The sequence below is a fragment of the Anthonomus grandis genome, chromosome 13 (assembly GCF_022605725.1).
Source record: "Anthonomus grandis grandis chromosome 13, icAntGran1.3, whole genome shotgun sequence".
NCBI lineage: Eukaryota > Metazoa > Arthropoda > Insecta > Coleoptera > Curculionidae > Anthonomus > Anthonomus grandis.
In genome coordinates this window covers 10,180,136-10,324,314 of record NC_065558.1, presented here as the reverse complement: position 1 = coordinate 10,324,314, position 144,179 = coordinate 10,180,136, and the positions used below count along the sequence as shown (strand labels likewise).

Sequence of the window (144,179 nt, the reverse complement as noted above, 5' to 3'; positions counted from 1 at the left end):
TTGAGTTTTAGGACCCTGTATATTACAAAGAGAAGAGCAAAATAATAGTGGATTGAATTAGATTTAATGGCTTCAGGCTTCTTAAGATCTTTCTAAATATTATTCTCTTCATTTAGCTTCTTAAACCTTAATTCTCTATAAAGCTCTCATAAAGCCTAGCTCTGACATATAGCTACTACTAAAAACCAGAATACCCACCGCACTACTCAGGATACAGCATCAACTCCAGTGAATTGGACATTAAACCAGCTGAATAGAAGACAAATCACCCTGACAATAGATGTCGCATAAATATAAATTCTAGTTATTCTAGAATTCAAGAAAGATCTAGATTAAGGAAATATTAAAATTACAAACGAAGCAGCAAGAGAAGTTCCTTAGAAATCAAAAGTCAAGCAGTAAACGTTTCTGGATTCAGTGAGGAAGGTGCAAAGGATAATCGCGAAGAAAGCCTATGTTAAAAAATTGTAGCTAGTATACAAATAAAAAAGTTACAAACCATATATAGAAAAACATCTGTAACTATTTAGATAGTGGTTGTGATACTCGTGATGCAATAAAGAAAGTTAATAACTTTGACACTCGTCTAGCTACCTGATTGATTTTTGAACACATGAGTATGTTTGGTGTAACTCAAATCTATAAAAAACGCTACTGCTTTCTAAAGACTACAACAACGAAAATTTAAAATCCTTTTAAGAATTGACTCTCTCTCTTTCTCCATCTGTATATGGTTACTATCCAGAAGTAGGCATTAAAGAGTTCTAAGACACGGTGTATTTTAAAGAGAAGAGTAGAGATGAATGTCGGTTGGATGAAATTTAATAGAGCTTAAAAAGGAAAATACAATTCCTCATCTTTGTTGAAAAGTGCAGATCGTATTTATCTATCTATAGTAGATAGTCAGATCCTTGTTCATCAACAGACAAATGACTTACCATTTTTTTCTTAATTTAAAATAGGAAAATCATCTGCTTATGGCTAAATCTAAAAGACAGACTTCGCAACATTATTTAATACAAAATCCCTCTAACAGGAGAAATTCGAGAAGCTAAAAACATCGGGGGCAACGTATATACAGAGTTCAGTTGTCCATTAAAAATGTGCACCGTCAACGTCTGAAATGAGTTCGCCGGGCGAGGGAACGCGTTGTGAATAGTCCATTTGCGGTCAGTTATGGCGCAGCGACCGGACGACGGGACCTTATAAGATGTTTTTGTTTCAAGTTTTATTTTTTTGGACTAATGGAAAAAATGCTACTGATATACTTTTTATGTATTAAACATTTGAATTCAATATCTTTTACATATCATTTTAATATCAAAAATATTTACTTATGGAGTCGATAACTCTTCTCCTGAACTCTGTTTTAACAGTAATGTTGAAGGCTTCCCTTGGTTTTACTTATGTTGCAGATTTTTCAAAAGATCCCCAAGAAGAATTTCTTGTAGTATAAAGTTTCTTGAAAACATACCAATTACGTTAGGAACCAAATGTGTTCCGCACTCTAAATGTGTCCGTCAATCTTACAGCAGTATTAACTGTTATAATTAAAGCAAATTTACCATGTCAGAATGTGAATTTACTATATTTATTAAATTAACCTAAATGATACTAGATTTAGGAAAATCATAGCTTTTTTACTGTCGATATAGTCATTTTGCATAAAAATTAATCCATAGAGTTAAAAAACCCGGCACTCTTACAGAACGTCACGAAAATTACAGAAGCCCGTAAAACTGATTGAAATACGGTTAAAATTCCCTGCTTACATTATTATAACATCACAGGTACCTGTAAATTCGAATGATAAGCAGCTTGCATCTTAGTAAGCCAAATGCAAGATCGAAATTGGTATATGAATAAAGGTACCAAGAGAATAGGTTATTTTATTAGACCAAACGTTGCTGCAAAAAAATTCACAAAAAGAAACTCATTAACAGAAATGCTGGGTGCTCTGCATTAACGTGGCAACCACTAATAGAAAATGATGCTAGTAATTCGAAAGTAATTATTAATAGTATTGGACCACACCAAGTTTAAAGATTTGTTGACCAAAGCTGACCCAAAAAGCTAAGTATAAGAAGTTTACCATTTTTGACGAAGATCAGGACGAAATCGTGGTGCAGTCACTGAGGATACTGGCACATTACTTTAAAGATTTGTCGACCTTTTGTTATCAATTTGACGTAAGTACAGGCTGTAAATATAAAATTTTTTAATAGCTCACTGTTTTTTCTTTTTTTTAAGAACATCAAACCTGAAAGTCAGGAAATATGAAATCGTATAAGTTTTGGAATTATATTAAAATTTGTATTAATATGGATGTTCACGTTGTTTTGTTTACATTCGTTTAGTATATGTACCGTTGAAAATAAACTTAGTGAAATTAAGCTTTTAAACATTACTTTAACAAGACATGTAGTTCAAAAAGCAAACACAATAAGGGGCCCATGCATATTGTTTTTCCTGCATGTAAGCATGTTAAATGTTTATAGCTTAATAAATCCTAATATTTTAAGATTCATTCCATTAGGATTATCTTTTATCCTTTGTTTCACTACAAAATAAATTTGTTATGTTAAGATATGTTTAAATAAATGTATAAGGAAATATATTTTTATTTTTTCATAAATGCTTTTAGTTTGGGATAATCCCACAATTTTAAAAGGAATTTTATTTTAGAAATATTACAGCAAAAATATAAACTCCTGGACAAAATTATCGCACCAGTTGATTTTTAGAGATTTTTTTTTAATAAAGATAAAAAAATAAGCAAACTTATAAGCATTGTTAACTATGCATTATTAATTAACAAAAACAATTATTTTCTATTTAGCAAAACGAGATTTAAGTAACTAAATTCAATACAAGGAAAAGCATCGATTTTCACTAACTTCAATTTTGATACAAAAATAAAACAATAGACCCATAATGAATTCTTAATAACGTGTATTGCCACCTCTAGCTGCAATGACCGTTTGAAGTCTTCGCAGCATTCCTCGTATCAAATTATGAAAACTTTCCTGCGGATGTATTCTCCTCACTCCTCACGAGCAGCATGTTCCATGATAAAGCATAAACATAGTTTTTGTCCAGTTCTGCTTTTTATACGAGAAAAGATATCATAACTGTTTTAACTGATATTTATTTTTATTTAAATTTTCTTGACAAAATAATTAGTGGTGCGATAATTTTGTCCAGGAGTGTATTATATCTAAATATAAAATAAAAACACAGAAAACATACCAGCATTTTTTAACCAAAAATATTATAGTAAATTTACAGGGTCTCTGAAAAATGGTTAACCTTTTTTACTGGAGTTTTACGGATATAATCGTTGAATTTGCATTAAAACCATTGTAAAAGTACAAGACTACAGTAAATCTTTAGTAATATTGCTTAAAAATTACTATAATTATTGCTTACATTTTACAGAAGACCGCAGTAAAATTACAAAACAAAAAATTCACATTTTTAGAAAAATTTTAAATTTACAGTACTAAAATAAGTTTACCACTTCTTTTGCTGGCAACATATGACCTACTAAATTTGCTGTAAAATTACCACATTTTGATTTTCAGTGCGCTGATAATGTGCAATGTTTAGGAATTATTCTAAAAGCTATATTTCTTGGATACCCAAAGCTTCTAAGTATTAACATCCACTGAGTTAATTAGTTTGGCACCTGTTCGAGACTTAATGATAATTTGCAAAACATGCAAAAAACTATAAGTTTAAAAATACTGAACGTTTTATGTCTCTAGATCAGTAGTATGAGAAAAATTGCTATTTTCCTTGCTGTCTCTGTATTCTTTATGTCAGGACGCTTTACCTATCGAGAGTTATGAAATAAATTCATCTGCTTGCCTGCAATTTCTTAAACTCCTACTTCATGTTTTTAAAGCAAAATAACGTGGTTAACTTAATTTGAAATATTTAAACAAGAATCATCTTCGCCCATTTCATTCAGTTAGGAATGAAATCTTAAAAAAGGGGCTCTAGATTAACACTGCTCTAATAAAAACAGCGATTATCAGGCTTGACTTATTCGAAATTTCCTAAACTTGGAACTCTCTTCTTTTATTACATCAGGCATGCTTAATAAATGTTGCTAGAAGGAGTACTAAATATTCCAACCATTAGTTTTGAAGATATTGAACTTTTGGTCCAGTGATCTCTAAGAATCATGATTGATCTTTAAGATAATCACTCGCTTTGAAGTTGAAAATTTTAGAAAGTGTTAAAATAATTCTCCTGAAATAAAAATCTTGATAAGATTCAAAGTATGCTTGATAAATGTGTTTTTTAGGTCAAATCAGTCCAAGCATTTGTATTGGAAATAATGAGTTTTAGGCTCGGTGATCTCCAAGAATTATGATTCATCTTCAAGGGAATCATTCACTTTAAAGTCGATTATCTCAGAAACTGCTGAAAGAATTTTCATCTTGATATTAGTCTAAGCATGCCTGATTAATATTAGTTTAAATCCAAGTATTTGTTTTGGAGATAATGAGCTTTTGGTCCAGTGACCTTTAAGGATCATGATTCATCTTGTAGGAAATCACTAAGTTTAAAGTTGAATGTCTCAGAAGCTGCTGAAACAATTTTCATGAAATAAAAATCATGATATTAGTTAAAGCACGGTTAATTTATGTTGCCTGAGGTACAAGTCAGTCCAAGTAAATAACAGCAATTAAGTAGGTCTTTACATTAAGCAATTATTAAGTGATTCGATATACTTACAATATAGATTACATATTAATTTTTGCTCTGTAGTTCAAACGGGAGGTTAATGAAGTACTGTATGATATTTTAGCAGAATTTACTCTTTTTTATTAATAGCGCGTAATATGCTGAATCTTATTATAATAATATCCAATACATTACATAGCGATTCTGCCAGTTACTACGTGTCGGGGTTAATTTTAAAATAAAAAACCGGTGCACAAGAAAAATAAATAATGTAATCAGTGCGGTTGCTCAGTTGTGTCTTATTTTGGTTTTGGTTTGGCAACCCTTAAGTTTTAATCTTCAGGTAATAATGGATAGAGGAAAGTCAAAAAAAGGAGAAGATAATAATAGCTCAATCGGGAAATAGTGGAAGCTGTGGCTGAAGCAGCGTTAGTATTAGGCAATAATCATATTTGAGATTACTGGTGTTATTAACAGGAGGAAATGAAGATTGGAAAGGTGACACTGTGTAGCATTCGTAAGTGCTTCGGATGCAAATAAGATTCTACACCCACAATTTTTGAAAACACAAGATCTAAAAAGTTCTCGTATAAGTTAGGAATATTATTTATTTCAAAAATTTTAGCATAATTGCAGGCTAAGAACAAGTAATTAGATGAGATTATTGATCGCGAAGTGTCTACTTATGCCTTGCCTTCAGTACCAAACCAAACCAAACGTCACATTCCGGATATAGTCTGAGCACAACCTTCATAGTTGGTTAACTTTAAACGTCTTTCCCTATTAAGGAATTAAATCTCGAAAAGAAAATATGTAGTACCTTAGAGTAGTACATGAGGGAGATTTTCTGAAAGTTTTATATTTCAGTAAAATTCCTAAATTAAACCCATGTCTCCCCTCAGAGCTTGAACTCGAAAAAATTCTTCTTACAAACTTGATTTCCCCGACACTTCTAATGGAAAAGGCAGTCGTAGAGATCAAGCATCTATTGAGATAATTTATTAAAATGTACATAATACTTTTAACAATCCTTAAAGAAATATTGGTTATTTCTCTATCTTTCTTTTGAGCTATATCTCTAAAATATTTCAAAAAAATATAAAAACCCTTGATCATCCTGACTGGCTTTTAGCCTGTACTCCCTAGACCAAAACTAACCTCCCCAGTTTAATTATATTATACTAAAACAGCATACACCTTTCTCTTTTCTTTACTGCGACCCTAAAAATTTAACCGCAAAATGCAATGGCGGCCTCTCCCTCCTCTCGCCTTGCACCTTCGGGATAATCTCTCCCAATCATAATTTTCCGATATGAATTTTCATAAGACGCTTTTTATTGGCCGGTTTCCTTTTCCCGCCGAACCAATCCTGCTAAAAATATGAAAATCATAAAGTGGAGGGTCGGACGCCCGCGACGTCTTAGCGTCGGCGCTGACCTTGCCAGGTTGCCATATTTTCTCATATTTCTGCATATATACATATAAATATAGGAAGAAAAGGTGGTCGGAGGGTAGTACATCAAAATATTAGTTAAATGCATGTAGCATGTAGTAAGGAGATAACAATGTTACTACGATCTCTTAAGCTCTTTGGAAAATAAGAGTTTTAAATGGCACCTTAGATAAGGAAACTCAGAAAACTAATAGAAGCGAGTAAAAAGGGAAGAAAATTGACTATAATAAATATGGGTGGTAGTTGCATCACCATATTTTGAAAACAAAAAGAAAAACTGTTTCGAAAAACAGGCTACCTTAGTAAAAGAAAATAATGATCCTTAAGATAAACAACTATAAACCCCTCAATATCCTATCCAACTAATCCCGAACCGAGAAAATCCCTTAATAGCCCAAAAAAGGCCATTTCTAACCCCGTTTTTAACGTAAACAGAGCAACACGCTACGTCCAAACTAACCCCTGCTCCGAATTTACCCCCGTAAAAGCTGACAACCGCGCATCGGACGATCAATAACCACGTGAGACTCATATCATATTGTATATCGTCATTGGAGAACTCATAACGACGCATCAGGCAGGCGTCGGGGGGTTGCTTCCCTTAATACCTAGAGGAACTTACCGGTGCTGGGGGAGATGTCCGGCAGTAAAATCGGGCGGAAAAAGGGGTTTCGGCACTGGAAAATTTAAGAAAACTACCCGAGGATCGACGCACACTATCGTCCGATGCCGACGGGACATTAGCATGCACGTTGTAATCAATAGAGGGAGTCAGCGGGGGTTGATCTGTAAACGACACGTGGGGGAAAAAGAAAGCGCGCCTCATTTGACTTGGGGGAATATTGGGGATTTGGTACTAAATAGGGAGAGATATTTTAAGGATATTATTTTAGATTATTCTACAGATAATGATGAACTTAATTTGGCCATTAGTCAGAATATACAGTGTGTACAAAATTATTATTATTATCGAGTTAAGTGCACCTTTCGGTAATGCCAGACCTTAGTTCTTAACATTTATGCCGGAATATTTACTGACCCTTTAAGTATTCCAGTATTCGGCTCATATCCCAGTTTCTTGTATTTCTATATTTTCTCTCTTTCAGTCTTGATAATATTATGAGAAAAAGGGACTGCTATATTCATGATAATACCCAATTAATCTTTCTTCTTATAAGCAGAATATCCGGTATGTTGTAGTTAACCGTCCAATGGCTATTATGGGCCTATCCCGATATAATGCTCCGACTCCAGTAGTGGCTCATATTTATAGTAAAGTGGAGAGTCCTCTTTCAGCCGACTGTTCTTAGTGGCTACCACAGAACACAAATATATTGAGAAGTGGTGGTTGCATACAAACTGATCGAAATTCTTCCGACAAACTGCTAGTGTCCTCTCGCTTGGCAACGAAAACTATTGTAACTAACTTGACAGTTTGACGTAACTAATTGGACAAATTAAAATGGTAGAAAGACGTGGCCAAATTAGGGCGGGAAAATTCAAATTTCATTTAATAAGAAATCTCATGTTATTATTTAATTGCAATATCCATAGCAAACCCCTAATCATAAGGGTTACTTTTTGATTAGGTAATTAAATTCTTTAGCTTTATTTCACATACAAATCTAAATGAGTTAATGTACTCCAATAATCAGTTAACAATAGTGTACAACCAAATCACCAATTTCAAAATGGAAATAAAACAATGTTTTTTTTTATACATTTATTATTTAATTTTTCTGAAAAATAACTACTTAAAAATGTGTAATAAAACAAAATAAAATTAAAATTATATACATAATATACAATAATTCATTATAACAGATATTATATAAATTAGAATTAATCTAAAAATGTTTAAAAGTATTTTGTTAGCACTGAACTATGCCAACCCAAACAGATTCTATAGATAGAGGATAATAATATATTAATAATAAATGTTTTTTATTTGCAAAAATACAATACACAAAATATTTATAAGTGTAGTACAAAACTATACAAGTAAATAAAGGGCCGACAAATTCAAATTTCTAGAGTGCAAATTCTAGTCTTGGGAAATAAAGAAAATTCTTTTATTATTATATTAATTACTATCACTATGTATCTGAACCATTCTTACATGAAGGATACTTACATGAAAATTTTAACCAATTTTTTATTTGTCGAAAGGAAATGAGAGGCCAGACATTTTGTAATATGTATTTATAAAAATTAAGTTAAAAATTAATTTCATTTTATTACACACTAAAAATTGACGATACAAAAAAATTAGGGTAGTAAATAAAATCACATTTTCTTACCGGACACCTGGAATTGCTGCAAATCAATTAAAATATTGATTGATAATAACTTTTTAGGGAAAAAAGTTATTGATTTATAATAGCATGAAACATCCTTAAAACAATCCCAACCCACGCTTCCAGCATACATTGAAATCAAAAACAAACTCAAATGATATGATAAATGATGTTCTATCAGTCAATATCAACGTCATTTCTATCAGCTCCTGTCAATTTTTCCAAGCAAGATGGCCGACATACGATTGCGATGTTCACCATACAAGCTTCATACATGTAATGGCTACTTGTTGGTACGCTACACAAAACACAAGTATAAAAAAATGCGGAAAGAAATGGCCTTCTACTAAAGGTGCGATAATTTGAACTAATTTTGACATTTATAGGGCATCACTCTAACGGGTTGCCACGTTTCACCAATCGGATTTAAAAGAGAGCGTCATCAAATTTAGTGGCAAGTTTGAATTCAATTAAGTGCGGGAAATTCGAATTCTAAGACCGGCCCAACTTGAGAAAACTACTAAATGTCAAAGCCTATGGATACTCCACTCGATTAAAACAGATTGACATCAATCTTTGTTTCGGATTAGATGAATAGGATCACTCATATTTTTGCTCATATTTTTATGCTCTGGGTATATTAGTAGCCTTCCCGAAATTCTCAATAATAACAGAAACCTTTCCCAATTCAATTCAACAATCGTATTCCCTTTAAAATCATATAAAACACCACAATGTTCAGGGAGATTATAGTGCTGGAAATAATTGGTAAGATTGAAAGGACGAACGGTCCGTTATATCTCAAGGAGGACACGGCCACGAACTAGATAGATGTTGGGCCATAAGGGCGGATAATGGCTAAAATTGGATTAAGTTAGGGACAGAGCTGCCGTTAGATCGGACATGACTCCTTCATTCTTAAGTTAACATAACAATACGTAGCGGATATCTGTAGAGGACCTTATTTATATGAATTATTTAACATTAAAAATCTAACCCGAATTAACTATATAGCAAGAAAGGGAAGTGAACGAGCGAACGAAATCCAGAATTAAACTGATATGAATTTGTGTTTCGTTTGAAATGATGGACCTATTCATTTGCGGTCGGTGTATTAAGCTGGAAATAAGTGGAGTTTGGAGCGAGGGACGTTATAAAGCGCTATTCGGCGTTCAATTACGTTCTGTTAAAATTTAATTTGTACCGACGAAATGTAACTTTGTTCTGCGCCGAACGGAAGGGTTCAAAATTCCGGAAAAGGGATAAGGGATGAATTTAAACCCGTTTTGTTATAAACGGATGAGTCTGATAATTTTACCGTTTAAAATATACGCCGATAAAGGTTAATAAATTAATTGTTAGGTTGGTATTTTTTTTGGAAAATTTTGATAATTATTGTATATTTTGTAAGTTATGACTCAAAAACATTTTTTTAACCCCTGTGTTTCGACAACAAAGAAAATTAAGGCCTATTGTAAATAAAGAATTGCTGAAAAAAAGATATTATGCAGTTAAAGTATAGAGACTTCAATTCGAGATACTTTCTTTGTATATCATCTTTGGACTACTTACACGGTGTTAGTTTGATTAAAAGTCTCGAACATATATTATTAAATTGAAAATATTTCCTAAAAGCATCATGAGACCTGATCAAAAGGTTTTGGAAATTACATCTTTAAAAACAACAATTTTAAGAGGTGCACACTGTGGGCTGCTTTTACAGATGTGACTTTCAGAAACTGGTGATCAGGTTTGATGATGCCTTTAGGAGCGAAAACACGTGTAATAATATATGTTCGAGACTTTTGACCAAACTTGTAGTTGTCTTGTAATAAGTAAGTCTTTTAAAAAAAATGGACTACTATTTTAAATTTAAACTAATTTATATATATAAAAAGGTGTTTAAAAAACATCAAATTCTAATACTTCCACTTTAAACTTTTGCGCTTCTTGCCTATGTTCCATGTAGCTCGTAAAGCACAGAATAATGTTTTAAATAACCGTTTGTAACGATATTGGAAACGCTGAGAATATCAGCTGATTCTCCGTCAATGACACAAGTGACACAGCGTACGACGTTTCTGGAAGGTCAGCGAATCTTCCGGAATCATGGTCAGTCGAGTACATAAGGATCCGCGACTTCGCTGGGAGCCAGTTGACAGTTCAGTACACTGCAGTCCGGAATATTGGCCTGATATTTAAATCGCATATAAATAGTAGTAAATAAATGGAGTGAAAATAAATATTTCTAGTAAGTCTGTAAATAAATCAGTTGACTATTTTCGTGCATTGATTGCTTTAATTCGCACATAACGACCGGGAAACATGCTCCACATTCAGCATCTGATCAACATCATTTAACATCTACTTCACCGGAAATAATTTCTTGGCTTAAGTGATTTTCAAAAAAAACCAAATATGTGCTGTTCTTCCTAGTGTCCTAGTATTGTAATTGGATTTTGGATAATTTGCACATATTTTTACTGGACTAAAATAAGACAGTTATACTAAAATGACATATTAAACGTTTATAAGCCAATACATAATATTTCCTAATAATTAATGGAAAAATAACTCTGATCATCTAAAGTATGACATATTTAGCAACATTATTGAACTGGAATCAGAAACGAAAGCTTTGTATAAGTTGAGGCGAACCCGTGAGTTGCTACGATATAAGCTATTGTGATAAAAATCATAAATATAATACACTAACGATAAAGTTTAAGTCACTTTTTATTGTCTTTATTGGCTACAAAATACATGAAATTAAATTTATTACATTGAAAATTCAGTAGTAGGATAACAGGGCAGGGGCCAGCAAATGTATGTTTATCAAAAGCATTTGATAGAATTTAAATTGTAGTTTGTCTATATTTCAGCTCTAAGTACATTAAAATAGAGTTTATCTAAATAAATTTAGAAAAAATCTTGAATGAATTAATATTAATAGCAAAAAGCTTCAGAAGGGGTAACGCTTTTTTCTTAGAGGACAGTGTACAATTTTTGCTAAAACAGTACATAGACATTCTTATGTTATAGAATATAATGTTATGTTATGATTGTATATATTAGAATATAAAAAATGATTTTTAAAATCATTTATTAACCGAGCTGTTACCTTTCCATGACAAACTGAAGGACTTTTAGCCGCTAATGATCCACTAAATGGTTTGATTTTTTTATTGATTTTAAGTACCGTAGTCAGCCATAGGGGCTGTTGGACACATAGATTGACAATTGACCTTGATAGACCAATCATGTTCCACCAGAGACCAATATTTCATTAGAAAAACCTATGAGGCATTTTCTGGTCTGAGAAAACTGTAACTATCCGTTGAACAGAGATATGTGTACCTTAGATTGTCTCATATAAAGTGCTTCCGTCTATCTTCTGAGTGTACTCTTGTTACGCAAAGATTTCAAATGGCTTTGACTTGGACTGAGGATATCTTGCTGATCATTCCATAACTTTACTATTGCCATGAATAAAGTCAATTGTACTATAACCACGTGTATTTATTTATTATGTTAATGAACAAATTATATACCGGTATTTCCCGCTAATGGGGTAATAGATAATCGTACGTAATGGATTTTCAAAGAGCATTCATTTAAAGTTATCATGACTAAATTATCTTTGGCTACATCCAATGGAATGTCTAAGTTATCAATAATATTTTTAAGAAAACTAGAACACAAAATAGTAAAGTACCTGCGGCAAATAAGGCCCAGCTAAGGAAAAAATGCTTTATTGTGTTATCAAAAATTTAAACAAAAACAGGACACTCCAAATATTGAAAATATGAAGCCTTTTTAACAAAATAATACATTAATTAAAAAGTTTATTATTTTGATTAGGCTTTTGACAAGCTTTGTAAAAAAATATGAAAGTGGGCCTTATTATCCGACTGTTCGGTAAATAAGGGCACATTAAATTAATGATGTCGGTTAAAAAAGCTCATCAAATAATAAAAATATAAACGTAAAAAATACATTTCTAACCAAGAAACAAATTTGACCACTAAAATCTAGGAGCAGTTTGGGCAGATAAAGTCGTCATCATCATCTTGTGAGTAGCCAACACACGCCTCGTGACACCAAGTCCCGCACGCTATGCACTGTCTTATGTCGATTTTATCTCGTGTCTGGCAAACAAAACAAAACCAAGAGTCCGTAATTGAAGGATTTACTACTAAAGTCCTTCTTCCAATACCTTTTGAAGATGACGGTATCGGCTCCTTAGATGGCTTCGTGGTGGGTTTGGTAACTGATGCAAAAAGATCTTTAGTCACTGCTTGTACCCTGTAGTTAAGTGATTTCTTCCTTGCTATGTTAGTTCTTCTTTCGAAAAGTTCAGGGGTTGGTAGTAATTCTTTAAAAGATTTATTAAGATGGTCATTATTAATGTTTTGAGTAGAGGTAGTGTTAGTAGTAGCTCGTGGGTTTTTGTTTATTTTGGAATTTCTCATCATCTCCTTTAGCGTAGTTAAAGGCATGTGATCTTCAGAGTCATCTGAGTCATAGTCACGTGACAGATTATTGTTAGTGCTCACAACGGTAACATTTGTTGGTTCTGTTAATTTCCTGCTGAGGCTGTTCAATATTTTCTGGAGGGCGTTGAGTTGCTAACGATGGGGCAAACGCTGATTCAGGTATGACACTTGGATCCAGTGGAAACATACCAGTGGCTCTAAATCCATTGACTATATTTTCGGGAGTCATACATTTGCTCCAGACTTTGGAGAAAATATAACCAAAGCGGCTTTTATTAAGACGTCGGTCTGGATACGTATCCCAATATCGAAGAAGCTCCTGATCCCAATGATACTCGAACGAGCGACAAACAGCCTTGTCCAACAGTTGAAGCTCGTGGGTGGTATTCGACAGCAAACAAAACAGTCTAAGTCCCACTTGATCTGCAGCATCAACGATAGAAATATCTAGGTGGCTAGAAGCTCCGTTAAAGATAAGTACAGCCGGTCCGTTGTTCTTGTAGCGAGATAGATGTTGTAGAAATGCAATAAAAAGTTCTGTCGTCATACTACCCTTCTCCGCCATTTTCACAAGGGAACCCGGTGGCAGACCATCTTGCCATTCAGGCTTCAATCTTTTGCCCTTAAATATGATAGGATGTATGATAGGAGGTATGGAATTCCCCAAAGCATTGCAGCATCCTGCAATGGTCTCGTTCTCGGCATGTTCAGGTGCCACGAGATGGATGCGCTTGGCACCTCTTTTCCCAATAATTTGTTGCTGGTGGTGGATGGTCAACCTGCAACCCTTTTCATCCATATTAAAGAGATTTTGGGGATTCTATTAAATATTCATTTCTCCGTAAATATCAGAGAGCTTGGCAAAATAATCATTTACTATGAATTTATTGAGCTCTGCCAGGATTCATAAGTTGAGCTTTCCGTCTAGCAAGATGTGGGTTGCGCTTCAAGAACCCGTAAAGCCAATCTTTTCCAGCTACACCTTTAGGCGTGCGAAACGGGTGTTTAATGTTATTGTCGACACAAAATTTAAAAGCCGATCGTCTCACTAACAGAGGAGTTAAAGGCATGCCAATTTCAAACAAACGAATGATTCTTTCCAAAAATTGATTTTCCTGATTTGCTGTTAAAATGCTAGATCTACCCATCTTTTTTATAGCGTTTCCAGATTGTATGTGATTTTTATACCCGTATGTTCTGCGGTTTGTCTTTGTGACATGGTTTGAGTTTGTATGGCATTTATGGCAGACTGAAGTTGCTCTGACGTCCATATTGCACGTTTTGTTCTTTCTCCTGGCATTTTAGGTATCCTTCTGGAGAGAAATTAAAGATGGAAACCTTGTCGTTTAATAAGGCCCACCATTTATTCGGTGGGCCTTAATATCCGAATTGGCAATTTTTATTTAAAATCTAAATAACTAAAAACTTGTTTACCTTTTTGACTAGATTTTTACATTAACAGATGCTTTGTAAAACAGAGAATGTAAGAAACCCAAACAGTAGAACCAAAAAGTTCGTTAAGTCAAAAAAATTTACGAAAATGGGGCACACGAGAATTATAAAACGGACAATTGCGACACATCAACTCCGAAGATAATTTAACACTGTTCCCGCGTGCTGCTTCCTTTGAGTTCGTTATAGTAATATATGGTATATCTAAGGAGGGGAATAATTTGACGTTGTCAGATTTGGGTTATAGTTTTAAATATTAAAGATATGGTCAGTGGGCCTTATTGACCGCCGAGCTTTATTTGCCGCAGGTACCTTACTACTTCTTTTATAATAGATGAAATACTTTCTTTAGTTGCCAGTTTTAGTTTCCAAGGCGTTTAGTACTTAGACCATGGTGTTATGTATAAAAAGTAAGCACAATATGGGATTGATCAGACTGCAGTCATGCACTTTCGATTACATCTTGGAAAACGAAAGAAAATCGCATTAAGTAATGGGAAATATTATTTTAGTTTTAAAAGAAAACTCGAGCAAATAATTTAATTTTAAGAAAAATCAGAAAAATTAAAAAATACAAGAAAATACATTTTTATTTTCGATTGAAATAAAAAAAAATATATCTCTTCTTGTGAGAAATTACTTCAAATACCTGAAAAATGTCAAAGGTCTAGTTAAATTGATGCAGAAAAGTTGAAACCGGAAGGAACTTAAAGTAACTTAAATTCCAGAAAGTAATAAAACAAGGCCTGCAAAACATGAAAAACTAATTTGGTCTGGAAAGCATAAAAGTGACATCAGAAGCTTTTACTTCAAGTAATTGTAATATTTAAAGAATAGGTCAAATGCCAGGATCAGAAAAAATTAAAATCAACTTCAGAATCCTTAAAGGCATAAAAGATTATTAACAAAACCTGGATGATACAAAAACTTTATAAAACAAATAGTTTGACTAGAAAAAAAATTACTCCAGAAGTCTAAAAGATGTAAAAAATTATTTGGAATGCCTAGAACACATACAAAATTACTCTAGAACCCTGAAATACATTCAAACTTTACCACAAATACCTGGACAACATAAATATTGATTTCAGAGGCGTGAAAAACATGAATACCTATTAGAAACCATAAAATACCGTTAAAATCTAAAATAAAATGGGATATTACTGCAAATAAGTGAAAGACATTAAAAAATGACGTCAATTATCTAGAATTAAATTAAATTTTTTTCCAAAAACCTAAATTAAAAAAAAATTAATTTAAATACCTGAGAGGTAAATTCAAAAATTAGTCCAAAATGGAACATAAACGAAATTATTTTGAATGCCAAAAAAAATTGATTTTTTTCCACTTCAATATAACCGGGATCATACATGTATTGAAATTAGGCAATCGAGGTTCCTCAGCCCAATTTAACGAAATACTGATAGCTGCTTTTTTTTATATAAATTAATACCTTTTAATTATTCATTTTACGTCTTTGTTGTTTGTATTAAAGACCAATAATGAAAATTTAAAAAAGAACCAATTGCATTTACTTGCATATATATATATGTTGGAATAATTGAAATGTTTCTAATACCTTTGACCTTTCAAATAAGCTACGAATAACCAACAATAAAACAACGAAAAGAACAATTATTACTATTATTTCAAACTTAATAACTAAGAGCTTTGAAACTGATAATAAAAACTTTATTTGTCCCATTTTAGTATTCTAATGATGTCTTGTTTTGAGGCGAAACGTCGACGTGAAGTTAAATAGGTTTCAATTTTATTTTGATCCAAACGCACTGTTCTATTAAAAAAAATTGCGGAATTCACGTCCCTAATCAGTGTAAAAAATATTTATCTAAGTTATTTTATCACTTTTCTATTTACTACTTATCCCTACTGTATTACAATAAAAATATTCACATATAGGATAAATTATTATTATTATTATGATAAACCACTAGAAAATTACTTACTATTCTGTTTAAATAGCTTGGAACTTGAAAGCAAATTAAAACTAGCATTTTCAAACGACAAACTTTTAATTCAATAAATACATAAATAAATTTTATTCATACTCGTATTATCTAACATTATTATTTTTTCCACTATAGTAATTATTATAATAACCGCTATAAGGGTAATTAGAATAATGCGATCCCTTACTATCGGAACCGTATCCGGTAAGTTCAATAATCTTGCTCAATCTGTCATGTTCATCATCATCGTGAGTGACTGTATGGACTTTAATTGAGGGCTCTTGATAGTCTTTTTCAAATAGCTTCTTTAAAGCTACTGATCCAACTATGATTAGAGCAGCTTTGGCTGCGAGAAGAGCTTTGGCAGCCATCAATCCAAGAACTTTCATTACCAAGGGTCCAGTTAAACCGAAGATACCTAGCAAATTATTAAATTGCACTGATGTCATTTAAACTGGGTAAAATCTGCTTACCTAATAGTACCATAAAAGCGTACTGCATATATTTTCCTTCCCTCATCATAGCTTGTTTGCCCATTTTTCCTCCCATACCTCCAAAACCTCCTCCGCCTCCTCCACCTCGGGCCATGCCAAGATTCTTGGCGCTACTTAAATCTATGGACACCACATGGGTCTGTAAGAAGTTCTTTAATGCTTCTGTTAGACGATCGACTCCTAAAAAAATATGACTTGAGGAAAATTACATTTAAATTTGGAAAATTGTACCTAATAACCTTGCTTGTCTGTGGCTAACGTGTTCGTTATTGCGAGTCAACGTTATTCCGGAAAACAATGGTATGTCGGAGTTCATGGATCGTTCTATAGTGCGGGCGGCCTTTTCGGAAAAGCAGGTATATCTGGAATGAAATAAGAATTTTTGAAGTTTAGTCCGCATCGGATATTTGAATAAAAAATTCTGAAATAATAGTGCCAAAATAAAGAAAATGGAGTGAAGTGAGGCATTCTCATAATTACCGATTCCTGATAATTTAAAAAACGTGAATGAATTAAATACGCATTTTTCTCAAACTACTTAGTCCAGAATTAAAGAACATTATTGAAGAATTAAATGAAACTTTTCTTAATATTAAGTCTAAGACTTTTGGGGCAGGCAGTTTAAACATTACACTAATCTCTTTACGTTGTCCAATTATAATTCCCTATATGACTCTTGTCATAAAAAGTTGCATGGAGAAATCATATTTTCCAAAGGACTGAAAACTGCCCAATGTTTTTTTTTAAGGTAATATCCAAGTATATTAGGTAATTTTATTAAGTAAATAATCCTACTGAATTTAATCAAATAACAATAATATTAATGTTACTCATGCTTTCTAAAGTCTTTGGAAAAGTATTGGAATTTCAGGTCGATTGTAATAATAAATTAAATATTACTCTGTTAAATAATCGGAGTTTAGAGCCAATTGTAGTTGTTCCACTCCTGTGTCTGACATAATAGACGATGTTATCGCTTGGTTTTTGTTGAAGTACTCCAAAGCTTTCGACATGCTTAATGACTTTTTCATTTTTATCCGACAAGAAGAAAGGTGTCTGTTTTGAGGGTATTTGTTTTGTTTGTTTTATTTCTTTCTAATCCAAGGCAGGTTTGCAAATATCTTACGCAGAGATTTCCTGATGGAAACTGGATTGGAAATTAAATTTTTTTAAATGTTGATTTACGACTTGTTGTCTCAGTTATTTTTAAATTTTATTTATTTTTCTTTGTGTAGGTAATTAAAATAATGATTATCTTATTTTTGTTTAAAAATAGTTTCTAGTATGTTCCATTACTTTGTAGAGGAAAGTCTCCTAATATGGGGTACTTTTTTTAAAAAACACTGTTATAAAAAAACGAAATTAATTTTAAACATTACTTCCATATTTTACTATTCATTTTACACTGTTTAAGGATTTGATAAGAGGAAAGATGTTAAAAATTAAATGCAGAAGAAAACATGCAACATTAAAAAAAGTTACACCACCCCATATTAGGAGCCATGGTATCCAAATATGGGGTACACCAAGTTCGTAATATGGGGTACCCAATTTAATATGTAGAAACTAAAAATAACCAAAATATGTTTGTTTTTTTTGTATAAAAGTATTATTTATTAAAAAAAAAACTAAAAAAATAATACGTATTATTTATTAAGGTAAATACCTAAAAGTTACATGCAACCAAAAAGACAAAACAAATCTATTTTTTAACGCAAAAGTCACAAATATAGTGGCTTCTTTCACAACCAGCATACTCAACGTGAGCCCACTTGAAGCAGCCTTGGCACTTCACCCATTCCTCGCCTCTAACATCTTGAGAAAATGGACTTTCGCAAAACATACAAATAGCATCTTCCTCAAAGTTTTCTACCTCGTCATCTGAATCTTGATATTCTGGTTCAGGATTCGAGTCTGAAGAAGAAGAACAGCAGGATACTGATTTCCCATTTTTTCGTTTTTGTTTAGCCACTGACAATTTATTTTTTTTCTGTTGGAAAGGTTTAATTTTTTTTTGTTGGTTTGGTTTTAAATAACCAATTTTTCTTTTAGTGCCCGAAGTTGAAGGTAATTTTCTTTTTTCTATGCTGTTTTCCAATTTTTGTGTTCTGAGTAAAATGGGGGTCATATTCAGCAGCTAATTTATCAGATATAAATCAAAATTAATTTCTTCAATTGTTTGTTGTTAAAATTGTTGTAAATAGTTGTAATTTAATACATAGAATAAATAATTTTATAGACATGGCAATAGCGCAAATTATTTAATTATGATCATGCTAAAGCGATACAGGCAATTACCAGAAAATGTTCGTCAATCACCGAATATATATTCTAGGAAATTTTTCAAAAAGGTGTCATTTACTAAAATTGGCTCTGTAAAAAAAAATAATGAATTTAAGACAATTTATTCATTTTCGGAAAGAGGATTTTACAGGCTTATATGTGAAATTAAAAAGTACCGGGTGTTACATTTAAAATTTTTGAGAAATCGGCCTTTGAAAATCATCCATTTTTTTCCTCCTATTTCAGGTGAATTTTGAAACTTGGCAACACTGTCAAAAAAAACTCTAAAAATATTGATGAAGTTCTTTGAAAACCGCACATTGTTGTCATTTTTCGTTCTCGACTTATAAGCAGTTAAAATGTGTCAGTTTATAAATGGACACCCTGTACTGCTGATACCACCTTTATGCCGACGACCCAACTATATGCCTCGTTTAACCCTCACTCAGTGGCACACGTGACTGATCGGATCAATGGTGCCTTGGATATTATACTAAAATCATTAGATTCAAAAAAAAAAATCCTGACAAATCTTCTGCCATCCTTTTTTGTAATAAAACTTCTAGAAACCATTTGCAGAAGGCTATAAAACTTGGTGACAATTTAATCCCATTTAAGAAATCATTAAAGAATTTAGATCTTATTATGGATTGCGTGCTAAAATTTAAGGAGTGTATTAGGTACTCGTTGCTTAGCGAAAGTATTCAATGCTTAAGCTAAATTACTCGACTAGGCACTATTAGTCACAGAAAACTAAGGCCATGCTTTGCGACGCATTAGTGTTCTCCCATTTTAATTTTGCTTATCGTTTATATAAACCATTTTTGGAGAGCCTGGATGTAAGAACAATCCAAACAACACCAAAATCTCGTCTCCAATTTATCTTTGACATAAGGCGTATGCAAAGAATTTTTTATAAATTGAAAACTGAATAGATATGATAACTAATGTAGAATTGAAACGGCTTAATATTCGTCTTCTTAATATAGTCGTATTTTCTTGTAAAATTAGTAAATAGAATTATATCCTCCATATATAATAGATTATTCCCTGCCATATTATATCTTTTTCTTTTTCTCGTTTCTTCGTTTTTTTATTATGCTTTCTTCCTTCTGTCGTTTTTACATCTTTTTTTTATCTACCTAATAATATTATTATTTGGGCTTAACAACAAGAAATATATTTTATTTTTTTAATTTTTCCTTTTAGAACTTAAGACTTTGTAGTCTTGCCTGTTGATTTAGAAGTAAGTACTTCTTTAACTATAAATGAACCGTCAACCCCAAGAGGAATCCAAGAAGTGGTTTAATTTTTTTTTTAAACTTTGATACGATAGCGATATGCCAGTTAAGGTGTTTCAACTGTATCTACGAGATTTTAGAAAAATGCCTTTTAATTTGAGTAATGTTTTACCAAAAAAAAATTATTTCGTGCACGGATATTACCCAAAAATTACGGCAAATAACCACCAAATTATAAATTACAAGAAGGTCAAAATAACAAAAATTATGATTTCTTATCTTTTTTATGTTTTCAATTTTTTATTGATGATATAATTCAGTTCTTTCCATTTCTGATTTTTTTTTTTAATTTTAAAGAGAGCTGCTGATATAATGATTTCAAAGACCATCGCATATATTAGTTTTTATAAATATCCGTTACTAAAAGATACTAAGAAGAACGGACATATTATGTATGTTTCTGTGGATCAGTGGACGTATTTGCTTTTGCTGGCATTATTTGAATACTTGTATCTAAATAAATGACTGAACTGATAATGTTGCCTTATAAAAAAATATTTTTTTTATAAGAAAAAAACATATTTTAAAATAAAGATGATGTTTGTTCTTTATTATATACTTAAATTATTTATTTAATTAGATTAAATATTACAAAATTTTAAGCCTATATTTCTAAGTATACAATGAACATAAAGTGCCACTTTTCTTTACAGCACAATGAGTTTTACAGAATTATAGAGAAGATTATTTGTTAGAAAACATTGGTAGAACAATATTATATTTATTGTAACATTATTTGCTTAATAGAAGCATTTTATTTTTTAATACGTAGCATATAATGATATACAGATTCTACACTGTGAAATTTTTTTTAATATTAGATGTACTCTTTCTTTACCAAGTTAAGTATCCTAAAAAACTTTAAAATATTATGATATATTACCACCTTCTTATTTATTTGTAGTTTACTATATTTCCATTATTGATAAGCTTTAAGAATCCTTGGATATCTCCCAACATACTACAAAGCTCTGCAAAACTCCAAAATTATTTATTAGTTATCTTTGCAGATCATAAGAAACTGACCGGATATTCTTAGAATATGATTCTCCCATTTTTGAATTTTTGTCTGTCGGCACCACAAAAAAAAGGGAAAATATGAGACGTGTATATTTACAACCATTACCAAACCAAGAGACGAATTCTCAGTTATTCTCATTGTAAATATCTCCATAAAAGGTTATTTTTTCGAACGTTTTGTTCGGGGTTGTATTTCGATACAATCGCATGGATTGCATTGAACAAAGTAGCTTGAATAAATTTAGTAAACCCAAAAGAAACATCGTAGGATCCTAATATCTCTAGAATTATCCTAAAAAAGACGTTATATTCCAGAAATAATCACTTAAGTTTTAAATTGTCCTGAATCAATATTTTTATTATTTGATAACGAGCAATTGATAAATCTCTTAACCTGGAATGATCCAGAATTCTGAGTCTTTCTAGGCAAAAATCAATATGGCCTGGCCTAGGAGGATCCAAAATTCTGAATCCTTAGAAGTACTTACAATTATATATGGATATATGGAAGCGTGAAAAAGAATATTTTAAGTATATGGTTCTCACATCTCTCTAGCTATATCAAATAAGTGGAACGAAAAAGGGCTTAGAAAGTGCAGGAGAAGAGAGATCAAAATAAAAAAAACTATTTTTTTACAGAACAACGAAAACAAACTCTACAGACTCTATTTTATTAATACGTCTATGAAGAACAAAAACCTATAGAATGGTAATTCACTCTGCGAACAAACTTATTCGTACTTGTTTTTGTCCTATAATCTCAATTAAATTCATAACAAAAATATAATATAAGGTCAAAAAAAAAATTAAAAAGTGGTCACAGTCCAGATCGTATTTGAATTTATAATATGGAACATTAATGTTCTATTAAGTTGCAGTGATGTTGAGTCACACGAAACACTTTAATTAGCGTAGTATGAAATGGATATTCTTTCTTATAATAAATGCTCAGGTATTTTTTCCTAGTTTTTGAACATCACGAAGTGATAGGATGAACCCTGATCGTTCTTATTATGCACACCTTCATAAATTTATTTAAATGCTGTGACTGTGATCATTTTTACGCCAAACAAATCAAACTAGCAGATGGAATGAGCCAATATAGACAAGATGGAGTTAGTATATTCAAAATAATTGCATTAACGTTATTTTTATTTTATGACATTCTTGAGTGAAATAGGCTGATAAAGCAATCTTAGTAGATATACTATGTACTAAGTTTCGAAGACCAAAGACAGCAGAAGCCACCTTAGGACATATTTAATCGACGTGTGTATGACATATAAGTTTAGAATCCATTTTGATGCCCAGAAAAGTAATTGGTTCATTTGCAAAACGATCACAAACGATTTTTACGAGAACACATGCTTAATTAATTAGCATAAGACCAATTAGCAACCCTCAACTCAGATCCATTTGCAGATCAGTGAGTGTACTAGCTTTCTTCCTCCCATGTGGTATCATTTGCAAATAGTATAAAATCAGTACTTAGATTACTACTCTCAAGATCATTGTCAATAATGATTCCTTAATCCAAGTGATTGAAACCTGATTGTCTGCAATCTCAATGCAACTCACTACTTGAGATCTACCTGAGAGGCATGATTCCATTAATTTAATGCTAGAGGCTGAACATTTATAGTATCTTAGTTTTATGGCAAGAGTTACTGAAGGAGACACAGTCGAAAGGTTTGGTTGAATTACAAAAAGTGACTTATTGAGATTTACGCCACCATTTATTCGATCTATCAATTGATTAACTGCTATTATAGTAAATTTTGCTTATTGCAAACTGCTTAGTACTATAAAAAGATTAATATATTCAAAGTAATTTGTTATTCTAGATTCTGAAGCTTTTTAAAATATTTTTGGAATAATGGGCACAATTGATATGAGTCGATTATTAATTTTAGGTCATTAAACGAACCTTTCTTGTATACAGGCACAACTCTAGAGATTTTTAGCACACTGGGATACATTGATTCTTTAATACACATATTAAGAAGTTTGACCAAACATAATCAGACTCAAGTATAAAGCCAGCACATAATCTCTTTTACGTAGTTTCGACATAGTTTACTATATAAAATGATTGTTCTTATTCCTAGATCCATCCCTAAATCAACTTAAACTCTTGTGAAATAGTTGCACATACTTGATCGTAAAATATGATTAAGAAATTTCATTAATTCAGAATTAATTATCTTTTTTTTCTCAATATTTTCTAGGAAATGCACAATTCAGATTATTCCTACAATAGAAAATAATGCAAAAAAAAAAGAATTTGTGTTTATTGAAATTTCACTTGCATACGCTATAAGTAAAAGCATAATCTGCTATATGGACATGGAGTATTTTTGCAAAGAGTAGTCCGATAATGATTGTGATATCCTAATGCTAATTGATATATAGAATACCTATACATACATGAAATACTTTTGCCGACGATAATGTTCTATTATACTTCGATAATAATTACGGTTTCCTAGTTATTAAGGTTGACAAAAAAATATGTTATAGGTAAAAATATATATGCTATACGTTCTTACCTGCTAATGTTAGTACTAAGGCATTCATGTAAAGTACGTTCCACAACATTTAATCCTTGAGCTGCACAATATTCGCTAGAAACACAAAAAAACAACACAATACTTAATAAAACTCTTGCATTCCACATCGCAGCTATATGTTGTCTAGGGTAAAGCGCCAAAACGAAAAAATGCAAAGATGCCCGACCATCGATATTTATGAAAAAATATCCGCTTAATATTAATTAAAAATTCATCTGGCGTGTTGCATGCAACGCGTTGGTTGTGGTATTTGTTTTTTAAATTTTCTCACTTTTCTCGGGAGATCCGCGAAGAAAGAAAACCATAAACACGAATTTACTTATTGACCGAGTTTTGAGGTTAATGAAAATGGGCTGTTTGTCACGGTTTTCTTGCTGAGCTAAGCACGAAAGGGAGAATTGAAACTTAATATTGCGTTAATATGGGACGTTAATTGATAAAACCCATCACGGTTTTCGTTTTTAATAGATTTAAGAAATATTTAATTTTTTCTGAAAGGTTTCGGTTTTTGAAAGAATTTTTTGTTGCAAATAAAATGCTAAAAAAAATAATTGCGGTTGTTGAGGAAATCTTTTTTTTTTTGTAATTAGGGAAAATATTTAAAATTATAACTAAAAATTGATGCTATTTCTTATATCACATACAAATGTCTCATAAGAATGTTCACATGGTGAATTCACATAAAAAAGACAGATATTTTTAAACTATAGCTCGTATGCAGTGCGAGTCTCTAACTTGGAATAAATTCACTAAATCAAAGGTGTTCTTTTTTTTTTTTAGAAATATGCTCAAACAGGCCGATTAGTTTTTTAAAATGCTTTTAGTTTAATTAAAAAAATATATATAAGGTGTATCAAATAATTGATATGACGTTATTGATTATTTTTTAAAAAGATATTTAACAAATGTTATCCAATTCGAAAAATGTATTCAATTCAATGGTCTTTCTTTACTAAGTGTTCAAAATGTTGTCTATTTACTAACTGACAATATCCTAAAAGAAACTGAAACTCTTTTGAAACATTTCTAATTACTTCGCCGAAAATTTGCCGACACTCCTGTCTTATTCGTTATTTCAATTCTTCCATATTTGCCGGTTTAGTCTTAAAAACTTTGCTCCTCAATTAACTCCATAAGAAAAAGGCCAAAGCTGTTAAATCCGGAGACCTAGGTGGCTATTCAAAGGGTCCTCTTCTGCCAATCCATCTACCTGGAAATACATCACCCAGGTACTCACGGACAGGTCGTGCAAAATGAGGAGGCCTGTTGAAACCAGATGTTTCTATGCGGGACGTCAGCTTCTATAGGTCAAGGAAACAAAATAGCCAAAGTCGGAATTAGGTCCTCCTACAAAAATTAATACTTTGCTCCATTAAGATTTTCTTGGAAAAAATTGAACTTATAACTCGATCACCAACAATCACGGCCCAAACATTGGCTTTTTCTGGATGTTGAGCATGGCCTTCGCTCATGCAGTGTGGGTTTTTGTCTCAATAATAAAAATTTTGACGATTTACCACACTATTCAACATAAACCTTGATTCATCAGAAAATAGGACGTTTTCTATTTGTAGAACATTCCTGTCTAGTAGATCCATAATTTGTTCGCAAAACTGGAGTCTTCTTCTCGGATTATCTTCGGTGAATTTCTGAAGCATTAAGATTCTATAATTACAAGTCATAATTTAAGTAGTATTGTACTTTTTAAATATATATGTTTGTTTTTTTATATTCTTTACTATATCTATTTTTTACAATATAACAAATTTTAATAACCTTTATACTTTTTATATTTTTTTCGCAAAATGTATCACTTTGATAACTATAATACAATAGAACTATCAATAAATATGTTTATATATTAAAAACAATAATATTAACAATCAACCATTTATTTAATTTATTTTTTATTTTTTTATAAGAAGCAATTTTTAGTTCATTTGGTAACATATTAAAAATCTTTGGCACTGTATATAAAAGGCTTCTTTGACATTTTGTAAGTCTTGTATTTGGGACTACTGCCATGTTGAGAGTCCATGATTAATAAAGTTTAAATTTATTTTTGTTTTTGAGATAAACCTAACTATAGACCTAATATAAATCTGGTTTACTGTTCACACTTCTGCATCTTTAAAAATTGGATTGAAAAGTACTTATTTTTATTATGAATGATCATTAGTAAATATTTTTGAGTAATAATCAATGGCTCTAACAGATATTGACAAGAAGCCCCCCATGCCAAGATGCAATAGTTGAGTATAGACTCAACAGTAGCAGAATACACCATTTTTTAGAGTTTTAAACTTCATAAACTTACGCAACTGACAGAACTTGTAAATTAATTTCCTGTTTGATGTATACTGAACATGTGCCTGCCATTTTAGGTTAGAGTCCAGTATCAACAGAAATAATTTCAAGTTGGCATTGGCACTGAACAGTATCTTGGCATTCATACTGATGAACTTTTAACTTTGTGACTTGGGATGAATTAGTCTTGCCAACTGCTGCCCACAATGCAGATCAAACCAGGCTTTTATATGTTTAAGCGCAGTTTCGGCTTTTATTTTTGCTTCAAGCCACGTCTTGCCTATTACAATCACTGCTGTCTCATCAGCAAAGCATACTAACTGTCCCTGCTCTTCTTTAATTATCCCAAATAACCCATTTACATAAATTGTAAATAGTACAGGGCCAGGCACCGTCCCCTGTGGCACACCATATTCGACCGACTTGTATGTGCTCATTGAATTGTTGATTTTAACACTTTGAGTTCTCTTTCCTAGGTAAGACTGAAAAAGTTTCAGTACCATTCCACGTACACCAATTTTCTCCAATTTGTCAAGAGGAATATGGAATAAGTATGGGTAACTTTATTTTATGTTCTTGTGAAAAAACTTTTTCTAACTTGAAACATGAATTCTGAATAGTGAGTATTACAATAAGGATAAAATGACTTTTAAAATCACTCGACTCCTATTTCCATTTAAAATGTTAAGGGTAGCTGTTACCCCCGCATAGGTAAATGTTTATAAATGCGAGATTATTTTGTCCCTCTAAAATCAAAAATCGACGCGATCGAGCGTTTTGTGATTCTTTAGTAAATCTCGGAGAAATTCGGGGTGGAAAGTTTTTGTCATCTTGTATAAGTACAGAATAATGTATACAAATAATCTTGATTGAATAAAATCCGACTTTGATATATTTTGGATGTAAAATAAGTTCGCCCCCCTAATAGATTTAAAATAAATTCCTGTCTACGTCCTTGTCTGTAGATAGTTGGCCGGGCGTGTATATATTGTAAGGCATTAAAGAAATGTACCAAATATATCCTAAAGAACTTCGCGTATTGTCTTACTAGATTTTTTTTTTATAATATAGTCGTGGTATAAGAGTACTCGTATCTACTGATTCGTCCATAAAATTTAACGAATTCACAATGTATTTATATCCTTTAAACAGTTTTTACTATTAAATTCCACATAAAAAAAGAAAACAGAGATTTTAAAATTAGTATTTTTCTCTGCGCTTGGCTACCGCCTATTTAAATTTAATTTTGTTTAATGCGAGCATTCAGCAAATATGGGCAATAAAATGCAGGTTTGCCAAGCAATTAGATGACCTGCTTATCAATTATTGCTGCATAAAGTTAATTAATATGTAATTATAATCGGTTAATTGGTGAAATTGATGAGTATTTTTTAAAGAACAACAAGCCTATTTGACTCGATAATTAATTACATTTTCCTTTCCCTGGGGAGAAAAGCCAATGATTATTTTTCGTAATTAATTTTTAGTTTATTATACTATAGTCTGGTTTTATGGAAAATGAATGAATACACCTTTGGTAATATTATTAGTATATTAACAAACTTTTATTATATATTGTAAAAATATGACATAAAAACTCAATATTACTTAATAATTTATTTATTTAAAATTGTTATATCACGAATAATCACATCATTTCATTACATATCACATAAAATAATTCTACTATCCAATTCTAAATTATAAAAGTTACATAACAATAAAATCTCAATCGAATACTACAATTTTATTTAAAATTAATTAGATAAAAATTCAACTCACCTCATACGGCAGATTTCCAAGGAACCGACCATGCGAGGGAGCTCCAGGCACATTCTGGGAGTTCTACAGGTTGCTGTTAAATTTTGAAAATAGACTCGCAATGTAAAAACCCGTTTTTTTTTTGGACAATTTATTGTAAAACTCAATTGCTACAAAGCCAACAGTTTCGATATTACTTTGTACCATCTTCAGAGCTACAAAAAAAATTGTTTTATTTGCACAAATGACTGTTGGATTCAGACCAAAAAAAAACGTTCTTAGACAAACGGGTATTTAATGCAGACAACTAATTTATGTAGTTTTGAAGATCTCAACGGGGAGGTGGAAACGTCAACAAAATATAAATTCAAAGTCAACATCCTAATGTCATGAATTGCAAGTATTTTATTGCTGACCTAAAGATTACACATTTAGTGCCTAAACGTTGGGTTTATTGCAACAAAGTTTAAAACTAAATTGTCCAATACAGCTGCCAATGTTTTTAAATACCCCAATTAAATATTCAAAAAGCATGTCTAAGGGAATTTAATAATGCCCATCATAACTTATAAGAAACCAGTTCATGTTGAGTAAATTATTTTTCTGATTATTTCAGTTTTAATGGATCTGCAGACTAAATGATCTAGTTGTGGCATATTTAATTAATGGTGAAGGAAATATGCAGCTCTGAAGAAACTTTGTTCGTCAAATAGGCTTTTCAGTAAAGGCAAAGTAAAAGCTTGTATGCTTTATTATCTAAAGAGTATCAGTTACAGCAAGCTGAAGAAACTGGCCTAAGAAAACATTTCTAAAATAATAAAGAATATGTAGGTATACAAAGTTTTTTAGGAAAATATGCTTTGCTCTAAAATCCACATTAAAAATTCAAGAGGTGGTACAGTTAAGTTGACAAGGCTTTAAATAATATTTATAATACGTAATGTCTACAATATATAATGATTGGTATTTTTAATTCACAATATTGTTTCAATGGAATAAAAACGATAAATAAAATTAGTTAAAATAGGTAAGTATATAAAGTTAGGTAGGATATTGAAAAGAAGAAACGAGATGAGAGGTCCGGGGTACATAAAAAATCTATTACACCTCAAATAAATTATTGTATTTAAGAATTATTGGACTTAGATTGAACTAAATATAACAAAAGTATCGTTAAAGGTTTAAGTCTAATTTCTTCTTCTTTTCAATAGTTAAGGGAAAGTATTTACTGTAATAGTGACATTAACGACAAAATTTACAAGACTAATAAAATTAGTGCAAATTTTGCATTGTTGTTTATATTGTGGGGAAATGAAAAAAAACACTAATGTTAAGCCAGCGACGTTTCGATACTATATGGCAACTTTCTCAACTTTATTTTAAACATGCACTTAAAATGTTTGTGATTTCATTGTTCTCCCTTACTTGTTCTTTGCATCCGCCCACAATATAAATCCCAATGCTGAATTATCAGGAAGATGGGCTATTGAAAACAATAAAACGTTTTATACTTAATAACGAATATTCTCTTTGGAATTGTGTGTATGTGTGCACGCGAGTTTCCTGCCAATGTATTATTACTTATACAAACTATTTAGAATGAACCCGAAAATGATAAATACAAAAGACAAATAATTATTTATCAATTTAAAGGAAAGTCTTGTAAGTTGAGCTCAAATAGCCGAAATTCTTGTTTTGTTAATTTTGTTTAAAACTACAAAAAAAAGTAATTGTTCGTACTTAAAATGTTATAATGAATACATGGATTCAACAGCTCTGTTGCTATTTTTAAAATCACAAAATTTATTGGCAACAAAATATTTTGAACAGCATTTAATAAACTTCATGTTTTCACCTTTTAAGGCAATTAATTATTTTTGGAATGTTTTTAGCAGATGCTGAACGGTCGGGTAGGAAAAGTTCAATTATTGGCCTTTAAATAAAATATTGGCTGAAAAATTAGGTTAAGGTAATCTGTACATCTTAAATCATTATTTTTGTATACCACTGACCTTTGTGACTGACTAGATAGCAATGGATTGTTAAAGAAAATGCATTCTATTGGTGCAAAGAACGATTTTTATTGAGATGTTTTTTCTCGTATTTTTTTTGTTCGGAACTCATGTATTAAACAATTTTAAGGTTAAAAACAGATTAAAGACCAAATATTCATAACACGATTTATATTTCCCTTCCACTACGATTCTCTTCTTCACTCTGTTCTTACGTAACTTCCTATCATGTGTCTTATTTTGTCACATGAGATTAGAGACTAAATATTTGTGTTAGTTTTTTAGAGAGATTCGGCCAATTTCCCAGCAGAAATAACTATATCACTTTACAACAAATTAAATACTTTATTTTCGTCAAAGTCAATCAAGAGGGTATAGACGATTGTTGGCTAAGAGTCCAATAATACTGAAACTTCTATAATTTATTCAAAAAAGTAGTCCATTTTTCTCAAAGAGACCTCTTGATAATAAAAATTCGGAGATTAGAGGGACACAAAGTCAAAGATTTCATCTTTTGAGACCATTGACTTTGTGTCCCTCTAATCTCTGAATTTCTTTAATTTATGACATTATAATTTTTTTATTTAGTGTCCTGAGGATGCCTTTACAAAAACTGAAACATCGGCATATAAATTAGAAGAAATTAAAGAAGCATTAAAGAAGCTTTAGTCTTAGTGGACCCCTCTCCAACTCTTTAAACTTTTTTAATCGAACCAGCTGAACAAACAAGACTCTCCTTTGAAAAAACTGTGGTAAGTTTGATTCTCATATATAAAATTATACATAAATATCCCATTATAAATAAAAATTAGAATTTATCCTAATTATACATTTAATAATGTCTTGATATTTGATAGTGGGTAAACTGGTGTAATGTAGTATACATACATATACAACATAATATATTTTGAATTACTGACAATTTTGTCCTTAAAAATGTCACTGCCATTTTGTCAAAAACAGCTCCTGCAGCTCTCAGAGTTTATGTCCCAGTGGCAGCTCGTCGTTTGCTTAAGATCAAAGTCAGTGGAAGCAATTTGATAATAACACACAAATAAATGTAACTGCAACATTTTTTTAACTCTGAAAATCAAAGTTCTTAGGTTCCAATCCTTAGGTCTTTTGTGTTTGTTGTCAAATTTTAATGACATTAACTGAAAATAAGTAGATGACTGTTTCTAAACAACTACAATATATATCTACTAGTAATTTACGCTTTTTACTTTAAATGATTTAATGTCCAAATTAAAAATAAAATATTTAGTTTTTCTTTGAGCTCAGCTGGTCACCTAAGATCGGCTTCAAGTATTTAACTCTCGCTTTTGGCAAATTTGAAGTAATTTTTTAGATCTTCCAGTCATTTCTCTCCTCGAATTTTTCATGTTTTCTGGGCTCTTATAGTACTTTTTTTTTATCTTTCAGGAATTATAAAAAATCCTTAATGTGTGACCATGTTTGATGCGACTTTGCATTCTAGGAATTCCAGGATAATGATACCTTTGTATTACAGAGACTTGATATTTATTACAGGGATCGTTTATGTTCCAGGCTTTTCCATTTCAAGGCATTTTAAAATTCTTTTACAGTTCTTAATTCTATAATAGGTGAAAGTAGTACGAGTTGATCCCCTGGGGTAACATGATCATATGCGATTGTACCGAAACCACTAACGCCCTCAAGTCGGTTTTACTGGTTATACATAGCTCTAGTCACCTCTCCGCTTCGGTTAAACCGTAAAGGCGGCATGAGTGATAGGTCGATTTTGACAAGAAAAAATAAAAATTGTGTACGGCTGATATATTAGGTAGGTATGACTTTGAGCTTGTGTTACTTTTATTTGAACAATGTTAAATGTAATTGCTATTGTGTTTGTGGCTTTCTAATTTGGTTAATTTTAGTATATGGGCCACGTGAAAATATCCGCGTGCTTGTAGGTTATGTTAGCAAACATTAAATGAAAGAGTGGGACTAGGGTTGAAAGGAAGTACGAGGTGATCCCAGGAATCATCTCGTACATAATTATTATATATTTTAATATGTATGCAATTTTTCTCAATTTTTTTGTTTAATTTTAAGTCTCGAATATTGTAAACAATAGTCGCCGCCCGCCACAATGTTTGTAATTGTTTTTCTCTGAGCGTCCTCAGGGCGGTTGTAGTCTATATCAATAACTCAATTGGATTTACACAATTTCTTATTTTAGACTAACATGATTCCTGTGACCACTCGAGGTAAGTGTTGGATAAAATGTTGTACATGTGGAAAATGGGGGCATGAAGCATGTGCCGGGATAGAGTGATGACACTGACGAATTTATTTGTGATTTATGCAGTAACCTACCAAAAGACGACTTACAAATTTAAGCAGGGAGAATAACTCATTTTTCGTTGTTGATTCATAAGTGTTTTTTAGGTATTCAGAAAGGAATATACAATATTCACATTGATCTCATTATGAACTGGTACAAATTAATCACTAAGTTAGAAGACTGGATTATTTGTTTCTCATTATTTAAGTTTTGTGATTTTTAAAGTTATCTAACTATTGATTTTGTTAATTTTTGAATAAATTTCTTAAATAAAAACTTAACATGAGTAAGGTATATGACTTCTAAATAAAGATCGTTTCACTATTGCGTATTTTTGTTTTTTAGAACATTTTTCTTCATAAAAATATTTATTAACTAAAGGGTAAGATGATCATCATAAAAGAAATATTTTAATAAAACCTCAATTAATCTCTAGTTTTGCATATGAGGAAAGTATACCTGTAATTATCGCTCTTTTTTTTGGGTTGGTTTACCTTCAAAAATATGCAATTTACAGAGATTTTTGCTTGAGGGGATCATGTCGTACTACCTTCCCCTAGATAATTTAAAAACCAAAATCACTTCCGGGAGCTTGAAGTAATTTTTCACCTTAATTTAGGCGTTAATGATTACATATTCCAGAAAATGTTAAATTATTATTTATGTCTTCTAGCGAGTTGCAATTTTTTATATCTCCCAGACATATAAAGGTATTTTAGGTTTTTTTCTGCAGTTTTTAGTTCCATAGTGGATAGTTTTAAATATAAATCTCTTTTTCACTATATTTCAGGAATTTTAAATAATTATTTGTTTTTAAAGACTTAGTTTTTTTTTTACTAATTTTGTATATTATCCAACGACTTGAAATTATTTTTTACTTGAGTTTCGATTTACAGTTTCTAATTACAAGTAAATTCAGTTTATAACCAAAGTACTTCAAGGAGGAGCCGCCACTGACTATTGTTACGCATTCTGTAAAAAATTAAATTGTATCTCAGGTAGCATAGTTTTTTTGTTAAATTTGGTTAAGGACGAAATCAATAATTGAGGAAAAGTGTGAGCATAATTTCATACAAACATTAATACATTAGTTTTTACAATTATATATCTATATTAGCCAATATTGTCTAATTGTTTTCCCTAAAAGAGCAAGACGTAAAAAAGTTATAATATATTTTAACATTTATTTCGAATATAAGCTACAATATTATTTTGTTCCAATGAAAAATCAATTGATCAGCAAACTTCGGTAATAAATATATTTTTGACGACCCGCATAATATCATCTATTTAGTACATACCAGTAAAAAAAAACAATAAACAACAATAAATATACTTAAGCTTGGACTTTTGTCTCCTTATCGGTGGGGGACAGCGGCGGTTTCTCATAATCCGAGATGCTGCTCTCGAGACTCTCTAAAGAAGTGGCGGTGGAGATCGTGGCTGGGAGGGTTAATCGTATTTTGTCAAGATTGGTGGCGGCTTCGGGAGGTTTAATGAGTGGAGTGTGAGTGGTGATGGGTGGAGGCAGTTCGGGTTCAGCGTGAGCAGCTGCTACAATCTGAGAAAGACAAGAAACAAAAGTCAGTTTTTGTAAATAATCAGTTGCATTAAATAGCAACTTTATCAAGCAATGCAGTGTGTTCAGCGAACTTAACAAGTGATAATATGCATGCCAAGTAAATAAAGAGTTTAGAGTCGATTTAGTTGGAGTATTTTACTAAAGACTTAATATTAATATTCACAACAATTTTTTTCAGAAAATAGTAAAATGTAATCCTATACTTTATTACATTCATTAGAAAAGTTGAATGAAAAATGTGATTAATTTTATTTTAAATTTTGCCTTTTATTTCTGTCAGTCCTACTACTAGAGTTGTGCCTGGTCAGTTGACATAGATGAAGGTGAGACGCTGATGGAGCATGTAAGGTTATTGCTTAATGAATATTTAACAGAAGGAAAAATCCCAACTAAAGGTTTGTTCTCACTGCAAATTTCTAACAAGTTTGAAACTATTTCTAAACCATTCTTGATGCGCATGCGTAAAATATTACAAATTCTGATCCATTTGAAACACTCTGTGCAAGTCATCAAACACAGAACGCAAGAAAAATAACCTCACTTTTTTATGCCAGTGAGAAATGGGAAAATAAATAAAAATACACAAAAACAAATTTACAACACAGCATTAAAATAGGTGTATATTATTAATAGAATTTAAAATTGTTTAATTGTTTGCTATTTCGGGGCTTACTCTAAAATGGTCGAGAAATTCTATTCTATTAAACTGGGACAGAGTTTTATCTAAATAGTTTTGAGTTTTATCCGTTCTTCAAATAAATCTTCTAAGTATATGTCAGAATCTGAAAATTCTAATAACTCGGATTCTTCCGACGATTCAAAATCACTTATTTCCTTAATGTGTATTTTTAGTCTATTCCAACAATTTAAAATACAATTTCCGAAAACAAGTCTGACTATCAGATGACGATCAGAATTTTGTGTAAGAACATCAAACCTTTGATTTGACACCGATCAGAAATTTCTCTGCGAACGCATTTTACTCTATTGCGCATGTTTATTTGTTGAAAATTAGTTGCTTACTGCTGTGAGAACAAACCTTAAGTGGTAAAATCACGAACTTAATAATTACACCTGGACTGCTAATGCATATGGCCACTATACCCAAAAAATAACCGCTGCCTGGTGGCCGCCATTTCTATAGTCGTTGTGTCCTTTTGATGTTGGTCACTCTGAAAATTTTCAGTGTTGCCAACAAAAAATATTTGAAATAACGGTAATGAATGTGTTGACGACACTGACGTTTGACTGTTTTTAAACCATCACTGCGATTCTAAAATCACGACTCGTCACAATGACTCGATATGACTGATTCTAAATAACATTTTCAATTGTGAGTATAGCGGATTGCCCAGTTTTTGGCGATTTGTAAAATACACGCTTGGGTATATCGTCTGCATCAGGCGATATAACTTCCTTCTTATTTAATATGTGGATAATGTATCAGCATCCTTATTTAAACGTATTTGGTTCACTGTTTCTCAAAACCGAATTATTGTGAATTCTCTGTCTGTGTTGTTTATCATAGAATAATATATAGTTGTTTATTTTTACTATATAAACCCTTGCTAATTACAAACCCTCATAAAATCTAGATTTTGTTTTTTATAGATGGTTGTACCTATATTAATGTGGAAACACTCTACATATAGAAGGAGAAAAAGTCAGAATAGGCAATAAAGTAAAAATAGAAAAAAAATAAAAGAGTTTTTAACTAAATTTGTTAAGTAAACACAAGCAAAAATTTAAATGAAGATCATCATTTTCATGGTATTAAGATTTAAGGATTAGGATTTAATAAGATTCAAGTTTATCAGAATAATAAATCAAATATTGTATACGTGGATACATCTATCGCAGGTTAATTGAAACTGTGTCTCATTTTAGGTTAGGATTACTTTCTTTCGTAAATTTTAACAAAATTCTTAAAGAAGTACAAAAAAATCTTAGATCTAACGCAACTATCTTAAATTCTTAACTAAGTATAACTTTCTATTTTGTTTTTGTAAACATAACCAAAGCACAAAAACTTTTAACTGTTTTGTTTCCCTACAATTGGCACCACTGAAATTTGTCAGAGTGACCAACATCGAAAGAACACAATCACGCAAAATGGCGGCCACCCAGTAGTGGTCATTTACATTCCATTGAATTGGCAGTCCAGGTATATTTATTAAGTTCGTGAAACAGGTTCGATAGAAACAACATAGATAATTATCGACCTATCAGCTTATTATCACTTATATATAATTGCTTAGAAACCAACCGGTTGACGACCACGTATTGCATCTTCTAAAACCAAGACTTCAATATTATCCAATGATGTGTTTTAATACAGGAGAGAAAAAAGTATTAAACTGCCCTCTCCTGTGGTAAGCATCATTACATTTATGGAAAATACCAATGCGACTTTGTCAGACGTCAGACACAAGCCGTAAGTACAAGTTAAGAGATCTTTTCTGCAGCCTCAATAAGCTTCGCAATCGAGTAAAACCCACCCATTCCGACAAGCTTGTTTGTATTCAATATAATTTAAAACTATTGAGTGAAGATAATAAATTTAGACACTTAATACTAAATTTCAGCTATGAGGATGAAGATAACGAGGAGGATGGATTCACCGATGAGCATGATGCAATCTTCATTTTTCAGTAATCATTAGTATTTTTTTCATGCCAAAAGTGTTTATTTGTTTTAGCTTCTTTTGTACCAAAGTATTTTATTCTATTTTTTATACCAAGCAGAGGTTTCTATTTTTTGTTAGATATTTTTAAGGAGTTTTTTAATAAATACCTGAGAATGATTTATTTACCTTTTGATGTTTAATTTTTATGCAATACACAGTTCTATGTATTGAATTACCTCTTCATTAGCCACACATTAACCACAAAAAATGTTCACCCGTCAACTAATACTACTACTAAACTACTAAAACAAAATGACACCGACACCATTACCCAGAAACCTGATTACTTTTTGAAGATTTTCGATACGCTAAATACAGACTAAAATCACCAAAAAACATTTTGCACAGTTCTAATATTATGAAGTATATTTGAAAGATAGGTTTTTCCTAAAACACTTAGGGTTCAAATGCCATTAGGTTTGTTCAAATATCCTTTTGATTAATAAGTACCACCTTCATTTTTTGTGCTTCCTGACTCATAGAGTGTAAGATTTAACAATTTTAAATTTACAAATTTTTATGATATTTGATGATAAAGAAAACGGCAAATTAAATTATTAGTGCAGGGAACTATATGTGATTTCTTAAAAAGTGGTCATTATTTTTGAATCCTAATATGTAATTATTGCTCAATAAGTACTAAAGTTCGTTTATACTACTTAAGGTAACTAATGTAAGCATTGTCCGTCTTAAGTACAGTTAGGTACTTACATGTTACATGGAATTTTGTGCAGAATTTAAAATTGCTTAAAAAATATACCATTACATTTAAAAAAGATTACTTTAGGCTCGTTGTGAGCCCCCTGTATATATATATGGCACTTGTTTTTATAAATGGAGCGTTCGTGAATTATTAAGGCTCCTGGACTTAGTTTTTCTACAATAATTGAGAATACAAAAGCAGAACTACCATATTTTCTAGAATTAGTGCAATTTTGAATATAATATATCGTACTCAAGAAGGAAATGCCAACTTCTGGCAAAATAAAATTCAGTGTTGTAAATTTAAATCAATATAAAACACATACGTCTTTAACGTCGAATAAGCATAATTTCTAGCTAAAAACCCATTTTAAGCATATTACACAATTTTTTTTTAAAATGTTTATACAAGTAAATAATACGCAAATGGCCGATACATAAATGGCGAAAAGCAATTGCATCATAAATACCAAAGCAATGCTCGATTTATTGCATAAATACTTGGAAACGAGTACCTACATACCACATATTACATTTCACATGTCACAGAAAAAAAAATTATTATAAGATCATGCATAAAATAGACACTAAATAATAATAGAAATATTTAAGCCCTTATTATAACATAATGAGATTAGCACACTTATATAATATTGAAAAAATTTACAATGCTCTTAAAATTTTAGGCAGGGAGTATAAAAGACCCATGGGTATCCAAACTGTTTTAAAAGTAATAAGAATGTAAAATTAAAATATATTATAATACTTTCTTCTAGAATGTTAACACACTGACCCATAGACCTGATATGACCTGTATATGAATAAAAACAATATGTTTAGTCTTGGTAAAATAGTTAAAGAGAAATTCCACTATAATTAATAAGCAAATAATAAACATTATCAGTCATTTCTGTAATACGCTTGGTGCATGAAACATGCATTACACAGTGTTTTTATCCAGTATAGTGAAAATACTTAACTGGAATTGGAAGTTATTTAAAAAGTACCAAGAAAAGGCTTAAAGTTGCATGCGTTGGCAACCCTAGAAATATAAATAATAAAGTAGATATTAATTGGTATATTTGTGTTTGGTAACAAAATTACTTTTAAATGCAGACAATAACTTTTCAATAAAAAGAAGAGTGAATAAAAGCAAGGAATATTTACTATACAAAATAAAATTCAGATCTCTGTTAAGAGATAAGATGGATTTTTTAATGAGCATGTCCCCACATATATGTCTGTTTAATTGGTGGAAGAGGACGGAGAATTCAAACTAAAAGGTTTAAGAACATAATAAACTTATAAAAAGTAATTAAAATCGTTTTATTTTAAACAACTTTTCCTCCTTTGCCAACCACATATTTGAAGCTAGATATAATTTTTATGCTGAAATAGGTATCAGAGTGCTGCATGTTCAGAAGAGTTTACAGATGGATCTTTTAAAGGTTCTCGAAATTGATAAAGTTGTGTAAAGGAATTAATTCACTAAAGTTGATAGAGGTTTTTTTTTTTACTCTTTGTCTGATCCCAATGTGCTTCTTTCTCTTATTAAAACAAAAATAATGAGGCCTTTTGTAATCTACAAAAACAGTTTGATGGTTCCTAATGTCCACAGACTTTCTTCCAATTTTATTCTTTTTTAATAGATTAATTATTGTTTAGTTGTATTTGTGGTTTACCAATTGAGAACTCCAGTTTTATTCTGATAATCTGTTAAAAACTGCTTTGTATTTGCCTGATAATAAGATGTCTGTCAAACTGCATAACAGCTCTTCAAACCTGAATATTATTTAGTTAATTTTTTTTAGGCACTTATATACCTCTTTATCAAATAATACTTGAGTACCTAGAACAATTTATCAAACGCATCATTTATCGAGGATTAAAAAGAAAAATATTTTAAACTTATTAGTGTTGTATTGTTCCTAATATTTTTTTAATATATTATCCTGTAGTATATTTAAGCTTTATTTATAATTTTATTTCTTTTAAATGTAATTGATAACCTGTTAAATAACTATTTTATTATGAATTTTAATTAGGCTCTGGCTTATATTAATATATCTTAGTTATTTATAGATTTAATTAGATTTAACCGATTGGATTAAATATTTTATCTTATCTTTTATAATTTTTCGAATAATTATATCACACTAGTTTACAATTTAAATTATGGGGTTTGTTCTAATTCTCTCAGTGTTTATTGTTTTTATTAACATTTTTTAATTTTTTGTGTGATTTTGTTTAAAAATTTAATCCCTGCATATTCTACTGCTATGTTGGTCCTAATCAATCGTTCAGTGGTTAAAAGTAGTTAAATTTTAATCATTAATTTCTTTATAATGTGTAGCTATTATTTCTACAAAAAAAAATCCTTGTTTAGTAAACAAAAAAAAAGGATCCATTTTAACAAAAATTTAACTTTAGCCTCCATAGTTCTGTACCAAGTTTTAAACCCTGTATAAGCACGATAACATATTGACCTTTTTACCTGGTCTCACACTTGATATTTATTACAATGTTTTAAATTGCCTACTTTGTTTTACTAAGATTATTAAAAAATTCATGTTTTATAAGTAAATGATTTTTATTTATTTATTTTGTTAATACAATTTACCATAATGTATCATGATTGTTGTAAATTTTTAATTAATATAATGGACCATATTCAACTTATCTAAGCTCTTCACCTTTGACCAAGAAATATTTACTTGTTTTAATTATGTTCGTTATGTTCTCAGTAAAGAGTTGAATAACTTGTAAAAGTAAAATAAACAGTTAAAAACCCTTGAATCTGAAAAGTCTTATCTCAAAAAAGTGAATGTTTTATTCACACCAATTCTAATGATAACACTATTAAAACATGTGTATTTTTACTCTTAAAGGAAAACTACTACCGAAATTAGAACGTTTAGCGTTGATGCGTTAATGCCCCATAATATCCATCTAATTTTAGATTAATGTTTGAACAAAGATTTAACATTTCAAACGTGCATTGGTCATATTTCTACTAAAATATAATGAGTTATAATATATGTATTTTGGTTTGTTGAAAAGGTCAAACACATCAGAATACTTGCCAGTTTTTAACTGCGCAAAATAAATTGCTAAAAATATTATGTTTGTAAGATTTTATCAAGGTGATAATAATTTACTGTTTGCAGAATAATCAGACCGTTGCTAATTTATTAATTGGTACTATAAAGTAAGAATGATCAATAAAAAAATAAAGATTACCTGTATTAATTCTTTCTGGGACTCTCTAGCTTCTAGCAAGAACACACTCTCCTTCACTTCTTTACTGGAATATTCGTGAATCTTATCATAAATCACCCCGTGTAGACCCAATTGTTTTAGTACTTTAATGGTGGCTGGGTCTGCATTTTGATCTCCCCAGCAAAATATTACTAGATTTGCTTGTTTTGCTTCTTGGACCTATTGGAAAAAAATGACTCAATAATTCTATAATAATAGTTTTTTTGATTTTCAAATACTGGGCGACTAATTTAAGTTTTTCAAACAATAAACACATTCATTAACCTTGCTTGATTTAACCAGATAAAGATTGTAATAGTTCTATTATGTAATAAAATACCTAAGTCAAATGTTACATGGAATATGATAAAGTACCTAATAGCATTGAATCCGATTACATCACTTTAAATAGCTACAATAGATTGATAAAATTAATTTATGAAGTAATAAACTTTATTGGGCTATTAAAAATTACTATTACACTTAAAAAGGGATAAATCTTACCAATGAATTGTTCTCTAACAGTTCCTCGGTATGTGCCACAATACCCAAAATCTCAATCATAGTGGCATACCGAATGGCAGCACTAGTAGACCAACATCTGGGGTCAGCATACCGGGGGTAAACCTCACTGTTTCCAACAGTGAGAAACATGACCGGATACTTGTTCTGTTTCAATCTCAGCACCTGACAGATGTCAGGATTGAAACAGGAGAAGATAATCCTTCTATCTCCACCAAACCTGAGAAGAGATAATAAAGTTGTTCTGATATCATGGTGTGTCTCTCACATCAAATGGAGAATGAGTAGTAACTGATCTAGAACAAAAACTCAAGAAATGTATTTAATACTGCAAAGATCTATTAACTGATTTTTTTTACTTATATGACCTAACTAAAATGGCAAAATGACATTAACTTAGGATGTTATTGAAAACAGAAAAATCTGATCCTCACCTCATAACCACTTCCAATATAGTGTCCAGATATAAATTCAGGTCTGTGGGATGGTAAAGTTCATAAGTGCCATTCTCTAACTTCATTGTCCATTTAATTTCAATGTTGAAGCCTACATGTGGGTTTAAGGTTTCTAGTACCTGCTGCAAGGTAGGGAAAGGCTGGTGATCTTCAAGGTCTTCATCAAAAAATCTGGGGTTTTTTGATTTTCCTTCAGTTACATGGTAAACCTATATATGATTTAAAATAATTGAATGATTAATAGTAGTACAACACAGCAGCTGTGTCGGTTGATTAATTATTTTCCACAGGTGTTAAGTGTTAAGTTTATTTAACTCTTCTAATTATAATAGTTATACATATATTCATTGCAAGTTTTGATTTTAGTTTTTAAAAATAACAATAAAAATTTAAATTCATAGAGTATACATATACCGAGACATATACTAACCTAAGATGTTAAATTCAATTTGTATCTTTTAAAGCAAAAATTAATAATATTTTTTCTTTAGTAATCACTTATAATTTTAGTCACCATTAGTCATTGTTTATTTTTTACAGTCAATTGAAATAATTCTTCCAGGCATTTTAAGCAATTTGATATTTCTTTTAGGACTTATCATCAACTGCCTCAAAATAAACATTAAAGACAATTAAAAGGTACCTTTAGTAATTTTTAATTTCTTCTGGGCAGTTGAAGGCAATTTTTATATTTTACCAGCCAATGTCAGATAGATGTTTTTCATGGATCTTTATTGAAAATTATATATCACTCATTATTTATTCACTACAGGCAGTTAAAATAATTTCTCTTCCAGCAGTTGCTAAATAAATGTTAGTAAATATTAGTAAATGTTAGTAAGTAAATGTAGTTGCTAAATAAGTTATAAATGCCTACATTTATATTTATTTCAGCAATTAACATTGTTGCCTGAAAAACAGAAATTATGTACTTGAAAAAATAAAACAATCTGGAAGATATAGAAAAAGACTTGCTCTGGAAAAATAAAATAATGGGAAATAAGAAACTATCTTCTAATTTTTTTGCTCTAAACGTAATAATGAATAAAAACGTTTTTGGGGTTATTATACAAAACAGCTGACTCAAACAGTATTTATTTTGCAAAAGGCAGCATTAAGATACATGAATAAAGCAAAATTGAGAGATTCATGTAAACCGACTTTTAATTTACTCTACCCTCAATTTTTATCTTGGAAACAGTTTCTCTGATACAATACAAGCTCACATAACTCAAGACAAACTTATGTTGTTGTTGCCTATTCCAATGTATTTACAGGGGGTCTATAGTGTTCAGTTCTTGGACCAGTTCTATTCCTCATTTATATTAATAACATGTCCAATCAAGGAATCTTGGGGAAATTTATTCAGTTTGTAGATGAGGCAACAATTTTGACGCATGATGCAATTTAGATTGTGTTTTTTTCAGATAATCAAATTCTTAACAACTTGGTTGAAAATAAATTCTTAGTTTAAAATTCTTTTTAGTTTTCTTTAATCGAATCCCATTTAAGATATGGTTTGCATTTCTGGAGAGCCCACACACATTACTCATTTAATAGCGTTTTTGTCTTGCAAAAGAGAGTGATTCAATGTCTGTGTATAAGAGAGTCTTGCAGCTGTTTATCAGTCATAAAATCTTAACCTTTACTTCCTTATTTCTATTGGCGTCTGTTTGTCGGATTCAAAACAAATAGGCATGATATAGCAGTCACCGAGCCAATGATGTTGATGCCTATGCCTACAAGTTCATTAATCAAAAGAATATTAAAATCTGATGCTAAAAAACTCTTTAATCATTTTCTAGTAGATTTGAAAGCTATAAATAGCTAAAAACTTTTTATAAAATGGGTTAAAGGGCTCTTAGTTGAGAAAGGCTATTATGAAATAACTAAATTTTAATCAAGATTTTTGCCTTTCTTCTTTTGCATCAGGTCATTTTACCCAATTTGTTTATTCATTCATTTCATTTCAGTTTAAATAGAATTGTAAAAATGTGTCTGTGTATATGTATTTTCTTTTTTTACAGCTTTGCCAACAAATTTACTTCTATGACAATAAAGCGTATATTGACTTATTGATTTGATACTGATATGTTCCCATTTTCTAGATTTTCCAATATTATTTTACTTTTCATCCCTTTTATATGTGTGTAACAGGGATGAAAAGTATAACTTATGGAATAAAATTGAGTAGTGTTAATTTTGATATCTTCAGATAATAGAGCTGCTTTGAGTTCAATTAGGTTGAAACTTTGGGTGGTGAATTTAGTGTGAAGGAATATTAAATCATTGTGTACCAATGGTTAATTTTTCTTCAGCTTTGTCAATAATGAATGCGATTTGGAGTAATTACTGACTTATCAAAATTACAAATATTGAGAAGCCTATTTGATTTAATTTGGAAATATTAATATGTATAGAAGTAGTTTAGTACATAAAATTTGTCTTAACTTAAAATTGGGTACAACTCTTGCATTAAATATATTCAGTGATAAAATGTAAGTAATGGCTGATTGAGAGTGAACCTTTTCATACATTTCACACTTAATCAATGTCTTAAACAAATTAAGAATTTACCTTTAACAACTTTAACTGTTCCAAAGTAAGCTCCTTTAAAGGTATTTCCAGCATATCTTGGTCCTCAATATCCCTTTTCTTCTTCATTGAAATACACACATGGAAATCATGATAAATGATGGGAACCAGGTCTTTGCTAAGCTGCACATCAAACTCAACAAAATCAGCTCCAAAATCAATGGCATTCTTCAATGAAGCAATAGTATTCTCCCTAACTTCTGCACAGTTTTGTATTTTATTTTTAAAACTGCTCCCCGAACCCCTATGCCCCACATCGAGACCTGACCTAGTTTTTTTCCAATGCCTGGCATAGGAAATACTCATATCACATTTGTAGTTTGGCATTGATCCAATAATTAAGTAGTCAACCCTTAACTCTCCTAGAGGCCTGTGCTTTGTACTGGTAACTGGTAAAATTATGTTGCCTTCTGAAGATTGTAATACTGTCGGCAATAAATAACTAAAGCCTGCATGATAAGGGGGTTCACCTTCATCACTTCTAGTAGAATATATGTAGAAATCAAATAAATAAGCGGTATTTTGTGGGAAAAGAATGGTGCTTTGGAAAATTAGCATGTCATCTTTGGTAATCTCGGTCCCAAACTGGCTTTGAGGCTTGAAAGTTAGATTATCATCATTTAAAGATGCAACTTCTGTAAAAGAAAATTTCACACCTTCGACTCCATCTTGAGTATCACTCAATGACTCTTCCAAGGCTTCTGACATTGATATAGGCAAATTGGTTGAGTGACTTCTTATATTTACTGGAGTCACTTTAATAAATACTTGCCGATTTAAATGTTTTGGTCTCCATAGGATGAGTGGATTATTGCAAAGCTTAAGCTGCACCATAGTCTCCTTGCTCAGCCATCCTCTATCATAACGTTCCAAGGGATCATCAGGTTCTCCATAACAACCATAGATAAGAGGTTGATCTTCTAATGTAGGAGACTTCTCTGCATATTCTATAACTCTAGGCTTCAGGTTTGTTTCCCAGTTCCTTACAATAACTTGTATACCACTCTCTATTATCACACATATGCAAAACCTATATTCAATTTTTCTTTTATCTGGAACTTCCAGTACAATGGACCAAATATCTGGATCCTCTTCTTGTTGCAAAGTCACACATTTTTCTGGAATCCATGATCCTAAATCTTTAAGATCTCCTACTAAACAGACTGTCTCTTCTTTTTTTAACTGGGGAACCCTGACACGAAACAACCAATTTCGAGTGGTGTACTGAAAAGACATTATAGAAGCCTTTTCACTTTCCAGGTCACCTTTGCCTGACCTAATGTTTTTGTTCTCAGGATCTTCGAGGAAAAACCACCTTTGCATCTTATAGTACTGTGGCTAATATAAATAAAAGGAATGTATTTGGCTAACCTGAGCAGATTTTAAGGAAACTAAATTAGAATCTCCTGGTTATTGCAGCACAATCATGGCAAGAAAATAAATTATATGGCAATAATCATGGTGGAATTTCACGTTTTTTGGCAAGCTTTTCAGTAAAAATTGAGAGAAAATCAGATGATTTTCGCCTCTATTTGATTATGAAACTAACTACACTTCACCACACACATACACAGAACAGACGTCGCGCGATGTGACGTCAGACTTTTAAGATGAATTTTGAATTAGTTTAGTCATTTTCAAGCAAGCAACCGATAAATACCGGAGAGGTTACAAAATACATTCAAGCGGTTTTAGACACAGCGTTGATTGAATATTTGGTGAAAGGTATATTCACGGTATATTGTAACTAAATATTCAATCAACGGTAGCAGTTTGCTTACAAGGGGGATGTAATTAAAAGGGTTTTTCGGACTCCAATATTTGATATTAATTACAGAGGGTGTTTCATTTTAATTCCACCATGGGAATCTTCTTCTTTAAGATGACCCATCAAAAATTATTGTCAGGATATAGTCGAAGTTATGGTACATTATCGTATCATAAGATGGTTTGGGTATGCACTATGCAGAAGGAATTAGAAGCAATATTTGGAATCCCCTTATGATAATGACTTAATAAAAAAATACTACAATTACAAATACTTTATAGGTATTTGCAAGCAAATAGGGTAGAAAATAAAGGTCTTATTTCACCAGAACATCCTTTCAAAAGCCTTACAAAATTTAGAAATTTTAACAGTGGAAACTGAAACGGTTCTACAGAATATAGAAGCGGATAATATAAATAAAATTAGAGCTCAGTGTAGTAACATTTTAAGAACTGAGTTAAAGTCAATAAAAAATGCACCTAATACTTAAACTCAAACTCAAAAATGCTTTATTGTCAATATAAACATAGAAGTTGTAGACAAAGCCAATAGACTGTACATTAAAGGAATAAAAACGAAAAACTAATTTAAAATAAAATAAAATTATATAAAACTTTGAAAAATACTTAAATGCTAATCATTAAAAAATTCACCTAAACTATAATACGCTCTACTAGCAAGAAATATTTTCGTCCTTGTACGTAGGCTTTTTTCAGTCTTAAGTTGTCTTATTTCTAGTGGAAGTTTATTAAACAGCTTTCTACCTCCATATATGATAGAGTTACGGACAAGTTCAAAATGAGGAATGGGTAGCCTCAACAAATAATTTTGTCGCGTATTATATAGTGGCTTCCTAAGTGGAGTTCCTGTTTATATTTTCTAAAAACTAAGCAAACTGTTTCCAAAATCAAAATACAACACAGGGTTAAAATATTATGACTTACAAAAAGCGGGCGACATGAGTCACGAGGCTTGGCCCCACATAGATATCTAATGGCCCTTTTCTGGAGTACAAACACTGAACTAAAAAGTGAATTTGAACATGAACCCCAAAAGCAAATTCCATATCGAAGGTGCGTCTCGATAATCGCGAAGTATGTAGATCTGGCGATGGAGAAATTAAGACTGGTGGCAATAACCCTTAGGGCGTAGCAGCCTGATGAGACTTTTCTACATACATTCACAATATGGTCTTCAAATTTAAGGAACTTGTCTATGGAAAGACCCAAAAACTTACTGAACGGTGGCATGGTGATGGCTTTATTTAAACATATATCATTTGTATTACATTTAAAATTAAGGATATTTGTTTTGGAAACATTAAATGTCAAAAAATTTGCATCACACCAGTCTTTTATTTTTAACAAATCTGCACGTATATTGGCCTCAATTGGAGGAACATCAGAGTCGTGCCAGAGGATGGTGGTATCATCGCCAAACAATGTAAATTTGCCAGTTACCTGCAGTTGTGGCAGATCGTTCACATAAATGAGAAAAAGTAAAGGACCAAGTACTGATCCTTGCGGAACACCCACATTTATATTAAGTTCTTTAGAGATACCACCATTAAATTTGACAGCCTGGACACGATTTGATAAGTAGGAACGAAACCACTCAAGGGCAGTTCCTCTGAAACCATACACTGTAAAAAATCGAGTGTTAATTTTAACACGCAAAAGTGGTCTATATAGGTCCACACTAGTGCGTGTTAAAATAACCACTGGCAAAGTGATGAGTGGTTGTTTTTATTTAAAAAAAAAAACATTTATTTTACCCAATTTAGCGTGTTAATAAACGAACGAAAATAAAATTTAAAAAACCCCTTCCGTATTGTTAAAAGTATATTTTGAGTGTCAAATGTATTTAAATAAAAGTAAAATTTAATCACCCACTTTGGTTTAAATTTAATTTACACTGGTGCTTAAAATATTTATTTCGTGTTAAATATATTTAAAAAAATAAAAAAGTACACTTAATTTATGGTTAATTGAGTTATAAAAATGGTAAATTTAACTTACCTAGGGTTAAAATTATTTTTATTAGTGTAATAAAGAATCTATTTAGGTGGTAATTTATACTTTAAATAAAATATATTTTCCTTTATTTCGTGTAATAAGTATTGAATTTAAGGGTTAAAAGTAATTTTTTTAGTGTATTTTTTTTATAATTGGAGTGTGTTATCCGAAAAAGAACCAAGCCCAATTTTTAATTTACAAAAAAAATATTTAAAGTATTTATTTGTTTAAATAAAAGCTTTAAACTATTTCTAAATAATATTTGGTACATATATTAAAGATTATTAAGGAAGAGTTTAAAACTATTCATTTGAACAAATACTAATTAACAAGTTAAAAAGTAATTATTTGGCGCCTGGTTCCTTTTCGAATTTATCACCCCAATTATTATATATTGCAAGTATTTCGGTTAGACTGTAAATAATTGAAAAAAATATACAGACGGTACCTAAAATTTTGTCTGACATCAGTAATTATTCTCACAGAAAAGTTACGGTTACAGATGAAAAAATTCATAAAATGAATTGTATTGTAATATCTGCTTTTTGAGCACTTATTAAAATCGCATTTAATACAAACAATTACATTAGTTATCCTGCTCATTAATAGCAAGGATTTTATTTGGGAAAAAGATGGCAATGTACAAGAAAAATCAAGACAAACAACAACATCATTCTTCGTATAGTTAACAATTAGAGGAAACGCATAATTATATAATAAAATTGAAGGTGATTTCAATTCTGCACTAATTAAATCTATAAAAAATAAATTACAAAATTCAAACATAACTCTGACAAAAGCTCAGAAAGGAAACTGTGTTGTTATCTTAAATAAAAATGACTATGACACTAAAAGTTAATCGTCTCAATTTATCCAAGAAAATAATTTTCGAAAACAGAGTGCAAGGTTACCAATACCATCATTTATCAAAAAAGTGAATGACACCTTAAAATTTTGTACAAATTTAATAAATCCTCAATTAAGATATTTTCTTTCCGCTAACAACACAAATGTTCCTAAACTTTATGGCCTTCTTAAAGTTCATAAATAAGATATACCTGCTTCAATGCCCATAAGACTTCGATGCCCATCTGTTTAGCTGTTTTAAAAAAATATTTTAAAGTTACTGTGGGTACCGCTATCTAGTATACCCATTAGGTTATATGATATAATATATAGATTTCTTTGTAACGTTCTTCCTTAATTATAAAAACTAGATATAGATGATATGATTGTAATCGCGAAACCGGCCGTCTTAATAAAAAAAGGAATTTCTGGTGAAATAAGACCTTTATTTTCTATCCTATTTGCTTGCAAATACCTATAAAATACATCCCAGAACATGGACACTATTCTCCATTTTGCTAACAAGCCTACAGTGGAGTATTTTGAGGATGTACACAGAGAGGTGTATCTGTATCAATGAGTTTGTTATGCGAATTGAAAACGCTTCATGGGACTTTATCCAGAAGAGAGAAATGAGTGCTGGAAATAAATTTTATACATTTATTTCCATTCTGGAGGATTCTTTCTATCATTCATTTCCAGAGAAAACATTCTTGAAAAGATCAGACCAACGAAATAAGGTAGGCTGGTTTTCTGATGATCTTAAGCTAATGAGAGAAACCTGATTTTTTGTGAATGAGGTATGCAAGAGTAGTACTAGGATTTAAAGAAAAATTATAAAAAAGCAATAAAAGAAGCAAAACGAGTTTCAAATGATCGAGCTATAAAACTTCAAAAAATCCAACTAAGTCAATGTAAAATATTGACTTACTAAACGGAATCAGGGGCCTAATGAATTGAAGTGTTCTATTAGTTCTGCGGTCCAAGTGCAACTTCAACTGTAAATTCGGGGTACTAAAAGCCGTTCACAATAGATTTATATATTTAGTCTAGGCATTCTGTAATTCATCGATTTCGATTTTTATTATTATTTCGTTTATGTTTTTTTGTCGGATTGTGTGTGCTTGTATTTTTATTTTATTTCATAAGCAATAACAACTTTACGGGATTTATTATGGAAAATCAGCAGAGTGAATATGTATGAGTTTTCACTCCTATGTGTTCCCTTATGCAAAAGAAAAACTGCTGCAGGATCTTACAACATGATAATACTTACAAACTACATTTTATTATAATTTTAGTTCCTAAAGTAAAAGCTCGTTTCAAATCCTTACGAGAAAAATATAGAAAGGAACTTGCAGTAGAAAAAAAGCTTAAACGAAGTGGAGAATCAGCATGTGTAAGGCCTACTTGGAATATCATGATTTTTTTTATATACTTATCATAATATATGTTTAAATGTAAGCAATAAAGTGAGAGAACAACCACCAGACGCATTGGAATATGTACCTGGTCTAAGGACTCATTACACAGATCATCATTCCTCATCAAAAATATAATATAAAGGAAATAATTGCTGATATCCACCAAAATACCATTTCCGATAAAGAGCAGGTTACATTAGATGAAACCTCTCTAAATACTACACCAATAACTTACTATAATCATTTTAGCTATATATGTATAAATAAGACTGAAGGGATTGAGTAGCTTTGGCATATTAATTGCCTTAATTTTTTTAACAGCAAAAGTGCCAAGGCAATATGCTGCAAATATAATGCATTCTCTCCTTTATCCATATTTTGTTTTATTATCTTCAAACTTATTTTGTCACGGTCACTATTTACGGAACATGACAACAGGATAATTCTCAAGATTAAATTAAAACAAACCTAAAATAACAGAAAAGTAATAACTTCGCATGCCGTAACTCACGGCACGATTCAAAAAAGTTTGCAGCTTGCAATCAATTTTGTCCAATCCAGCACAGAAGCTAAAGTTGAATGGTACTATTACTTATAACATATACTTATTACACACTATTACTTATAACTTATAACATCAAATATTGCCCGTGATAACCTTGGCTGTGAAGAAGTAAGTTTTAATGATGTTAGGGAAATTATAGATAATATAAAACCAACGAAAGTTGTGATATTTATGGTTTAGGTGTACGAGCTATTTTATCAACCAAAAAAGGAAATTGTTATCCATTGACTAAGTTAATTAATTATCCGAACACATTTTTCGATCTTGCGTAAAAAAACACTTTAATAACTCCAGTTTGCTGTTATTTATAAGATCTTTGAGAAAGTAATTCCAAATCAGGTCGTACAATTTCTTAAATCTAAAAACTTATTTTCTGTGCCAATTCGGTTTTAGACGGGACAAAAATACCATACATGCTGTACTTAAACTTGTGCATAACATCAAGAAAGGTTATGAGAACAGACTTTATCTATCTGCCTTGTTCTGTGACCTTAGTAGTAAGACTTTTGATTGTATGTCTCATAAACTATTCCTACAAAAGCTCTAATGTTATAATTTTGATGATTGTAGTATTGGACTCATTTCCAGTTACTTGCTGGATCGCACTGGCAGGTTGTAAAGGCCAATGGACAAACTTATGCCTCAGCATGTATAAGTCTGAGTGTGCCGCAGGGTTCTAGTTCTCTCTCCCTGATTTTTAATAATGATCTCCCCATGGAAAATGCAGCAGGAGAGTTTATGCTTCCTGCTGATGATACCACTGTTTTTTCAACTGAGAAATCTGAAGCAGAAGCTAATAAAAGCCTAACAGACTCACTATCGGAAGTCCTTTAACTCTGAAGAAATATTGCCCATTAGTGATTTTCTTAAAAAGTGTTCTCGATGAGGGGATTGATGTCCCAAATGAAGCTAGGGTCACCTTTTTAGGTATTTCTTTAGACTCTAAGGTGCAAATCACATAAGGAGTCCTGCCGAAAAACCTATACGTTGTCTGCAATCTCTCTCGACAAGTATCTGCTGGTATTCTTCGCGTATCTTATTTAACATGCTCCACTCTAAGATCGCATATATACTAATATTGCTTGGGTGCAGGAGTATTTGGGCTCTAAAGAAATATGTTTTTTTGTAGAAGAAATTGATGACTGTGACCTGTGTATTTGTGATATGTGAAACAAAACATTCAGCGGTACATAATACACGAAAATATCCATAATTATCCCTGGTGACTTCAAAGGTGTCGAGATGGACCAAAATATTGGGTTAAAAGATTTGGTAATGCTCTTCCCATAAATTTAAAATATAAATCTTTGGTGACGCTTTAAGAATAGGGTCAAGAATTTATTAATAGAAAAGACCTTTCATAACGAATATTTTAATCACAATTATATTTTGCAAATCTAGTATTTTTAACGACAGACTGTATGTACTGTCTATAAATTGTTTTTTCTTGTGTATGTACTTAAAACTGATAGTATTGCTAGGGGTAGTTTGAGTTCCAAATTTTATTATAATTTTTTTATATGACGTATCTAAATATTTGATTATGTATTGACATTAAAGAAGATTGATTGAACATAAAACTTGACACACATTTATTACTGTTTACGTATTTTGAAATATCTAAACTCCAAAATAACAAAATTCTGTTTATGAAGAACCATACTTACCATCTTATAACAGGATCAAAAATATTTTCTTTAAACTGCATAGGTACAAATTTGTATTAGTTAAAAATTCACAATGCAAATTAAAAAAAAAAACAACATACAATAAATTGTATATATTTTATATTCAAATCAATATTATAAAAAATTAATAATAATTATTCATAACAACTAAATAATGCTTACCCTATGCAAAGCAAATAAATGAGCCCAACAGAATAGATAAAATCCGTAATGAATCATTGAGTAAAAACTAATTCAATAGACGCAACATATATATTGCCCTCGATCTATATACATTTTGTTTCATATCCACATATATAACACATGCATATAAGTTACGAACTTAGTATTTACAGTGAAATAAATTAATATCACATGAAGTGTGTCAATAAAGTGAAACCTATATAAAACAGACACATTTACAAATAAAGAACTACAATATGTACTCAAGTAAAATGCCCGAGTCGCTTTTGCAAGTATTACATGCTAATATCACATCTTTTTTTGTCGTCGACGACACTAAATTATATTCACAAAACATTAGTGAACAAATGGGCAGTTATCCCCATTCCTGCAGTACCCATGGTTTTGAATATTTTTACACAACCGGCCTCGACCTCCACCACCGCCACCACCTCGTTTCCAATTGTTATTGCGAGGTCCATTATTCAGCTGCACCCAATTTCCTTGGTTGTTTCCACCTCTTCGGTAACCACCACCGCGTCCACCTCGATGATTATTAAAATTATTTTGATTCGGACCCCCGTACATGTTCATGTTTGGACCCTGCGGTCCACCATACTGCGGCATGGGGAAGTTTTGTTGTTCATTGCCAGGTCCCATATACCCGTCCGGGCCAGGAATGAATCCGCCCGAATTCATCGGAGGGTTCGGACCATTCATCATTTCCGGTTGATTCATCGGTCCAGGTCCCAGCATATTGTGCATCATATTTGGGGGAACGAATTGGCCTGTGCCAGGACCCATCGGACCATGTGGACCGGGAGGAACTGGGAATCTGGGAGGCATTCCGTACGGTGCACTGGGTGGCATGTTACCCCCCATGTTCCCGAAATTCGCATTAAAAGGTATGTTCTGGAACATCGGTGGCATAAGTTGTGTTTCCATATGGTTCGGAGCGAATCCCTTTGGTTCCGGCCATGGGGTGCTTTTCAAATCAATTTCTTGACTCTCGGGGTCTTCCAGGGGTATAACAACCGGGTCGCTGACCTGATGGTTTTCTGGAATCGGTTCTTCGGGGCAGTCGGGTATTCTTCGTTTATCGTAATATATTGCTGGTAAAGTGCTTTTTTCTCTGGCAAACTGGATGTCTTTTTCTAAACTTTTACTTCCCGGAATGGCCAAAGGATCAGGCTGTTCGCATAAATAAAGAATCCTCCATGGCGTTTGGGGCTCCATGACGTCCTCATTCGGCAGCTTCCGGGACATAAGCAAAGCCTCTCTTTCACTGCTAATATCCATTTTGGCCATATCCATGAATGTTTTAGTGACATTCACCCGCTCAGTCTCATCAAGTTCAAAGTACCTGACCTCAACCAAGTCCTCTTCCTCTTTCCATCTGATAGATCTCTTAGGACCTTTCTTCTTTGCATACAAAAGAACACCCTTTAATTCACCATCCAACCTCATTTGCTTGGCGGGCACCTCATCACTCATCTCAGTCTCATTAGATTCAGGAGCTGCAGGCGGACTGGCAGGAGTATCGGTGTTCTCAGGTGAAGTTCTATTAGTCTCGACTTCCTTATTTTCTTCAGAACACTCCTCACTATTTTCCTCGGGTTTATCAGACACCTCAGACAAAGTGTCCTGATAGAAGTTGATGGGAGCGATATTTTTAAGACCCAATGCATTGGCGGAATTGGCCAAAGTAGGGGATGTCGGAGTAGCAGGGGGTTCAGCAACGGGAGAAGAAGACGGCGATGTTGGAGCTGGAGGAGTCTCTTTAGTCACGCTTGGTCTACGTTTTCGTTTTTTGGCATCTTTTTTTGGTACGGAAGCGGTCATGAGGGCGTCCATGAACATGTCGCTTTCTTGTAGGACAGCTGCTGCAAGTAAAAAGAGTTCAGTCAATTAAATTGATTTATTTTGGAGAAAATTTGTGGATTTTTTACAAAAAGATCTTTGTAATGTAATTAAGAGTTCAGGAAACAGTTCTTTAACGGTGAATTGGCGGAGTTCTTTGGTTACAATGGTTCAAAAATAATATTGAGGGTTAAATAGTCATAAAATAAACACACATTTATATGCTGAAAAGTTTTTAATAAATAATTTAATCATATATATAAATTTTAATATTACACAAAATAAAACGAGTTAGTGTTCTTCTTCCTGGATCCGATCTTCCGTTTCAATAATCGGCACCTAAAATGTATTAATAAAATTAAATAATACATACACTAATAAAAATTATAACTAATTTCATGCACTGGCTAAATGGTAATCACCCAATATTAAATAATCAGTCATTCATTGTTGCATCAGGATTTAAAAATTCTATAGGCTAAAGTCTGTCTTATATGTATGTTCATTTCGTCAGAATACCCATTGCATTTATTATGCAACGAGTTATTAACGGTTTTCGAGATACGAATAGTTGAAAGTTTCATTAAAATCAATCAATCTGAATAAAGGCCTAGATGAGTGCCAGTGTTATTACTTTCGCTAAAGCTTTTGCACGGAAAACTTTTTTTTAAATATATCTATTAATGCATTAAGAATAAGCCAGTTAATCACAAAAATTAGATCTAACTAAAGAGCTAAAAACCATACCAATCACCAATTTTCTTTGTTACATTTAATAGCGACTAATTCATTAAAAATTGCTAGGAATAAATTGCTAAGAAAATAAATTTAATGCACGATTTAGTGTTGAAAGATGATTTTTTTACCAATACTGCTAAAAATTTTCATATTTTTCTTCCTTATAAATTAAATTTTTGAATACAACTTTACGAAACATTTCCTATTTTTTTTTAACTTTAGATTTCTTATAGTAGTAATAATTAATTATTTGTCAATAGTACTCTTTAAATTGCTATTGAAAACCCCCTAAGAAAGCTCAAAAAATCATAAAGCCAATTAAATTGATTTAAAAGGGCAATTTTGTACATTTAAAATTCTAGTTATTTCTATTAAATAATACTTGAAATTAATAATTATTTTTTTAAAGACTCTAATTTTCATCCGACGTTCGTTCCTACTTTAAATTTTACTAAGTTAGTAAGCACTATTGAAAACCATAGGAATGCAGTTAATTATTAATTTATTAAAAATATGAAACTTGCAATAATAAAAAATATGTAAATTTGTAGTTATAAGTTTTTTTTGAATTTATTAACATAACAAAATATTAAAAAGGAAACTTTCCTTCAGATAGACAGACTTAATTCTCATAAGAGTTTTACGAAATTTTCAAAGAAATTCTAATAGGAAATGTCTGAAAGAAATTCTAAAAATACCATCCATTTATATGGTATTTTTAAAGATGCAAATATGATTGATAATTCTAAGCCTTTATTTCTATAAAGGCTTTAGTTTCTCTAGATTCTAGAAACTTTAGAACTCTAGTTTCTACTAAATCAATATTCAAAGAACTCAATTATTTATTGTACCATTATATTTTGGTACTTGAAAGATATTTTATAAATTACAATGATTCTCCCTATGTCTGTAAGTTAAGACTATATAAGGTGTTCTTAATTATAATATATTTAAAAACCAAATAAATTATAGCTATTTTTTCCAAAGTGTTCAACCCAAAATTCTATAGAAACAACCAATAGACAATAGTCATGTATGAAAAGCATGGTTATTTTAACGTTTGCCTAATACTTTTAATTTAAAATCTTCAAACATTGCTCCAACATTATCTTCATGACTTGTCTATAAGAAACGTAGAAGCAGCACAAAAAGCAACACCATTCCGGCTGGACTCTTAAACCATAAGGGCAGTACTGCGAAAACTCTTAAAAATTTAGTACGAGCTCAAAGGGACCTACTTCGTCATTCATAATATGGCGTTTTGCTACTTTGAAGTAAGTTACTACCTTATTTCTTTGAAGTAAGTAGTTAAAGTGTGAAAATAAAATAAATTTGATAAACCAGTATTTTTTATTTAAATCTATGTCGAGCGGATTAAAAAAACTTAAATTATATTTAAAAATTATAATTTATAGCTTCTGCCTTATTATTAAAATATTAATATTGGCCAACATTTATATCTATTTAAGGGACCTGTACTACGGTAAAATTTGGTGTTATTTCCGTAATACACAGAAAAATTACAAAAAAAAATTATCCAAATAACGTGAAATTGAAATGTCAATATCAATTTTTTAAATTTTATACGGACCTGGATTTTGATATAATACGTTCAAAAAATATTAAATAAATTAAAATATATTTAAATTACGTACTGGCGCAAAAAATAGCATGCCTTATTAACGTAAAGTATTTCCTAATGAGTTTATGCTGACACATGTCACTGTGACTCTTTAAATGTAATAAGTTAATACATTCTTCCCTGTATCTCGGAAAACAATACACAGTTTGGCAACTCCTTATTCTTGCTATGTGGATCCCTTCAAAATTTGAAGACTTATTTCAGCCGGTTTTTTCTAAAAAATAGATAAAGTAAACATTTTATTCCTTACTTTATTTCAATTGTAAACTAAGATTGTTTTCCTATCAGTATTATAAAAACAATAACAAATATGTGTTATTTTATTGGCATATTTATTAATATGTGCATGGTAAAAATGTTAAATATTTATAATTTCGAATGAATTCATTGCAACATAACATCTTCTTTTAAGTAATTATATGCCATATTTATTATCAATAAGTACATAATCCAGTATTGGACATAATTATTGCAACGAAATTAAATTGAATCAAAAAAAGTAATCCAGAAGAACAATGGAAAAATATTTTTAAAAGCATACTGAAGCATAAAATATCATTGATAGATATACAAGATAATGCTGAAAATATTTATTATATAGTAAAATTTAAGAAAATTTAAGCCAAATAAATAAACAAACTTTATACCAAATTTTGAGTGTACTGATTTTTTACCCAAAACATCTGTATATAACACGTATGTATTTTACGATTACTAAAGTTCCAAACTTTATGTCAATATTCTGCATGTGTTGGAAAATTCTGGCTCCTAATTGCTTAGAATATTCACATATATATCTGAATAATCTTATTTCAATAAATACATTTCTGGCAAATAGTGTATCATAAATGCATTTCCGATATGACTTCTGCATAACCATGTTGATTTCCAAAACCCAGTTCAAAATTCTTTTAGGCAATCAGTCTTAGCAGTCTCAAATTCCATGAGTTATCGTTTATGAGCATTTTTTGAATTTTAAAATTCAGATTTGTCGGTCTCAAATGACGATTACATATATTCCAACGAGTAACTAGGTTTCATGCAAAATTAGAAGCCTAAATTCTCATATGCTTAATATTTGTTATTTTTGTGATTTGTATCTGGCAAGTTCAACCTCTGCATCTAAATTCCAAACTGTCTTACTTTTAAAAAGTTGTAATTTTCTGGAGTCCATTCTGCTAATAAGTTAGTCTAGATTAAAAATTTAAAAACTTCTTAGAAAACATAATGCTAAACGAAGAGTCGCTACATAATCTCTAAAATATTATCATGTGCCCTAATTCTTATATTTAATATTACTACTAAAGTAGCCAATCAGGCAACACCACAAGATTCTTTGATCTTCGCCTGAACGAGAATTGTACATTGCACTTAGATCGGCGCAAGCGTACGTGTCCATCCCTCTTGAGCACTACTACCAAGGATTTTCTGAAAGAATACGGCTATTTATTACCCTTTTTAATTATTAATTAAAATCCTATAGTAGTTATGAGATTTTTCCTAGATTTCTTGAATATTTTTAACTGCATGATGCGCATAAACACCTATGCAAATAAATTACTACACTTTATCCATAAGCCATTTAAAATGTATACACGGTTAAACTGATCAAAAATTCTAGACTATATATAAGAGCCATAGAGAAGCTTGAGATAGGTGTGAAAAAAATCAAATTTCTCCATCTGTATTAATACCGCTTTTAGCGATTTTAATAAAAAAAATTTGCTTTTCAATGATAAGGAGTGAGGTCGCTTTTGGAGGAATTGTAGGTGCTTTGACTGGTCCAGGGACAGACTTGAAGCGCATGTGTGTTAAGTTATCTGTAAAAAAAGTGTACGCGACTGTTTTTTTGAAAAATTAAATAAACGCCCTGCATTTTGGAAATGGATAGTTGGAAACGCACTTCCAACTATCGGCCTATGGACTTCTCAATTTTTTCAAAAATTTATAGCCAATTTACTATTATTGTTTTCAACTTATTTTGAACTAAATGGGTTACCTTAGATTGTAAATCAATGGCTAATGGCCCGGGTTGGATCCCCCAATTGCTTCAACAATTTTTTATTTCATTTATCTCAACAATTTTAAAAGTAATAAACACTTATATAAGAAATAGTCGACATTATTCTCTTTGAATCTATTTAATATTTTTTAATTTTTTTGACATGAATACTATTAATAATGGTTTACAAAAATGAAAGTGGTGGCCTAACAAGAAGTAAATAGTACGCAAAATCGTCATTTTGTTAATAAAATTATAGAATAACCGTGAAAAAAAATTACGTGACTTGTTTACAAAAAATTCCCAGCCTCCATTACTTTTACATATAAAATTTACTAAAGTCCCATCCATGACGTTATTTCCTACATTGTCTGTAAAAGAAAATCCCTATTATGTATGTCACGCATTTTCTGCATTACAGGATAATAGACTAGATTCCAATACATGAATATTCTCTTTTATTACTGATTTACATATTTAATTTTTTTGCTGAAAAGGAGTCCAGATGCAAAAAGCAATAACTTTCGTTTGTTTTTTGTGACCCAATTTTTGTATGCTTTTTGTTAAGTCAATTGGATATGAGGTCAAATAATATCCAGCTTTTAATATTGCCGACGTTTCCGCCTATATTAGGCCATCCTCAGGGCGCATTAAAAAATCTCCGTATCGCCCGGCAGCCAAGGTTGAAGTGTTGTTATAATTAAATCATTTGTTGGTTCGACTTATGTTTAAAAACTAGAAAGACCATTGTTTTTAATAAAAATATTTTTATGGTTCACTGCATTTTTATGTGTTTGTATGTGTAATATTTTATGGACAACATGTTTTAACTTTTTATGTAAATAATTTTTTTTCATTATAATTTTGTTTAGATCTTTTATCTTAATCCTTTTTCTTTTTTAAAAAGTGTGTTATATCCGGTTGATGTGGTACAAATATTTTAAAAGTGTAGCTTGTTATCTGGTATAAAATGTTATATGTATTTAAAACTAGTAAGTAAATTTTAGTTGATATTATTAAAAAAAAAACACTAATAATTTTAGTTTTATTTAGCACCATTTATATCCATTGTAGCGTCTTGATAATGTCCTAATACAGGTGAAACGTCGGCAATATTAAAACTTAAAACCTGAGTTTCATTTGACCCAACATTCAATTGACTTTAGTAAGAAATAAAATATTCTGCAATTATAAGTACCCTGCAGGTGCGACTTCTTTAATATTGATTTTATGGTATATTTACATTATACAGTGTGGTGACTTTAACTGGAATAAATTTATTTAAAACTAATCAAATTTTATCTCGCAAAATTCCTGAGACCCGTCGATTTTTGTTAATTTTTTTTCACAATTCAAGATAGTTTTTGTATTTTTTCACCTACAGGGGGGTCCAAATCAACCCAAACTTTTTTTTTCAAATGGAAAGCCACTTATTTTAAACTCTCATTGAAAATAGCCCTTTTTCCTGATTAAATTGCCCTATTTACTTTTGTGATTATAAGGAGAAATACGAAAAAAAAATAAAAACCATTAAATTATTAAAAGTCTCGAAATATTTTGTGTTGGTAAATTTTTGGCGTGTTTGTTTATTTTATTGGTATCGAGACATTTCCTGACATTGTTGTAGTGTCACTGTTAAAATGAATTTCAACCAGTTGTTAAATAAGTTAACTTATATTGAAAAAAATATTTATCCGAATCCCACAAGATTGAAATCTTAATGATGATTGGTTATGGGGACAGAAGTCGTACTCAGCTAGAGGTTGTCCACTTATTCAGGCAGAAATATCGAGATTTGCCACCAAGTTGGGCACGTGAGGGATGTTTCAAGACAAAGGTCTTCTAAAATCGATGAAAACACCCAATTAAATGTATTGTTAACGATGGAAGAAAATCCGGTAACTGCAGCCAGAAGAGCAGCTCGCGAAAACTCATATATTCATCATAAATCTGTGCTAAAAATTTTAAAAAGTGCAAACAAACGACCTTATAAAATGCAACCCGTTCAAGAGTTATTGGAAGACGATCCAGATCGCAGTTCTGTGAATTAATGATGAACGCCATTGACGAAAATCGCATATCTTCGGAGTGGATCCTTTTTTCTGATGAGGCTACATTCACCCTAAATGGCCATGTTATTAAGAAGAACTGTCGCTACTGGTCTGACGAGAACCCACACTGGGTAAGGGCAACTAATACACAATATCCCCAGAAAACTAATGTTTGGGCTGGCATAATTGGCAGGCAAGTTATAGGGCCCATATTCTTCAATGATACTTTAACTGGGGAAAGATATCTAGAATTTCTTGAACATGAACTAGTTCCAGTCTTACGTGCCTTATATCCGAGTCAGTTCGATCCAGATTCGTATGATGAAAGAATCTGGATGCAACAAGATGGTGCTCCCCCAAATTATGCCCGTAATGTACGCCAGTATTTAGATGATAATTTTCCAAACAGATGGATTGGTAGAAGGGGTGCAATCGAGTGGCCGGCACGTTCTCCCGATCTCACCACACTTGATTTTTTTCTGTGGGGACATTTGAAAAGTCAAATTTATATGAGCAAACCAGGAAACCTAGACAAATTCAAAGAACGTATTAGGCAAGAAATCCGACAAATATCTCCAGAAGTGTTAGAAAATGTCAGAAACGAATTTTATTATCGTCTTGGGCTTTGCCTACAAGTAAATGGTGCTCATTTTGAGCATCTTATATATTAAACGCAACTTTTAATTTAATGTTTTTTTTTTGTATTTCTCCTTTGGATAATCATAAAAGTAAATAGGGCAATTTAATCAAGAAAAAGGGCTCTTTTCAATGAGAGTTTTAAAAAAGTGGCTTTCCTTTTGAAAAAAAAAAGTTGGGGTTAATTTGGACCCCCTTGTAGGTGAAAAAATACAAAAACTATCTTAAAATGTGAAAAAAAATAAACAAAAATCGACGGGTCTCAGCAATTTTGCGAGATAAATTTTGATTAGTTTTAACTGAGTTTATACCAGTTAAAGTCACCACACTGTATACACGTTACGCTTTAAGCCCTACATATATTTTTCAAGTTAATATCGATCAGATAGAAGAATTTTATTTAGCTGTACATATATAGTGCTTTATCGACCAAACGCTCACTTTTATTTGTAGTGTAATTTATTTATGCAAAAAATATTATAAGTGATTATAGTGCTTACGTTAGTCCGTTTTTGGAAACATCGATGAACCAAAAGAATTATTTAATTATACAGTATTTAAAAAATGAGTAAAGCAAAAATAATTTTTGGTGCAACAACTATTAGGAAGTCAGAGAATCGAGCCAATAAATGTAAGATTTAATCCCTAATAATTGCGATTAAAAATAAACAAAAACAGACACAATAATCTCCTAATTAAACGAATATTTTTTTAATATTTTATAAAAATGCTAAATGCAAAAGTTACGACGAATGTTAAATTAGGGCAAATTAGCAAACATTGTCGAAAAAATAATTAAACGGAAAATTTATATATTGATATATTGTAAATACGAAATATAGTTAGAAAAAAGTAAAAAAACTATTCTATAAAGTTTTATTGTAGATATTGTCATGCTACAACTTCGCAATAATTTAACTATCTTAATATTTCTTACAACTACCAAGATATTCGAACAGCGATCTTTGAATTTGTAGTCTCTTTACAGAAATAGGGTTGTTTCCGCCCTGTACAATTTTTTTACTAGACTGGTGAATAAATTTTTTTTGTAAATTTAACTTGCATCATTTAAAATAAATTAGCGTGAGATTTGCGCTACGATGCAAAGAAAAATTTTTTCACTGATTAAAATAATGAAACGCAATCGTTTAACTGATAAACACGCAGCGCGTAATTTTATTAGCAGCCCGGCGGGGCTTATTAACATGCAAATTGACTGTCAATAAATGCGCTTTTAGGGGTTTCCCCAAACAAAACCTGAACGTTGGTTTCTTGGCTTTGTTTTAAATTTTAATAATTTAGATCTATAAATATATATATTATTTTCCAACTAGGTCAAAGTGTCATGTGTAAGGCGTATTTGGTGCTTATTACAGAAGACGACAAATTTGAATGTTATATTAGGTCATTTACAAAAAATAATTTTACATATATAAAAAACTGGCAATAAGGTCAAAGCAAAATGTAATTTTAGTTTTAAATATACTACATAAGACTTATATGAATATCCTTTAACTTAATAATGCTCTATCTCATTGGCTATCTTGTCAGCTTTTGTACGTTCAATGATTTAGCAGAATCAAGCCTTTCTCTATAAAGAAAAAATGAAGAGAAGTCTCAGTCTCAAAATGTCTTTTTAATTAATCAGGTAACATGTACTTAGCAGGTCATCTAGCTATAAGATTTGATGATGCTTTATTAGCGAAATATGTTGCCTGATTAATTAAAAAGACATTTTGAGACTGAGACGAGTTTTCATTTTTTCTCTAGTTACGTAAGCCTCTTTGAGATAATGGACGAGTTCTTTCAATTTCTCTATAAGTTCTAATATTTCATCCACCTTACTAAATTTATCACTTTTCACGTCAGTATTTTGTCTTTTACCTAATTATTAATATTATATTTACTACTTTATCTATATTTCCTTAACAAGTTCCACTTTATGGCTATTCAAATATTATAGGTATGATTTTTCGATATTCTAATTCTTCTCGCGTTCTTGCAAAGCATCTTACACATGGTCGAGTTTCTGCCACTTCGACAATGAAAAATCGTACCTAAATAATTTACTTAGGACCAGTTTGTTATATTTTAACTTAACTACATGTGAGACGTTTTTCCCTAATAAAGGATAAGTTCTAAGGCATATGCACCTCTCTTTATCCCACACTTAAAAAAAAAAGACAAAAATAATACCTTTGAGCTATTTTATTAAATATTGAAAAATCCTAGCAGGACTTCCAAAATACAATAGCTCTCCTAACATTAGCCGACGTATCAATGCTTTTGTCCACTGCGACCTCCTCGTCATTGTCCTATCCTCAGGTCAGGTGCAGCCTCTTCGTTTTCACTCGCACACCAGGCAAATCAAGTGGATCTGGATCGGGTCAGCTATAAGGCCCATCGTTGGCTACTTTGAGGAATAAACTATTCGTAGATTTGATATAGGGTTTAAACTATGAACTTTAAATGGAAATCTTATATATCCAAGTCTAAAGAGTTTCATTTGATGCAAAATAGTATCTGTTCTGTAAAAAACTTAAATTAGGAATTAATTAAGATGGTCTAAATATTGTAAGAAAAATTAAAATGCCATATAAGTTGCCTTTCCACGGGCATTCGAAGAAAGCTAATAAGAATTTACTATGAACAAATAACTAAAAAGTGGAAAAGCAACTTTAATTCCGATCTTAAACTTAACATAATAACAACGAAATTAATTACTCATCATCAGCAGAGAAGTGCCCATGGTGTTCTTTAGAGAAACAATAAGAGGAATTGTTACAGTATAATTTAAAGATAATCTATCTTGAATTGGAATTTAGTTGTATTATTCAAAGTACAGTTTAGTAGAATCTAGCTCGGTATTCTAGAGGCAAACGAATACAAGGTGTTAGAAGACAAGAAAATGAAATGTACTTGAAGAAATTTGTACTTGCCAAACCTATAGGTTGGATTGTAATTATCAATAACATCCTATAGTTCAACTGAATGCTGCTTCTAGTAGTATATGTGCAAACCAGAAATGTAATTAAAGTCTAATCAGATATATCAAACGATTTTTTAAAAAGCGGTTGGAATAAGAAATGACTGCATGGCAAGATGATGGGTGGATCTCAAGGTCACCTAGTAAGTTTACGAATGGATCAATTTATTGGTTAATTTCCTTTTTTTCAAATTTTGAAAACTGAACAAATCCTTACCCAAGAAAATTAAAATTCTTAGTATCATTAAGGTAAGACATGTTTTGGATTTCAATGTGTTCATATACAATTTGCCATAGCCCAAATGATCCCATATGTAGGTTGGTCTCTTTATCTGCTTAAGCACACCATCGAATGAATATTAACTTTCTCGTCTAATATTGTTCTCTTAAGTCGACTATAGCAGCCTTTTACAGTTTGTCATAATTATAGTCTATCCACCGATAAATAAAATATTAATCGTGAGAGCCTTAGATTGACCTAGTTCATAAGGTTCTATTCTTTGGCCTTTATCTTCAATTGACGCCACATTTATTTCAAAAGATATATATATCTAAACCCTTTACAAATATTTATCAAATTAACAGTTCTCCTCTCTGGGCATTAAAGTTCTTAGATGACCCTCTTATTGTTAATTTATCAATTATCAAGTAAATAGTTAAATTTGATCGTTTAATTCATTGTATGTACTCCAGAATACAATAAATTTAAATTTATTTAGATATTGTTGCATAGACTATACATGCAATAACTGCACTCTTATCGTACACGAATAACGAGCAACGATGAAATATTTTTATTTTCACGACTATTACATGATAAACTTTATTAGGTTTGTTTAGTTACTAGACTATGTTTATTTAGATTAATTTTACTATTTAGGGCTTCATAAGATAATCTAAATTTAAGAAAATAAATACCCAAATAAGGATTGTTTTTATATATAGTGATTATGCCTTGAAACAAGACAATTGGAAATATTTAAATTCTATTAATTTGACTGATTATGTTGTATCTGTCAGATTGCAGATTTTACCAACCACGAGGTAAATAAAACTACAAATGTTATGGTTTAATCGTTTTTATTGACTAATTTTTATGGAGAAAAATGGAACGTTTTCACAGCACACACAACTAACTTAACTATTAACTGTCTGGTAATTTCTATATGAGAGCGATTAAGTTGCAAGATTCGTTTTAAGGAAGTATTGTCTTAAAGTATTTTTCAAGTGACAGCTGGACTAAGAGTTTCTAACAATTTCTTTATAATAGATTTATTTAAAACAATTCTTTACGTGACAAGCAAGTCTGCCCCCAAAACAATTATTGTATATTTAATATTGAACACTGCAATAGGTAAATTATTAACCTTGTATTGCATCAGTTATTAAAGCAAAGTTGAAACTAAAAGTGGAAAACTGTATTTAATAACAATAACGATAAAATTCTTGGGTAATTAGTCTCACTTATTTCATCAGCTGTCACTTAATAACATAATTTACAATTTTAATTAAAAAAGTATGACTCATAACATATCTGGATCCATAAATCCGCAAGATGATTAAAAAAACTAATTTTCTGCTTTACGTGTAGGAAGAGAAGGTTTCTTCCTGGCGAAACAGAAAAACAGTAATAGAGAAAAATTACATACGACCTTGAAAATCGCTTTGTATTTCTCCCTTGGTTAGTAATCTATCATTCTAATACACTTACGTGACTATGAATCCAGTATGTGAAATTGGTATATAAATCTATTTTTAATAAAAGAGAAATGTTATATTACCCAATAGCGACTTTGTCATCATCAATATGCGATAATAATATTGGTATACCGAAAAACGACGCTAGGCATAATACTATTTAAATATTAGGTGCATCATAGATATATATTTTTATATTCTATCCATACAATGTTACATTGCACAACAAATTATAATCACTAGAATTAGTAAACGTCACAGATTGGATAATTGTTTTATTGACTCAAGAAAGCCCATTAACTTTCTATATGGTTAACATAAACAGCAGAATTAAGATATCCTGATAGACCATGCATTTGGTTATTAGTTGTTGGTATCAAACTTCTATGCTTATAGCTGTTTCTTCGTTAGGGCAATTTGTCAGATCTTTTGGGTGTGATCTGACTCAACTTCAGTCTTTTCAAAACTCTGTAACATTGAGGTTATTTAGGCTTAGTTCTTCTTACTTTGAGGAGGGTTTTCTCGCCTATCATGGCTTGTACTTTTCTGTTTTTTCGGATGTTTACCTTATTTCCGTAATTATTATTATTTTTTTTTAATTTATTGACCTTGTGCTGAGCACATTTAGTCACGAAAAACCTCTATATAATTTTTTAGTACTTAAACTAAATCGGACATCACAAACGATGCAGGTTACTGTTAGGCTTAGTTCTTCTTACTTTGAGGTGGGTTTTCTCGCCTATCATGGCTTGTACTTTTCTGTTTTTTCGGATGTTTACCTTATTTCCGTAATTATTATTTATTTTTTTTTTTAATTTATTGACCTTGTGCTGAGCACATTTAGTCACGAAAAACCTCTATATAATTTTTTAGTACTTAAACTAAATCGGACATCACAAACGATGCAGGTTACTGTTAGGCTTAGTTCTTCTTACTTTGAGGTGGGTTTTCTCGCCTATCATGGCTTGTACTTTTCTGTTTTTTCGGATGTTTACCTTATTTCCGTAATTATTATTTATTTTTTTTTTAAATTTATTGACCTTGTGCTGAGCACATTTAGTCACGAAAAACCTCTATATAATTTTTTAGTACTTAAACTAAATCGGACATCACAAACGATGCAGGTTACTGTTAGGCTTAGTTCTTCTTACTTTGAGGAGGGTTTTCTCGCCTATCATGGCTTGTACTTTTCTGTTTTTTCGGATGTTTACCTTATTTCCGTAATTATTATTTTTTTTTTAATTTATTGACCTTGTGCTGAGCACATTTAGTCACGAAAAACCTCTATATAATTTTTTAGTACTTAAACTAAATCAGACATCACAAACGACCATGCCAAGTCTGGGACTCGAACTCAGGGCCACACGACTGCTAGGCGGGTATATACCCACCGCGCTGCCGGGGCCGGCATTTCCGTAATTATTCAAAGTTCACTTGTTGAGCATTTTGTTGCAACAAAAACACGAAAAGGCGGCACTAACTAAAACTAAAATTAGTAAAAGGTCCAAATTAGCCTTTGGTATTCAATCCTACCAAGTAATGCTCCCTAACCAAATAGATCCATATTTACCATTTCAGTAACCAATTTCAAGTTACAACTGTTAACTCTGCATGCAAATGCTTTCATGGAAAACAACTCATTTATAGACTATCTTGGACTGAGACTATATCTTGTGCAAGTTTACAATTTGTGCTTTTTAAAGTAGTGGATATACGATGTTCTCTTTTGCATAGATTTAGTTATAAAAATGCAGCTCCTCAGTTCTTTTCACACTTTTTTAACCACGCCCAGATAGAAGTATATATTAGCCTACAAAACCTTTAATATTGCCTGAATATCATTTGTAAAGCACTAATTCTAGCGTTAAAAATTTGTTGATACAACATATAAATTGTCTAGTTTCGAGATCTCCCAGATCTACTTTTAAATGTTTATTTGCCTGGGTATTTACGAAAGTCATTACTTAACGGATTTTGATTCTTTAGTAGGATTTAACCAGGCAATTTGACTATGTCACAGCATTTTTATTCTATGTATAATTTTTCTGTAATAATAAATAAACCAGCTAGTAAGTATTATTGCAAGGCTGATTTGTGAGTTATATGTTTAGAAACTCATATCTAGGTTTTACTGGTAAAGTTATTTGAATGTGTTGTACTTTTGCTTTCCAAAGCATAAAAGTTACATTTTTGCCAAAAAATTGAGTTTTTTGCATAATTGGATTCGTTATCGAGTTCTACATGTCACTATCTTTTCATTTTACAAAAACAAGTATTTTTTAGTAAAAATATCAGGGCAAAGTTTACTATGCATGAGAGAACCAATAGAAAATGAAATAGTAAAACTTCGGATTTAACTTAAATGCAGTTAGCCACTTTTATGCTTTCTACAGCAAATTTGTACTAATAATTTTAAGCAGAATATTAAACGTTTTACTATTTATATGATTTTAGGAGGATTTTTAACAATATCTTATCTTGAAGGTTAAAACCACCCAAAATATAATTTCCAAGTCATCATAAGGACCTAAGTGCATCTATTCAGCATATATTCTAATTATGAAAACAGACTTGCCGCAATATGATTTACATAATACACATAGTTTTAATTAATCTCTACTTCAAGTAGTCAATAGTGCGCATAACCACAAGTTTTTAATAAAATCTTTATAATAATTCACAATCATCTACAATGTATTAATGCATGCATAAAATAAAGTCACTTACCAAGTCAGCAGTGTAGCAATTAATCACCAATTTTGCACCAAATTCTAGAATTTGAACTTTCAGATTAAATACTGAACTTTTTAGAGGAACATTGTACTCGAAAAAAATTATAATAGTAGTAGTAACAACATGTGCAAAACTTACCAATGGGCACCTAAATTATGATAACAGCAGCCAGCAGCACAAAAAGTCCATCAAACACTCAAATAAATGTAATAAAACTAATAATCACGCCACGCTTATTAACTAGTTTTTTCGCAAACGATACCGTACCATAATAAAAATAAAACCTTAACACTTAAATGAATAAAAAACAACAATACAAAGAACTCTGCCGATTTCCCTACATCACTTTCAGTAGAATGATATTCTTCTGGCGATGTAGCGAACTGTTTCCCACTGTAGATCATACCTAAAAAAATAATAGTTGCGATTAAAAACGGTCCAAAAAAGAAACTTACGTTTAGGTTTGGGTGGTATTAATTTAATGGCGCCGGGACGCTCGGGAATATCGACTTTGTCGATTTTAATTTTCTTCTCTGGAGGCATTCCGCTGCTGGTGGTTGAATCGCGGGGCGGCGATGGGCGCTTAGATGGGATCGTCGGTAGTTGAATGGATGGCGTCGGTTTTTTCCCAGTGCGGGGTGGAGGCGGTTTCGCTTCTTCTTCCAGACCGGTGGAGCGCATCTTGGAATTGTACACTTTAACGGTTTTCGATCTTTCTTCGCCGGTGGCCTTGCGGTTCAAAATTGAGAACGACGGTTTTTTCTTTTCTTCTACCACCGGCTCCTTGGACTTTGCGACATCAGTTTTGTTTTCTTTCTGTTTATCATCTGATGATTTTTTAGGGATTCTTCCCAATTTATCAATGGATGGTTTGGATTTTTCTGAGGAGCTCTTGTCTTTTTCAGACTTTTCTTTTGAGTCACTTGATTTGCTTCTATCTTTGGAATCTTTTTTGTCTCTACTGCTGCTGCTGGAACTGCTTTTCGAACTTGATTTTGACGAGGAGCTACCGCTTCTACTACTCCCCTCTTTATCTCTATCCTTGCGATCCTTGTCTTTTTTGTCATCTTTACTACGGCTACTACTAGAAGAACTTTTACTGCTACTACCACTGCTGGACTTTTTCTTGTCTTTTTCTCGCTCCTTTTCTTTAGAAGAGCTAGACTTGCTTCGAGAGCTCGATTTTGATTTATCTTTGCTCCTCTCTTTATCCTTCCCCTCACTCTTAACAGACTCGTCATCAGACGGCTTTGATGCCTTATCTGACTCCACGGATGCCTTTCTACCATTCTGTTTATTAACACTAGATTTGTAAAAGGAGTTTGGTTCTATTGCTTGATTTTCCTCAGTTTCTTTATTCTGTTGCTTCGATTCTACAGGAGTAACTGGCGACTCTGTTCCTTTTACTTCAGTTTCAGTTGCTTCTGCAGCTGACTCAGCTTCTTGCTTCTTTTCTGCACTAGTTGTAGTAGTTGAATTGTTAGATGCTGCTGTTCCTTTAACTATACTTAACCATTTTTGTACAATCTGATCAGAGGATTTAGCCACTTCTGAAACAATGGAAAAAAGTGTAAAATATACAAGTTAGTCACTTTTACCTATTTTGATTAATTGTTCAGAAGGTACAGATATATTTTATATGTTATTTCTTCTGGCTGTTTTTATAAAAAGGCTATGAACAGTGTTGAATGTTGAACAATTTTCTGATATTTAACACATGTCAAATGGTTTTTTTTATAGTATACATATTTTATACTACATAAAACTTAAATCAGGTATTATGATAAATTACGTTAAAGGTCAGCTGAGCAGTAGCTTTCAGATTCTTGCAATAACTAGTATTAGGATAACTAATTATAATTAGAAAAAAATAGTTAAAATAGCAGTCATATAAAATTTGGGGAATAAGTGTATTTTGAATATGAACATTTTAATGTAGGTTATGAAAGTCACTATATGAGTAATTAATTAGAATACCCTTTCAAAAGTCAAAGAGTTTCAACTTTCCTAAAAGAATTTTCAACAAAAAAACTCAATTTTGCTTGACCTTAAAGGTGTTTGAAGTGAACTAGGAAATATGGAAAATAGAAAATTAATAATATCAGTTTATGTAGTAATAACTCTCCTATTAAAAAATTCAAACTTTGTGCAATTTCCAGAAGACAAACTTTAAATAACAATAGATGTATTTTGTACAACTATTTTAGTTTTTAATTCAATATAAAATTAAATTTCTTTCGTTTGGGATTAGTGTAAAAAAAGGGGAAATACTAAAGAAATGTTATATAGTAAATCTACTCAGAATTAACTTGGAAACACTATGTTCCCTATAAATCCAATTTTTAATTTGATTGGTTTATTAGAATGAATTAAATTAGGAGGAAGATATTACAAATTCTTAATTAAAAATGCTGCTTTACAAATTTTTTTATGATATATATAATTAGGGAATTAAGAAAAACTATGGTTCTGAAATGTAAGCAAATTATATATATACTTTAGATGAAGAATATGAGAGATATGGCATTTATTTGTAACTGTAAATTGTAAAACATATTATGAGGCATTACACTAAGCACTCAATTTTGTAAAAAAATAAAGCCAGTTCACTATCTAATACTACATTAATTCTTTTTTGTATTATTTTGTTCAAATTAAAAGAAGTCATCTATTTTCTCAAAGAAACCTAGATTCTAAAATCTAAAAAGGACTACACAAGGTCTTGGTCTAATTTTCTTTTATTCAACATGTAACTGACTTTTTGAATTAAAAAGTTTTTTTTGAGACCAAGACTTTATGTAGTTCCCTTTAGATTGTTCTTCAAGTTGTTGAAATACCATTATTAAAATCCAAAACTTCTTGCAAAAAAAATACCTAACTAATACAATCATTCAAACTAGTTTATAACTAAGATGTAAACTATTTGATACATATCAAAAATATTTGCTTATTACACTCATTGTACCTTGTAATCAGTCCATTTAAGAACAAATTAAAAGTAATAAAATTGTACCTCAGAAAAAAAAGCATTACACATACTTTTTTATTTTTAAAATGACTTTTAATTATTTGAGCACCTAATAGTTTTATTCTAACCTAAGAGTCAACAGAAATATATATATGCACAAAATTAATGGTTTTGCCAAATCAAAAAGAAGCATGCTTTTCAAAGCATGCTTGCAAAGAATTTCAAAATTGCAAAAGCAAAACGAAGGGTCAAAATTAAAATAACCTTGCCATGAAATTATGTAGAAATTAAAAGCAAATGAATTACAATTTAAGAAATTTAATTTAGAAAAAAGAAAAACTCTTCATTCATGAAGCACAAGTGCAGGACAGATATAAAGATTAAGTTTCTGATGAGTATCTATGCAGTTGCTTAGAAGAAAAGATTTAAATCTCCACAATAAAACAGAAAACAAAAGTTTGAGGTGACAAACAATAAAAATAGCTCCTTTCAAACTTCATTCATGGAATGACTACTTGTCCTGCTAAAAGACTTTGACTCAACAATTATCAAAGCTTTCTTAGCTTATGAACTCGAGAACTGAAATTTACAGATCTAGAGTTTGTTAAAAAGCTTCCTTGATTTGATGTTCACACATCCATTAATAAAACTATGAAACAATTTGATTTATTAGTATAATAGCTATAGACAATATCAAGCAAAGGGTGATTCAATTTTTGGGCTGGTGCTTCTTAATGAAATGTAAATACCTGTCTAATAATGGAAAAGCAAAGTTTTCTAACAATATAGTGTGCAATTCAATGAATGTTAGTTAACAGGAAAGATTTGTCAGTCTCAAAAAAGAAATTTACATGAAAGTTTAATAATGCATTTAATTGTTTAATAAAGGGTGCTGTCAGAAGTGTAAATAAGGTTATAATGAAAGAATATTTTGTATTTTTGTTCAAAAAAATATTGCTAAACATAGAATTTCCAAATATGTCTCTGATTTCAAATTTTAATTCAACAGATTTTTAGACTCAATTATAGCTAGAGCTAGTAAATTAGCATACCCTTTAACATTGACTAAAGAGAGAAAAATATGTTGTTTATACATTCTGACAGAGAATATTTATTCCTAACAGGTGGGAAAAACAAATTGTGATGTTAACTTTCATTGTTTTGTAAAATACCTAATGTATTTTATCTTAAGAGTAGGATTTGTTATCATTGACAAAAATATAATTATTTACCATGTAAGTAACAAAAAATGTATGTTAATTAAATTCAAACCAAAGCAGAGGTTAAGGTGAACCAAGCCATATATCTATTTAAACAACAAACAAAATACATATCCTGCCATTCATTTATGTAAACATGTTAATGGACTGCCGCAGTTTTATTATTATTAATTGGACCTTGAGTGAAAAGATGTTGTTTAACTATTTTCCTAACATAAATTATATTTAATAACTGAGGAATTTTTAGGTACTATATACTTATAGGTTCCAAAACTACAAGTTCATTGAAAAAAAATCCAGAGATTGAAATGATGCAAATCTCAGATATAACTACTATACATTTTATTAGTGGTATATTATTATTATATTTTGCAAAGAGACTAACTGCATTATCACATCACTGTCACCTTTTTTTTAAATTCCAACCTGGAAAAAGTATCTTTACAATTGTATTAACTGTACGTCTTCTTATATTTCAAATTATTTATGTATACATTTAATTTAATATTCATCTTTTCAAAAGTTGCCTGTACTATTCACTCATTGTATTATAATATTACACTTTTTTTTCAGCAGGGATTACACAGAATTTCTTTGCTAGGACCTTGCTACACTTAACTACTTTCTGTAAATCTTTCTCATAATAAAATGGGGTTTATTATTATATATATGTAATTTTAAACAGAAAAATACTTTCTAAAGCTTACCAGGTAAGTCTTCCCTCCTCGACAAACTCTTAATCAACTTAGGAAGGCAATTCATCTTAAGCCTTTCAACATCTACCGGAGTGATGAGTAGTAGACCCAAGATTTCCTTGACCAGGTCCCAGTTTCCCGTGTGGGCGGCATCTTGCAGCCAGGATTGGATGAGGGTCCATCCTCCTTCTGCCATAAACATATCGACCAAACTGGTCTCTGTATTCTTCAGGATGAGTACATAGACACATTTGCTCACCAACTTTTTGGAAAATTTCGTCATTAAGCTGAAACAAGGAAAGAAATATTTATAAAAACTGCTGGAAATTTTAGTGTAGGTGTAGTTATTAGGCAAATATTCATCTAATTGATGTATTCATGCGAAGTTTCATAATAATAAAAGAGACTGACATCATATACTGTGCTTACCCCTAATAAATAAAATTTTTAAATAAATAGAATATTTTTTCCTAGGAAGCCAAGAGTATATAATTTGGTATGCATGGAAAGCTTTATTATTTAATTGTTCTCATTTATGATCAAAGTAACTACTTGAGATGCCTGGGACCACAAATAAAAGCTACAACATTTATTTTTAGCTTTGGCAATGGTGTAGAACATATTCATTCAACTATTTTTAGAGGTACTGAACCGATTCCTGTTATAAACTGAATTAACATGTAAATTGGGTATTTGCATGTGATTATGCAAATATAGAAATTTACTTACAACAGAATTAAAATTATTTAATAGAAACTCAAGCAAACAGATCAACAGTTCAAAGATTTAATTTCTTAATTTTATTTCACTCTCAAGGATTAATGCTAAGGGGATTTTATAATTACCGAAATATATATCTAAGTAGATAAAGTTCTAATTTGATGTATTTTGAACTATACTAGGTTTACAAATATTAACACTCCCATAGATTTCTAAACTTTAGACTGCTTCTTTAATGCATAAAAAATATTCTTCACTCATCACTAAACAAATGTAAATTCTTTCTGTGCCATCATTTACTATAAAATAGGCAAAACCCACAACGTCTTTAACCCAAAACTCTATCATGTACACAGTAAAGATACTTAACCATCTTGCTGCTAAGAAAGACTATCTTATAAATTATTTAGGATAGGAGTTAAGAAATTGATGATATAAAAAGCTTACTACAGCAGTGGTGAATACTTTCTAGACAAATTTTAGGCTGTCTTATTTTGCATAAGTTTAGTTCTATGTTAATAATACTTTTTCTTGAGTGTATTTTTGTTTTACTGGTTAATTCAATATCAATATGATCTCTTGTGTGCTACTATCATATTTATTTATTTTTTTTAATACATTTGCTGTTATTTTTAAAATTCCTATTACTATTTTTTTTAACAGACTGCCTCTCAAAAAGAAAGCGAGTTAGGGCACACTGTTTGCTGTTTATACTGAGATTAATAATTTAGTATTTCTTTTTTATAGAGAACCCTATTTGTTCTAATTGATGGCCTCTAAGCAAACTATTTGTTTAGGCAATCAAAAGCCATTAATTATTTATCCTTAAATTTGGTTTTTAGTTATCTTTTTTATGTGAAATAAATCTACAGGTTCCACTTAAATGAAACATTCTTTAAATATAAAAGACTTTTACCCTAGTTTATCATCCGACTTGGTTGAGAAGGAATAAGGAAAATGAAAATATTAAATTCAAATATTAGAGACATAGTTCTAGCTAATATATGCTAGAAAAACCACACAATACATTTCCAGGCAAAAAATTTTGATAAGATACAACTTTACAAGAAGATATTTAAGAATGAGGGAGACTAGAATCCCTCCCCTCAATTGTCCCTTTTTAAATATTGTATGTATTTTTGTTTCCTATTTGTGAGCTGAAAGCATTATTTTAGGACCCATTACAAGTTACCTATATAACATTACAAAATGGAAGGGGAGATAGGAACCTTTTACTGCCATTTTTCTTAAAAATTTAATAACAAAATTTATGTCTTTTTCTTTTTCCACTGAAAAAGATTTTTCAAGTAAAATTTAAATGAACATTGAGGCTCTTATTTCCCCTTTTTTTATGCTTAAATGTGGTAGGCCTTTTGTTTCCTGAATATTATTTAAAATATTTATGTGTAATCGGAAAGCATTATTCTGATTCTTAAAAAAATCATCTTTTGTCTCTGAAAATTCCCTCGAAAACACAACTAGTAGTTTAAATATATTATATAAACCAAGACAAAACATGTTTTTCTATTAACTGACGACAATGTATCCAAGAGATAAGGGTGAGATCTTTATTTTACTTCTAAAATGGGAAAATAAATATATAAATTTGCAAAAAATGTATATTGATTTGCACTTAACAACAAAAGTTCGCATGAATATAGAGCTGACATCATCAAACTGCCTTGTTGTTTTGGGTCTAGTCCTAAAATTCAGTTAGGATTATAATATTAAAAGTACAGGGAAAGAACCTCCATTTGGCCCTGATTTAGTGTTGCAGGAACGCTGCTTCAATAGTCTGTGAGATAAATACCTACTTTTCTTGTAAAAATTGGTTCTTTTTCTGTACTTTTTACAACACATGAAATAATGTTTAAATCTGTAAATATAGCAACCACATATTTTAAAGAACAAAGAATAAGATATCACAAGACTGTTAAGACATATAAGAATTGTGATAAAATTAACAGGAATTTGATAGAGTACTCTTTTTCAGTTTCTTGTTAAATTATAAAAGTTGGCCTCCAAAGAGTCCAAAGTCCAAAAATGAGATTCATTTCTATAAATAACAGCTGGTTCCAAAGCACAGTAAAATTTCAAAACCCCACCCGCTGGACCCATTGGCTTTCTAAAGATATTTATTTGACAAAAAATCTGAACAAGAAAATACATGAGTCAATAGGCAAACCCCAATTATAATTAAAAATATTCAACAATCATGGTCAGTAATCATGCTATTTAAAATCTGTGGCGGCCATATTGTTTGTACAACAGGACAATGAAATAATGGTAATCATATGAATGTTTACTCACTTCACTAATCTGGGCACTTCATCGCGTGACAAAATCCCTCCCTCGGGACTCAAGAGGACGGAGAGGCATTTTAAAAGTTGCAAAGGATCAATTCGGGGCTGAAAATACAAAAAATCGATATAAGTATTTTGAATTTCCCGCCAAATATTGAAAACACCAAACGTGGAGTCTGGGGGCAGCCATGATCCAAATTGGTGATTCAATATGGCGGCCAAGAATGTAGATAAATGTTATTTATGTAATGACGTCTCAAACGAAACAAAATCAACTGGAATTATTATTTAATTAGAAATAAAGGAATACAAAAAAAGTGTAATATATATAGCCTTAAATCTACGAAGTTGCGAGTCAATCTTACCATATTGTAGCTTTAACGGGTCACTAATTTCACTCTATGAAAATGTCTTTGGTGCAACGCATATAGTCTATTGCCTTAAGAATTAGTTGCTATAATCATTTTTTTCAATTATAACCGCCTAAAATAATACGTAAACTACCCAGGTATGTTACACAGTACTGAGCCAACGCCCATTATTATACTTGGGCAAGACAAAGGACAACTTGGGTTTCGTTCTAATATCAAATATACTAATAATCTACATCAAATCTTAACAATATTAGCCTAATATGGTATAAAACGCTCTTAAGACAAACAATAGTTCTATTTCACGGGTAAAAATGCGGTTTAAAAACTAAAAACTGCGAGTCAGGCTGAGCCTACGGATACGTTCAATTCACCGAATGCAAAATGGATATGAAATGAATGAATCGACAAGGAGAGAGGCCAAAAGTGAAAATCAATTAAAACTTTGACATCTGAGACTGCGCATTTGTTGTTGTCACACACGCGTCGCCCTGACGACGCATAACAGGAATCGGAAATTGCTTGAGTTAGTCATATTAAACACTTTTTTATTCAACTTTTAATAGTATTTAGTGTTTTTGACCTTTAAAATTATTGGAAAAGATCTGAGAAAAGCATTAATGTTTTATCGTGATATAAAAACTGCTCATATTAGGCGAATAGTTTGATAAGTTATGAAAAAATATCTTATATGACTAAGGCGCAGCCACCTTAGGAACCAAAATAAGCCCCGCCTCTTTAAGGCGCTTTTTTAAAATCGATCGTCATAAATGTGGAGTAATAAAATTATAAAAAACACAGTAGGAACCTTATAAACTCGTTTAATTTATTTTCATAAGTAATTTGAATAAAAATTAGTATTTGGCAAACTTAAAATACAGAATACAATAATTTAAAGTGATTTGTCGTCACTATATACTCAATTTCTCCTGTTGGCAACACTTATTTTAAAGTAATGTCAAATTTTAAAGGTTATGTTTTTCCCGCTTTTTCTTGTTATTGTTTACTCTCACACTGTCACATGCATAAGTAAATAAATCCAGAATTTAAAGCAAAATGAGTTTATTATGGGCAGATAAATACCGTCCAAAGGATTTGGGCACCCTGGATTATCATATACAGCAAGCGCAAGAACTGAAAAACCTTGTGGCAAGTAGCGATTTTCCACACTTACTAATCTATGGCCCCAGTGGTGCTGGCAAAAAAACTCGAGTTATGTGCATCCTGCGAGAGTTATTCGGACCCGGTGTCGAACGACTGAAGATAGAAACAATAACAGTTGTAACCCCCTCAAATAAAAAGGTAGAAATCATGACTGTAAACAGCACTTATCATATTGAAATAAACCCTTCAGACGTGGGCATATACGACAGAGTTATAGTAATGGATTTGATCAAGAATATTGCTCAAACCCAGCAGATAGCTACGACGAATAATCAGAGGGAATTTAAGGTTGTAGTTCTTACTGAGGTTGATAATTTGACTAAAGATGCACAGCATGCACTAAGAAGAACAATGGAAAAATATTCGGGGAATTGCAGACTGATCCTTTGTGCTACATCCTTGTCACCTGTCATACCTGCTATTCAATCTCGTTGTTTACCCATTAGAGTACCTGCACCGAGTACTACAGAAATATCTACAATTTTAAAAGTAAGTAAACCCATTGGAGATATTGATTATATTAAAATATTTATGTACTGCAAAAAAATAATTTTCTGCACCTTGAGTGCATAACATAAAATCTTGAACATTCTTTTTCAATTAACTTTGTTTAAAATTTAATTCCAATTCATACAAATTGTACATTTATACAAATAATTGTGTCTACAAGAATTCTTTAAAATAATGTACTAAATAAACATTTCATGCACCTATTTCTAGAATCTGTGTGCAAATATGTAAAGTAATATAAAAAATTAGCAATACTTCCAGAAACTAATTTTGTAATTTAGACAAAAAAACATAACAAAATGCATACAAAATAAAAGAAAAACTTATAAATATCTGTTAAAACCAAAAGTGTATAATCTATTACCAAAACATGTTCAAAGGTATCCCAAAAATAAATTGTTATTACCACACACTCCTTGATTTTTATGACAATGGGCAACATTTCTTGTACCACACTTACTCGAGATCTCATAACACAGTCCATATATTCCAATAGACTTAGTAAGCCACCCAGAATTTATTATTTGATAAATAATTTCAACATCTAAATATGATGGAGCTCATTGGCATAATTTTGTTTGTTACATTTAGGTTCATTTATTAATTTAATGAATAAATGTTTGTTATTTGTATCCTTTCAACACTGATACTATGTAAGCTCTTTCTGTGCCTTTTTCACTTAATTTGTAATTTGTCAAAATAAAATTCTAATCTGGTATTGCTAGTAATGTTGAGCACTATAGGCCTATATGTATCTTTAATTCAGTTACTAAAATATTCGAAAATGTGCTTTATAACAATATTTTAAATTACTTTAGAGATAGATCTGTTTACAACAACATGGTTTTTTACCAGATAAGTTCACTGTATTAAATTTATGTATTTTCACAAGTTTTGCACCCATAACTATTAAAACTCAAATGGATGTAATTTTTAATGACTGCATCAAAGCTTTTGATAGAGTTGACCACTCTATACTTATTAAAGAACTAAGCAAATTTGGTTTTGGTTCAGGAGCATGAATGTTTCTGAGGAAATACCTTACTGATAGGTTAAATCAAGTTAATGTGGAGAATGGTTTATCAAAGCCATTTATATCAAGCTCAGGGGTACCACAAGGTAGAAACTTGAGCCCTCTTCGGTCTGCTATATTTATTGATGATTTACCTAACTGTGTGAAATTTTCAACATGCCTGTTATTTGTAACTGACTTTAAAAGATTGTAACAAAATACATATAGAAAGAATATAAAATTTTTAACTTTGTAATTAGAAGAAAGATAAAGAAAAGAAAAATTTTATAGAGTACTATTTCCACAAAATTTGAAATTTAATGAACATTATCAGATCATTGTTGGAAAGGCATACAGAACTCTTGCCTTTCAAGTTTTTTCAAAAGAATTGATTGGTTGAAATTCGGCAACTGATAATAGCAGAAATTTGTATTCAGCCCTTTTTATCTATTGACTGCTTTCTTATAAATAATATTCAATTTCACGTTCCAAAAATATATATAAGAATAAATAACAACACTCTCTCTTGTTACTAATAAAACTGATTGTTCACCTATAAATAAGCTATTAGAAGACTGTAATTATGTTATAATTAAGTGTGATATAGACTTTTTAAATTCATTTGTAAAACAAATAAAGGATGCTTTTAAAACAAATTCCAAGTCTTCAAAAGCTGTTAAGTCTTAAAATTTTATTTAGATGTATAGTGTTTTTTTTTAAATTTGTTTTATTTTGTCTAGGTTTTGTTTTTTATGTAAGTATTAGGAATTAGGTTTTATCACTAGTAAGCACTCTTCTAATATAATGACCATTATTTTTTAAAGAATATTGAATAAAATATGTACCACCCAATAAAACTTTTTTATAAAACCAATCCATAGATTTGGTTTTTTAAATGAATATTTCCATTATTACAATTTCTTTCTAAACAGTAGTTACTAAACTACCATCCTTTCTTTTATTACAAATCACATAAAGTTATTTTTCCATATAGAAAACATGCAAAAACGAAGGACTCACCCTAACAACCACCCTAGCAGACAAAATAGCAGCCTCAGTAAATGGTAACTTACGCAGAGCCCTATTGATTTGTGAGACTTGTAAAGTGGAAGGCAACTTAATAGAAAATAGACCAATTCCCCAGCCAGATTGGAAGAGATTTATTGAGCGGACTTCCGATTTAATAACTTCACAACAAAACCTCACCACCTTAATCGCTGTAAGGGAACACTTATATGAATTGCTCGCCAATGGAATACCACCCGAAATTGTTCTGAAGGAATTGTTGATCTCTTTGGTCTTAAAGTGTGATAGGGACATGGTTCCGCAAGTATTAAGAGAGGCGGCCATATATGAACATAGGATGACCCAAGGTAGTAAGCATATTGTCCATTTGGAAGGATTTGTAAGTAAGTTTATGGTTATGTATCAAATCAATTTGCAAAATATGATGAAAGGTTTCTAGGTTAAGTTAATCTTGTTAAATACTTTTTTATGTCTCTTTTTTTAATAAAATATGTTTTTTTCACTTTTTGTTTATTGAATTAAAAAGCAAAAATGGCAGCTGTACACCTTATTGTATCCATTTTGTCTTGTGGTGTTAATTTCCTATACCTATATTTTTTATAACTCCGGTAATGTTTGTTAAGAGATATCGTAAGTAGATTAACACACATATTGCCAAATATTCTAAGGAGATGCCTATGGACACATGGCAGGTAGGCTTATAGGGCTGAAAAACTTTCTTACATATTGACAATATCAAAAACTTCCAAGAATATCAGTACCATATATTCCATGAACATTTGTAGAGCAAATACATACATACATATATAAACATAATAATTTATTATTTTTAACATATGATGTCTAATTTCTACAATAACAATAAACCTTAATATAATGGTCATGTTCCATACATGAACTTTCTGTTTGGTTTGGATTCAACCTGGTAATGTTTAGAGGGCCAACCGTCTTAAAATAGTTCGGTAATACCTAAAAAATATTTTAAAAACGTGCAGTCAAGAAGTCATTAATGCTTATAGTAGAATCTAGTGACTCAACTGCCTGGAAGTAAGCAAAAATGATAACATTTGTTTTAAAAATTATTGTACTTTACGGAAGAATAGAAATCTTTTTATTCTTGCAGGCAATTCGAATTAAAAAAAAGAATTTCGGGATGAAAATTACTGCTAGGAAATAAGTCGTCAATTGGACTTCCTGGAAAACTGTGACTAATGGTCTACATTGCCTGGAAGTATTTACAAATGATTTTGCTTTTAGAAGAAACCTTTCATTCTTCTAGGCAGTTGAGATCCTATTTAAATTAAAGAAAAATATTTCGGATAAATAACAGGAATTAAGTGGTCAATTTGACTGTCTGGAAAACTGCAAATAATGGCCTCAACTGCCTAAAAGGAGTAAAATTTTCGTGTCGAGATTTTTACGCAGTTTAAAGAGAAGAATTATTATAAAATAAGTGTATTCGTCCGTGATTAAATTAACTGGAAAAAAACAATTTTAGAATGATACTGAGGATATTAAAGAACTGAGACCGGGATATGTCCGAAACCGTCGAGATTTTGGCTCTCCTAAGACCTATATCATGGACGCAGCTTAAAAATAAGAAAACAATTATAAAATGGGTTTAACAGTTACATTTCCCTTATAGAAAAATAAAAATCTTTTCATTCTTTCAGGCAATTGAGACCCTATGTAAAAATTAAAAAAAAAAAATCCGGGATATAAATTACTTCTAGGAAATAAGTGGTCAATAGGACTGCCTGCAAAATTGTGAATAATGGTCTTAACTGCCTAGAAGTAGTTAAAAATGATAACATTTGGCTCTAGAAATTACTTTTGCTTTAAAGAAGAAACCTTACATTCTTCCAGGCAGTTGAGACCCTATTTAAAATTAAAAAATATTTCCGATGAATAACAGGGATTAAGTGGTTAACTTGACTGTCTGGAAAACACTGAATAATGGCCTCAACTGCCTGGAAGTAGCCAAAAAACTTTAACATTTGTTTTAAAAATTACTTTTTGTATATACAAAAATAAAAATCTTGTAATTTTTCCAGGCAATTGTGATCTTATTTAAAATAAAGAAAAAATTAATTTCTTGATAAAAAGTACCCTTTTAGGAAATAAGTAAGTTTTACTTTAAAAAACAATTAAAATGCTTATATTCTTTCAAGCAGTTGACACCCTATTTTGAAAATTCTGATGAGGAATGAAAATTACTTCCGGGAAATAAGTGGTCAATGTTTCCTGGAAAACTATGAATAGTGGCCTTAACTGCCTGGAAGTATCCAAAAAATGATACTTACCATTTCACTCGAATCTTTGGACTTTTCCCTTTTAATTCATATTTCTATCTATAAAACAAACTTATATAAAGCTGTTTAATTATTATTTATATAAAACTTACATTGTATAAGGCTTGCCTGGCGATACTCTTATCAGTAAAGCGTAGTCTTCTATATCATTATTTTGAGTGAGAAATTGGTTACCAGCAAACATTTAAAACTTTGTCGATTTCAACAATCACTGCCAAGCACATTTGCTGCATATTCTTTGTTATGCGTAACGTCATGCTCTTCCTGGCAGGTACACCAATCGTCTATAATACCAGCATCTCTGCATGTGCGCGTTATTGGAATTTCTTTAAAGAGGCCTATACTAAAAAACTGGTAACATAACCTGTCAAAAAATGCATTTATTATTTGTTACCCTCGAGAAAAATCCGATATATTTGGAGAGGATCTTAAATTATCCAGATCAGCAAGGTCTTTTAACGTCTCGTAAAAATTTAATGGTGTGGTTAACATCTTACAGTTTCTCTTGAAGTTTGCTATGGCACGTGGATAAGTTTTCTTAAACCATGCGGGAAAGATGGTGATGAGGAAAGGCAGACGATCCTCCATTTGTCCTTGAGTTTTATGAAGTTCTCCCCATCGGAGGCCATGAATGCCGTATTTGCAATTTATGCCTCTAAATATTGCTGCAATATGTGTGGTTTATATTAATATTAATGGTTATATAATATTAAAATATTGCTTAGTATAATTGGCATATAATTTAATGTAGATAATTTACTTAGGCCATAAAGTAATTTAGAAGAAAATAAATGCGTATTTATATGGCCAGTAAATACCGCCATTATTTGGTTTTTGGCCCAGTAAAGCCACATTTTAGTAAAAAAAATTTATACTGACATTTGGAAAGTTTTTTTGTAAAATATTTATTTTCTAACCAACAGACTTATGGGACACCGTTTCCGTTTTGATGCTTCTTCAGGTTTCTGATTACTTAGTCATAGCAGTTGTGAGATATTGGCCATAAATTGGGAATGTTTTAGTGCTTTTTGCCTAAATATGACGAGAAATTACAGTAATTTGGCCAAGAACGCATTTTTCGTATGAATTTTATGCCCAAAAAAATTTAGTGAGATTCGTGAGATATTGGCTATAAATTGAGAATTTTTTATATGTTTTTTTTCCTAAATACGACCAAAATCACGATAAATTGGCCAAAAACATTTTTTTAACCAAAATTTAGAAGCATAAATGAAATGTTGACTATATTGATCAAAATTTGTTTTATTTTTTGGCAATAAATTGGATATTTTTTAATTTCTTTGGTTTAAATACAATAAATCCGGCAATTTAGCTACAGTTTAAAAAATTAAATATGAATTTTAAAAATTGGTAATTTTTTGGCTCTAATGCGACGAAAAATTACAGAAATTTTACCTATAACATCTCGCTTTATCGTTTCATTCATTCCAGGCATTTGACGTAATTTGTTTGGTCTTTCAGGAATTTTAATTAATTTTAAGATTTTCCAGCATCCTGGTGACATTTTCGCAGGACTTTGAAACAATCTTCAGGCTTCTGAGATCTATTTTTGTATTCCAGATATTTTAAATATTCATTTACTTTTTTTCTAGGCGTTTTGAATTCCATTTGAGATTCTTGGGTCAATATTTATGAATGTTTTAGATTTTCCAGGCATTTTTAATTCAATTCCAGGTTTTTGGGCCAATGTTTGTAAATTTCAATTAATTTTTTTTGTCTTCCAGGAATTTTCATTAGATTTTCATAAATTTCAGGATTCCGGAGTCATTTTTGCAAAGCTTCCAGGAATCTAAATAAAAATTTTTCACTGAATAAAATTTTCCTGGCTTCTGTAGTAATTTTTTGTTTCTCATGTTTTTTCTGGAATTTGGGATTAATTTTTTTATTCCAGAAATTTCAAATTGTTTTTTATATTTTACAGGATTCTGAAGTAATATAAAAAAAAGATTCTGAAGTTATAAAAACCTACAAAATACGGAAACAAAAAAGCTGAAATTAATTACTTTTAAAGAGTCCGACCCTTTGGCCAGAGTTCTTTTTAAAAAATCTCAAAGTAATAAAGACAGTTGACTTCTGGCGTTTTCTATATGATTAAATATAGCGACTTTATCTTTTTCGGTTTCTTTAAAGATAAAAGGAAAAAAGATCGTCAGGGTATTTAAAGCTACTTTTGAAAATATTAAAAACTACAATTTTTTTTTAATGTCTCAACTAATATGAATGGAAATATAAATGGTAATGTATTGATGCATTAATTGAATCCAAAAATATACTGAAATACCTGAACCGAAAAATATATTTTTGCGCAAGTCAATCAATCTATTGTTTTCTTCCAGGTAGCATAGGTATTAGAACCAATTTATGTTTTCTTTTGGAGGATATTCAAGAATATTACTTCGAAAATGCATTTAAAGTTGTTGATCAAGTAATTAGGAAAAAGAAATAGAAAATTGATTTATAAACTATAATCATTAAACGTACTTGCGATTAAATCTTAATCTATTGATTTTTTTCTTTCTTACATCAATATTAGTTCCCTAGAGAGTATTTCCAGAATATTAATATTCTTCATATGCTTGGTGAGGATAGATTAAATAAAAATCCAAAACGTCAGCTTTACCAAAAACTTAGAAATTCCTAAATTATAAGAAGAATTGAACATATTATTTACCTGGGGTGTTAACGAAGACATTGATTGAATTAGAACGTTTGTACCATGGGAGTATTATTTGGGAAGAACGCCCGTTAACTTTTTTATCCGAAAATAGTCGTTATACCAGCACAGCAAGGCAAAAAACAATAATACAATCCAACATTTGAATCCTAAAGTGCGGCAACGTAAACTTTTTGACTTTCTGTGTTGTGTGAGGAGTTCTATCGCATCCATTTTGACAGTGGGAAAAATGTCAAAATGAGATTTCATACCGTTCCTCAATTCTTTTTTAAATTTAAGTTTATGTAAATAAAAGATATTTTTTTAATGACAAGTTAAAAAACTGAAAAATTACTTCTTACACGCAAAATTAGTAAATTTTTATTTATTAGATAGACATAATTAATACTGTAACAATGAGGACGGTTAATAACCTATTAGCAGAAGTAAAAACTGATTTTATATTACGGAAGAATCTAGCTTAAGAATTCTCGTTCCTCATCGATCAGTAATATGAATAAAAATGTTATTATCTATACCGAGAGGTTCTTTAAAACCGAGTTTTTTCTGCTTGAATGAACTCTTGAACTATTTTTTTAATGTACACGATTGGAAAAGACAAACGTTTTATTCCAAGATTGCATTTTTAATCATGTAAATGAACGCCTCAGAATGAATTATAAAATTGTGAAATCTAATAGCTACCGTGCCAACCAATCTTCAAAATACTTTCTTATATTAAATTTGTGGCCAAACTGAAACTTGATATCCTGATAGTATATTTCTTCCAGAAGTTTAAAATAAAAAATTCTTTCATATTCCAGGTTTTAATGCCCAAGTTTTTAATGCCGTCCAGGCATTCGTTGAATTTTAAGTTCCCACCTCGTTTTCTAAATGGTGCAGAATCTTGGACCAATTTCCAATTATATTCCAGATAATTTCAAAATAAAAAATGTATATGTTTTAAAAGTGTCATTTGTGCACAAACTGATGTAGGTTTTGTAAATGTTTGATAATGATGTAGGATGCTGTTATTACTTATTGTAAAAGACATATTAGGTATAAAAGAAACGTAATTTTGGCTTTATTTTAAATGCTCTATTTAGAATCTTATTTGAGTGTGTTTTTTTATATTATGACGAACACAGTTTTGCAAATAGGAATAAATCATAATTAAATTTAGAGCTCAAATGAGACGAATCTGAATGCTTTAAGCTAAACATGACGATTTTATAAGCCGAAATGACAGCCTAGAATATATTTTTTTAACATCTCCATTTACAGAGACCTTTCAGATTTTGAGAGATTTTGCAATTATTGCTAATGCTTAAAATTTATTTATTCAAGTACATACATACTGTAAACTTATTTATTCTTTCACATATTTTCACCACAAGAAAATATAAGGCATTTCCCATATGAATACGATAACTATAAATCACCTAATAAATATCATGTTTCCCTTATTTTACTTGCAACATTTGATAACAAAGTATTATATGTGATTGTATTCCTCTATTGCTAATTGCGTGTTTTATATCACATAAAGTAGATCCTGTTTACGTTAATCAGGCACATTTTGTTTTTGAAATTTTACTTAAGAAATATTTGATTTTTCTGGAATATATAGTAAAGAGTAATCTATCACAATAAGTATCATGCTCCGAAGTTTAATATGATTCAATTAAGTATCTAGAAATTTAGAAAAGGACTTGTGACACTCTGTACAGCAATAAAAATGTTGCCAATATCATTCTGAATATATTACTGATAACAAACAGTTTAAAATCCATTATATGAGAATTTTTGTTTCACATTTTAGTGCCTGAACATGTAAAACAATTAGGTACAAATTCTAAAAATCTCTATCAGCAATTCAATCTAGAGCAATTTATCGCATATTCTAAATACATATGGTTATTTAATTTTAATGGCCATATACACGTGTGCTACATTTAAACTAAGTTATCGTTTACGCTTAAATATAGGACAGAAAAACCAAGGATAATTTATACTTATGATTTTAATAGGCTTTTGCAATAACAATATAACTTTAAGTGGAAATCGGTGATGCAATAGCTTTGTTTTCCGTATAAATTTAATCTACTTATCGATCCTGTTACCGAAAAATTTCCCGGGGCAACCTGAAATGAAACAAAAATTAATTATTAGGCATTGGTTAGAAACCATTTCATGTTATACATACGTTTCCTGTGCCTTCTTTTTGTCTAACAGTTACCTAAAAAAAATAATTTTTTTAACACTATACATAAAATGTGTTTATAATTTTTAATTAGAACTTCTTTTATAAGATGCTAGTGAGACACTTATGGTCAAAAAATACTGAAAATGAGACAAAGATTTAGAAATGATTCATTGAAAGCATTTCCTTCGTTGTCCATGTACAAGTCTTTTCGATGGTTTTCTCAGTAGCTCAAATGTGTCTCCGCAACCTTTAAGCTTTTTGGACAACTTCCTTTTCGTCAAAATCATTATAAACTGAATTAAGTATTTGTATAGTAGGTACAATTTTTTGCTCTGGAGTATTCATTAGAAACTTTAAATGACTTGAAAGGTCTGGGCAATTTTTCTCTATGCACGGAACGATTGTTTAGATCTTCATCAGCAGAATGTTGCATGTTTTTGACTGTCTAACTAATTTCACTATTTCTTGCCGATTTCACGCACTTATGGTGCTATCTCCAATAAATTTCGGTCAATCTCTTCAAGGTCGTTCTGATATTTTCAGATAGCTCGCACTTATGGGCAGAAAACTGCATAAACAGCTGAGTGTGACCTAACTGAATAAGCATCACTTAGATTTAGTCAATGATTGGTACATGGATTAAAGAGAGCTCTGGAATTTATATCACTGATCTTCTTTTGAACGCCATTAGGTCGGCCAGATATGGGGAAGGCGTTGTCATAACCCTAAGACGTGTAGAATTAAATATCTTGTTTCTGTTTTTTCAGTTAATTTCAGATATCTTCCGTGATACCATCTTCTTTGTTCAGAGACTTTTTTGTTAAGAAAGAATCATGAACCTCAATGACCTTATCTTCAATATGCACATATCTGATCACTTTATTTATTTTGTTGGCATGACTATTGTCTGGTAGCTGTCAAAAAATTATATCATAATACTTGGCTTTTTCAAGTTTGAAGTAGTAATACCAACCAATAGGTTTCAAAATGACCGTCGTTTGAACGTCGTAAAAAATCATATTTAAAATCGTATAGAGGTTTTCATCACTAAATTTATTTTGATTTCTTCTAGAAGATAATAGACTTTAGCAGTATTTTCATAATTTTTGACAAAGGTGATTGGGAATACATTTTTTTAGATAGAAGCTGCCAAAATATTTATAATTTTATCACACTTAGAATTAAAAACAAAGGTAAGATTTTATGTATATAAATAGTTATCGGTCTCGATTATTTGTAATTTTCGAAAAATCCGAAGTATCATGATAGCCATTTGAATTAACGAACCCCAATATCTACTTCCGGTTTAACCAGCCAAATGCCAAAACTACCAAAGTAACTAACAACTACAAATAAACAACTTTCATCCCCTAGATTAATCAAAAAGGCATTTTAGTATAGAAAATTAAAATACCTCAAAAATGGCATCTCCAGGCGTTGTATTCAAAGTGATGGTATAATCTTTAACGGATTCCTTGCTCGTTATATGCTCGGCATCATAAGTAAGCACCCTAGCCTGAGTAATATTCGCCAAATCCAAAATAGCACAATCGCCATAACCTTTCAATTGCGAATTAATATGGTCGACAGCGAACTTTGCAGCCGACACTACTATTTTGTTATCCGTCTCGATTGCCACACTTTGCTGACAAGTACACCAATGGCTGACAATCTCTGCGTCCTCGCATGTGCGTTGTTTTGGTATTTCATCAAATAAACTATAACTAATAATAAAAATATGGATTTAAATTATTTAATTTAGTACCACGTCGCGCTTACCCTCTTGATTTTTCATTCATAATTTTTCGAACATTAAGCAACTGATCGACATCGAGTAGTTGTTTTAAAGTTTCATGTAGATCAAAAGGGGTCGTAAGCCTTCGGGTATTTTTGATGAAATTACCAACGGCAGCGGGGTACGTTTGCTTAAACCATTCGGGAAATTTCATGATGACGAACGGGAGTCTTTCCTCCATTTGTCCCTGATACGTTTTCCGGATGTCGCCCCATCGAATTCCGTGATCGCTCATAAATATTAGTACTGTGTTATTTAAGCTACCGGTTTCATTTAATTCTTTGAATAATTGATGGTAGTCCGGATCGCCTAAAAGTTTATATTAAGTTATAAGTAATTATATTAAGAAATCTTACTTACAAAAAGTAAAATTAATATTTTAGCAGAATGTTGGAAATTTGCTGCAAAATTATCAGCATATTGATGAATGCTTACTTCAGGAAACTATTTGTTGAAGATCTTAATTATATGAGAAAAGGGCTAAAGAAAATTCTAAAATTAAAGCATTAATAGTCTTAATAATATTTTTTTACAAGAAAATTGGAAATGCCATGGCCGGCTGTTTTATTATTGGCTATTATATATGCACTACAAATATACAGGAAAAATGATCCTTCAGGTAATCGGTGAACTACAATTTGGATTTCATTAAAAGTTTCATTATCTTAAGAACTGCAAAATTTCGCAGTAAATTTTTTAATATTAAACAAAACTATAACGACTTTTTCATTTTTCTATTTGTTATAGTTACATTAATGTATCATGTTTTTTATAGGAAAAAATGTTTTTTTACCTAGTAGTTGGTAAAAAGTAAGTTGATTTTCTTGTTTTTGAAAATATTGCCCAATAGGAATATTTCAGGTACATTTTTGAATAACAAGTCGCATTTACTACTATTAACATTTGAAGGACGTCGAACGACGAAATGAAAATGATAGTTCAATGACATTGCAAGACATCTCAAGGAGGTATAATCTATAAAGCTTTGAAAATTAGTCTGCCCACTTTCCATATTGAACGAGGCTGAACTTGGAATTAGACAACGTTTGTTACTATTTACCAATTAATATATATGATAAGGAATCATACAGTTTTGTTAATTGTACCCTGTCTTAAATTAAATAAGTAATTTTTCAATATTTATCACCACTAGGTAGGTAACTTAACAATTTGAAATCAAGTTCTTACTAGTATCCCTGGTTATTATTTTTTGCAATTAGGTTAATCGAATTTTACTTACCCAAATATCTTCAGAACGATTGAAGATAGATTTACGAAGCTCTTGACAAAGCAGCAATAGAGCTATTGGAGTGGAAGGTATCAAAAATAGAAGTGACTGGTGGAATAATGCAATAGAAGCCCTTGTGGAATAAACTTAGAACATTGAAAGGCCTTTCAATGTTCTAAGGGAATAAACAATTAAAGATAATAGAAGAGATGGAAAATAACGCAGTAGGTTACATAGGTTAAATCTGATTTCTCCAGAAAAATGGCTGGAATACTAAAGAAAGTTGCTGACACAAAAACGGCCCTGACAAACTACTTTGACAACTTTGAACCTGTCGTTCTTGTAATTTTTTCTGTCTAAAACAAATAATAGAAAAGCGTTTGGAACAGAATATAGAGACACATTTGGAATTTATTGACCTGCTAGGAGATTCCACCGATGTACATTAATGTCATGAGGGAGTTTAGAGAAAGAGTTACAGAGGGAATAAAGGAGACGAAATGACTTCTCCAAGGCTATGCTCCATTACATCTAAACTCTTTAAGACTTATTTGGGTGAGGTTTTGAAAACCTGTAAAAAAAAATGCGAACCTTTGGATATTTCAATTAGAGATCATAAACTATGCAGCGTGTATTTTGCTAATGACCAAGTAATTTTCTTCAGAAGATCAGCATGATATCCACTACATGTTATGGATAATAGAAGAAGAATAAACGAAGTGAGGTTTATCAATTCCCCCACCAAAAACAGAGAGGTGAAGGAAGTTATTTAGAAATAAATGACACGCAAATCGAAACTACTGAAAACCAATATCTCGGTGTAAGCATTACAAATGATGGTCGGAACAAAAAGGAAATCGCTATTAAAATTGGACAAGGTAATACAGCAATACGCCAACTAAATAATATACTCCGGAATAATCACATCACTCGAAACATAAAATTACAATATACTGTAACCATATTGTAAACACCGAGAAACCAGCTGATTCTCCGTCTGACACAATGGCACACCGCAGGACGTCTCGAAAGTTAGCGAGAATCTTCGGGAATGGCATACTGCCGAGTATATAAGAGGAGGCATCGCTGATGAATTGACATTTGTCAGATCAGTGAAGTAAAGCTTGGAATATTGGCGCGAGATTTAAATACTTGTAAATAAATACAGTAAGAATAAATATCTCTAGTAGTCGCGAGTGATCTTATTTTCTTAATGTAAGTGTGTAAATAAATTAGTTGACTATTTTCGATTGTTTTAATTCACACCTAACGAATGGGAAAAACGCTACAATACAAAAACATCATCAGAAAAGTATTGACGACATATGGTTCAGAATTTTTGATAATGAATAAAAAGACTTCTACAATAGAGAAGTTCTTTCAAACCAAAGACGAGACTCTAACCTCCTGCGACGAGCGATTGCCGTGATACAATTAGGTTCTAAATATAACTTTCAAAAACATTTTCGGGCCTTGACTCGCTACAACCGGAATCATTCTGTATTTCTTCTCCTGGACAACTACGAGTCTTATACGGACAATACGGAATCTATGCTGTTTCATTTCCACCCCATTGCTCTCATTCCTTCAGCTACTTAACGTAAGCCTTTGCAAACTGTCATAAACAATAGGAGTTGATAAACATATTCATGCGAATTAATCCAGGGCAAATATTTGATATCCCGGCGATGGTTTCACGAGCATTGGAAATTGGCATTACTGAGAACAAAGTCAAAGATCATATCAAAGCCGGCTATTGATCGATAGGTATACAGCCGATGGACGCAGTTATCTTTTAGGAGTTTGATTTCCTGCCACCCGTTTTCGACAGACCAACTATATCCACTGATAAACCCGGATGAAATGAATCACAGTGTTACTGCTAGAAAATGCTCTTGGAAGAAATACACGATGAGGAGGTAAAGAGAGGCAATGGCTATGATCACTCAAAAATCATTCCATCGGACACATCAACACGATGCTCAGATGTACGAAAGTCAGATTGTAATTTGATCTTGATGAATATTAATCTTGACGTTCGGTGCGAGGTTTCAAAGAGTCCACGAAAAGGAGAGAGCGAAAGAGGAGAAAAGGTCAAACAAAAAGAAACAAAGAAGCAATTAGAAAACAAAAACTGGAAAAAGGGAATAATGAATAGAGGAACAGCCTCGTCGAAAGTCAACACGCCTATCTTCCGCTAGGTGACTTTTCAAACTAATATAAAATTGATTATGAGTATATGTAAAAGTGGACAATAAAATTTGGGACTAAGCACAAGTTTAATTTGTGCAAATTAAAAAAAAAACGGAAGATTTTTATGTCATAAAAGTATCATTATTAAGCGTTTTTGTTATTTGCATATTATACGTTTTTGACTTTAGTATTACTTTTGAGGTACCTAATTTGTATGGGCTCCTTCATAAAAAAAATATATTATAACGACATTGTAAAAACCGAGAAACCAGCTGATTTTCTGTCAGTCCGGAATTACACAAGTGGCACACAGCACAACATCTCGAAGGTTCGTGAATAGTGTTCTGCCGAGTATATAAGAAGCCGCATCGCCGATGAAAGTCAGTTCAGTGAAGTAGAGTTCGGAATATTGGCGCGAAATTTAAATCAGACATAAATAGTTTTAAATAAATACAGTAAAAATAAATATTTCTTGTAATCGTTTTTGCAATATAAGTGTGAACATTAATTAATTGACTATTTTCGATTATTTTAATTCACATCTAACGAACAAGAAAAACGCTACAATTATTAATAAAGTTAATAGAAAACAACCTATATGGCAAAAATGTTTTGTATTTTATTTAACTATCAATTTAGTTTCTTTTTTTATAATCCATACTTATTTAAATAGTTTACATTTTCGGCTACAGATCTTTATAAGAAAGATGGTGAATGAAGTTTATTAGATGGCGTCACAGATACTCATTTCGAAAATAATTATTCTCATACGGAATGGAGCTATTCCTTTATAAAAAACTATATCTGAATGTATATGTAACAAAATCAGTTCTAGGTAAAAAAAACTGTAATTATTGCATGCAAAATGAATGTTTCAGACGGAAGGGGTGACACGACTTAAAGAGTTATAAAAGATAAATAAAACAAAATACAATGTGTCAAAGATGATTTGAAATTTTTGACTTTCTATGACACAAAGAAAATTAAAAAACCATTGACAGCACTATGTTCCTATTGGGAAAAAATTATAACGTAGAGCTACATTTTTAGTTGTGTCACTGAAATCGTTTGTCCTCTTTTTTTTAGGGATGAGAAATGGAGAAATGCTTTTAAAAAAACGACAGTGCATCTCTTTGGGAATTGGAAAAGTTAGAAAATCAAAACCCTTAGATCATTCAATTCATTTTAAGTGAACCTACTTTTTGCCTTATACTCTTAGCCATTATTTACTTCTTTGTCCTTGCATTTTCACGAGATGATATTTTTGTGAGCTCTCTTCATATTTCATAATTTTTTTAAAGGTTATGATGGATTGAATAGCGTTCGTTCCATAGTCATAAATTCTGTAACAATATTGGCAACACCTCCGATACCACTTGTTCTTCGTCAATCCGGAAAGTCACGACATCTCTGGAGACGCATGGAAGGTTAGGGAATATTACGGACAGCGTTTTACCGAGTATATAAGGAGCGGCGTCGTCGTTGAGAAGTCAGCTGACAATTCAGTGCAGTCCGATTTGAAATATTAGCGCGATATTTAAATTTGGCACAAATAATAGTAAATATATATTTCTAGTAGTCGTAAGTGATCATGTTTAGGAATGTAAGTGTGTAAATAAATCGGCTGACTATTTTAGAGTAACGATTATTTTAATTCACGAGTGGGAAAAACGCTACTATTGAAATAAAATTCATTTTCCATCCTATATACCTCACCTTACATAAAAATTACACTAAAAACATCTTAACTTACCCATTGACGGCCTATTTAAGTAATCATGGGACAAACTGTTACCCCAAAAGAACCCAAAATAAGGAGTTTTCGAGAGATTCATTCGCATAGTAAACTTTTTAATATACTCCACAATAAGTTTATAAGAACGTCTCCCGCCAACGCATTGCTCACAGTTAAAATCCTTATTGCTCCCTATATTCAATTCGGCCTGCCTACTGAAAGTCGTATAATAATAATCAGACGTTTGCTTCCTAAATCCGACTTTTTGATAATTGAAAAGGCCTATCCAGGCACAATCCTCACCCAGACCAGTCACGTAGCTCTGCTTACTATAATTGTGCCAAATAAAAGGACATGTATCGAAATGGGTTTGTTGATTCGGGTAACAGGAATCTACTAGTTCTTTTTCAAATAAACCGGTAAAAACCGGTATTAAATTCGGAAAAGTGTTATCAGCCACCTTATTATATCCAAGTAATTCTATCGCTCCCATTGCTTTTAGCAAGCGTGTGGTTAAAGGCAGCTGCCTATGCAGGTTTACTCTCGAAATGGCATCCAAGCCAATAATTAAAATATTTGGTTTATTTTTCACTGGATCATCGTCAGTCTCTATTCTCTTTGCTGGAACAAACGCGAAATAATCTTCATAAATAACTTTATTTAGGTCGTTTTGGCATTTAACCTTAACAAACTCTCCGGTGGGAAAGAACTCTTCGTTCCTGATTTCTTTCCAATTACCGGTGAATATCACCTCTGTATCGGGCTTCTTGTTTTCCGGTTCTATTCGAGTAAATTCATCGTAAAAGCATGTGATTGTTTGTGAATTTGTCATGTTTTTATACAGGGGCATTAGTTCAGTCTTCATATAAACTGCTGAAAAGTTACTTTCAAAGAGAGGCGGAACGTCTTCGTTGCAAGATTCTTCTTCGGGCGGGTATATGTACTTCTTCACACTGGGATCAAACGGTTGCATATCGGGAATCCGACAACCTGCAACAAAAAAATATCAAAAATATAATAAATAGATTTTCCAATTGACTGTGGGATAGAAGGGATTGATAACTAATAGATGGAGAGTAATAATTTAACTATAAGGCGACTTGTGTTCAATCTAATAAATCTACAGACAGATACTAGTAAACTTCTTAGAAAGGGAAAAAATGTAGGCATCAGCAAACCGTAATTGGATATAAGTAAGACCAATGATGGTCAACTCACACAGCCGAAAAATATAGTACAACACGTAGACGTGATAAACCAATTCTCAACAGGAAGTGAGCACAGAATGATTAGATGTAAAGGTAAATTATATTTGAAATTCCAGAGACATAAAAGATACTAAAGCAGAAGATAAACAAAAACATCAATTACCTCAAAGAGTACAATCACGAATATAAAACAAAACTGAGGGAAAAATTAGAAGGTTACGATCAGAAAAATGACAATATAGACGTAATAAATAATAAAATTACCCAAACCATCATAGCAGTTCAGAAAAGGATGAGAACCCATGCCTAGGACACATTTTCAATACAGACAAAACAATTATTGGAGAAAAGAAGAGAACTAATTAAAAAAGGGAAAGAAACACGATAGAATACGTCAAAACAAATAAGTAATAGTAAGAAAAATGGCAAAATAAGATATTAACAACTACCAAGCAAGACAACAATTAATCAAGAAGAACAAAGGTATCAAAGGTAACTCTAGAAGAAATACTGATTAGGATAACTCCTAATTATGACCAAAATTGTTTTGAAAGGGTGGCAATAACTTTGTTTCATTCCTTCCAATACTTTTTAATTATTTTTTGAATAACTATTTATTTTTATTAATATGTTCTTTTTGTGTCTTGTTGCGACTAGCATCAAACCGTCAAAATTCTATATTCTGCTATATCTACTACCAATATTTGAAATTCCCTTTTTTACTGTAGTTTGTACAATAATGACTTTAAACTCAACTAGAGACGACTAGAACAGAATAAAATTTGTAACGGGAGAAATAAAATTCAAAAGTAATATTACAAGTAAAAAGAATTAAAGAAAAGAGAACAAGAAAAAAGTAAGTATATTGAAATCTGTATTTTCTTTCTAGTAGCTAATATAAGTCAAAAAGTTGATTTGAATCAATGTATGCTACTTTTTAGATACCATCCAACAAGCTTCAATCAGCCAATACGGAAAAATAAGTACAGATTTTTGTTTGCAAAAAATTAATTCCAGTTTTAAGTACGGTACCCTCAGCCTGCCATTTGAAACGCCGTTATTGGCATTTGAAAGTTAAAATAAAATGGCATTAAAATGAAAACAGAAAAATAAGTGATGATGTATTTTACGTATAAATATTATTAACAGACATATTTTTCTACAACTATGTCATTGCATAGTTACCTTATCATCTATTTTCAAGTGTTTACTTGAAATCGTTTGGAAGAAACAACTTAAATGTTGCTCTCATAACAAAAAAAATCCACGTGTAATATTTAATGTGATAAGTAAAATCTCAAATAAGTAAGCTCTCCTGTTTTATTTATGGAGGTGAAATGTTTAGTTAAAATACGCATATTAGACAAACACCGACATTAAAATATAAAATAAATATATATTTTGCGAAATCGAGAATAAATATTGCAAAAGTCGAAGACAGTTAGGCATAAATAGTTCAAATAGAAGATTAACTTGGTAAATACCGGTCATGTTGCATGAGAAAAAAAAGATTTTTGAGGGAAAATTTGAAAAACTTAATTTTTAATTGTGTAGCCTTATAAAAATAAAATATTACCGTTAGAGTTAGAAAAATACTGAGTAAATTGAATCATTATTGATACTGGGGGTAACATATACGAACAATTATCGGTGTATTCCCAAGGAATGGAAAAATGCTTACAAATTATCCATTCACAAAGAAGGAAATAAATTAGATGGCACAAACTAAAAAGGCAAATTGGTTACCAGCACAATAATCCGATTGTACGGAAGAATCATTCCGCATCTAATGGATTAACAAGAAGAAGAGGAACAGTCGGGATAATGTTTTCTACCACCTGTCAACCAAGAAACCTATCTAATAATGTTTATTGTAAAAAGCTTAAAATACCGTTTCTATAAAAGTGTCTATTTATAATAGACAGAAATAAATTTTGCGTTTGGATGGCAACATTCATACTAGATACAGGGTGTTCCTTAAAGACGTGCTAATATTTAAGGCGGTGATTCCTGGACCCATTTAAAAAAAAAGTTTCTATGAACATATGTCCTAAACTTTTGAAATACAGGGTGTTAAAGTTTTTAAAAAAATTTAGTTTTTTAATAATAACTTAAATAATATTGTAGATATTTTTATGAAATTTGGTACATGTTTCCTATGCATGAAGACGCATTTTTTGATGTGCAAAAAAATATTTTCTGTGCTACTGGCAACCCAACAGGTGTTTAAACGCGACATCTTAAAAACTAATTTATTTTCATCACAAACTCACTTAAGACTACTTCTGTTTATTATAAATAAGCGAAGGTTTAAAGTATTTTTTTTAATATTAGGGTCATTCAAAAATACTCTTTTTCCTACAATACATTAACAAAATAGAATTTACATGGGGTATTTAATGATCTTTTGCTTTGTGACATAGTTGATTAAATTTTGTTGCTAATTTTATATAGCTAAATATTGCTGTTTTTTGTGAATAAGATTTTGTTTTGTTATTTTTGTGCATTTCTATTTTTAGTTACATTTTAATTACATCTTAGTATATTTATGTGTAGTACATTTTACCGTATTTTACTACGCATACAATTATTTGTAAGTAACTTTTATAACCTTTAAGTTTTGATTCCTAGCTTTTTGTAATGAATGTAATTCAAACTGTTAATTTGCTTATCCCGTGTATTAAATAAATAAATAAACAAACTAACAATAGGCCTTTTTTTTCTTATATTAAATACTTATATGCAACTTCATATATACACACATTAATGCGCAAATAATCATGTTTTATATTGTAATTTGTCGGTTAACTTGACATGACAATTTAATGAAGATTCAATTTTTTAGTGGGGTTAAAAAATAAATAATTAATTGGTACATTTTTTTTTCAAAAGCAGTACTAGGGATTTAATACGAAAAAGAAAGACCAAAATAAAAGAGAAATATAAACACAAAAAAATATTTAAAAAAATAAAAATATTTTCTTAAAGAAATTCTATAAAAATTGTAAAAAAGTCAATGAAGTAGATATAAAATTTCATGTTTATAGATTAAGATAATAATCTTATTTTTAAGCTAAGGGATCTCGTTTTCCTTTAAGTTTCATAATATTTTTTTAATACTGACCTGGAATTTCTACAAATATATTTTTTATAGCATATGTATCACATTTTAATCTAAAACGATAACTTTAATTGGCCCCAAAAAAGGAAAAATTAAATTTTGGATATTTTTTTAACATAGGTGAAATTCGGAAAGTCTCTCTAAAAATTTGAAAAAATCAATAAAGTTGCTGAAAAACATTTCTTAAAATTTTGAAAAATGTGTCTCCATTTGACTTTCCAATTATTCCCAATATGCTTGAAAATTATTCAGAAATATATTTTGTCTCATCTCAAAATCTACTGACAAAGAAAATACAAATTCCAAGTACAATTAAACAAAAAATTAGGTAATGATTAAATTCCAAAGATTAAACGCGACATCTTAAAAACTATTTTATTTTCATCTGATTATTATTAATAAGCGGTCAAAAATATAGCTTAAGCCAAGGGTGTTATCTTGGAATTTAGGCATGGTTTTATACTCTTTAAGATATTAATTTTAATTTTTAGCTAAGGGGTTTCGTTTTTTTTCTAAATTTTGTAATAAACTTTTTTTTATTACGGACCTGAAATTTGTTGCATATATATTTTTCATAGTATATGTATCATATTTTTAATCTAAAACGATAACTTTAAAAAGTCCAAAAAAATTAAAAAAATTAATTTTAAACTTAATTTTTTTAACATTTGAATAGTTACTGTAGAACGTTGAAAAATTCAAAAAAAGTGACTAAAAGTCGTACTTAACTTTTTAAAAATTTCTTTCAATATCTTCGAAAATTATTTTCTTTGATTTACTGAAAAAGGAAATACAAATTCCAAATACGATTAAAAAAAAATAAGTTAATGACTAAATTCCAAAGATTAAATGTGGCATCACTTTAACTACTTCTGATTGTTGTAAATAAGCGGTTAAAAAAATAAAAGCTTCAAGTAATTTTTTTAATGTAGGGGTCATTTAAAAATCCTCTTTTTCCTACAATACATTTACAAAAAAATTACCTGGTGTATTTATCAAATACCCATTCAGCGAACTCAGCTCATCCGGCAGTTGCGGCTCCTCACTGAGCCTCACCAAATGCCTCATAGCCAAGGCCCGTATCTCAAAATAATCCTGATAAAACAAGTATCCACCTAACATGAAAAAGATCAACCAGAACTTTACGGCGACACTAGAACACTTCCACCACTGCTCCGGAATTTTGTTGGAGTCTCCATCGTTGGTGATTTGCACGTACCTGTAACTTCCCAACTTCATCAGTTTACGCACACGGTGCATTGTGCATCGCCGGCGGACTCGTCAAATTGTTTTCGCTCGATTGTATGCAATTGTAACGTATATATAGTTTGTCTTATCTGCATGTCTTTGTACTTTTTTTTAATATAGATACAGCAGTGGGAAAACAAAATTCTTCCCATGTAAAAAGGGGCAGTTTTCAAAATATGGCAGTTAGTCATGCGAATTGGGATTATTTAGGTCGTTTTTAATATAATTCATCAGGTTCTTCAATGTCAGTTCATTTTATCAGAGACATTGACACTTGAAAATATATACCTGGTTCAAAAAATGCAAAAATTTTGACACTTTTAAAATGTTACATTGCTTCTATTAAAATACACAATATAGCATAAACTTTTATACTTCATTGAAACTGTAATAACAAATATGTAGTTCAAACTAACAATATACTATTAAATGACATTATTATATTTAGTAGCAAATCACCGATGCCAGTTTTTCGTTATCAGAATCTGCCCACCACTACTGGCACGTTTAATTTCTGATGTTTAACCATTAATGCATATTATCATTAAATATATAAATTTCAAACCTATGGTTAATACAGGATGTTTTCAAAGTTGAGTCATTTATTTTAAATGCTTGTAGAACTTGTCAAAAGGAGTTGATACATTCAAAATCACCTAGATAAAAGTTGCATAATAAAAGATGTTTACTGCTCTTACCGTTTATCAAAATTTATCTTATTGTATAATTTTCAGCACGAATCTTTAATTCGATCAGTTGTATCAATCTTTTAATAGTACGTATTCTATTTGTTTAATTTTTTTGCCCCATATTTACAAAACACTGAAGTAGTGGACATAATACTTAACTATGGAGAGTGCTAACAAAATGCAGCTACAGCATACAGAGAATGGAATTTTCCAAGGAATGGAAAAATGCTTACAAATTATCCATTCACAAAGAAGGAAATAAATTAGATGGCACAAACTAAAAAGGCAAATTGGTTACCAGCACAATAATCCGATTGTACGGAAGAATCATTCCGCATCTAATGGATTAACAAGAAGAAGAGGAACAGTCGGGATAATGTTTTCTACCACCTGTCAACCAAGAAACCTATCTAATAATGTTTATTGTAAAAAGCTTAAAATACCGTTTCTATAAAAGTGTCTATTTATAATAGACAGAAATAAATTTTGCGTTTGGATGGCAACATTCATACTAGATACAGGGTGTTCCTTAAAGACGTGCTAATATTTAAGGCGGTGATTCCTGGACCCATTTAAAAAAAAAGTTTCTATGAACATATGTCCTAAACTTTTGAAATACAGGGTGTTAAAGTTTTTAAAAAAATTTAGTTTTTTAATAATAACTTAAATAATATTGTAGATATTTTTATGAAATTTGGTACATGTTTCCTATGCATGAAGACGCATTTTTTGATGTGCAAAAAAATATTTTCTGTGCTACTGGCAACCCAACAGGTGTTTAAACGCGACATCTTAAAAACTAATTTATTTTCATCACAAACTCACTTAAGACTACTTCTGTTTATTATAAATAAGCGAAGGTTTAAAGTATTTTTTTTAATATTAGGGTCATTCAAAAATACTCTTTTTCCTACAATACATTAACAAAATAGAATTTACATGGGGTATTTAATGATCTTTTGCTTTGTGACATAGTTGATTAAATTTTGTTGCTAATTTTATATAGCTAAATATTGCTGTTTTTTGTGAATAAGATTTTGTTTTGTTATTTTTGTGCATTTCTATTTTTAGTTACATTTTAATTACATCTTAGTATATTTATGTGTAGTACATTTTACCGTATTTTACTACGCATACAATTATTTGTAAGTAACTTTTATAACCTTTAAGTTTTGATTCCTAGCTTTTTGTAATGAATGTAATTCAAACTGTTAATTTGCTTATCCCGTGTATTAAATAAATAAATAAACAAACTAACAATAGGCCTTTTTTTTCTTATATTAAATACTTATATGCAACTTCATATATACACACATTAATGCGCAAATAATCATGTTTTATATTGTAATTTGTCGGTTAACTTGACATGACAATTTAATGAAGATTCAATTTTTTAGTGGGGTTAAAAAATAAATAATTAATTGGTACATTTTTTTTTCAAAAGCAGTACTAGGGATTTAATACGAAAAAGAAAGACCAAAATAAAAGAGAAATATAAACACAAAAAAATATTTAAAAAAATAAAAATATTTTCTTAAAGAAATTCTATAAAAATTGTAAAAAAGTCAATGAAGTAGATATAAAATTTCATGTTTATAGATTAAGATAATAATCTTATTTTTAAGCTAAGGGATCTCGTTTTCCTTTAAGTTTCATAATATTTTTTTAATACTGACCTGGAATTTCTACAAATATATTTTTTATAGCATATGTATCACATTTTAATCTAAAACGATAACTTTAATTGGCCCCAAAAAAGGAAAAATTAAATTTTGGATATTTTTTTAACATAGGTGAAATTCGGAAAGTCTCTCTAAAAATTTGAAAAAATCAATAAAGTTGCTGAAAAACATTTCTTAAAATTTTGAAAAATGTGTCTCCATTTGACTTTCCAATTATTCCCAATATGCTTGAAAATTATTCAGAAATATATTTTGTCTCATCTCAAAATCTACTGACAAAGAAAATACAAATTCCAAGTACAATTAAACAAAAAATTAGGTAATGATTAAATTCCAAAGATTAAACGCGACATCTTAAAAACTATTTTATTTTCATCTGATTATTATTAATAAGCGGTCAAAAATATAGCTTAAGCCAAGGGTGTTATCTTGGAATTTAGGCATGGTTTTATACTCTTTAAGATATTAATTTTAATTTTTAGCTAAGGGGTTTCGTTTTTTTTCTAAATTTTGTAATAAACTTTTTTTTATTACGGACCTGAAATTTGTTGCATATATATTTTTCATAGTATATGTATCATATTTTTAATCTAAAACGATAACTTTAAAAAGTCCAAAAAAATTAAAAAAATTAATTTTAAACTTAATTTTTTTAACATTTGAATAGTTACTGTAGAACGTTGAAAAATTCAAAAAAAGTGACTAAAAGTCGTACTTAACTTTTTAAAAATTTCTTTCAATATCTTCGAAAATTATTTTCTTTGATTTACTGAAAAAGGAAATACAAATTCCAAATACGATTAAAAAAAAATAAGTTAATGACTAAATTCCAAAGATTAAATGTGGCATCACTTTAACTACTTCTGATTGTTGTAAATAAGCGGTTAAAAAAATAAAAGCTTCAAGTAATTTTTTTAATGTAGGGGTCATTTAAAAATCCTCTTTTTCCTACAATACATTTACAAAAAAATTACCTGGTGTATTTATCAAATACCCATTCAGCGAACTCAGCTCATCCGGCAGTTGCGGCTCCTCACTGAGCCTCACCAAATGCCTCATAGCCAAGGCCCGTATCTCAAAATAATCCTGATAAAACAAGTATCCACCTAACATGAAAAAGATCAACCAGAACTTTACGGCGACACTAGAACACTTCCACCACTGCTCCGGAATTTTGTTGGAGTCTCCATCGTTGGTGATTTGCACGTACCTGTAACTTCCCAACTTCATCAGTTTACGCACACGGTGCATTGTGCATCGCCGGCGGACTCGTCAAATTGTTTTCGCTCGATTGTATGCAATTGTAACGTATATATAGTTTGTCTTATCTGCATGTCTTTGTACTTTTTTTTAATATAGATACAGCAGTGGGAAAACAAAATTCTTCCCATGTAAAAAGGGGCAGTTTTCAAAATATGGCAGTTAGTCATGCGAATTGGGATTATTTAGGTCGTTTTTAATATAATTCATCAGGTTCTTCAATGTCAGTTCATTTTATCAGAGACATTGACACTTGAAAATATATACCTGGTTCAAAAAATGCAAAAATTTTGACACTTTTAAAATGTTACATTGCTTCTATTAAAATACACAATATAGCATAAACTTTTATACTTCATTGAAACTGTAATAACAAATATGTAGTTCAAACTAACAATATACTATTAAATGACATTATTATATTTAGTAGCAAATCACCGATGCCAGTTTTTCGTTATCAGAATCTGCCCACCACTACTGGCACGTTTAATTTCTGATGTTTAACCATTAATGCATATTATCATTAAATATATAAATTTCAAACCTATGGTTAATACAGGATGTTTTCAAAGTTGAGTCATTTATTTTAAATGCTTGTAGAACTTGTCAAAAGGAGTTGATACATTCAAAATCACCTAGATAAAAGTTGCATAATAAAAGATGTTTACTGCTCTTACCGTTTATCAAAATTTATCTTATTGTATAATTTTCAGCACGAATCTTTAATTCGATCAGTTGTATCAATCTTTTAATAGTACGTATTCTATTTGTTTAATTTTTTTGCCCCATATTTACAAAACACTGAAGTAGTGGACATAATACTTAACTATGGAGAGTGCTAACAAAATGCAGCTACAGCATACAGGTTAAATGTGGAAAGATTTCCTTTAAAAAATCATCCGGCCCCACGTATGTTTGTAAATGTAGTTGTTAGACTTTGTGACACAGGGTATTTGAAAGAACAACGATGAGACTACAGCTCAATCTGAAATGTTACACACTGAGAAAAACGTTTAATAAATGGTCGAAGAAGGCGCAACAATAAGTACTAGAGCCATGGTAGCTCATGTTAAAATGTCTCATAGTAAAGTGTGAAAAGCAATACGACAAAAACAGTAATATCTATATCATTGCATTACAATCTCAAGACCATATACTAGAAGAGTTATGTTTGTATTTTGCCAGTGGCTTTTAGAAGAGATCGGCAGAATTGAAGATTTTATGAAATTAATTTTATGTACAGACGATGCCACTTTTACACGAGATGGAGTGCAAAATTTTAAGAACCATTGTTTGGGCAATAGAAAATCCGCGTTTTCATTCCTCAGGTCAAATTGATGGTCTACTACCAAAACGTGAGACGTATACGAATAATGCTTGAGTTGTTGCACCAAAATGTGTCCTATAACTATCAATATCAAATAAATGTCTTAAATGAAACCTGATTAACCAGTGAGTAGTTTGATAATGAACTCCAATTTTATGATTATAATGTACCTATACCGAAAGGAAGAAAAGAAGGGGGTTGTGTAAGACTCAGGAAGCCATCAGCTATTGGTGGTTACTTCATATTTACCGCGCAGAAGCCACTATCACAAGTATGCTATTTTTGTGAAAGATTTGGAAAAACTGGTGTATTGACTACCTCGTTGTCAATTGTTGATTGTGGGCTTAACTGTTCTTGCTCTGCCCTCAGCATCAGTGTCTGCCCTTTGAGCCCTTTATAATTTATTCCAGGTCAAACAGATATTACACGATACTGGCTTAATTCTTGGTACCTTCCTTAGATGTAACTGTTTCCATGGCAGATATTCCATAACTTTCAACAGACAATCATCACCCTCCAGTGTACATTCTTGTGTGGAGTGTGGTCTTAACAGAAATATAACGTGATTTCTATAGGGACTTTCATTCGGTCGACTGGGAGGCCATTTTGGAGTTCCTACCGCAGTTTGACTGCTAATGAATTTAACTTTGAATGATATGTTAATGTTAAATGGATTCTACGAAATTATGTATTTATGTATTTACTTTTTTTTTGTTCCTTGTTTACGAATATGTATTTCTTACAAAACAATCTCTAGGAATAATCTGCGAAACTTTTAGAAATTTGTAAATAGTAGAAAAACCAACAGTGCAGTCCCTCAAGTCCTGTAAAATATAAGTCCGTTTAAATGCTGTTTTGGTATCGTCATAGTCAGTCTATTCTCTAAATATTTTTCCGAAATGTAAAGCACTGCACCACCTAACTGTAACGGTTCAGTATCTATAAATCAAGTTACAAATAATTTGAATGTTTCTCAGTTTGGCATAACAATCTCTGATATTTATCCTGAGCTGAGTACATTGAATGCTTGCAAGGATCCTGGCCCCAATGTGTGCCTCCTATCTTCTTGAAGTATTGCAGATTTATTATCTCAAGACTTTTCTTTTTATTATTTAATTTTTCTAAAAACAGGTGTTTTTCACCCTGATCTTTGGAATTCAAGCTTTATTATATTTTGAAATCTGGTAATATAGACCAATACTTATCAGCCGCAACTTCTCAGAATCTTAGGCAGCAACAAGTAGCTTCAACCAACAACGATATTAGAGCAAACTTGGAGTGGGGCGGTAACAATCTGATTAATTTTAACGCTAAAAAAACGCAGGCTGCAGTATTTACGATGAAGACTAACGTTGATGGCCCGGAGCTGGTTATGGCAGGGAAAACATTGCCAATGAAATCATCTTTACATCTTTTAGGAGTCGAAGTCACCAACAGTGTGTCCTGGCATGACCACGTTGCCGAGATCACCAGGGCAGTTTCCAAAAAACTTGTGTAAAAGGAGTGCTTTTCAAAACGAAAAAACTGTATACACCAGAACAGCTGCTGACTCTTTATAAGGCTCAAATACGCCCTTCCCTCGAGTATTGCTCGCATGTCTGGAGCTCTGCACCCAAGCATAGTTTAAAGCTGCTAGATTCTATACAGAAGAGAGCTATTCGTCTTATCGACAAACCAGAACTGACAAAGAGTCTGGAGCACAGGAGAAAGGTGGCTGATCTCTGTTTATTCTACCGTTATTATCACGGAAAGTGCTCCTCTGAGCTGGCAGGCCTGATTCCACCCAGGGCTGTTCCGGCAAGAAGGACGCGTCTAGCAGTTGCGGCTCATCAACATCGAGTCCACCTGCCTACCCCAAGGCCGTCGCTGTATCGGGACTCATTCATCTGGAGAACATCTTCTTTGTGAAACGGGCTTCCACCTCACATATTTCCCGACGCATACAACCTGCAGCGATTCAAGATAAATGCCCACAAATATCTTCGCGCAAGCACCACTCCAAGAGTGACATAGGACTTTCCTCTTGTGCTTGTGTTTACTATAAAAAAAAAATAGCTAATTAGTTCTATCCCAAAGCTTTTTAAGAGAATTGTTCATAGTTTTTTGGTTCGTCATACTGGTGGTCTAATTAATGACAGACAATTTGGTTTTGCGGCAGGACTGTCTACTGAACTGAATATTCTTACTTTTACAAATTTTTTTAACCAGACTTTTGAGGCGGGTTGTTACGTACATGCAGTATATAGGACTTCAGTAAAGCTTCTGACCGTGTCAATCATCCAATTTTGTTAAGTAAGTTAGGCAAGTAGGGCCTCACCGGTCCACTATATATATGTGGCTGAAAAGTTGTTTCATGAATAGCTACTATCTAAAATTTGCAGATGATCTCAAGGTTTATCGTTAGTCTCATATTTGGATGATTACCTAAACTTCAGCTTGACTTGAATAGGCTTGCTACTTGGTACACCATTAATAATACAATCTTAAATACCATTAAATATCATTCCATACTTTGCACTCGAGGTACAGGTCAGCTTAATCATGTGTATACTATTAAAAGCACGCGTCTGGAAGTGTTATTTAGAGTACCTTGGTATAACTTTAGACTCCCATTAAAATATCCCTTTATAACAGCTGTATCAAGGGCTATGCAATGCTGGGTTTCATTAAAAGGTGCACCAGAAATTTCCAGAGCAATGCTTCTATTAAGCCTCTTTACTGTGGACTAGTTCGTCCTCACGTATGGTTCATGTATTTGGTCACCTCAGCATAAATTTTTAAGATACATTTGCCTTAAAAGGAATGTTCCACTTCTCATTATCTATCACGTGCTTGAGTCTTGACTTAATATCCATACTCTCCAAACCCGTCGTTAACATCGTGACCTATGACATCCTCCATTCTGGATCTTGCTGTCCAGAGGTACTCGGTAAAATTAGTCTGCATGTTCTTTATAGGTAGACCCGTCAGATACTCTCATTCCATATGCCATCCCACCGAACCGGTTATGGAAATAATAGCTTTTTTGTTGCATTTAACTTATTGAATTTGAATTAGGTTCCAGGAATATTCATATTGACATAGATATCTCATAGAATTTTTGTGAAAATCTGCTTATGAATATTCAGTGATCTATGACTATGATAGTTATCAAATTAAAGCATAATATTAAAGATATTATAAATTTCTATCATTAGGTATAACGTATGATGTTTAAGGAAGACAGCTGATTGAACAGTTCATTGAGGGCATAAACCATTAAGGTTCTATCAATGTTTGAATTATGCCAGAATGTGTGGTATTGGTATTCTTTAAATAGGTTTCAGTATTTTCAACATATATTAATTTATAATTAATTATTCAATTAATGAAATATATTATGTTTACTAGGTGGTATTAGTAAAGATACTCTGAATATTCTAAGTGTAAGTGTGAAAGCATAAGTGTCTCTGAAACATTTGTAATATGATTTATATTATTAGAGAAGAACAGTGTCTTTTAGATTTTTTGTTATATAGTTATATGGCTTTCAAATATAATTAAGATAACAAGAGAAAAATAGTAGTAAATAAATAAAACAAAAACTCTTTATTTCAGGTCAAAGTTCTGACTTATATTTATATTCATTCAGCCTCAGGAATCTTAGGACATTACAAAGAAAAAGTATAAATTAGTTTTACCATATAAATGCCTGTAGTAGCTTTCTTCAACTTTGTCTCGTTATTTTCTTTTTTTATTAAATAATTAATAAAAAAACACTGAAGTAAATAAAAGTTTTTTCTTAGTGTAAAAAGATAAATAATTTAGAACAATAAATTTACACTTATTATTAAAATTATAAAAATAAATAAAGTATTTAATAAATATATATAAATATAAGGAAAAACAAGACTCACCCATGGTTATAGGTAGACAATATGTCAAGGAACAAAATGTATTTAACAGTTGATGCTAATTATGTTCTGGAGTGTATGCTATTATTTAAATGTTTATGTGCTTTTTTATTTTTTTTTCTTTTTGGTGTCCTGAGGATGACTTAATAAAAGGAGAAACGTCGATACATATAAGCAAAGTTGTTTTTGCTTTATTTCTCTTGGCTCCACTCGACAAAGTGCCGCCTTAAATATTAATATTGGAAGGTCATGAAATAAAATGTTTACCTTATATTAAACATAAAATTGAAAATGTAGTTTTTGATATTCCACGTATATTGCAAAGTATTTTGTTTAAGTAAATATAGAATCAAAGAAAGTTGGCACGAAAGTTTCATACTTAAAAAAAATGTCAGTTAAGATATTTCGTGAGTCAAAAAACAGAAAAATTAAGTATGGCAAGATGCCAATAAGCACGTGTTTCTGGTTATTGGTATCTTCGGGAACCAAAAGCGATCAAGAATAGAAGCAAACCACCGATTTTGCATATTCAGCTCGACTCGCGGACTAACATATCGTTTAATAACAAAAGAAAGCACTAGAGATGCGCGATCCGGTGATTTATTAGGAACGGCGTGATTAGCGACCGTTCTTTTAAACGGTGACCGTGATCACTGTATTTTTAATATTTACATTTAGGAGTCGCCTGGTGGCGGGCCAACTGGCCGGGCTGTGGTTAAAAGCTGTAAAAATATCAGTCATCACTCATACGTCATACGCATTTAGCTTGAAGTCGTTCCATGACAACATACACTATTGGAACGGTAACAGGTATCTCGAAATCACGGGACGCCGTGATATGAATATTTCAGTCACCGCCGTTATTGGCGATTTACAAATCACGGTGACAAAATCACCGATAGTGAAATATCGCTCATCTCTAGAAAGCACTCTCCCTTTGAAGCTTAAGACGGTCCTGCAAAGCGTAAAAACCTCCTGTGCTTTCACAATGATTAAAAAATTAATTGATGTTTTTATTATATGATTATAAACCAATATTTGTTAAGGGATTATTTAAGGATCCCACACCTTAATTAATTAATCGTATATATATGTATATTCTTGGTTATACTCACCTAATCATTTTTCGATTGAGAAACCTCCAAGTAGATAATCGATTTACGTTAAGCCAACAAAATGTTATCGCTTTCTTTATGTAATATATGTAATTCCATTTTAAATAATAAAAATGGAAATTCACAAAAAAACAATTAAACGTTTTATATTATGTATACCAGAATTAACATAAGTCATTGATTTCGGTTTTATTGCGCTTTTCGGGTTTTGGGTTTTTTAATGTTTTTGTTTTCGTTCAAATCAGATTAGGGAGTCCAAAGTTTCAGACAATAAACATTTTATACAGAGTCAATAATTTACTTTACAAGATAGTGTGAAAACTTGATTTTGTAAACAATAATGACATTTCAAGAACATTCCTTCGTATTTAGGTCAATACTAATAATATTTTGGAATAGCGCACATTCCTAGAACATCCCACCCATATCACCCACTTTAAGTATAATTAATTAATAAAGTTTTTAGACCGAGACTTTGGGTTGTTCTTTTTCGTTATGGTTGTATCAAGGTCTCTTTGAGAATATGGACGACTTATTTCAAATAGTAGGTACAAAATAAAGTAGTAAAGCTAATATATCAAATACATGACAACGCTACAAGAGATTATGCATAAGAACGATTAAGTTCTGTCTCTGTATATATGTATAGTCTTTTGATCGATGATTATTGTCTTCTTTGTCTGAACTTTAAAATTATATAAATTTTGTTAATGTTTAAATTGTGACGTACGTTTATCTAAATTTGTTTATTTAAAATAAATTTTGTCGTGATACCAAAAATTAATTATTATCAATAATTTCAAGCTTAATTTTAGTTATTTGTGTCTTGTTTATTTTCACCTGTAAGTGTGATAATTCTGGTGAAGTTTTGAAGTTATATTCTTTACATCTTTTACGTAGCACTGATGATGGCTATTTGTTAGCCGAAAGCGCTTTGCTCGATAATCCACAAAAGTTCTAATTTTGTTCCAATTGCTTTAAAATCACCAGCAGCCTCAGAAAAATTAGCAATGATAGACGTAAAATTTCTCTTAATAACTATTTATTATATTTAAATTTATACAGCATACAAAACAAAATTATTAAAAAAAAACATAAATACAATTTTATTTTAGGCCCTACGAGCATCCGACAAAACTCTAACAATGCAGCCTACTCCGGCAACATTAAACACTTTTTCGTGCCATACGAGCAAATGCCCGCTGCTTCCTTCCGATGGGTTTTCAAAGCCTTTATATACGTATTTCATTAAAACGTCCAATTGGTCGGGATCTAGTGAACCTACTGCCTCTTCTATTTGGGAGGGTTTAATAGAGAGCAGTACCCTTAAGGTTACATTTAGAGCATTCTCCTACAAAAATAGAGTATATCAATCAATCAATATACTTCATAAAAGTAAATTTGTTGACAAAGCTGTTAAAAGAGAAAATAGATATAAACAAACACAACTGAAACAAAATTAATGATAAGTAAATTAAATAAAATTACATGACGCAGAACAAAAAAGACAAATAACTTGACTAAAACCTATCTAGCAAAAATTCAGTTATTTCATAATAGGATTTTGCTACTAAGAGCCCTTTAACACATTTTTTAAAAAGTTTCCAGCTAACTATAGCTTTCAAATCTGCTGGAAGATGATTAAAGAGTTCTTTTGATTAATGAACTTATAGGCATAGACAAGAGCACATCATTACCTTGTCAACTTGTGTGCTATATTCGTGCCTATTTGTTGTATTGATAATTCTAAATTTCTTATGAACAAGGCAAACACACTCCAATATAAATAAGAAAGGAAATGATAGGATTTTATGAGTGATAAACAGTTGTCAAGACTCTCTCAGACTCACATAACACACACATCGGATTGCTCTCTTTTGCAAGATATAAATACTATTAAATAAGTAATGTGTGCATGCACTCACAGAAACATACACCATACCTCGAATGAGATTCAACTAAAAAGATAGAAACATTTCTTGCCCTTTCAAAATCAACCTCTCCTGCTACCACCTTAAGAGCATAACAATTTGCTGATATTTTTGGAAACAATTGTGTGATATCACTTTCAAATTTTAGTTTATTGTCAATAAATAAATCTCAAACATTTATTTTCATCCAAATTGTTCAAAATCAGATTTTCCAAAAACACATCATCTAAATTGCACTATTTTGAAATATTTAAAAATTGTTTGTTAGAACCTCACCATTTCTTGATTTCAACAATATTTCAATAATAGAATAGATTAGGCCTCTATCAATTTGTATATCTTACCTTAATTTGTTGATTCTTGCTTCCTAATGGAGCATTTGATAGGACCAGTTTTAATGCATCAATAGATTTTCCTGTGATGTTTGGTTAAGGAAGTATAGAAGGCTTTTTTTAAATATTATGGGTGGGATAACTAATAATGATTTTATACAGAACATAGTTTGTTTAATGGCTAAAGGAAATAATAGTAGTCTCTATTTTTATTCCAAAATTAGCTATATAGAGACAGAGAGGTAATGGTCAATAGACTGATACCATCTGAGAATAATGATAATTCTAATAAACAACATATAGAGACAAAAAAGTTCTCTAGTGATTAATTGTAATTACTGAAAATTTAAAAAAATATATGGACCACCAATTGTCATACTTTTTTATATGAATTTTAATGCACCTGATACCACTTCCCCTACTTTCAATTTTTTTTTTTTTTTGAAAATTTGGAGATTTTTTTATTTTTATTATCAGCTTTACTTGATTACTTGGGTGGATATATGCATATGTATGAGTCAATAGTTTTAACAGCATTTCATTAAGATATAATAGTATTTTCTTTTGTCTGTTTTAATTCTAGTTACTTTAATTTTTATAGTTTTGTTCATGTTTTTATTTTAGAATAAAGTAAGGCTAAAGAGTACCTAATATAAAAACATACTTATTGCCCAACTATAAAAAACAAGGAGGCCTTTTGAAGGGCCCCAAGCCTTCCCATAGCTACTCTGCTGACTATATAAAACTGAACTTCAGTTGCAGTAACTCTTTCTTACTTATAATATAAACTTGTATAGAACAAAAACACTTATCAAATCACGAAAATCAATGAAGTAATAAGTATATAGTAAAAATCTTTTAAACTTGATTTACTTGCCGAGTCCTCTGACAAATAAATTCCAAAAAATTGAACTTAATGGCTTTTCAAATGGAGTTCAGCTGGTAAAATCAAACATCTACAATTTGTCAATCTCACTGGTTGTAATACTCAATTCTTAACTATGATTTAGTGAACATGTAGAGCAGTTAAGGCAGAGGGCATTGTTCAGGTTAAATATGACATGGAAAATGTTAACTTGTCCTTTTCAGTCTAGTCTTTTTACTAGTGCTTTCAGGCTTCAACTACTGTACTTTTTAATACTATCTTGATACTTGCCTTGATATGCTTCATAAAAATATTATACAGGGCATGCGGAATGGCTGTACTCATTTGATTTTTTACTTAAACAAATATGATCATAAATCTCAAAAAATTGGCAATAAATCTTATACAATTTCACCCATAAACTTTTAGCTAATCTCTATTTTAATATCTTGCACCATATCTTTCAAGAATCTTGTTCACATCAATATAAGACTTAATATTTTATGCCTCATTTTGCCATACATGCTAAAACACAATAAACTTACTCAACCCACTTTCAGATGAGTTTTGATGTTTTTATTTAAGATTGAGTGTTTTTATTCTTTTCTTTTAAGACTTTTTTTATTTTGTTTTGTTTTGTTTTGCTTTACCTCATAGACATGAATATTTATGGTTGGTTAAGTAGAATAGGACTCATTTAGACTCGACTTCGCCACCCTTGCATATTTAGAATTATTTAATACTTTTTCATCTCTTTAATTAATACTGTATCTTTGTGTTGTATGAATATTGGCCTTATTTATTTATTTATTATTAAAGTACCATTGTTTTTTGGAAACAAATATAGTGTAAGGCAAGGTAAGACAATGAGATCTAGAAGTTCAATGTGCATTTCTCACCAAAAACACACTGAGATTTTAAATATATTGGCACCAATGTTTTAAAGAATATAGATAAAAGAATCCTGATGGAAACAAGATCACAATGATTTGCACTGTTTTTACTAAAAAAAGTGGTTTCTAGTTGATGGTTTTCTTGGTAAATTTGATATGAGTTTTGAATATGCTAGAATTTAGTGTATCCCTTAATTTTAAAAAGATAAATAATACTTTGTTGTAAATTAAGCATAAAAAGGATATTTTTGAAGTAAGTTTTTCACTTCATTCTCATCAGGTCCCTGGGGTCCAACTTGGTCAACTTCATCCTCTTTATAATTATCCTCACAATACTGATCCACGTCGATTTTCCTAAAGGCTGAGCTGGATGTGTTTTTAGCCATATCGAGGTTTATTTGTTTATGGTTCCTCCAAAACAAGAAGAGTATTTTTTTGTAATTCTGACTCAGAATACAGGAAAGAACACACCTAGTAATTTTTAGGTTATGTTTATATGATTGTTTACGTTTCAGCTGTTACCTCTTGTCAATTGTCAAATTTGACAACTAGTGCAACCAACATTCTTGACAGACCACTAGCACTGTAGTTCAATGTACAGCCTTGTTAATTGTAATATTTTATCCCTTTAATTCCCTTTTTAAAAATTATTAATTTTAGTATATTTAATGACCTTTTCTTTACAGGAGGAGTGTGGTGATAAATTTCATTAAGCTTTACTTTTAATTTTTTTACCGTTGGCAACATTTGAAACAGATGTTAAACAGCTGATGATGACAGGTTGATCAACCGACTCCAACCAATCAGAGAGTTCCACATTCTTTGGACATGCTTTTTATTTGACGTTAGCAGTTTCTTGTTGTCAACCCCTATAGAAAAATCTATTTAAAGTAAAAATAAGGAATTAGTTAACTTAAAGTACCGTAAAGTTGTTATGTTATAGGTCCCGAACTATTTAAAAAATCTATTCCATATGGATTTGTCGCGTTTTTCCTTAGTGTTCCTTAATTTTTTATGGTTAGGAATAGTCCTTGCTGGCAGGGACTTTTACAAAATTTTAGGGGTTTCCAAAGGGGCTAGTCTACATGAAATTAAAAAAGCGTATCGCCGTTTAGCCAAAGAACTTCACCCTGATAAGAATCAAGAGGATCCAGATGCATCCAGGAAGTTCCAAGACCTTGGGGCTGCCTATGAGGTCCTTTCCGATGAGGACAAGAGAAAAAAGTATGATCGTTGTGGAGAAGATTGCTTACAGAAGGACGGTATGATGGATGGCGGAATGGATCCGTTTGCCAGCTTTTTTGGTGATTTTGGCTTTCATTTTGGCGGGGGTGAACAAAGGAATGAAGTACCAAGAGGGGCGGATTTAATCATGGATATTGATGTCACCCTTGAAGATTTATATACTGGTAGGTCAATTAAAACATGTTTTACCATGTATTTTTTTTATTTAATGATCCAAGTAAGATTATATGATTTGTAATATTATTGGGCTTGCCGACTTGCCGACGTTTCACAAAATATATTTGCATCTTCATGGCACTAAAATACTATAATAATAATTAAGACAACAGAGAAAAAAGTGGTGTTCAATTATAATTGAAATAAGAAAAGTTTTATTTATTAAGTAAGTATTTATTAGTAAAGTTTATTCATGCTTATGAAAAAAAAATTTTCTTACAATCGTCACAAGTAGATAAATACATATTAAAAAATTATTTGACTTACAGATTATTAAAGTTTTACATTGCAAATTAAAACCCTTAATAATAAACCCCTCTAAAATATTAAAAAAATAACACCCAAGATACAATTTCACAAATACTAAATAAAATAATCACAATTTACAAACAGTTAAAGTTTTGGAGACCCCAATATCAACTTCAATTTCCTAAAACCTATTTTTGTTTCATTTTCACCAATTTTCACAGTTGAGCTTGTAGATATTCATCAAAGCTATAGAAGGCTCTATCAGCAAGTAATTTTTTTACTGAGGCAGCAAAAAGTTTTTCATTTAGAGCTTTAATATTATTAGGAAGTTTATTAAAAAAGCTTGGGGCATAATAAGTAGTTGAGATACGAGATTTATTGAGTCTTAGAAAGTGCATTTCCAGGAAATCTACCTGTCGAGTGCTGTGAGTATGAATTTCTGATCTCTGGGTATAATTATGTAAATTATTTTTTTGTATATATTAGACATTTAAAGATATACCGTGATGGAAGTGTAAGAATTTTAAGTTTTTTGAAAGAGTCTCTCACATCGTCCCTGAAACCCAGACCCTCAAAGCTCTTTTCTGTAGTTTAAAGATTCTCCTAGCTTGAGGTGCATGACCCCAAGCCAAGAGACCATAATTGCAGGTGGACTGTATTAGAGCATGGTAAACCATTAACAAAACATCCTTATTTACTGTGCGTTTTAAGCATTTTAAAAGAAATATTTGTTTTGCCAATTTATTTGCAATGAACTCCACATGCTTATCAAATATCATAGTAGGATCTAAGTGAACACCCAAGAATCTCACCCCATCCGAACTATCAACATTAGTACCCTCTGTATTTCTCAAAGAGAATAGGACTTCCTCCATTTTGTTGACATTTAGGCTAAGTCTATTTGCACTGAACCACTTGCCCAAATCTAACTTCACCTCCACCAGCATCAGCTCCAGTTTTTGCAAACTAGTACTCCTGCAAAGAGCAGTAGTGTCGTCAGCAAACAGCAGCAGCCTAGACTCAATTGACCTGTCGATATCATTGACATAAATAATAAAGAGGAGTGGCCTCAAAATAGAACCCTGTGGCTCACCATGAGTTATTTTGCATTCTTCTGATAAAGCTCCACCCGAACAATTTTTTCTGTACACGTCCAACAAGATAAGTTTCAAGAAGTGATAAACTGGGTGGGGTCAGACCATAAAGTTTAAGCTTGCTCAGAATAGATCAGTATATAGGTTCTCCAGGAAATTAAAATGAAATATTGCGTCGCAAATATGTTTATTAGTTTGTAATCCAAATTGCTAACATGTAACAATTTATGCTTCTGAAGAAAATCCATCATTTTTTTTTTAAATTTTTTTCTATTGTGAGTATTGAATATTTTACTAATGGTTGTACCATAGGTTTACAATAACTGTTTTTTAAATAAATAGTAAATCAATATATACATAATATTCCAAGAATAAATATTAAACCTTTGACTATACAAAATATAATAAAATCAGTTTAAGACGGTCATTCTTTAAATGAATTTAAAGAGGAGGAAAAAAATCAATATCAAGTGCTTTACCAGACTGGGAAATTTGTCTTATCACTCTATTTCAGTTTTACTCAAATGTGAATTGTTTATTAATAATCATACAAAAAAGATAGATACAGGTCCACTTTAATACATGCATTTATTTATTATGACCGTGGAGCACCGGGGCTCTGCGGAGCACACTTTAAATAACACTGCTCTATTTCAACAATAATTTGTACTTGATATTTCTAAATAAAATAAATATATACAGCTAGTGTTTCTCTAAGAAACTCTTAAACCAATTTTTTCTAATCCTCTGCAGTTTATCAAGTCATTAACAATTTTAAATCAAGCATAATCCTACAATTTTCTAAGGTTGGAATGTTTAGTCATTGCATCATATTAAAATAATTTCTTCTGTGGGAATTTTAAGTTTATATGCAATGAACCATAGGAACTATTTTTGCATTTTTTCAAAATTGTTTATATGGCATTTATAAAATGGTGACCAAATACTACTTGAATATTCTAGGACAGATCTCACATGGGAACAGTGAATATTTTTAAAACACTCAATACTATTAAAGTCAGACTCCTTTTCAAAAATCCCAAAACCGCAAGAAGTGAAATAGGACAATAACAACATGGATCTTCAGTATTGCCCCCTTGAAATAGTGGTCTCACCAAAGCCATATGCAATAATTTAGGATTGATGTTTTTTGTTACTTTTGTTAATTTTTATTTAGAATTTGAATACATTTGTGTATAATTTGATTGAATGCATAATACAATTTAGGCCGAGTAGTAGATTAGGGACTGGAAATCAACCTCCGAATTAATAATTGACATCTATTTTAGTCTACTATAAGGTTAATATAAGAGTAGGTTTCACTAGTTTTCCCTTATATACAAATAAAAACAAACATTAAATGATTAACATTTAGAATATAGCTCTAATATTACAGCAAAATTGATAGATCTTAAGTAAAAACTTTAAAAAAGGAAAATAAAGAACAAAACCAAATGAAGAAAAAATTGCTGTTTTTGTCCAGCGGTTATATGTGTAAGGGATAAGTCTAATTTAGTTATATGCTACTCAACAAAGCTAAGTCCATGGATGCTACAAAAAACAAAATAAAATTTTTTAGGTAACTTCATTGAGATTACCAGGAATAAACCGGTAATGAAACCAACACATGGAACCCGAAAGTGCAATTGCAGGCAAGAGATGATAACCAAAAGCCTTGGCCCTGGCAGGTTTCAAATGATGCAGCAAACTGTCTGTGATGAATGCCCAAATGTTAAGCTAGTCAATGAAGAAAAAACATTAGAGTTAGAAGTGGAACCAGGTAATTTCTTTTTTAATCAATACTTTTTAGTTGCATTTTTACATTCTTTTTTCTATAGGCATGGTAGATGGTCAGGAAACCAAATTCACTGCTGAAGGAGAGCCTCACATGGATGGAGATCCAGGAGACCTTATTTTAAAAATTAAAACCCAACCACATCCAGTATTTGAAAGGAGGGGTGATGATTTGTATACTAATGTCACTGTTACTTTACAAGTAATGATAAATATCTCGATGCAAATATTCTGATTGTTCTTAAATATTTATATAATTTAGGATGCCCTAGTGGGATTCACAATGGAAATCCAACATCTTGATGGTCACATGGTATCAATAAGCAGAGATAAAATAACATGGCCCGGTGCAAGAATCCGAAAGAAGGGAGAGGGTATGCCCAACTATGAAAACAACAACCTTCATGGCACCCTGTTTATTACATTTGACATTGAGTTTCCTAAACAGGAATTGACTGCTGAAGATAAAGAAAGTAAGTTAGAAAAAAGTAAATGATAAAACATTTAATTTATACATATAATTTTTTTAGTAATTAAGAGAATATTAAACCAAAGTTCCAACAACAAGATATATAATGGCTTAAGGGGGCACTGAAAAGCCATTTTTTAGACAATTAGGGTTCCTGAACCGTGTGTTTGTATATAAATGTATGCCAGCCTTGTGTGCGAGTGCGGTAGTGAAATTGGTTTATTTATTTATAAGCACTTTAAAGTTTTAAAAAATCACCTTTTTTTTAAATTGAAGTGTTTGTATACGTATTATAATGTTTTAAACTTATTATCATCAGTTTAAACAGAAAGACCTTTTGCCCATTTCATAATTGTAGGTAAAGATTTGTTTTATTTATTTTTGAAGTTCCCACTAAGGTTGTGTTGTGATAAATAAATAAAAATAAGCTAATAAAACTGGTGATAATAGGGTTAATATGGTAGAATTGATCAATAAATGCCAGAAAAATATTATGTTTGTTTAAATATTATTAATTAGGTAATATGATAGTTAGTGTTGGGATTTTGACCGGTCAAAATTTTGTGTGGTCAATTGACCATGCAATGGTCAAATTTTTCCAAGTTCGTAGGCACCATCATAGCTCATAGGCATTAATAATCTGTTGGCGGAAATATGAATATACCTTTATGGAAGACCATGGGTGCATACACAATAATAATAAGCCTTTATTTCCAACAGGCAACTTGCCCAATAGCAGGAAACAGTTGCAACACAATGAAAAATATAGTTAAAAAGACACACACAAACAAACCTAAAAGAATGAAAAGTAAAGTAAAGTCACAATCTCAAAAGTTATCCAAAAAATTAGAACAAATAACTATTAATATGATATAAAAACCCAATTATAAAAGTTTAACAAGATAATCACATATTCAACAAAATTAAATTAACTGCAATATACCTACTAACTATAACTTAAAACACATGGGTCTTAATCCCAAGAGTAATGATCCACCAAGAAATTTATATCGCACATGACTGTGACAGATCCGATTAAATATAGCGCATATTGTATATAGTGGCGATTTCAACAGGATGTTAGTATGAGGCCTTGGCAGAAAGAATGTTAGGGGATGTTTAGCATTAAGCCTAGGCACCATGAAACGTATACCAGAAAGAAGTACAGGACTATCGATGAATTCATTCAGTAACCCATGCAGGAATTTTACAGAGAAGATCAATCTTCTGAGATGTAATGGATGTAGATTGAAGCGTTCCAATGTTGCCGTAGATCAAACCCTCTTACCGGATATATACCATCCTGCCTGCCTGAAGGCCAAAAACTTAGCAAATTTACGCTGAACAGATTCAAGGAGACCAACATGATTCTGATAGAGCGGGTTCCATATAATGCAGCCAAACTCCAGTATTGATCTCACAAAGCAACAGAAAAGCAGTCTTAATGTAGATTCCAAAGTAAAACTCAGAGAGCTTCTAATTATGAACCCAAGCCTTTTCAGGGCTGACTTGACTATGTTGTTGAAGTGTGGAACGAATGTAAATTCAGAGTCAAAGGTGATACCAAGATCAGTAATTTGCTCTAAACTACTCAAAATAGTATCATTAATAAAGTAATTAAAATTTAAGGGTGTTTTTGATCTAGAGTAACTGACCACACTACATTTAGCCGCATTCAAGCCTAACCTGCTAACAGCGCACCATACCTCCAATGTATTTAGACAGTTCTGAAGAAAAACACAATCCTCCAAACCATATACATTTAAATATAGCTTCAAATCATCGGCAAAAGCCAGCCTATGACAAGTGAGTGACTCAATCAAGTCATTTATAAAAAAACTAAACAGGAGCAGACCCAGGTTCGAGCCCTGTGGCACACCCGACGTTACTTTAAAAAATTTCGATTTAAAGCCCTCATATTCAACATATTGAGATCTACCAATCAAGTAGGAATGAAATAAATTAAATAATCTCCCTGAAAAACCATACTGAGTTAATTTATGCAGCAAAATATAGTGATCTATCCGATCAAAGGCGTTTTGGAAGTCGGTATAAATAACATCGACTTGAGTATTAACATCAAGTGATTCACAGATGTGGCTAGACAGACAGAATAAGTTAGTAACACAAGATTCGCCCGCTAAAAAATCCATGCTGGTTTACAGAGATGAGTTCTTTTGCGTGACTAAATAGCGACCGATTCAGGATAATTTCGAAAATTTTTGAGAAGTTACAGAGTAATGAGATTGGCCTGTAGTTCACGATTGAGGTATTATTTTAGCAGTCTTCCAAATTTCGGGAATTTGTTCTGTTGACAGTATTAACTTGAAAATGTAGCGGTACTTGCAATTTCTACAGTTTAAACTTATCCCTGCTTTAGTTGTTTTATTCCCTGATTCACAAAACCTACCAAGTAACGAGATATGGTTTCAACAAGACGGGACACCTCCTCACTTTGCCATTGCCGTTCGACAATTTCTTGATGCAACTTCTAACAGATGGTTTGGACGAAGAGGACCGATTGAGTGGCCATCAAGGTCACCGGATATAACCCTATAAGATTTTTTCTTATGGGGCTATTTAAAGTCCAAAGTTTATATTATGAATAGGCCAAATAATTTTTATTTTAAAGTAAATAATTCGACAAAAAATTAGATTAATCGATCTACAAGTGATTAAAAATGTGCAATTGGAAGTTAATTACCGACTTCAAAAATGCATTGAAGTAAATGGACAACAAATTGAACATCAGTTGCAATAAATATTGTATACATCAGGGCCGTATCTAGGGGGGGGTTTTGGGGGTTCAACCCCCCCCCCCCCGAAAATCTTATAACGTAAAACAAAATTGAAACGACTGGTAACTATAACTCTTTTTTTTAAATTTACTTTTTAAAGTTTTAAAGGTGTCCAGGCTATAATTAGAGAAAAATACCCAGCAGCAATATATGTGCACTGTAGTGCTCATTCTTTAAATTTAGCTCTTGCCCATTCCTGTAAGGTTCAGAGTATCAGAAAGTGTATTGAAACAATAAAATCTATTGCAAATTTTATAAAAATATCAGCTATGCGCACTGAGATATTAAAAAATAAAATTAAAGAACATGTTCCAAATAGTAAATGGAGTAAGTTAACATCCATGTGTGAAACTCGGTGGGTGGAAAATCATGATGGACTAATTAGGTTTAATGAAGTGTTTAAACCCATTATTGAAACATTAGAAGAACTAAAACAAGTAAGAGACATCGAAACTTCTTCAAAAGCTTTGCAGTTCCTTCGAGATATTATGACCAGTGAGTTTATTATCAGTATGTTAACAGCCTCCACTTTATTTGCTTTTACTCTACCGTTATGCAGAATTCTCCAGACTGTATATTTTGATCTATTTAGCGCTGTTGAGAATTTGAATACTGTTATTAGTCAGGTCAGGAATATGAGACTGAATATAGATCAAGAATTCAAAAATATTTGTAAAAAATCTGAAGCTATTATAAAGTCTATAGATGATGAAGAATGCATAAAAATACCTAGAATAGTTTCACGACAGCAGAATCGTTCTAATGCCATGGTAGCTACTGCAGAGGAATATTTTCGAATCACAGTTGCAATTCCTTTTTTTGATCAATTTATAGAAGAACTGATGAAAATCTGCAGGATTTGCAAATCACGAAAAATCACTTTCATTGTTATATTGTCTAGTACCAAATATGTGCGAAGCACACATAGTAAAAATGGAAGACTTGTTACCATATGAGGAATTTTTGGACCTAGATACGTTATCTGCAGAACTACAGTTGTGGAAACAAAAATGGATTAAGCTGCCTCAAGCAGAAAGGCCAAAAAATGCTCTTGATGCATTATCAGCATGTAATTCATCTTTGTTTCCCAATATTCATACTGTGTTGCAAATTCTGGCTACGTTGCCTGTATCTACAGCCTCATCAGAACGATCATTTTCATCGCTAAGGCGTTTAAAAGACTATTTGCGCAATTCAACTGGTCAGGAGCGGCTAACAGGACTTGCCCTTTTAAGCGTGCATAGAAATTGATACCGCAGAGGTCTTAAATCGTTTTGCGAGGGAAAAGCAAAGAAATATTCAGTTGTTATTATAATTACTATTTTTAAAATTTTAACGTTGTTAAATGTGTTTTAGTTTAAACTGGTATCTTCTTTTAGTAAAACCTATTTATAAATTAAAGTTTTTTTTATCCCTAATATCTCAAATGTCACTGGCCTAACCCCCCCCCCCCCCCCAAATTTTGGTCCAGATACGGCCCTATACATCTTAATAAATGTTTCATTTAAAAAAATATGTTGACGCCATATTTTCTACTTGACGTACCTTGTATTGTGCAGAAAATTGTTTCTATACAATAAATTGACCTATCTGAAAGTAAGACCTGGCCAATCTGATGTACCTACCGTAGGCCGAGAGAAAGGAAAAAAAATTGAAGCAATTCTTTTGTTGCAGAAAATGACGATCTTGTATAGCTGTTGAATAATGATGAAATAAATAACAAAAACATATGAAAAGAATCTATAAATAGGTAAAAACTATTTTCCTTTATTCACAAAAACGGTTAACGTAAAGTCACTGGCCAAATGTGTAATCACATTTTTACATAGTACCTAAACAAATTTTCACAGATCTATTTGCAATTCTAGCAAATTGACTAGGCGTTTCAAAACTACAATTAGACGGTTTACCACTAACAATAATTCGTTTTTTACAAAAAAAAAGCTTTATAGTATATTATGCGGCAACAGTTTTAAAGAAAAAGACGTTTAGTGTCTTTTTCTTTGGAAAATGTGCGTTTTTTAGCCCATTTATTCCAAAAATATAGGCTTTAGAGAGGCTTACGAGCCATTAAAATTAATAAATCGGTTCAATATTTATTGCGGTAATTCCCAGAAAATTAGCGAGACTTAATTTTACACACAGAGATTCAATTTGACTAGCTTCAAAAATTTTCTTATTAAATAAATATATAAATACATCAATTGTAGATTCTGGAGATTGCACCTTCGAGTTTTTGGAAAACTGCTAATGGTTTTTCACAAAAATATAAAAACATGTCTTAAATTTAGCAAACATGGCCAATTTCTGCCTTGGGTGCCGACATATGTAAACATGCAACAGAAAACAGAAAAGCCTAAGTTAAAAAGACATGACCATAAAAATTCATGACTACACTTGTGCTGGTCCTGAGAGGGAAACTGCATATTCTTAATTTGGGACGTTCTTTTTAACTTGAGGTTTATATTTCTTATTGCAAGTCAATCCATTAATTTCCGCACCCAAGAATTCCATAAATGAATGCAGTTCTCTTAAAGTCACTCTAATTTAAACTTTCGACCCTTTACAAAAACAATATTTCCTTAAATGAGGCAAATTCGGTTCCACACAGGTAGCTTGCGCCTTATACATATTTATCCTACTGATGTCACTAATCTTTAAATCGATCCGGTCACTATCCAAATTATGGCTGAGCGAAGCCTCGAAAATCGAATTGCCCGGCGTCAGAGACAACTTAATTTGATAAAGATTCTCTTTGACACGCATCTTCGCCGACATATCGGCGATAAAACCGTCAATGTCCGCGTTATGGTTGAATTTCAAAAATTTTTTATTCGGCGCCAGTTTGGTGATCCAGAATAGGTCCCTGATAAACAGTTCTTCGCAAATATTTCTATAATCGGCGGTGATGTTATTGACGGTTTTTAAGAAGTGTTTAGTTAATCTGCCGGTGATTGGATCCGTTAACGGAACGTTTTCCCACTCCAAGCAGGCGCACCAGTGCGGTTCGATGAAGGCGTGTGCACAAGATCTTTCTTGTGGGATCTGAAAATTGAAAATTACAAATTTTAGACTCGCGTAGATGCGATATTAATAGGGGAGCGGTTTCTAGGTTGGAACGGGTTAGGTTATTCATCGATAAATTTAAAACGAGTACATATTTTCCAAATCCATTAATACTGTTTGAAAGCTAGACTCAGATACTTTATATGTGATGAAATTGTTTTATATAATTTTTGTATCTTAAATTTTTAAGCCTCTATCTAACCAGTCCTATACATATAGGTCCGAGAGCAAGTTCGTCATTTCTCAGGTATTCAAGAATCTGACCAACAATAGCCGTTTGGGTTGATTTACCTTTAGACAAATCATGTTGGTGCCGGTGTGACTAAAGAGGTTATAACAATCAAACAAATCAATCAACCTAATGCTCACTGGCATTTCAAACATTTTGAGTCCCCTTTATAACAAGGGCTAATAAGAGCTATTTTAAAGTTTTCTGGGAATTTTCCATCTTTAAAGGAGTTATATTGCATAAAACATATTTTAAGTCTAATGCTGCTTTTTTTATAACACTAGTGGGTATTTCATCTATACCGTTAGTTTTGTTTTTTTGTTGGTGCTATTTAGGGATGTGAGCAAATTTTGCTGACACGGTCACGTCACGGTCATATTGAAAATGACGGTCACGTCATTTATTTTTATGACACCATCGTCATTTATTTTTTATCAATTAAAATCTTACTGTCGCAAAAATAAATGACGGTCATAAAAAATAAACGACCGTCATTAAAAAAAATGACAGTCACAAAAAATAAATTACTGTCACAAAAATATCAGCTGATTTTCAATGTTTACTGCTTAAGACAAGCTGCAACCTGCTTATTACATTGGCTTGGCTGGCTTGCTTGCTTCTTCTCGCGATCGGCGCGTCAATTCAGTTGTTCGGCGGCATTAGTAACCTTTACAATAAGAGCTATTTTATATTTTCAAAGTTTTTTCCTGTGCCTATTTATTTTTTGTTGTGTTTTGTTTTTTAAACATCAAGAAAATGGGTAGAACTAAAAGTATTGTATATAAATATTTTAATACTCTAAATAAGCCAGGACAGAAATTGAAATGTTACGAGTGTAAATTTTGTAAAAAACAGGTTGCACACCATGCAACTACAATGGGCTTACATCTTGTTACATGTGAAATGTGCCCTGACAATGTTAAAGTAATGTTAAAAAGTGAACTAAAGCTGAATGAGTCAGAAAAATCAAACAAGAGGAAACTGGATGTGTCGGTGGCTAAATCAGCAGAACAGCAAGCAGAGTTAGAAGAGGTAAGGAACAGTTCATCGGCATCGGGGCCTTCGGTATCTAAAGTCCAGAGAATGGGTAGTCGTAGTCAATGTAGCTCAATTAGTACCGTAAGTACTCTAAGCAGTTTTATTGACAACATTAAACCCGACGATCAAGATGAAATTTGGTTGATGCTAGCAAAGGCAATTTATGCTACAGGTCTGCCCTTAAATATAACAGAAAATATATATTGGATAGACCTTTTTAAAAAAATCAGATCGTCCTTGACGTTGCCTTCACGTTTTGTTTTATCAAATTCGCTTTTAAATGCTGTATTTAATCAAGTTGAAATCGAAGTGACAGATAATTTAACAAATGCTAAAATCCTGGGCATTCAATGTGATGCATGGACAAACATAAGGAATGAGAGCATAATTAATTTTGTTATAACCACACCCCAACCTGTTTTTTACAAATCATTGTCTACTGAAGAAAGTAGACATACAGGTGAGTACATGGAAGATCAAATAGAAATGGTATACAATGAGGTGGGAATTAACAAAATAATCGGCTTTTGCTCAGACAATGCCGCTAATATGAAGAAATCTTGGGATTTGCTACAAAGTAGATATCCAGACAACCAATTTCATTTTACGGTGGCGCAGCACATACACTTAATTTATTGGTTACTGATATAATGAAATTAAAGACCACAGAAACTCTTCTTAATGCCTCGAAGTCCATAATAAAGGCAATAAAAAATAAATCGGTTTTAACTTCTGCATTTAAAAGAATTTCAAAGGAAAAGCAAAAAGGTGACTGCACCCTTAAACTTCCAGTAGCAACAAGATGGGCTTCCATAGTTACAAGTTTTGAGAGCCTACAAAAAAACAAAAGCACTCTTCAAGCAATAGCAATCACAGAAGAGTATCAGACATTGCTCGAAAAAAGGAATAAACATGATATTCTTGATGATATCTTCTGGACGAAAATCGAACTTTTTTTAACTTTATTACAACCAATAAAAAAATGGATTTTGCGTTTGGAGTCAGACAAGTGCAACATTAGTGAAGTAGCTGTTGCATTTTATAAAATTGCTATTGTTTTTGAAAACTAATTGTCTACCTCGCCCTTATTGAAGCTGGAGGAAAAAAAAGTAACAGAAAGTCTACTTGAAAGGCAACAGATGTGCCTTAGAGAAATACACTTTGCTGCAAACATTTTGGATCCTCGATATAAAGGTAACTTTTTTTGATACTTAAACAAAACTCAATACCTAAAAAAATGAATAAACTTAACGTAACTTAACTTTAATATGTAGTTAAGTATACTTTTATACTTATAATTAAATTATAAGTTAATAATTTTTTTTTGTTTTTTATGAAAGCAACTATCACAAAAGGAAATTGTAGGTGGGTTAACTTACATCCATTCTGTTGCCATGTACTTAGATTATGTTGATGATAGCAAAGTACTTGAAAATTTAGCCGCCTATAGGAGCAGTGAAGGTTTTTGGAACATTTTACCTTTGATATACTGGGAAGGTATTTGTACTGAAATTCCACTTCGACATGTGGCAGAAGCTGTACTTGGCATGCCAGCTACTTCAGCAGCTACTGAGAGAACTTTCAGTTCTTATGGATTTATACATTCTAAAACTAGGAATCGTCTAACAACAAAAAGAGCTGGTATGCTAACTTATATACATCACAATCTAAAACTATTTTCTCATAAAAGCGTTAAACCGAGCAAAGATATAAGTTTCGGATTAGGATTAGTTGACAAGGAGAGACATGTCAGACATGTATATTGTAGGATAGAATAAAATCGTTTAGGTATTAACATTATTATTTTTATTTTAAGAAATATAGAAAAAACAGTATTATTCTAGAAACTATTCCCGATGCCGATGAGGAACCGTCTGGACCGTCAAAATCACCATTACCCTCTACCTCCACCTCTAAAACCTTACTTGATAACGGAAATGAACATGTAAGCTGTACCAGTGACCAAGAAGGTAGTACCACTGACGAAAGCATTAGTCTTATTGAAGAGTTGGAAGGTATACTTTCCAAATCTCAAAATGAACTTGATATTAGCTTCAGTGATATCTATAATTATGAGACTGAAGAAGAAGAAGAAAATTACGAATTTTAGTTAAATCCAGTTTTATTACTTTTATTACCTACCTTTATAAGGATTTAGTTTGAATTTACATATTTATGATACTTTTTAATAATACAACTTTGTTTTATTTATAAATATTTTTATTATGAGAATTTAATGTTTTGTTTTACGTTGTATTATATTTTTTTGTTTGAAATGTGTGTTTTTATTGCTATAATAAGTACCTAGTCTGATATTGAAAATCAGAAAATATAAATGACAAAAATTACAAAAATGAACAATAAATGACCGTCATTTTATCACAAAAATAAATGACCGTCATTTTACATCCCTAGCTATTTCACAAAGTTCCTTTTGTGTAACGAACCACATGCCTTTAACTTTATCAAAAGTTTTTCTACGACTCTCATAATCATTCTTTTTTTCGTGAATATACATTTGTTTATATGCCTGACGGTAGCTTAAAAGAGTTACTAAAATATCTAATCTACGCTTATAATTTGTAATATTTAATGTTTTCTAGTTTCTTAGCACAGTTTTCTGTTGAAAACTATAATTAAAAAGACTTTTAAACACATTCATAGAGGAATAGCGGAGTGGTTATTTTTCACCTCTCCAGTGCCAGAAAAACATAATTGATTTTCCCAAAGATTTAGGCAAATTTAAATAATAATGCTTCTTTTCTTTAATTATTATTCTAAGAAATGTTCATTACATTAAATAATCTGGGTGCTTTTGAGAAAGTAACTGGATTTGGATAAACTGAATTTTGTCTGCTTTTCTGGAAAAAAAGTTGCTCACTCATGCAATAAAAGAGTCTACATCTTATTCACATATAATCTTGAAAATTCTTTTTTTTTCACCACTAGGTCCGTAATGTAGCATTTTCGTCAATTGTCACCAAAAAATATAGATTGTTGTTTTATTGATGACCTAAGATCTCCCTCAAAGCATTTGTGCTGTCACTGAAATTTGAGGTAAACTCGAACATGTTTTAAAGTTCGAGTTTTGTTATTGTCCTTAGAGCAACCCAATAATAATCAATTTGTTATCAAACGAATAATTTAAATTCTAGCAAATTTCTTGTATATTTCGAATAATAAAGAAAAAATCTTACCTTAGTAAACAACGAAACACCTCTTTCGGTAATATCTGCCACACCGGTATAGCGCAAATGTATAACATCACGAAGTGTCGCGTATATATCAAACGGAGTCGTTAGTTTGTTCGCGTTTTCCTTAAAATTACTAAAAGCTTTAGGATATTCCCGCTCAAACCATTCGGGAAAGGCAAAGGAAAAGAACGGCAGCCGTTCCTCTTGTTTGCCCTGAACAGTATTACGCACATCTGCAAACCTAAGCATGCTTTTATGTAGTTAATAGTTTTCAAAAAAAAAAACTAGGGGTACCTGTGTCCATGATCGGCCATAACGATCAATATGGTGTTGTTTAATGCCCCGGAACTTTTAAGATCTTTTAAGAAGTTCATGGTGTCGTCGTCTGCTACTCCGATTAAATTGTAGTCATCGTGGGAGAGTTCGGCATGAAACCCGAAAAGGAATTTCGGTTTTGTTCGGTATACGCTAAAAAACTAATAGATAATAAAATAGTAGATAATAAAATATGTTACTGCTCGTAGACATAGATTTATAGTGCGAGAAGTGACAATATCCCAGTGAATAAAGATCATAGCGAGTGAACTTAATATCTCATGAACCATTATACTTGTTAGGTAAAGTTTTTTATTCTTTTCATGGTGAATAATGATCTTATCTATATATTCTGCCTTCACAGCAGTTGATGAGATCTTATCTTCGAATTATGATGCTATGTTTATTTATTTATTTACGGCATTACCATTTTACAATAAATAGACTAATTATAGCATACATATTTGGTAATAAAATAAAGATTATACAACAACTACTAAAGTGTCAATACTAAGTAATGTTCTTGATTCTCCATAACAACATTCATCTCTGTTATAGCCACATTTATAACCAATAAATCTTAGAAATTTGTTTTGCACACGTTCTGTCGCATGAACATGATTTATATAACTAGGGTTCCAGATATTTGAACGGTACTCAAGAATACTCCGAACAAGAGCACAATAGAGTATTTTTTATTGTAAAAGTCGAAAAGCCCTTGCAGATCTAAATAGAAAATTTAGCAAGAGAGCGAGAAATAATGTTTGACATATATGCTTTAAATGACAGGTTATTATCCAGTGCAACACCAAGGTCTCTTATTTTATTTACTAACAACTTTCAAATTAATTTGATTAATGGAATAATTGAAAAATATTAGTTCTTTTACTTTGGAAAATGATACTTGAGAACATTGCTTATATTGAGGTCCATATGATTTATTTTACATTTACATACATTAAAGTAATTTATGTCTTCTTGAAGAAGCATGATATCGTCGATTGTTGTCACAGGCCTGAAAATCTTGTTGTCTAGCTCATCCGCTTTACTAACATCAGCAAATCCTGGAAGAAGTTGGAACCTCGGTAAAACATGTTTGGTTTCGAGGGATCCTTGCGCCAAATTTTCAACTAGGGAATCAATACACGGAAGGAATACCGAAGTACGCTTCGCTCGATGCAGTGTGCGTACTGGCATGGCTTTTTTGACTTGATACAAATTTTGGCGCACGGATTTTACTATCGAAAAAGTCTTTGGCGATGCAGAGAAGAAGATTTGTCCGAAGAAATCATCAGCAGATTCTCAAATGTTGCGCAACGACTGTATTATTTATTTCGTAAGGTTTATACCGGAGTTGAAATCCCAAAGCTTTTCCTGAACAAATACTGACAGTGGAAGACTTAAACTTAGCGGTAGTGCACAGACCAAAAGGCCCTCGATAAAGTCACTTTTTGAATTGCAATGAAAAGACCAGATGCTATTAAAGATATATATCATGCTTTGTCAGCTATTTCCTCCAGATTGATGGCCAATGCATGTTTACTAGACTTTAATTAATAACCCTCCACAATAAAACATTACATACTGTGAGGGCCTTGCAATCTTCATTTAAGAGAAGATAATAATTATACAAAATGTTTACCAAATGAATTAATTCGCAGTTAATTGACAACTGGTTGAAATAAAGCAAATTACTATTATCTCCAAGGTAACATATTTGTTGTTTGGATATATAAACTCCAATATTAAACTCAAATCTGCAATGGGTAGCCCATGGAAAGTTTATAATCAACACAGATAAGGAAGGAAGCAGCATCCACAAAACTTTCTGTAGAGAGTGGCCAGGATAAGACACTCGCACTATAGCCATTCATTATGAAACTTTTAGAGGCTGTTAAACGGACTAAAAAATTGTTTCAACAAACCACTTGGTGCGTCAATATCTAAATGGAGATCCTGTCCCTACAGAGGCATATACAGGGTTTTTCATAATTAGTCGGACAAACTTCGGGGGAGTTGTAGAGGGCCTCAAAATAAGAAAGTTTGCGCCATAAACTCCTATCCGAAAATGATTAGATTTTGAGATATAGGGTGATAAAATGTTAAGGACATTTTTTATTTTTAACATTAACAAACGCAAAAATTTACTTTCTGGTACCAAATTCCACATTAAAAGCAAGTAATTTTTATCCTTGTAATAAATACCGTAAATGTTATCAAACGTATGAAACTAAAAATTGTAATTATAACGATAAATAAATTTCGGACAATGGATTTTATTTTTTTATGCGAAAACGGTACGTCGACGAAAGCAGGAGACGAAAGCCAGGAGACGAAATTTTTACTCTAAATTAAATGAGGATTTGTGGCGTGACCATTTTTTTTCAAAGAGTTCACTACGTTCTAGGCCGCATGGACGCCATTGGTAAAATAAAAAACTAAATGATATATTAAACTTATTAAAGTATTAGATTTTCAAAAAAATATCTACATTATGTCAAATTTATCGGGAGAAATAAGATTTCTTCTTAAACGTTGATCACCCTGTATCTCAAAATCTAATGATTTTCAGACAGGGGTTTATTGCACAAACTTGCTTATTTTGAGGCCCTCTACAATCCCTCCAAGTTTGTCTCACTAATTATGAAACACCCTAAATATCGTCCATCCATAAGAAAGGGAATAAACAGGAATGTTCAAACTACAGAGGTATATCTGTAGCCAGTACCATGAGTCGTCTGTAAGGGAGAATTATCCGAGATCTCATTGAACAGGAATATATGAACAAAGAAGATTTAGGACAGGCAGGATTTCGTGATAAAAGAACGTGTACGTATAACATCTTCTATTAAAAGCAATTTGTAGAAAAAAGATCAACCAAGAGTCCCATCTTATGTTCATAGATCTCCAAAAAGCCACCCAAATCATGATTTTCAAATTCACTTGCCTGAATTGATAATTACAAGTAAAAACAGATGGAACAAATATAGAAACAAATTAAACTCATATTAAGGAAAGATAAAAAGATATAGGCCGCAGGTCAGAAATAACTTGAAAGGAGAAAACAAATATACAATAATCCAAATTACTCACAGAGCACTATTAAGGAATTTAGCAACTTCATTATGAGCTTTCTCCTAAAGCAAAAGTTTTACTCCCCTCCTAAACCCTTTGTAGATATTCGAGGACCTAATGCTTAAGGGAAGATGATTAAAGGCTTTCTTAGCAAAGTAAATAAAATACTTTTTCACCAAAGTACTCCTAAGAATCATTAATCGAATATTATTGACTTGCCTTACAAGTGAAATGGAATGATTTTTATAGACTAGGCAAACACTGGATTACGCTTCTTCCTGGGTATTATTAGAATTAGCAATTTTGTTAATAAAGTAATTCTTCTTCGCCTGTTTAATGACTTTTTTTACAGATATTTAAACATAGTATTAATAATGCTAGAAAGCTCTAATCCTCCAGCCTTTTTTGTCTTTTTTCTTTATCTTTAATTGAAGAAAGCCAAATTAAAGTTAACAGACAGTACACTGTTGAAGGATTCCTGTAGATTCCCACAACCCGGAGCGAACCCCAAACAGCTTCCTCACCTAGATTTCCAAATTTAATAAAGTTTAAGTTTTTTTTCGCAAAATAATCGACTCCGATATCTGGCAGATGGTTGAGAAACCAAGGTTAAATCAAACCCCGGCCAGCCAGCCTTATTATGATCAGAAATTGATGCAGTTATTAGTTCAGAAACTCAAATACAAACTACTGCAATAGGCTATAGAAACTTCAAAAACTCGTTCAACAATCAAATGATCACATTTATTTACACTAATAAAATTAATCTATCCTCCGCCTCCCTGCGCACTAACAGCAGCGTACCTCCATAAATTAAACTAGATCTGTTAAACTTAGAAAAAACAATGTAGTTGGATAATAAAGCTGATAAGATGATTCGGAGTATATATATCATCAGATTTTTTTCTGATAGACTGAATATTTGGCAGATAAATAGATAACAGATCAGAGGAAAAATTTAGTCTCAAAAAAGTGAGTGAAGGAATTCACAAGATAGTGAAGCTTAAGATATTATTACCTGTGATATCAAAATCATAAGCATGATTAGATTCCAATATTTTATAAAGATCTATGTTATTATTATAAAATATTCTAAAAAGTGATTGGTTGCTATTAGATAAAATATTAAAGTTAAGTAATGTAGCCCACATAATAAGGGCTAGTCATCACTAAAGGATTAATATATATTTTTAATTATTAGAGAATTACGTAAATATAGAGTGGAGAACAAACACCATGTAAACACAAAACAACCAAATCAGTATTTTAAAAGTCATCAACCAGTGACGAAGCAGTCCCAGCAAGTTCCAAATTGACACATCCAAGTTTCAGAAAGCATTGGACATTGTAGATATTAACAAAATGTAGACATAGATGCTTTTGAAAAACAGGAAGCAACAAAGCAACGGTTGTCAATAACAATGGTATGCGATAATTTTGAAAAATGCCCTCTGACCTGTATGACCCATCCTCAATAAGTAATTTTCTTTTTCCGCTTCAAGAACTTTTCTCACAGCATTTCCTTATTTAAATTTTCTGAAGCTGCAACATTCCTCTGAAGCGAATTTAAGGTTAAGGGCAGCATTTTCTTTCTCAATGGCAGTCAGGTTTATTATCAGTTTTTCTTTATTTAAGGAATTCAATTCATTTAGTTTGACAGCGAGATCATGCTTCTCCTTTTCCAAGGATGTAACTAAAACATGTAGTTCTTTCTCTTTTACTTGTAGGTTGGAAATTTCGATAGAGTTCCTTGTTTTTTTTTTTAGTAAGCAAATCAATACAAGAATATATTTCTCCTGAGCCTAACAAATTCCTTATCCTTTATTTCATTGAATAATTCAGTAATTTTTAATTCATAGCTCTTTATAGTGTTTTCCTCCACATTAAAACTTTCTTGACACGACGACACAACGATCCCCACAGCTTTATAGTCTAAGAAAGTCGTTCCAAGCACCTGAGATGAAAGATTGACTTACATAAAATGCAACAATAGTTTAAGAAATCCCTTTTCTGGCAGCATTTGAAGTTACGACTCATTGTAACTTTTGCATGTAAACTTAAGTGTACAAATAGCTTAATTTAACTAGTAAAAATCGGTAATAAGTTGTAGAGCAAGCTCTGTACCAATGGAAAAGAAAGTGTAACGGGATGGGCATCAACATCGGAGACACTTGCTATTATACTCTACAATTTACTGACGACCAAGTTAGCATAACGAACGATAAAGACGATTTACAATATATGGCACGAAAAATGCAGGAAGATTATAATAACTGAATCCTAGAAATCAATATACAGAAAACGAAATATCTCCCTATAGCAGCAGAACCACCTAACATCCAATGAGATATAGATGAAGTAACTAGTTGCAACACGTATTCTTGGAGTGGAGTTTGACTCGTCTGGAAAAATGGTGTATGATAAACGAAATTGGGAAACAACGTAAATACAACATATTTGAAACATTCCTTGAAAGCAGTTTATGTTATAGAGCAGAGACATGGAGAATAACGGGACAAAATCGAAGAAAACTTCCACAAAGGCGACTCAAATTGATGTTCTTAGGAGATCACCGGGTATATCAACAAAAGATAGAATCCGAAATTACGACGTACGACAACAAATGGGAATAGATTGTTCGATAATGACAGACATAGAGCAAAAACAGTTTATGTGGTACGGATATGTCCAAAGGAAAAAAGACTGCTCAAAATTGCTATGAAATGGGTACCACCAAATCGCAGAAAACGAGGGAGACCAGCATTTTTAACTGAAGCTAACGAAAACTGACTTGAATATAAAAAGATACCTATCTAAAAGAACGCAAATAAAATATTTATTTTTTTTAAACTACTTACATCTTTGATCATATTAAGCATTACTTGATGTCTTGGTATTTCACCAGTACATAACCTTGGCCATTTAGATTGTTCCCCTAAGTTAGCCAAATAGTATGGTCTCATGTAATGATCTGTAGGTGCAGCCTGAAAGAGACAAACATTTATAGCAGCTAACAAGACCAAGGCTAGCTATACAAACCTTAAATCCATTAAGCCTATAAGTAAAAGTGCCAATATTAGGCATATCTTCAAAAAACGCAGTAACATAACCAACTTTTTTGTAATCATTCCATACAAAAGGATAAGTGTTGAGATAATGGGTGTTTTTCAAGCGTTTCCTGGTGTCAGGCAACTCAAGTTCAGTCTGTCCGGTAAGTATCGGTATTAAGGCTTGGGGTGTTCCATCGCCCACAATATTATACCCTTCTAAAACGATACTTCTTAATTCTTGAGTCAAGTACTCGTAGCTCTTTGGCAGTTTTCTTCTAAAAGCATTTCGAGATAACGAATCGTATCCGAACATTAGCACGTTCATTCTTAACGCTCTGTCAGGCATTTCTTCCCAGCTAGTGTTGTCCCATATATCATTATCTAGTCGGATTCCTGTTAGTGTGGCAGACCATTTTTTATCCGAAGAATAGCATGAAACTCTCACCACGTCGCTCTTCTCAAGCTTGTAATATTCAGTTGATAAAGTGGTTTCACCGTCAGTTAGCTCGTGATCGTTGACCCTTAGTATGTCAGTAAATGAACATTTGATGGGGCCATGTTTTCGAATTGCCGCAGCCTGTATAACACATTCGGAACCCTATTCGATTTATTGTATATTATAGTGGATGTATTATATAAAAACTAAAATTTGTTTCTTACCCTACATTTTACCCAATCCATACCTGACTTGGCACAATTTATAGGTGGTACAGGTTTCACAAACTTCATAATTTCTGGACTGTAGAGCTCGAGCTTTGGTTGCCTACAGGCAATTTTGTTAGCTTCATTTTTGACATCTTCAGATATTTTCTGTCTATAAAGAGTATACATGTATAATGGTTTTTTATTATACAACAAAGTTAAGGCTTGTGCTTTTTTTAATATTTTTCTGAGCAAATTTTCACTATTCTTGGGAATATTATAAACACAAAATATTTGAAATATTCTTAAAAGGGATTTAGACAAAGAAAATCATATAAGAAGGTTTCTTGTACATCAAAAAATTTCGAGAGCTTTGAGTTGAGACAATTTTGACAGCCAAGGTCATTAAATTTTAAATTTCAAAAATCACAACACAATTGCATATAATTGAGAAACCACTTAAAATTATACATTTTATTTAATTGTATCAAATAGATAGATAGGATTCCTGAGAATGGGATCAAATGATAAACCTTCTAAATAATTTCATGTAATTGTCATTGTTCAGATAATATTCTAAGTAGCAATTTAATAATTTTGAAAATCAGTACACAGGCCCATTATGAGTGAAATGAGTATTTCAAAATTTGCAATCTTTAATTTAGAACATCTGCAGAACAATACCAGGATTTACCTGTAGTTTGGAGTATAGAATATAAAAAGACGAAAACCTGACAAAAATTTACAATACCTATGTATATACAGAGAAACACTGTACCTACATATGGTCACTTTATCCTTATATCCTATATGTCACAATATGCCACATATATTTGTACCATAGTGTCTACCCAACAATCATCTCTATATGTCGTTGATTGCTTCAACTACATACTGAGATTAAAAAATTATGCAACATGCTAATTATTATACATATTTAATTTATCAAAGTTAATAAAACTAATTAGTATAATAAAATATTACTTACAATCTAAGATGACGATCGAGATCATCAATCGGTAAATTATGATGCCATAGAAATAAGAAGAGACCGATACCAGCAATTACGGAAAATATCAAAATGTTTCTTTTTAAATGAAACAGCATAGTTTTTAATGCAAAAGCCACACTATGCAAAAACCGAGGTGTGCTCTGTAAGGCATGTTATCAAACTTTACTATTGTTATGAACAATTAAAGTTATATTTAATGAAAAAATGGGTAATAAAAATATTAAGTACGATTTTCTTTTGCCTCATTTAATTTGTAAATTATTTCTATTTATTTATGCACAAATGTCTATCCAAGCATTTATTTTTCAGTAAGTAAAAGCTACATTTCAGTCACATAAATTAATGTTATATTCATAGTTCATGTTACTCTCACAAACGGTTTAAAACGGAACTTACCGAAGTAAAAAATGAAATCAAACGCCTAAACAAACCATAAATCATCTGGAGCTGATGGGATATCTTCGAGGTTGTTACTCTTTTTGCCTGATTCAGCCTTAAATGCTTTAGTTTCTGCCATAAACAATTCTTTACATATTGGCATTTTTCCTTCATGTTTAAAAGAGGCAGTGGTTATCCCTCGTCCCATTTCTATTTTGTCTATCCTCTCTAAGATAGTTGAAAAACTTGCAAAAAGCAGAATTTTGTCCTTTTTACATCATAATGGCATTTTGTCTGCAAATCAGTTTGGGATTTCAAGCCGGTAAAGGGACTCATGATGCTGTTTTTAGCTTTTTGGAGAGCGTCTATGTGTCCTTGAATTCTGGAGAGTCATCGGCGGCAGTGTTTTGTGATCTATTCAAAGCATTTGACTGTGTGGATCATGTAATACTGTTATCTAAGCTCGATAAATATGATTTTAGGGGCGTAGCGTTGCGATGGCTTGAGTCCTATTTATCAAATCGTACTCAGAAGGTTACAGTGTCTGGGCGTTTGTCTGCTTCTAGATCCCTAAAATGCGGCGTTCCCGTTCGTGGATGACTTGAGTTCATTGAAACTGCAGGGCAAGGTGGTTCAGTTTGCTGATGATACCACCATACTATGGAGCCATAAAAATTCTGATTATATTAAGACTTGTATCCTTGAAGACCTTCAGATTTTATCAGGGTGGTGTGCTTCCAACAGGCTCGTGTTTAATGTAAGAAAGACGTCTATTATGGGGTTTAAGTGCGATGTTCAGGGTCTGATGTTTGATGAAAATTCCCTCTTGCAGAATAAAGAGTGCTGCAAGTTTCTAGGAATTACCATTGATGGTCGCCTTCAGTTTGAAGATCATACTTTACATATAGCTGAGAAATTATCTTCTGGATGTTTTGCAGTAAGAATGGCAAAACAAGAGCTGGGAGGGGTGGTTGCACGTTCAGTGTACTTTTCACTTATTGAATCTCATATTCGGTATGGCTTGCCTTTTTGGGGTTTAACCAATAAGGGGCTACTTAACATTGTCTTTGTTATTCAAAAAAAAACAGCTAGATACCTGTATTCTGCTAAGTTAAGAGATTCTTGCAAACCCCTCTTCATTTCTGAAACAATCCTAACTCTTTTAGCACTCTTTATCTTAGAAACAGCTGCTCTTATTCACAAAATTCCCAAACTACCCTCTGACACTAGCCATTTGACTCGTCGTGTAAATGATGTTCCCCTACCTATTCCTATGTGTTCCCTTACCAAAAACTCATTAATTTACATAAGTAAAAAAATGTACAATCATGTTCCTCTATGTATTAGACATATATTGGATGTTAAGAAATTTAAAAGAGAATTAAAGTCGCTATTGGCTAAGGCATATTATAACCTGGATGACTTTTTTAATGAAAGGTTTTAACCTTGGACATGTTGGAAAGTTTTTTTTTTTCCTTTTTTCTTCTCTAGTTTTGTCAACAAGTTTACCTTTATTTAGTAATTGATTCTTTTATTTAGTTATCTTTAGTTCAAGTATGTTCAAAAAGTTTTGTCTTCTTGTGTTTAATTTTGTTCATTGTTTTGTCAATTTTTGAAATTGTATATACAAGACATATGTCTAAAGAAATCAAGACTTAAGAACTTGCTCGATTTGAAGAATGAGTATTGAGAAATGATACATATAGATATTTGTGACATCAGTAGTCATATGTATAACAAATATGCTCATAAAATATTTACATTATTCCAGTAATTTACTAATTTATTAATTTCTTCATTTCATTTCATTGTTTTGTCAATTTTTGAAATTGTATTTTTCTAAAAATTTTTGAAATTGTATATACAAGACATATGTCTAAAGAAATCAAGACTTAAGAACTTGCTCGATTTGAAGAATGAGTATTGGGAAATGATACATATAGATATTTGTGACGTCAATACTCATATGTATAACAAATATGCTCATAAAATATTTACATTATTCCAGTAATTTACTAATTTATTAATTTCTTGCATGGCTGATGGAGAGGAATGATGTGCCTTTACTTAAATGTATATAGCATGGGTTCAAATATACTGCATGATGTATTCTAATAGGCAGAAGATAAATGTAATTATTCAAATTACAATCACTACTGTTTTTAAAATAGTATTGCATGTTTCAATATATAGAATATATTAACACCTATGCATCAATAAAAAAACCAACATGTGAACTATAGAAGAAAACATTGTTGTTGATGAACGATTCTATTACTAACTAACCTCTTTATTTAACTTTCATATGGCAGATATTACTGATAGATCAAGGGAATTTGAGACTTCGGTAACTGGACATGACAATATATCCCTTCTGATGCTTTATCATAGCAGTCCTTTTAATGATAAATATGTTTTTCATATTATTAATTCTTGCATTGAAAAAACTTATTTCCACAACAGTGGAATATTATATATATAATATTTTTACTACTAAGTGGTAATGTGGTAAGGCATTCCATAAGAATTCTGGTACTTTATATATTCAAAACCAAAGTTAAGAATCTCTTAATTAATAACCCTTTATACTCATTCGAGCAAGTTCACTATGACTTTTTAGGGATATTATGTGGTTCATGTTGTACTGTAGTTCTGTTAAGGTGCCTAGTGTTTGCTCTATTTTTATTCCTTTAATTTTGGATTATTTGATTAAATAATTACTAGATGAGTTTTATTATTGTAATTAATTGTAATACTTTTTTTCTATATTTTTTTGTTTGTGTAAGAGTTTGTACTGTTTGGCATGAATAAATAACTGGAGTGTGCCATTAAGTGTGGTTATTATAAAAAATGAGGCATAATTCGTACACACACATTATTCAAAAAAACAATTCCACACCAAATATTATTATAAATAACTGGATAATTAATAGGTATACAGAAAAAAATTAGTATTCTAATTTAAAAAATAATAATAAAATTGTTGGATAATCTATAAATGTCCCAGGAAGGGGACATTCATAAGAAAAGGAATTCATAGAAAGGGAAGGTTTAATTATTCCATAAAAATGCATTCCTAATTAATAATAATAATAATAATAATATCAATTATTATAATAAAGTAGTGTATGTAACAAAAATACTTACAATCTGAGCTGACGATCAGTTTCATTAATCAGTGAATTATGACGCCACAAAAATAAGAAGAAACCGATACCAGCTATTAAGAAAAATATGAAAATTTTCCTTTTTAAACCCAAAAGAATCATTTTTAATGGATAAACCATACTAAAAGAAACAACCGATGTGTGTTATGTAAAAACATTTCATTAGACTTTATCACTGATATTAACGCTTATAGTTGTTTTTAATAGAAAAACGGTAATAAATTGCTGTTTACGTTTTGACTGATTTAAATTGCAAATTGAAATTATTTCTTTTATTTATGTATGCAATTTCATGTTTTGGATCGATATCGAATTGTCACTACTATCGGTTCGGAGTTTTGAATTCGATATCGATATAATGGACACTTTACTATCAAGCAAATCACGTGACATGATTTTTAAAGATCGATTCGCATTTAGCGCTCACGTCTCAATCAAGAATTTTATTTTCACATTGCGCGATAAACTTTCAGTCTGGTTTAAATTAGAACCTGGATCTTGTGTTAATTAAATATAAAAAATGTTTAAAAAGTTCTCAAATGCTGATTTAGCTATTATGAGCTATTATTTACCTCAGGGCCGAGCCTAGGGTATTTGCCGCCCGGGTGCAAGAGCTAATTTTGCCGCCCCTTCTGCAGTGATTTTTATAAAAAGTATTTTAAAAAATGCTCTTACCAAAGTACAACGTTTAAAAAAAAGGGTGTAATAAAAAAATCATATTGAATTAAATTCCAAACACACATATATTAATCAATATATCAATATTATCTATACAAAAAATATACATAAAAGCATATATTATTTACTTATATAAGTATTTCTATATTAATATGTAATTACATCGATATAAACACCTAAAGAAAATATATTTTACTTACATACTAATTTAAAGAAATTAAAAAAAGTTATTAGAACCCTGGTTTAAATGCTAACATTTACTTTTCTTGCCTTTTTATATGCAAATTCCCTAATTAGGTCGGTAACATCTAAATTAGAAACAATGTCTTCCTCAATACTTATTATAATATGAAATATCGAGAATATTAAAAAAAAAATTACTTTAAAATTTATTTCTGGAGATTGGATTGGCTCATCCTTGTGTTCATAATCAAAAACATTTTTTTTTCCTTGGACTTATTGAGTGAATGGCTGGAAAGGAAATTTCGGCGTCTACTTCTTCCGCAATTTTCTTAGATTCATTTATCATCTCTAAAAACCCGTTTTCCGATCTTATTTGTGTCAAAAATAATTTGATTTCTTTTAGCATCTGTACAGCTTCTGGTAAAATAACATTAGACTTTTGCAGTGTTTTGCTTACTATATTAATTTTTGCCAAAATGTTGTACCAAATAACTAACGAACAAATAAATTTAAATGATTTTATTTTATTTATTAGGGACATTGCAATATTCTTTGTTTCATTATCTCTGCTTACATCATTAAAAAGCGTAAACAGAGCATCATACACTTTTTCTAACTCAAATCTAAGAGTTTTTATTGCCTCAATACGGCTTTCCCAGCGGCTATCCGATAAGGGCTTTAGTGTTAGCCTGGGCAGCTCTTTTAAGAGAGCATTCCATCTGTAAGTTGAGGCCGAAAAAAAGACATATATTTCCTGAATAATGCTAAAAAAATTAGTTCCTTCTAGAGAGCTTTTTGCTGCATCATTAATTACTAAATTTAAACTATGGGCGGCACAGGGTACAAAAAAGGCTCTAGGATTAATATTTAAAAATTTTTTTGTAGGCCATTGTGCTTGCCTTTCATGTTTGCTCCGTTGTTATAGCCCTGACCTCTCATATCGGCAATATCAATATCTAGTTCGGTTAAATAATTTAATCTGTTAACCCCTGACCAGTAGTGTTTGTAACTTTGCAAAATCCTAAAAAATGTTCTCGAATTTCTATACTTTTAGAACAATCATCAATAAAAACGAATCTAACAATAATGGTAATTTGTTCTTGGTGACTAACGTCAGGTGTACAGTCAAGAATGATTGAGAAATATTTGCATAATTTTAAACATTCAACAATACACTTTTTTACTTTTTCTCCTATTAAAAAAATCAATTCATTTTGTATTTTATCTCCCAAATAATGCGGCATTTTGTTCCCATCTTTTTGGACTCTAACAATATGTTCGGCCATTACATAATCAAATTTTGCAATCGTCTCAATTAATTTCAGAAAATTACCGTTAATAACTATTTGATAAGGGTATCAAATAGTTTTTGACTTACTCCTAAAAGCTAAATTTTGTCCAGCTAAAAACTGGATAACAGATATTATTCTCTCTAAAATCGAAGTCCATCTTTTTTTTCTATTTGAAATAAATTTTGATTGATAGAGTCCACAGTTAAACCTTTTTCTATTGATTTTTTTAATTCAAGCCATTTCCTAACACTTTCAAAATGCCCCTT

The 144,179-nt window shown here is 31.3% G+C and overlaps 8 protein-coding genes and 2 long non-coding RNA genes across 16 annotated transcripts; 3 read left to right on the top strand and 7 right to left on the bottom strand.

Annotated features, from left to right (window-relative positions):
* Positions 1-16,467: 16,467 nt before the first annotated feature.
* LOC126744169 (uncharacterized) lies at positions 16,468-17,493 on the bottom strand. The gene is made up of 3 exons (XM_050451528.1): positions 17,089-17,493; positions 16,837-17,037; positions 16,468-16,781 (listed from the first exon to the last, which is right to left on the bottom strand). The coding sequence occupies exons 1-3, from the start codon at positions 17,255-17,257 to the stop codon at positions 16,468-16,470; spliced, it is 684 nt and encodes a 227-aa protein (XP_050307485.1). The 5' UTR covers positions 17,258-17,493.
* A 10,449-nt stretch (positions 17,494-27,942) lies between these two features.
* Positions 27,943-45,816, bottom strand: LOC126743673 (glycerophosphocholine phosphodiesterase GPCPD1). Of its 2 annotated transcripts, XM_050450876.1 has the most exons (6): positions 44,202-45,816; positions 41,604-41,833; positions 41,152-41,389; positions 40,630-40,827; positions 38,370-38,431; positions 33,841-33,980 (listed from the first exon to the last, which is right to left on the bottom strand). In XM_050450876.1, the coding sequence occupies exons 1-5, from the start codon at positions 45,540-45,542 to the stop codon at positions 38,408-38,410; spliced, it is 2,031 nt and encodes a 676-aa protein (XP_050306833.1). In that variant the 5' UTR covers positions 45,543-45,816; the 3' UTR covers positions 33,841-33,980; positions 38,370-38,407. The 2 variants fall into 2 exon arrangements, with proteins under 2 accessions (XP_050306832.1, XP_050306833.1); XM_050450875.1 differs by lacking the exon at positions 38,370-38,431 and having other exon boundaries at positions 27,943-33,980; positions 44,202-45,815.
* On the top strand, positions 36,138-36,813 carry LOC126743674 (uncharacterized). Its single transcript, XR_007662955.1, has 2 exons — positions 36,138-36,435; positions 36,587-36,813. It is a non-coding gene; the product is annotated as an uncharacterized LOC126743674 (long non-coding RNA).
* Positions 45,817-52,607: 6,791 nt separating the features above from the next.
* On the bottom strand, positions 52,608-77,755 carry LOC126743602 (serine/threonine-protein phosphatase 1 regulatory subunit 10-like). The gene is made up of 5 exons (XM_050450770.1): positions 77,305-77,755; positions 76,947-77,044; positions 73,929-74,203; positions 69,489-70,583; positions 52,608-54,570 (listed from the first exon to the last, which is right to left on the bottom strand). Exons 1-5 carry the CDS (start codon positions 77,305-77,307, stop codon positions 53,045-53,047), a joined length of 2,997 nt encoding a protein of 998 aa, XP_050306727.1. The 5' UTR covers positions 77,308-77,755; the 3' UTR covers positions 52,608-53,044.
* Positions 77,756-78,293: 538 nt separating this feature from the next.
* On the top strand, positions 78,294-81,524 carry LOC126743756 (replication factor C subunit 3). Its single transcript, XM_050450973.1, has 2 exons — positions 78,294-78,963; positions 80,991-81,524. Exons 1-2 carry the CDS (start codon positions 78,367-78,369, stop codon positions 81,459-81,461), a joined length of 1,068 nt encoding a protein of 355 aa, XP_050306930.1. The 5' UTR covers positions 78,294-78,366; the 3' UTR covers positions 81,462-81,524.
* A 248-nt stretch (positions 81,525-81,772) lies between these two features.
* Positions 81,773-83,523, bottom strand: LOC126743708 (uncharacterized). Its single transcript, XR_007662965.1, has 3 exons — positions 83,427-83,523; positions 83,326-83,373; positions 81,773-81,991 (listed from the first exon to the last, which is right to left on the bottom strand). It is a non-coding gene; the product is annotated as an uncharacterized LOC126743708 (long non-coding RNA).
* Positions 83,524-83,528: 5 nt separating this feature from the next.
* LOC126743706 (uncharacterized) lies at positions 83,529-110,231 on the bottom strand. 5 transcript variants are annotated; one of them, XM_050450920.1, is made up of 7 exons: positions 109,861-110,231; positions 104,088-104,640; positions 95,184-96,155; positions 89,994-90,318; positions 89,629-89,938; positions 88,215-88,247; positions 88,014-88,152 (listed from the first exon to the last, which is right to left on the bottom strand). In XM_050450920.1, the coding sequence occupies exons 2-7, from the start codon at positions 104,362-104,364 to the stop codon at positions 88,024-88,026; spliced, it is 2,046 nt and encodes a 681-aa protein (XP_050306877.1). In that variant the 5' UTR covers positions 104,365-104,640; positions 109,861-110,231; the 3' UTR covers positions 88,014-88,023. The 5 variants fall into 5 exon arrangements, 4 of the variants coding, with proteins under 4 accessions (XP_050306877.1, XP_050306876.1, XP_050306878.1 ...); XR_007662964.1 differs by lacking the exons at positions 88,014-88,152; positions 88,215-88,247; positions 104,088-104,640; positions 109,861-110,231 and adding exons at positions 83,529-83,672; positions 83,729-83,999; positions 100,478-101,357; XM_050450919.1 differs by lacking the exons at positions 104,088-104,640; positions 109,861-110,231 and adding an exon at positions 100,478-101,357.
* Positions 110,232-111,733: 1,502 nt separating this feature from the next.
* Positions 111,734-115,238, bottom strand: LOC126743607 (actin-related protein 2/3 complex subunit 5-C). The gene is made up of 3 exons (XM_050450775.1): positions 114,976-115,238; positions 112,984-113,056; positions 111,734-112,059 (listed from the first exon to the last, which is right to left on the bottom strand). The coding sequence occupies exons 1-3, from the start codon at positions 115,113-115,115 to the stop codon at positions 111,820-111,822; spliced, it is 453 nt and encodes a 150-aa protein (XP_050306732.1). The 5' UTR covers positions 115,116-115,238; the 3' UTR covers positions 111,734-111,819.
* A 312-nt stretch (positions 115,239-115,550) lies between these two features.
* On the top strand, positions 115,551-120,288 carry LOC126743606 (dnaJ homolog shv). Its single transcript, XM_050450774.1, has 5 exons — positions 115,551-116,138; positions 119,113-119,313; positions 119,372-119,529; positions 119,590-119,800; positions 119,858-120,288. Exons 1-5 carry the CDS (start codon positions 115,703-115,705, stop codon positions 119,920-119,922), a joined length of 1,071 nt encoding a protein of 356 aa, XP_050306731.1. The 5' UTR covers positions 115,551-115,702; the 3' UTR covers positions 119,923-120,288.
* Positions 120,289-124,341: 4,053 nt separating this feature from the next.
* On the bottom strand, positions 124,342-142,025 carry LOC126743604 (uncharacterized). Of its 2 annotated transcripts, none has more exons than XM_050450772.1 (7): positions 141,741-142,025; positions 137,222-137,375; positions 136,551-137,159; positions 136,370-136,495; positions 130,416-130,597; positions 130,125-130,362; positions 124,342-125,639 (listed from the first exon to the last, which is right to left on the bottom strand). In XM_050450772.1, the coding sequence occupies exons 1-7, from the start codon at positions 141,878-141,880 to the stop codon at positions 125,142-125,144; spliced, it is 1,947 nt and encodes a 648-aa protein (XP_050306729.1). In that variant the 5' UTR covers positions 141,881-142,025; the 3' UTR covers positions 124,342-125,141. The 2 variants fall into 2 exon arrangements, with proteins under 2 accessions (XP_050306729.1, XP_050306730.1); XM_050450773.1 differs by lacking the exon at positions 141,741-142,025 and adding an exon at positions 138,192-138,348.
* Between the last annotated feature and the right edge of the window lie 2,154 nt (positions 142,026-144,179).

What these genes read in the sequence shown, in the direction of transcription:
- LOC126744169 (XM_050451528.1), bottom strand. Translation starts at nt 17,257, where the DNA reads ATGCGGACTAAACTTCAAAAATTCTTATTTCATTCCAGATATACCTGC. An exon ending in CAGACAAGCAAGGTTATTAG is followed by an intron (nt 17,038 to 17,088) that starts GTACAATTTTCC and finishes ATATTTTTTTAG; the next exon opens with GAGTCGATCGTCTAACAGAA. An exon ending in CGCTTTTATGGTACTATTAG is followed by an intron (nt 16,782 to 16,836) that starts GTAAGCAGATTT and finishes ATAATTTGCTAG; the next exon opens with GTATCTTCGGTTTAACTGGA.
- LOC126743673 (XM_050450875.1), bottom strand. Translation starts at nt 45,542, where the DNA reads ATGCAAAGGTGGTTTTTCCTCGAAGATCCTGAGAACAAAAACATTAGG. An exon ending in AACAGTTAAAGTTGTTAAAG is followed by an intron (nt 41,834 to 44,201) that starts GTAAATTCTTAA and finishes AATCATATATAG; the next exon opens with GTTTACCATGTAACTGAAGG. An exon ending in TGTTAGAGAACAATTCATTG is followed by an intron (nt 40,828 to 41,151) that starts GTAAGATTTATC and finishes TTTTTCCAATAG; the next exon opens with GTCCAAGAAGCAAAACAAGC.
- LOC126743602 (XM_050450770.1), bottom strand. An exon ending in GAGGAGGGAAGACTTACCTG is followed by an intron (nt 70,584 to 73,928) that starts GTAAGCTTTAGA and finishes CCATTGTTTCAG; the next exon opens with AAGTGGCTAAATCCTCTGAT. An exon ending in AATACCACCCAAACCTAAAC is followed by an intron (nt 54,571 to 69,488) that starts GTAAGTTTCTTT and finishes TTTTACTTGCAG; the next exon opens with CAGCTGTCCTACAAGAAAGC.
- LOC126743756 (XM_050450973.1), top strand. Translation starts at nt 78,367, where the DNA reads ATGAGTTTATTATGGGCAGATAAATACCGTCCAAAGGATTTGGGCACC. An exon ending in AAATATCTACAATTTTAAAA is followed by an intron (nt 78,964 to 80,990) that starts GTAAGTAAACCC and finishes TTTTCCATATAG; the next exon opens with AAAACATGCAAAAACGAAGG.
- LOC126743706 (XM_050450920.1), bottom strand. Translation starts at nt 104,364, where the DNA reads ATGCACCGTGTGCGTAAACTGATGAAGTTGGGAAGTTACAGGTACGTG. An exon ending in GTATTTGATAAATACACCAG is followed by an intron (nt 96,156 to 104,087) that starts GTAATTTTTTTG and finishes TTTTTGTTGCAG; the next exon opens with GTTGTCGGATTCCCGATATG. An exon ending in AAAAAGAAGGCACAGGAAAC is followed by an intron (nt 88,153 to 88,214) that starts GTATGTATAACA and finishes GTTTCATTTCAG; the next exon opens with GTTGCCCCGGGAAATTTTTC.
- LOC126743607 (XM_050450775.1), bottom strand. Translation starts at nt 115,115, where the DNA reads ATGGCTAAAAACACATCCAGCTCAGCCTTTAGGAAAATCGACGTGGAT. An exon ending in GTGAAAAACTTACTTCAAAA is followed by an intron (nt 113,057 to 114,975) that starts ATATCCTTTTTA and finishes ACCAAACATCAC; the next exon opens with AGGAAAATCTATTGATGCAT. An exon ending in GCAAGAATCAACAAATTAAG is followed by an intron (nt 112,060 to 112,983) that starts GTAAGATATACA and finishes CTATTTTTGTAG; the next exon opens with GAGAATGCTCTAAATGTAAC.
- LOC126743606 (XM_050450774.1), top strand. Translation starts at nt 115,703, where the DNA reads ATGGATTTGTCGCGTTTTTCCTTAGTGTTCCTTAATTTTTTATGGTTA. An exon ending in CCTTGAAGATTTATATACTG is followed by an intron (nt 116,139 to 119,112) that starts GTAGGTCAATTA and finishes AAAATTTTTTAG; the next exon opens with GTAACTTCATTGAGATTACC. An exon ending in ATGTCACTGTTACTTTACAA is followed by an intron (nt 119,530 to 119,589) that starts GTAATGATAAAT and finishes TATATAATTTAG; the next exon opens with GATGCCCTAGTGGGATTCAC.
- LOC126743604 (XM_050450772.1), bottom strand. Translation starts at nt 141,880, where the DNA reads ATGGTTTATCCATTAAAAATGATTCTTTTGGGTTTAAAAAGGAAAATT. An exon ending in TGCTTAATATGATCAAAGAT is followed by an intron (nt 130,598 to 136,369) that starts GTAAGTAGTTTA and finishes ATTATCTATTAG; the next exon opens with TTTTTTAGCGTATACCGAAC. An exon ending in GTGTTTCGTTGTTTACTAAG is followed by an intron (nt 125,640 to 130,124) that starts GTAAGATTTTTT and finishes TTCAATTTTCAG; the next exon opens with ATCCCACAAGAAAGATCTTG.